Here is a 110,509-nt window from a genome sequence, read left to right as displayed (position 1 = left end):
TATATATAAATCACAAAATACAAGTGTGAATCCTTCTCTATGCATTCATTAATATTGAGACTGAATTCATTCCATATATTGGCGCTGACGAGAAATGCGGCCGCCATCTTGAACCGGTCACACGTTCCACTCAGTGCAGTCTGTTTGGCAGGTGCAATGAACTGTCAGCGCATGTAATTAATCATATCTCATTAAATACCAAACTGATTTTCACGCGGTTTTCTTTGCTGCAAAGATCATACATGTAGCTAAGATACAGGGCACAAGTTTCGACGTGTTTTAATATTCATAGTGGGCTTAACAGTCATAGAAGATTCTGATATGATATAATAACCAGACGTCCGAGATCAAAACGAGGAACATCCCCCGAAAAGGGAAGCAGAAACAGATAGGGGCAGTAAAGTCAGCTATTTTAATAAGTTAACAATATATGATTAGGCTATATATAAATATATTTATTCATTTACAGTGACGAGCATACACAATAAAGACAATCACAGGGATAACATAAAGAACAGAAATAAAATAGGATAAAATATATTAATTTAAATAAAGTAGGCCTATACCAAATACAAAACAAGAGCAAAAATAAAATACTAAATGAACAATGAATTCAGCTAAAACAGTTACAGTCAGATGTGTAAAATTCAGAAATCCTAGATTCAAATAAACCAAGAGTAGGAAGAGCAGTCATTTTTAAGCTGCTCTGCAGAGCATTCCATGAATTAGGGGCACTACATGAAAAGGCAGTTATTCCTAAACTGGAGTTAGCTCGGGGCAATTTAGGAGGAGTAGTCGAGCATGGTACATATGAAGGGTGGATGTTTCCCATGAAGGCTATAAATAAAAACCAGTGTATATCTCATTAAAAGAGAAGGACAACATGAGTGTTCATGTAAAAATATGTTTTATTTCTCTCATTTAAAACACAAGCTTGTTAGGCAATTGCCTCTTAAAAGAGGACGGGATTATTTAAAAGCAAAGTCTTCTTGGTTGTCCAATGTTCTATACTAGGGGGGGAATACCAAGTTCAGTCTAGTCTCGAGTTGGTTCCTCAGACACAGACAGGAAATCAATGCGTGCCTTGCAGCGCGGTACATTTAAAAATACATTCAATACAAAACCACAGCAATCAAAAGTATTAAATTGAGGGAAAATCAAACAACAACAGCAAACAATAATACTCAAATGCATAAAATAAAGTTAACCATCCTTGCAATCGCATTTTACTCCGAAGAGAAATTCAAGCGAGGCGAGTTTGGCAATGTGGTGCAGCCTTAATTTGTGAAAGACAGACACAACCAATGACAACAAGTCGGAATGGTGGTTGTCGATGCCAAACTGTGTCTCCTCAATATGTTCCCCAAGCACAACACATCCTCCGTTTCAATCTCCTCCCGGACGAAGTGTGTGACTCGGACGTCTGGTTACTTATATCATATCAGAATCTTCTATGACTGTTAAGCCCACTATGAATATTAAAACACGTCGAAACTTGTGCCCTGTATCTTAGCTACATGTATGATCATTGCAGCAAAGAAAACCGCGTGAAAATCAGTTTGGTATTTAAAGGCCTACTTCACCGGTTTGAATATGAAGGTGTATTGAATTCTGAGATCCTATGTAGTATAAATGTGCGAAAAAAATTGAAATCGGTTCATCCTAGCCTGAGAAAAGGCAGAAAGAGTGTTTTTTTTAACCCTATATTTCTCTTTCTCGTGACATCACAGAAAGAGAAATATAGGGTTAAAAAAAAACGTACTTTGTAAATATTACTGTGATGTCAGTAATATTTACAAAGTACGTTTTTTTTTAACCCTATATTTCTCTTTCTGTGATGTCACGAGAAAGAGAAATATAGGGTTAAAAAAACACTCTTTCTGCCTTTTCTCAGGCTAGGATGAACCGATTTCAATTTTTTTCGCACATTTATACTACATAGGATCTCAGAATTCAATACACTTTCATATTCAAACCGGTGAAGTAGGCCTTTAATGAGATATGATTAATTACATGCGCTGACAGTTCATTCCACCTGCCAAACAGACTACACTGAGTGGAACGTGTGACCGGTCCAAGATGGCGCCCGCATTTCTCGCGCTCAACGCCATAGACATTACCAAGGACCATCTGAGGCCTTCCTTTGTATGCCATTTGAATGATCTACATATCAGCCTTGAGAGTTTCTTCACTCAAGCAGCTTAGAACATTCCTTACTTTGCACTCTGCATTTGAGACTAACTCTAATGTCTTGTCTTCCTGATTCATCAGTAGGCCTATACCTTAAAGCTCCCATATTATACACTTTTCGGTTCTATTATACACCATATTATATGGTCTTAGTGGTCCCTAATACGTTTTTCTTTAATTGTTTGCTGAAAAAAACTTTCAGATAATTTATTATACTATGCTGATGTTCAGCTAATCTCACAATGGCCTATTTTTTAAAAAAGAGTTGCAGGTCCCCTCGTAAATATACAATCTTTGAGCTCCCCCCGCCCCCTGTCCGGAAGCGAAGCCAGATACGCCTCGCCCTCTGTCTGTCAGGGCCGTGGACCAATAAGAAATAGGGGTGTGGGCTGCACAGTGGAAGCTTCTGGCTTTACGGTTTGTGAGGTCAGAAAAGGGGATAATTCTGACTGGAGTGTTTTTGGGGGGAGGGGTGGGGGTTTCAGAAAAGGGGAGAGTGAGAAAAGGAGAGATTGTTATTTTTTTTGATATTTTGGCAGTCTCTAGGCACACCGTGGACGCATGGATATGTTGGAACACATTTAAAAAGTGCATTTAGCATAATATGGGACCTTTAATATAAAATGTATAGTAACATAATACACTACAGTAATCTTAGAATGTGTCATAACAAAATACACTACACCTACAAAAAGGTGTTAATAGCCTCGTTTGAGCAGGAGCCGTCTTGCTCAGACCTTCACAATTATGACGCACGTCTTGCTGAGCGCACAGCATTTTTGCAGCATTTTTGCTGTGCGCTCAGCAAGACGCGCGTCATAATTGCGCAGGTCTGAGCAAGACGGCTCCTGCTCAAACGAGGCTAATATGTTCAAGGCCTAACTTGGGTGTGTGTTTGCTTGAATTCTCAAACCACTGGCCTTTAAAGCATAAAAATAACCTCTACACAGGACCTTCTCTCTTAAATCAAATGTCATCACTGCAATGGTTAAACAAAGTTACATAACGCAGGGCTAGTGCGGTCATGCAGGTTGAGATATAGGCTACTGTGGCAGGTCTCTGCCTTATCATCGACAACAAACACTGTTGATATGGACACCTCTCCAAGGTCAATGAGATAGGAACTCATCGACTGTATTAAATAAACTAAAAGTGAAAACAAAATAGTGAAGGCAAAATAGTGCCTTATTCACAGCAGACATTTTAAATGGCACAGCAGGCAATTCCTGTTGGACTACTTATAACATAATGGCTCAGTAGAGCAGTTGTATAGGCTAGCAGCAGTAGTTCCTAAGCAGTTTTGGTGGTAGGGGCTTCGTGTGTGTGTGAGAGAGAGAGAGAGAGAGAGAGAGAGAGAGAGAGAGAGAGAGAGAGAGAGAGAGAGAGAGAGAGAGAGAGAGAGAGAGAGAGAGAGAGAGAGAGAGAGAGAGAGAGAGAGAGTGTGCACGCGCGGTTATATGAGGATTCCTTTACCAACATCAACACAGCCTTTCACGTTATAACTGTCATTACCACTCCTGAAGAACACGTAGCCTATTGAATCACTGTTATTTCAAATACATGGCTTATTGATACTTTCCTTTGAGTTTTTTGAACGGCTAAGCAATTCGTTTTGATGTTCTCACGACTCCTCTAGTTTTAAACGTTACGTCCGAGGGCGTGCGCTCTGCGTTTTTCGGTCGCTCTCACTCACTGTGCGTGACGTCAAACATCATGGCCGTCAAGGTGACTTCGGCATCGCTCTCTTGGCGATTTTTAAACCTTTTCTTTAGCATTTTTGCATGTCTTCTGTTCGCTGTCTTGCGTAGGAATGTCCAAAGCTAGACCTCTCGGTCCTGTCCGGGTGGTGTGTCTGGGATAGGGTGTGCTCTGAGGCCGTAGCATCCCTGGGCTAGCCGCAACCCTGGCTGGCCTTGATGAGACATCCACAACCTCCTAGTTAGCGAGATAATGCTAAACGGCTATCAGGCTGCTGATACTGCAGAGATAAAACGCACTAACGCTAACGGAAGCAGCATCTTTTCCATAGCACTCGACTCATTGTCAATATGCTCTCGTCCTCTCGCTTTTTGCCGATGTAAAGCTTAACGTGACATTGCAACGGTTTGTGTCCTCTTCATATGAGTAGTTAGTTTGTGTTTGCTAGCCGGCTACCTAGTTGCAACGTTAGTTTGAGCTTGTTGGCTAGTCGGTTGTTTATCCCGCTAACTACCTTACCTGCTCAGCTTTCTGGTTTCTAGGGTGTAGTCGCTTAACTTTAATTGTGTGCCACGTCTGTCTGTGTGTTTCTCCTTCATAGTAGTGGGCGTTTGAAGGAGACAGAGACCCATGGAAGCTAGCTTGTTTTGCTCCAAGCTAGGTCCTGTACACCGCTTGCAGAACTTGCGTTTAACGTTTAGCATTTACTGATATGTAAAAGCCCTTATTGGCATTGTCGAACATTGTCATAATGTTTTATATTTATTTCCTGTTTTAGGTGCAATCTACCAAACGTGGGGACCCGAGTGAGCTGAAAACTATCTTCCAGAAGGTAAGGTTTGGATGGTCCTTACTGGATCAGTCTTTTTATGTGTTGGTGTCTTTTTTGTTGTTGTCATGTTGGCGAAAACGTAACTGCAGAGACAGAGTTTTGTGTGTATTTTTTAAACATCTCTGGATGTGTGTGGGGGGGAAAAGAAGCGACTCCCCCAAGACTGTCACCACTTTGTGAATGAGTTTGTAATTTTGTCATTGGGTTTAAATTACAGCGTTAGTCCCAAATTAAAGTTCCAACACAGCCTTTCATTGTTACATAACAAAACAAATAGCTTTAACTGATTAGCTTGTCTGTGATGATACTATTTATTAGTTAGCCAAATATATAATTGTGTTTTGGTTGCTAAGGCAGCAACAGCTGTTGTGATTGAGGGTGTTTCAATTCAGTGTACTGCAAGAGATGTGGCTTTCGCAATCTGCCTTTCTCAATCTGTGTCTGCTTTGACCACCCATGACGTAGTGTAGGGGAAAGGATTGTGTAGGGACGGGTGTGCAGGCAGAGGGTATTTTAAGGAGTTGTTAGAGCATCAGACCTTTTTAATGGGTCCAGTCAGGGTTTAAGTCCCTGTTAAATTGGGATTGTCATTATTTTAGTTTCAATGTCTTCAGTACAGCACAAGACAGGACTTTCATGTCCCTGAATGTACTTAGCGGACCATAGAGCAGCAGTGTCACACAGGTCGGGTGCTGATGTTGTGTATTGGGTAAAATAAATTGGTCTGCGTGTGACCATAAGAGTGGCTTTAGTTGACCTTCATGTTTTGCCACCATTGTTTGTTTGTGTGTGTTTGTGTGTGTGTGTGTTTGTGTGTGTGTGTGTGTGTGTGAGCCCGCTCAAGCTGCTGGTGTCGTTCATTTCAAGGTCACTGACCTTTTCTGGGCAGATGCCACATGAATCACCACCAGTGCACTTCACTAGTTAGAGACATATGACACAAGCTGATGTATTTGTGAACCGCCAATCTCAAACATCTGAGCACACCTCGTTTTGCACTGTATCAAAGTTAGACAAGCTCTGGTGGAGAGCTCTGACACTATAGTTTTGAATTGAAACAAAAAGCCTGCAGTGTGTGTAGTAATGCTGACTTGTGCTTCACTGAAGGCTATGTACTCGTCATGCTGAACATTCATGACTCTGAATACTGACCAAACATGTCCTTACATAGGGCACTGTGCGGGTTAACAAAGCTGTTGATGACAGCTTATGTATAGCCATGCTGTAAAGGTGGACTAACTATTGGTTATGTAAATGGTGCACACAGTTTTGGGAGATTACTGCTGATTTGCAGGCAAGAAATAGTTGGAATGTTTTATTAGATGATCCCTGTTTGTGGGTTCATTTTGGGTCAAAGGAAAAATGAGTTGGTGCCTTTTTGAAAGGAGCGTATGTATTGCTGGGGTTATGGTCTTGTTTCTGCCAACAGTATGCCAGTGTAGTGGACAATGATGGAGAAAAGTTCATGACCCCGGGAGACTTTGTCCAGAGGTATCTAGGACTCAACACACAGATCCACTACAACCCCAAAACTGTACAGCTCATCGCGGCTGTCGCAGACACCACAAAGGACGGGTACGTACTGACACGGAAATGGTTTAAGCGAACACACCAATGATTGCACGCAGCTTATAATTTCTAATTTACAGTTTATTGAGCCTTGTCTGATCAGTACTCTCCATTATAGCCACTTACAGATAAGATAACAATTTCAATGACTCTCTTATCCCAGACTGTTTGTGTATGCCATAACGTAAAATCCACACATACTTAACTGGTCATGTGACAAAAACTCTGTGAAAAATGTGCTGTTTTACCAGTCAGCGGTAGCTTATTTAGTTTGCTGTCTGGCCTTTCAGTTCACATGAAAGCATCTTACTGTGTATGTATGCATAATATATCTTTGTACCGCTGGTAAAAAACCTTTTTGAATTGGTCCTTAATTTGCTTTTTTTTCTGTATGATCTGATCTTGGCTTCATTACAAAATCTTTGCTGAGTTTTTGTCTAACAATATTTTCCTTTCATTTTTATTTTATCTTCTTTGACACCACAGGCTGATTTCATTCCAGGAGTTTCTTGCATTTGAATCAGTGTTGTGTGCACCCGATGCTCTCTTTCAAGTGGCCTTCCAGCTGTTTGACAAGAATGGAACTGGAGCCATTTCCTTCGGTGAGGGTCAATGTCTGCAGTGTCTACACATGAGCTCAGTTTACACAATTTGCAGTAAATACTGAAAAAGACATTATATAAAAGCAGTTGACACACTTTTCCTACGGTGCACTATGGAGGAAGAATTTCCTAACATGCAATGTTAATCAGATTACTCTTCGGTTTAAATCATTACACATGCATGCATTTACATAATTGTTCTCGTGCAATCTTTGCTTCCCACCTCTGCTTTCTTTCAAATGTCACACACACACACTTGGCATTTGAATAATTTATGAAATTGTGTATTGCATATTGATTATTGTTACCCTTTTTAAAAAAAAATTGTATTTGAATGTGTATTTGTGCTGCAGATAATGTGCGGGACATCTTCAGCCAGACCACAGTGCATCACCACATTCCCTTCAACTGGACCTGTGAGTTCATCCGTCTCCACTTTGGCCACGACAACAAGAAGCAACTCAGCTACCTCGAGTTCACCCAGTTCCTTCAGGTATGCAAATCACACACTCACTCACTCACTCACTCACTCACTCACTCACTCACTCACTCACTCACTCACTCACTCACTCACTCACTCACTCACTCACTCACTCACTCACTCACTCACTCACTCACTCACTCACTCACTCACTCACTCACTCACTCACTCACTCACTCACTCACTCACTCACTCAGAGTTTTGTTTCAGCTTGTCTTTTTATATTTACACTCATTCTTGTGGTGTGTCATGTTTCGTTTTAGGAGCTGCAGTTGGAGCATGCACGCCAGGCGTTTGCCCAGAAGGACAAAGACAAGAGTGGTGTCATCTGCGCCATGGACTTCAGTGACATCATGGCCACCATCAGACACCACATGCTCACACCCTTTGTGGAGGAGAACCTTGTCTCAGTGAGTGTCAGGGGCTTTTACTGACAGTTAGGTGTTCAGTTTTGACTGACAGGAAGATGAGTGTTATTTTCAGATGAACTGCAGCTCTTGACTGCTCCAAATTAACTTTCATAGCTGGAAGCGCACTCTCTTTTTTTTTTTTCACTAGGCCAAAGTGTCTGCCACTTTTTGGAAGAGGAAACTGTTGCTATTCCGGGGGTATTTGAGATGACATTTTTTTTAATTTGCTCCAAATATAAAAAAAAAAAATCTGCAAACCCTCATGCTCTTCTCATCTGGTGTTATTCGCCTTAACATACTATACTGGTTATTTTCATCTTGGGCCTGGTGCATTTCTAAGTTTGATAATCTTTTAAGCTTTTCTCAGGCTCTACTGTGTTCCCTTGTGATGTGTGTTTCCACACACAATAATCTCTAAACAGGGCTAAATGTGGTGTTTAACGCCGATATGTAATTGGTATTTACCTGAGATTCTTGTCACATAAAGCTAGGTATCTTGTGGAGATTCGCTGATATTATTTTGAAAAAGTTACTCCTTTGCTCTTGTGAAAAGGAAAGAAAGCAGGGTGCAGTTTCAATTTACACAAGTGGGTATTATGTAAGGAGTAATACATTATTTGCAAATCAGTACATGACATGCCCTGCCTTTCTTCCACCAGGCTGCAGGTGGCAGCACTTCTCACCTGGTCAGCTTCTCGTACTTCAATGCCTTCAACGCCCTCCTGAACAACATGGAGCTGATACGCAAGATCTACAGCACACTGGCTGGCACGCGGAAAGACACATTGGTGACCAAAGGTGCACACATTGTTACCATGCATTTGTATCTTTGACTTTAAAGCTAAAGTGTTGCACCAGTTTGTCAGGAATGTCCCATGTGTTTATTGACTATTATTCTCTCTTATCTCTCGCTTTCTGCAGAAGAGTTTGTTCATGGTGCCAACAAGTTTGGTCAGATCACTCCAATGGAAATAGACATCCTGTACCAGTTATCAGCCCTGCACTCCCCCTCTGGGTAAACACACACTCTGCTACACAGTTGAAGCCGGGCTTGATTCATCTCAAACTTCTGACATTTACTAGAAAATATTGTGTATGATGACAGTTATGTAAATAACATGGAACTACAGTATACATCTGTGTTTCTAGGCGCCTGAATCTTACTGACATTGAGAGGATAGCTCCCTTAGAGGAAGGTTGTATGCCCCACCACCTTGTTGAGACTCAAAAACAGGTAGGATGCGTGCGACATTCTTTGTGGTCTTTGTAACGCATTGATAACTACTCAATATTTGCAGTACGAAAGCAGGATTTTGTTTTGAATAAGAAAGTATATTAAATACAAATTCACCACAATCAAACATGTGCTTTTTCAATCAGGCTCAAGGGGACAGTTCTCGGCCTGTGTATCTCCAAATTGCAGAGTCGGCCTACAGGTTCACCCTGGGCTCCATTGCTGGAGGTCAGTTATCTTGTAACCAAAGACAGATGTACACAGCAGCATTCAATTCATCAAATTTGTGTTATTATTTTGTCTGACATTATGTGTGTGTTTACATAGCTACGGGAGCGACGGCTGTGTATCCCATCGACTTGGTGAAGACCCGTATGCAGAACCAGAGGTCCACAGGGTCCTTTGTAGGAGAGCTGATGTACAAGAACAGCTTCGACTGTGCTAAGAAGGTGCTGCGCTACGAGGGCGCCTTCGGCTTCTACAGAGGTAGGCCACAAAGCTCTCAGATGGCCCCTGTGCTGACACAAGTGATTTGGTGTTTAGTGGTCTGTCTTTTACGCTGTTCGTTCCTCTTAGAAGTGTAGTCTTTTTCGGCGCTCCGGTAGCGTAGTGGATAGAGCGCGTACCGTATTGGCTCAGGCCTTGTTGCAGTGGTCACGGGTTCAAATCCGACCCGTGGACCTTTAATGCATGTTATCCCCCCTCTCTCTCTGTCTCCCCATTTCAACTCTTTACTATCAAATAAGGCTTGAAAATGCCCCAAAAAAAAATATATAAAAAGAAGTGTAGTCTTTTATGTCATCATTCCTCTTAGTGTGTCTTTGTTGGACTCCATGTTCATATGTGTGACGTCATGTCTTATGCCGCTGTCACTAAATCTCCCATGATGCCCCACAGGTCTCGTTCCTCAGCTCATTGGTGTGGCCCCCGAGAAGGCTATCAAACTGACAGTGAGTACCTTCCCCTTGCATACACATCTCACAACTCCTTAGTGTCTTTATCCTTAGTACCTTGTATCTAGTTTTAAAGAAGCTTCCTCACCAAAGTTTCCTGCACGTTGACAATAACATAAATTAAAATAAAAAGGCATTCAAAAAAATTTAAAATACAGTTAGAAGAATCTAAAAATGTATGTAAAGATTTGGCATTGTCTTTGGTCTGATGGCTGCTTGTGTTTGTGTCCCATAGGTGAACGACCTTGTCAGAGACAAGTTCACGGGTAAAGACGGAATTCCTTTTTTCGCCGAGGTCCTGTCTGGTGCCTGTGTAAGTACAAGTTCCCAGACACTTTTGCATCCCGCTCCATCTGTTTTGTAAATGCCTCAATGAATGCTAGACAAGGAAAAAACATATGCAGTAACCCGGGGTGTGTGTCTCCTTAGCTTTCCATGCCATTTATAAGTAAATCGTTAATGCGGCCTGTTAATGTTTTTTGTATTAACTTGCTTGCAGAGTTACTAACAGTGGACTGCAATTCCAAATCCAAATCGCATCCAGAGTTGAAATTGATATTGTCCAATGCAACATGTTTTTCTGTTTTTGTTTTCGATAGCGTTGTTGGTCGTTACACACATTGGCCCGGCACACCTTACCGTCCGAGGAAATGGCAAAGTAAACCACTATTTAGGATATCATTTGTTTTACTTTTGATACGTTTCACACGCAAGGCTCCCATCCCTCAGCTGCGTACATGTGAGATGTAGGAGCAGTGAGTAAAAATAAATAAAAAATTATAATAAAAATGTAACAAGCTCTTCTTCTCTCCATTCATCCAGGCTGGAGGCTCTCAGGTGGTCTTCACCAACCCTTTGGAGATTGTAAAGATTCGCCTGCAGGTGGCAGGAGAGATCACCACTGGACCTCGAGTCAGCGCAATCAGCGTGATCCGGGACCTGGGCTTCTTTGGCCTCTACAAGGTAATGTGTCTTTGAATGATACCCGCTATACAAGCACCTTTTTAAAATTCACAGTGACACAGCACAGTAGTTAGAGATCTATAAAAAGACTTGCCCTTTAAAAGTAGATTTCTCTTAGAAGCCACTTCAACCGGTGTGAAGACGGCCGCTGTTTAATTAACTGGCACTCACTTTCTCTTGGCCTCACTCATTCATATTCTGTTCCCAAGCACAGTTTCTAAAGCCGTCTCTCTATTCCGTGTCTGTCTAGGGTGCTAAGGCTTGCTTCCTGAGGGACATCCCCTTCTCTGCCATCTATTTCCCCGCCTACGCTCACCTCAAGACACAGTTTGCTGACGAACAGGGCAGGCTGGGAGCTCTGCAACTTCTCACTGCTGGAGCCATTGCAGGTAACTATGACCTAGAACAGCAGAGTTAGTAACACAGTGCACACTTAGCGATTTACTCAGCACTTCAATTGACAACACAGCAGCAAGCAGAGTCAAGAAATGCTAAATCATTTTTTTTTAGATGGTTAAAGTAACATGCATCATCCGTAACTTCTTTCCTGACTCTGTTTCCCAGGTATCCCCGCTGCCTCCCTCGTGACACCTGCCGATGTCATCAAGACGCGTCTGCAAGTTGCAGCGAGGGCAGGACAGACCTCCTACAATGGAGTCATCGATTGCTTCAGGAAGATTATGGCAGAGGAAGGCTTCAGAGCTTTGTGGAAGGGAGCCGGAGGTGTGTTTGTGTGTTCTCCTGCATGCATAGACCTCATGTGACTAACATTGCCTTTGCATTCAAACCCTGAACTGCCTCTCTCTCTCTCTTTTCCCCAGCTCGTATGTGCCGGTCTTCTCCTCAGTTTGGCGTGACCCTGGTGACTTACGAGCTCCTACAGCGGTGGTTATACGTTGACTTTGGAGGACAGTAAGTTGATCATTTTCTTAAAAGGAGAGCAGTTTTGTTGCCTTTTTATTTGTGTTTTTTTCCTCCTACTAACTTACATAGGAACTTTTTAGCTGTCTAATGCCATATTTAATGAATGATTTAAAAATCATTTTGGGTAGCTGCCTGTCTCCCTCTGCTGGACAACTCTTAAGTTCAAACAAGTAATATTAAGTTAGCATTTTATCTGTTTGGTAATGAAATGCATCACATTGAAGATGTCTTTTGCATAAGAAATATGCCAATATATAACTAACTACAAATTACAAACTAACACAGCAGCAGTGTCTTGATGTGCAGCTTCACAGGTGTCACTACTGTCCAATTTTCCATCACAACTCTTCAAAAAAAAGTAGCATTTTATCACAGTCACCTCCAATAAAATGTTAAAACATACATTTACACAATGTAACTTTAACACCTAACCCCTTTCATTTAAAGGTGCACTATGTAACTTTTGACGTGTCAGAGAAGTGAACATTTTCTAAAGGATATTCTCATAACTGAATAAACAACAAATAATAGAATGTTGTTAGTCTTACATTTTGTTTCAGGTGCCTCAAAATAATTTGGTCGTGATTTATGTTGATAGAATTATTTAATACTATGAATTACATATACAGTAAGTATGTTAGGTAAACTTACTGCAGGCTGTGCAAATGTAAACAAACCCCCCTTCTCATGAACTGCATAGTGTACCTTTTTTAAATAAATCAAAAATGCCATCACGTTTGAGTAACACTCTCTCCCATTCACCCCCTCCTCCTCCTCTGCAGTCGTCCAGCAGGATCTGAGCCCACGCCCAAGTCTCGCATCTCGGAGCTTCCTCCCATCCACGCCGACCACGTGGGCGGCTACCGGCTGGCGGCGGCTACCTTTGCCGGCGTTGAGAACAAGTTTGGGCTTCACCTTCCAAAGTTTAAGTCCTCTGGCGTGGTCTCCATACATCACCCTGAGCCCGTCACTGCCACGCCTGCCCCAGCCCCATAGAGGCTCTGAAATCTCCATATCACTTTGATTCATCCCCTCTCTCTCCTCCTCTACCAGGAGCCAGACACTTAGATAGATATATATACACACACAGTTAAAACACACTCCATTAAAAGGGGCTATAATCTTTAGGAACAAGCAAACACCCAGCCCGTAGCTCTCACTCCACTGGTCCCCAGTCAGTGTTTGGAGGTTGGAGAGCTGGCTGCAGCTGTGGGATGCAAGTGGCCAGACCAGAGCGTGCCGCCCGTGTTTGTGTCTTCAGTGACTGTACGCTCCTGGCATCTCCATCTTCTTTGTGTTTTCTTCTCTCCAGCATTTGTGTAAAAAAAAAAGAAAAAAAAAACGGAGCCTCAAGCACTCCTCTCTCTTTCTCTCATGAGTAGCTGATATGTTTTTATTTTGATTTTCCGTCTGATACTCGGTGTGAGTAGGACTTCTCTTATTGGACAGCATAGAAAAAAAATTATGATTGCAGGTCAGCACGTTTGGTGGGGATTTCCCCTTGCTTGGTGCTCACACAGGAGGCTGCGTACTGTACATATTGTATAACTGTACTGAGACAACACTTTAACAGGAGGCAGCGAAAAAGAAAATGTTACAGGACAAAAGCTCTGTGAGAATGAGTCGGCATCATTGCACAGTAACTGTAATGTTACGGTTGCGTGGGGGGGGGGGGGGGCGTTGGTCCTGGTTTCTGAGAATCACTCTTACTGATGTACAGAACTTTTCAATTAAGTGATTTCTTGATATGACAAGAATCGTGAGCAGATAATTAGGTAATAATAAATTAAATGTATCTGAATTCAATCATTGTATTTTATTGAAATAAATCATCCATATGGTTTTAATTTTAACAATATGTCTTGCGTTTTTATTCCAATGGTAAAAGTGCAACCATTAACTGTGTCTGGAACAGTAACAGGAAAGAGTACAGTACAAGATGTCTTAAGCAGAATACTGATATTTGTAATGTCATATCAAACATGGTTGCTACAGGACATTTTTAGTTCAGTTTAAACATGAAAGACAAAAGCGTTTTCAAGGTAAGGTTGGACTGCTGCATCCTGGAGGGAATAAAAGGAAACTAACGGAAAAGCAATTCATTCTCTGTGAAAACACAATTTGCTTTTACAACTCCCATTTAGTTTATTTGGATCCTCTTAAAGAGGACGAGTCACAGGAAACTGTTTTCCACTACTCATTACACAGGTACAGAGTATGAAACAATAACCTTTGGTACAGAAAAAAAAACAAAAAAAAAAGGTTTTAACTATTAGCGTCAAAGGATTCAAGGCAAGTCGAGTAACAGATTTTGCCCTGATAAAAAGCTTGTAGTGCTAATTTTTAGGAATGTGTTACTCAAGCTCTTAGTACAAAGCAGCATATTTTTTTTTGTTTTTTTGAAACAATACACAAAATATTTAAATAATTGCAACCACCAGAATAAATATTAAATATTGCAGTGGTTAAAATGTAAGAGTGACACACTTCTGCGCAGGCCAGAGTGTGTACTGTATATGTGTTAGCAGCACATCAGCTGTTTTTAGTGTTGCTGAGGAGTTTGATAGTGATATATCAGCTTTTTTTCACTTTGCCAGCCATGTGCACGAGCGTGTCTGGAAAAATATTAAAACATGTAAAAACACTCAAATGGTAATAAAAAGGTGCAAGTACAAAGGTTTTGCATATTTTAAAAAAAGGGCTGAGTTGGTTGAGTTGAGGCCTCAGGAGAAGAGCAGTGTCTGGAGCCCTGAGGATGGTATCAAAGCTAGAAGTTTTAGAGTGGACAGCAAACATCAGTGCTGAAAATCACTTCCCTGTATTCCCCCCGTCAGTTAAACTTTCAACCACTTCAATGTGGTTTCCGTACTAAGCACTGCTACACGCAACATTCATTGTATGTATCCTACGAATACTCTAAAACTCTTAGACACACATTCAAAAACACATCTAAAAACCCGTCTAAATCTGTCTTGTCTATCCCTTCTAGCTCTGCACATCTCCTCAGGCCAAGTCAAGTTGTAGGTGGAAAAAGCTGGAAGCCAGGATTATGTAGTGTTGCTGAAGAGATATTGATGAGCACGTTTCGTTGTGATGTGTTTGTGTCTGTGTGAAATCAGACGTTGGCCAGTTCCTCAGCTTCGTCTCGATTCTCATTGATCTCAGCCAGCGTCCTGACGAAGCGCGTCCACTCATCGGCCTTGGGGACGCAGATTTGCTGCAGAGAGAAATAGGACAGAAAAGCACTTCAGGAATCTAGAATCCGGTACCGTTTGAATTTGTTTTCGTATGTATAACTGAAGGAAGGTAAATAAATCCCGTGCGGAAATAACAAAAGCATCTAAGTAATATGGGTTGAGACTCACCTCCCCTACATCGTAGACCTGCACCTGTCCATCCGAGTCCCCTGTAGCGATCTCTTTGCCAGAGGGAGCCCACCTCACACGGTTCAGGGCCGGAGACCCATCCACACACACACTGGCGGTGGGAACCTAAAAAAAATACAAACTACATCTTAAAAAACAGGCAAATTCACGGATGGCCTGAAGTTTTGCCATTCTTAGACAACTACATGTGCATTTCATGGAATAATAACTATTTCTTCAAAGGCTGGACCAAAGCTAGAAGTGCTATGTGTGTGTAGGCATACTTCTGTATCATTGTTGAGGTTCCACAGGTCCAGGCGTCCGGCTAGGTCCACACAAGCAAACAGAGCAGGGTGTGTCGGAGACCACATGGCATCGTAGACATAGTCACAGCTGTCCTCGAATGAGTACAACGGACGGGTGCTCTGAAAGGATGAACAACGGATGGAATACATGGAATAATGTTTAGAAAACATGCTGATAGGGCACCCTAATAGTATAATGAGCTTGTGTGTGATTGCAAATGTCTGACCTTAGTGCTCCAGAGTTTGACGGTCCAGTCGAAAGAGGAAGAGATGAAGAGATGAGAGAAGTCCACGGGTCCTCCAGCACTGTGACAGCTCAGGCCAGTCACTGGACCATGGTGGCCCTCAAACACCTCAGTGATCCCCGCCTTACTGTGAAATACAGACAAAGAAAATAACGGTGAGGACTTCTACTGGGTCCCCTCTCTCCTCTCAATGGCTTTCCACTGTGTTGCTTTCACATCCTAGTTGTAAATCATGTAAAAAATCTTTCCTTAGGAAGGCATTTGGTGTTAAAGGGATAGTTCAGTGTTTTTGAAGAGTGTATAAGGTACTTGCATTGTTAGTCTGTTACCAATAGAGAGGAGTTTGAGGGAGACGTCACTGTAGCAGAAGTACTGTTACAGAGGGGGCCAGTCAAATTTTTCCCCCGTATACTGTATATAAAAGCTTACCAAAAAATGTTAACATCTGTTCAATTGTATGCTACATTTATTCTATGATGCACTGCAACGGCGTAGTTCGGTCACGTATTATTAAGCCAACTAATACAGCAGTGAAAACATCTTACATACAGTGTACAGTTGAATGGATATTTATTTCTTAGGTAAGCATTTATATATACTGTTCGGCTGACCCCTTCTGCAACATTACAAGGCTGACTTCTGCTACAGCGACATCTCCGCCAAACTCCTTCAAATCACTGCACTGATCTCCATAAGGTAACAGACTAACTAACTATGTATACTGTAAGTACCTCATACAACCCCACTTCAAAAATACTGAACTATCCCATTAATGAGGACAGAGGTGGAAGAGCAGTTACCTCCCGTGGCGACAGGCTGAGTAGACGGAGCCATCCTCGCTCCCCACCACAAAGTTGTTGACGTCTCCCAGAGGGAAGGCCATGGAGGTGACGGCCACTGCTTTGCTCTGTTTGAATACCAGCTCCAGACTGTCCTGCAATACAAGGGGGACAGGAGGAAAGCACACACAGCCTCAGACACAAAACTCTGACAAAGCAACTGATGTTTAATGACAGCGCACCTGTACATCATCAGTGCAGGTTCAACTTACCTGTGGCTGGGAGAGCATGTCGAGGCTCCAGGAACACATCTTGCCGTCGGTAGAAATGCTGATCAGGTTGTTAGCGTTTTGGGTTCCCACCACGTTCACACAGTAGACCGGGTGCTGAACACAGCCGAGCACAGTGACAAGAGTTACACAACATACAGTATGCTTACTAAGACAAATCAGCCTGATGTTATGGTGCAGAGGGATTCATTTAAGCAGTGTGTGTTTAGACATAAAGGTGTATGAGCTCCAGTGCATTACTGTGTGTGCAGCTGCCGACAGGGGAGTCCTCTGAACTGGGGTGCGCTTGTTGCTCCTGTTGTCCCACAGGACAATCTGTCCAGAGTAGGTCCCGCCCACCACCAGGTTGGGGTGAAACTTTGCAAACCCGGCCGACATCACCTCCGACTGGATGAAGAAAAAAAACAATATACAATTTAAATATATATCTGCTTCTTCCTAAACATTAAGTTGTTTTCCGCTTCAAACAATCTATTTGTAGGTCATCTGCACGTGAACACTTTCCTAACCTGGCAGTGGAAGATGTACTCCGGAGTGTCTTTCTTGTACTTCAAGTTCCAGACCAGTGCCACACCATCGGGCTCGTGCGGAGCATCCTCATTGTTGTTATAGGAGGCCACCAGCAGCTCTGGATACTAAGAGGAAAAATCCAGTTAATACACAGCCTAGGCTATGTAAACAGGCATGTAGGGCACCTTTGTTAACATTGCCTTTGTTTACATAGAAGTTTAGAGAGCCTAGGCTGTGTACTAACACTGGATTTCTTTGCAGTGCACACAATACGGACAGGTAATGGATTGTGAGAAGGCTTTCAGTGATTTTGACAAAAAGTATTTTTTGACAAAAACCATAATCCCTGACTCCACCATTAAGTCAGTTCAACTGTTCACAAGTAAGAGAGGACAGGGTTCTGGTGGATGAAAGTGAGTCCCTAAGGGAGGTGCTGATTTGGATGGGTAATGTGTATCAATCTCTCTGTGGGAATCAATAACAAACCTGAGGAGACCAGTCGAGGCAGGTGACCACTCTGTTTTTAGTCCAGCGCTCGTCTGCAAACTGTCTGTTCAGGACCAGCTTTGCACCGGCCTGCAAGTCACTGTGGGAGGGGCCGGGGAGGAAGAAAAAAAAAACATAAATAAAATATTACCAGCCCTGTATCTGCAAAAGAACATTTGCACAAAGTTGTTTTTTTCCCCATGCGCCTTACCCCTCCTTATCCTCCAGGTCTCTGCCACTGTAGTCGAAGCAGACGTCCACCTGCTCGGCCAGAGCTCTCTCCACAATGCGACTGCCTCGCTCGAAGAACGACAAGAACTCCCCAGAGTGCAAGAGCTGCAGCTTCTCTTCTTCTGTCAGCTCTTTGGGAGTGTCTGTGCACAAATGGGTCAATGTATGACATCAAGAGAAAAAACAACACTGGAAAACATAACTTGAACATATTACTGATAAGATATCCTGCCCCCAGTTATTGGTTACAGCAAAGTGACAGCTAGGCACCTAACAGCCGGCTCACACTTTGAATGTTTCAGGTGTTAAAAACATTCTGTCCTCACCCTCCTCCTGTTGATCGCCCTGTTCATCTTTATCCTGCTGGTTGTCGTCTGCGGGCGGGGCGGCGGTTATGTCTTCATCATCTTCTTCATCTGGAAGACACACACACACACACACACACACACATTTGATGTAGTTTTACTGAATTCTGATTAAGCCAGGGTTAACTTAAAGGTAAGGAAAAAAAGTGTTTGCTTACCTGCTTTTTGATTGGTGTTTGTCAGTGCTTCGGTGGGTGTCTGTGTTTCTTTGGAGTAGGACACACTCTCCTTTGGGAGAAAGTCCACCTGGGTCACTTTGGACATGCCCAGTCTCACAGCTCCACGTCTATACACACACGCACACACGCACGCACGCATGCACACACACACACACACACACACACATACACACACACACACACTTGTTGAAATCAGCTCAAATACACACAGGTTTTCAACGTAAAAGCAGAACTGAATGCAAATTTCACACGTAGCGACATAAATAGTAATGTACAGACATAATATTAACACGTTTAGACAAATCTAAGATGAAACTGAATCAAGCTGGAAGACAAGCTACAAGGAGAGAGGAGGAGCAGTACCCCATGAGCTCAGAGTCGGAGTGGAGTTGCAGAGTAGAGGGGTCAGGATCCCAATGCAATGTCCTTATACAGCCAAACCACCAGACGGTGTTAGTGAGAGAGAAAGACAGGACGCACAGACAAACAGAGATAGGAAAAACAAAAGGGTGAAACACCGGCAAGAGGTGAGCCGTTAAAGAGATGCCAAAGACAACAAACGGAGAGGAAGAAAGACAGAGAGAAGAAGAGGAAGAAGAACGGAGTGCATGTTAATTGAGAATCGTCAGTGTGCCGGTGAAAAGGCAAAGAGGATACAGCTCAGAATTCATTAAGTATATTCAACATATTACACACATACACGCAGGTAAAACTCAGCATCACATAAATATAGGGCTGCATAATATCAGGAAAACTTGCGATAAGCGAAAACTTTGTTGAATATTGCGATGACTATATCACTTGCATAATTGAACAAATACTTAAATAATATACAGCGTACATGTCTTTCTGCTCTGAGTTCACTGCCAATGTAGAACCCAGACAGTAAGTAGCCTATGCAGACACTGAAAAAAAATTAAGTGCTTCCATTCATACAACTTGGCTTTATTATTTATTATTGAGTAACCAGTTAAGCAAAACATAAAAAAATGCTCCCCATTACAACACTTTCTGGTAGGCTACATCTGATTGGCCAAACATTATTATAATTTATTAAACGAATACCGCGGTATCAACATTTGCGGTAACCATAGATTTTGGATATATTGTACAGCCCTACATAAATATTCCCTAAAACCAACCAACCCATCCCCATCTCTCTCTCTCTCTCTCACACACACACACACACACACACACACACAGACCTTGGTCCGGCGTTTCCATCCCCGGAGTCTTGGCTTCCTGCATCGCTGCCAACTGATTTGTTGGAGGGAGACATGGGGGCGGGGACTAGGTAGTGAAACAGACACGTATCTTCTGTTACTACCCTCAGGGGCTGAGCTGTGAGTGAGTGTGCATGTGTGTGTGTTTGTGATTGCGTGAGTGAGTGAGTGAGTGAGTGAGTGAGTGAGTGAGTGAGTGAGTGAGTGAGTGAGTGAGTGAGTGAGTGAGTGAGTGAGTGAGTGAGTGAGTGAGTGAGTGAGTGAGTGAGTGAGTGAGTGAGTGAGTGAGTGAGTGAGTGAGTGAGTGAGTGAGTGAGTGAATGAGTGAGTGAGTGAGGGAGTGAGTGAGGGAGTGAGGTATGGGAGAAAGTGTGTCAATGAGTGAAGAAATTAATGAGTTTGCATGCCGTATGGAGGACAAAAAATAAAAATAAAGAGGACAGACAGGGGGGGAGGGGAGAAGAGAGAATTAAAAAATAAATGGCAGGCAGGTTAAGGTGTCATGCACAAAACAAACAGTTATGTCCAGCAATGTTCAGATATTGTGTGAGGTAGGTGGGGGAGTAGGGAAGGGGGGGGAGGGCAGTGACGGAAAACCAAGCCAGACACAGACCACAAAGTTAGAGGTGACATTTATAAACACACTGTGAGCAGACAACCAGAACAGTGATGGGAGATAAGTGAGGGTGAGAACAACAGTTATAAAGCAGACCAGGCATGCTGGCTGGTGTTGTGTGTTTTACCGTGGGCCATGTCAGGGGTGATGCCGACACTCTGCAGCAGGGCATCAGCCTCCCTCCTCTTCCTCTCCAGGTCAGAGTCCTCATGACCGCCAGAGGACGGCTTGGAGTCCACCTGACAGAGAACGCAATCAGCTGAGTGTGAATGTGTGATACGCCGCCGAGGTGTCGAAATGTTATCGTTGGTTTCCCCCCCACTTACGTCCTTCTTTTTCTTCTCCTCCTCTTTTCTCTTCTTCTCCTCTCGAATCTGGGCGATCCGTTGTTTCTTCCTCTCCAGCTCGGCCTTCAGCTCACTCTTGTCAGACATGCTGCAGCAGGGGGAGGAAGAGTGAAAACAACATGTAACAGTTTTTAATTCATTTGATTCGTTATTTCGTTTCAGTTAATTTATTTGCCCACTTTTAATAACCCTCAATTAAATATCAGAATGTTAATTAGCAGGCTTACAGCGTGTTTGCTGGTGGGGCTCTACGAATTTTAATCTGCTGATTATTTTCTCATGGATAAATAGTTTGGTCTCACAATTTCCTAGAGCCCAAAAACACTTACTTAAGATTCTTGTTATGTCCAACAAAATCAAACAATTTGCTATTAAGGGCCAGAAAAAGCAGTGATTACTTAGCTAGAAGAACTATCATCTATTTGGCTTTTCTGTTAAAATAAAAAGTAATAAAAATAGAATTTGACCAATCAATTATTCCCTAATGTTTAGGGAAGCAGGGAGGAACACCATATCAAGATTATGGTATTTGGAGTTTGCGGTATTATATTTCACGGTAGCCCTAGGGCTGTCATACTGGTAACATGTGAACACGAGCCAGTTGATGATAACAATTTTCTCTTTATTCTCCATGACTGAGGGGAGTAGTTATTCTTAAAGCATGGCCTATAAACTTAACCCTAAAAATACATATTCTTTTTTTTCCTCATCCCGAGTCTCCTCTCTTCTCAGTCACCAGTTACAAAGCGGTCATACACAGTTCCTAATCCTATTACATTTTATCTGTGTCCATAACAGCCGAGATGCCCCGACCCCACTCCATCGGCTGTCAGAACTGCAGATAAAAATAATAAACAAAAACTAGCTATTGTTTCCATTTCAACTCGTGTTTCTTCATCACATGCCGTTGATACAGTGAACGCCGTAGAGGCTTTTCTATCGAGTCAGTGGGGTTTGTCAAACGTGGTTAAATAATCTAATTAACGGTCACTGTCAACACGGACAGCTAGCTGAGCCGCGTTAGCATGCTAATCTCCATGGCAGCCACCGGCGGGCCTGCTGCTGTTATAACGGGGGACTAGCGTCAGCGTCGCAAACCAACGCCCGGCCGCATCCTGTCTGCTTCAGCGTCCCATTCGCCGATACTCTTGAAAGCAACGCAGGCTATGAGGAGGACGTAACACAATACCTGATATCAGACGATAGATTTGAATACACAGTTGACAATATAATCCAGTTTGGTGCGGGTTAAGTCCAGAGACAAGTGATGGTGGTGGAGGCTGATGATGCTGGAAGAGACAGAAGACTTCACTCCGCCGCGGTCTTCTTCATCGCCGGTTGGCCACACAGCTGTCAAAGTAAAGTGTTATCGCCCCCTAATGGCAGAAATTACAATTACCTGGAGAGTTAGATAATATTTGATGTTTTGTGTTCAGCTGTAGGCCTAATATCCACTTTGGCTGGGGTGGTTGAAGATGCTTATAAAGAGAGAAATCAACAGAGTAATTATCTCAATAGGCTATGTTTAACCTATCCTGTTGTGGTTCATTTAGTGTAGGCTATTCACCCCTTTGTATTCATCATCATCATCATCTTTATTGTCAGACTCAAGGTATTATTTCTATAGGCTGTGTTATGTTTGTAAGTGCACTAGTTGATTGATATCTGGCTAGCCTATGCCACAACGTATCAGTTTAATCTTCAGACATAATTATAATAGGCCTATAACTGAGATACAGATATTGTGTAGGTCGGACAATGGAGTAAAAAAGGGTTTATTCCTACCCCATGTTCTGAAGAAGAATGGATGTATACTTGTGGACTGGATCGAAGTGTAGGCCTATATTGTCAACTTTTTTACTCAACAAAAGATTAAAAAAAGATACAAGAATAGAAAGAAATAATTGTTGGCTACTTTAAAAGGATAGGCAGAGTAGGCCTATTCATAATGACATTTTTTATTTGTTTTTATTCCATTCAAAGGTTTATTGTGCATTTCGTCGGCAAATACATGGTTTGGTTGGATGTGGAGAAAAAACTATGAACATAAAAGCATTGTTTAACATGTCTGTCCTTTGATGATTTGCATGATTTCAATGTACTCTTGTTTAATTTATTTGCAAACAGTCCTGCTTGGTTTGGTCTCCTCTTGAGGTCTTACCAATAGCTTCAAAGCTCTTAGTTATTTATTTTTATTTTTTACTCTTCTGGAGCTGGATTGGCATAACGATAGGGGTCATAAAGGTCACGTGTGAAATCGTAAGGGTCGAAGAGGGGGCTGGGGGCTTTCTCGGCGGCTGGCGATTCTGGGACGCTTTCCTCATCTTTAGCTACCGGTACTTCCTCTTTCACCATTGTCTCCACCTCGGCAGCAGGTGCTTCCTCCTCCGGCGCAGGTGTCTCCAGGACTGGGCGGGGAGGGTGATCGATGAGGCAGTCAGGGTCCCAGTACGGGTCACAGTCATACTCCATCGCTTTAACGGTGATTGCAGGCGGGGGAGGAGGGGCAGACTTTTTAGGAGCAGGAGGTGGTGGTGGTGGAGCAGCAGCAGCTGCAGCTGCAGCAGCGGCGGCATCAGCTTTTATCTCCGCCTCTGTTTTGGGCCTGCAGGCGGGGTTGTGCCGTGGGTCGCACAGCACCGGAACAGCCCCCGTCGGCATGTAGACGATCTGAGGTTTGCACAGCGGGTCCTTCGGGTGACACAGGTAGTACGTCTGAGCGTTCTCCAGAGGGTCCGGTGTAGGAGCAGGGGTGGTGGGAGGCGGAGGAGGAGGCTGCGTGGCGGTGGACGGTGGCGCGGTGGTGGTCAGCACGCCCATGACGCTTTGGTAACTAGAGGCGTCGGGGCCGTACGTCAATTCCAAGTGACGCATCTGGTGATACAGCATCCTGATCCTGTCGATCTCATACAGCTGATTTGAGAGAAACACAGGAATGAAAAAAAGTCTTTAGTTGAAAAGGTCTTCCGAGAAGAACAAACATGTGAATGAAAATCTTCAATAAACCGTCCCCAACTCACTCCTTCGATGTGTCCAATGCTGTTGTAGAAGCGGTAGTAGGACTGGAAATCAGGATTGCCTTTGTACCACTTTGGGTCATATACGGCGTTCCTCTTAGGTCGAGAATTGGTCAGAAAATCATGTGCCTGATCGGAGTCGATGCTGAGACGATTCCCTGCTGTGGAGGAACACAATCAGGAATTTTAATGGGACATATTGTTTCGTAAAAACCCTGTAGAAGTTTAACTACAAGTTTGATATCACACCATATGACAACAAAATATATTATTGGTTTACAATAGGCCTACTTTATTTTTTAACAATTTGCAGGACAACTATCTATCAAATTAGTGCCAGTAATAATAGTGATAAAAGCTGGAATAGCTGTACAACACACTTTTAACAAATAATAATACTATAATAGCCTACCTAACATAGGCCTACTACTTATACTAGGCTATAAGTTACTATTCTGGAATGATAACTTACATATTAAATGTAGGCTATTAATAACACCACTCAAAACAAAATCCCTTTTAATGTAACTTCTTTATTAGTCTATTTCTGTTAAAAAAAGACTTGTGTTGTAAAGTTTACACTCAGCAAAAAGTGAGCAAATAAAGTACCTTCAGGATTCTTAATTTTCGCCAGAGACGTTGCTTCTAATAAACCTGGAAGGAGGCAGATGATATATATTAGACAGACACCTCAAACATACCAGCACCTCACTATGAAAAGCATTTTACACAGCAACTCTAAAGGACTCATTCAACTCGTGTCTATGTGAACAGTGTTCTGGACAGCTTTGTAATTGGTATGGTTTTCACTCCTACGTAAACGTGTAATGAAGGAAGGAATAATTTCATGCATTTTTCGTTCAGACAAACCTGTCATGAACAGCAGGTAGCATGGCGCACTCAACAGGTACACCTGGGAAATCATCCTCCACATCTGCAATCGCATTATCCCGTAGGAAAAAAAGAGGGAGATTATCTTCTATTTCAGCTTACATCACTGCTGTTCACAAATGCCTTTTATACAATATTATCTGTATTAATGATTGAAAGTACAAAAACAAACTGAAGATGGACTCTCAAAAAAGTACAACACACCAATTCAAGCACTAAATGAGGATATCCTGCTGCAACACAAAAAATATATATGTATAGTGATCATATTTTTAAGTTGTAGTGGAGTTTCTTCTGGACATTACAGTTTGTTTCAATTAAATTAGCCATCTGATTTTATTTTTAATTTTTTTTACCATTCTTGGTCATCTCTCAGTGAAATTTAATGATCATCTTTTAAAAGGCAGTGGTAACATTTGGCATTTTAGTATACTGGCAACAATTCAATTTAAAATATGCAAAGCCACATTTGCCTTATCTGAACAACTCTAAACTTTTAAACCTGACAACTATAGAGTGAAAATTAGAAACCTGCTCACCTGCTGTTGCATCTCCCCAGTCCTGGTCTAATGTGCAGCACAACATCACTGTTCATAAATACTGCTGTTAATACCTGGGCCTCTCCATTGGCCACTGAAGTGCGTGGCCCCGCCCCCTTCGCACTTTTTCAGTTGAGACGTGGAAGAGCTCATTAGCACAGTGAGCATGAAACAGCAGTAAAAAAGCCCAACTTCAAACAAAATGTCACTCCTTGTAAAACCCGCAGGAAACGGCCTTTTAACAGCAGGGCACCTATACTGGGTGCACAGGCAATCCAATTTCTCAGTTCCTTCTGAAGGGCATTATGGTCATTGATGAAGCCCCCAGTGGAGGTAGAAGTTATGCATTCAAAAACACTACAATTTCCCCTAATCTATAGCTGCAAAACACATGTTCCTTGTTTCTTTTATGGACCAATGCGAAAATATGCGGGGGACGTGCACAGAGCTACTGTAGCCTATTTCTTGACCAAACATTCCTGGCAGGTAAAAATTAACCCTCTCTCCCCAAAACAGCTGGCTATGTCCTTTTAACTGAAGTCTCGGCCAGTCAACAAGTAGAGGGGTAGCCATGTCAACTGCTGTTTAGGTCCACCAAGAAATATGCAGGAATTATGGGCTAGCTTGTCCAAAGACCAAGTCAAAAAAGGTACAGGGTCTGGCAAGTGCAGAGTTAAAACTTCAAAACCTTCCTTTTACTAGTTTCCACATTGATACAAATATTCGTTAATGCCTACGTAGTACAAACACACACACACACACACACACACACACACACACACACACACACACACACACACACACACACACACACACACACACACACACACACACACACACACACACAGAAGATATACAGTTACTATTTAACCTTCTCTTATATACTTTGTCATTCCTGTCTCAGTTGGACACATAATGTTTGTAGAGTAATAAACAATACAATCTATATTATTTCCAGGTTTGAGAAATAAAAAGTGAATTATCATGTTTTCAAGCTTTTTCCTCCACTTGCAATGACATCAGGACACTACTGTGTGGTACAAGTGGCAAGTTATTACAAAACAATAAAAAAGCCCCTTTGACTTCGTTTTGACTAAAATGCTTGCATCTCTGCTCTGTGTTTGTCATTTCAACAGTGAAGCAAATTCTATCCTTCAAAGCAGCAGGTAAGGCTGCGATCAAAGAGTGCTACAAGGAGCCAGGGAGTCTATAGGGGCTCTACCAGGTGGCTAATGGTGAACATCATACTGTAATTGCTCCGTGCACCATGACAAAAATGGAAGGGTAAGGGTGCCTTTAACTTTTCAATGATATACATTTATTTTGCCTGTTCGCTGAGACCGTCACCTCACAAAATAAATCAACTGGTTTTACTGACTGTAAGTAGGGGAACACAGATATAATATCCTCAGGGATCTGACATTATTTTTGCAGGGCTTGTCAGAGAAACACACAATGTAACTTCCATATATTGCATATAAATGCATCAAGCAATTAACGTATTAGTTTAGTGCATGTTACACGTGGATAAGGGAATCTGGACAAGCCTGGACAAGTCTTTAACATTTTCAAAACAGTAATTCTTACTATGTTGAATGAGATCTGAATTTATCTTCAATGTTTTTTGATGGAAAAATCCAAATATGTTGCAAGGATCTTGCATCCTGGGTGCTTGTTACACTCTGACTATAGCCTTTAAAAGAGATTGTTAATAGCAGAAAAACACCTTATTGTTGTTTTGTCTTTATTTCAGAGGAGAGCATGCATGGAATAGCTGCATTACTAAAATGTACAGCAGTGTTTGTTGCACAACTTCAGCTGTTCAGGGTATCAATTACTAGCCATGGCCCCTCTGATCTTCAGGTGAAATTACACCTTGTCCTGGAGGTGATCAGCTCTACACCATAGATAGTAGTTACGGTACCTCTGTGCTGTCTGTCTTTCAACAGCAGCTTTAAAAGACAGCTTAGATCGGACTCAACATGCTAGAAGTAGGCTATCGGCCGGATCAGCCCTATGCGTCTTAAAACAATGGCGGTCAGTTTTGTTAAATCATGTAACACCACAGATATTTGCAGTTCTAAATTCAAATGGGCAGAAAATAACCCTCTTAACAAATGTGGCCTGACACAGAAATGAGTGATGAATATGAGTCTCTTTTCCCTCATCCCACCCAAGAATGACAGACTCTCAGAACGTGTTGTGTCTTTGCGGCAGGGGTCTAAATAGGCTATGTGAATGATCATTTGATTATATTTTGCATGCTGGCTAACTGTCATGACTTACTGGGAAACGTGAACAGAGCAGATTAGACAAGCCTGAATTTCTTCTTCATTTCATTTTATACATATACATTTTAAAGAGAAGGCTAGCCTACTGCTCTTTTTCAGAGAATACTGTAGGCCTAGTTCTTTTTTACTCTGCTATTATTACACAGCTATAGGCCTATTCCCTGGTCACTTTGCAGATTTATATTTATATGAGAAAGATAGGATACGTTTGTAATACTTTTTTTTGCGAATGTTGGTGCTGACATTTTCGTTCAGCCTTTTGTAGGCTAATATGTTTACTGCATGGTATTTTTACAGCCTAATCAGACAGGCTAATAGGCTTCTAGGGCTACTTTTACTTTTAAAAGCCTACTTCTTCCTCCAACACTCTTACTGATTACTTTACTACATATACCTTTGCAGCACCTATGGAAAGCAAATGGTACTATTATCAAATGAAGGGCATCTCATTGAAATGTCCTCTGCTGCATTTCCACTAGGCGGCGACACAAAACCGGAAATGTTGACTCGTTTAGTCAGTTCCTTTAAGGACGTCGAAGTTTTGTAGTTCCTGGGTAGTTGAGCTGTCAGCGTTGTAGTACAAGCAGTCACTGCTGATAATTTATCTGTCCTACTGGAAGTGTCCGTTTTCCTCCAGCAGCTCCGCGGGCAGTGGGGCGTCGGACGTGCGGGGTTGTTCGTACTCACCGTTGTCGTTGTTGCTGATGTCAGCTAATCAGCGAGCTAACTGCTAAAGTTAGCTAACAAGCTGACCAGCTGGAAAGCTAGCTCTATAGCTAGCATTCGACGGTAGCCAACAGCGTTAGCTGACTTCTCGCAGTTAGCTAGCTAGCACACTGGTTGACGAGGCTAGGAAGCCGCCCACTCCTGCAGAGCAGCATTCCGGACAAACGAGTTAAAGGTAAGTAAGCAGAAACTTAAACAGCTGTCTAACGTTTCCATCTAGGCTAGTTAGCTTATTGATTTGATATATTTTTGCCAGAGGTGAAAGCGTCATTCGGAGTTTGACAGTGAAGCTGCTCAACCAGTGCTTCCAGTATAACTCCTGTGACAGCTGCTTGGTTACTGGTTTCTGTTCTTTTGTCTACTTTCTGCATCTATGTGAGGGTCTTTGTGACGTTATCTAAGTGACATAATAAAGTATGCAAGAATGCAAACAGTGGGAACATTGTGTGAAATGCAGCTGAAGCCTGGGGTTCTTAAAGTGTGGTTCGGGAACCATCAGTAGGACGGGAAATAATTCTCGTGGCCTAACAAAATGGACAGTGGATTTCTTTGTTGAACTTTGTTGTAACAACCATAACACTTAAAACTCACTTTTTTAAAGGGTCTCCATTTCTACACTGTTGTACCTTTTAAAGTGAGTTTACAGAAAGCACTCGTAGAGTTTGTCGTAGGACTAGTCAATAGAACATTGTCAAGTACTCTCAGATAATCATTTGTGGCATTAACAAAATGCAAAACCTTCTCTTATTCCAGCCTCTCAAATGTTTGTATTTGCTCTTCTATTTGTTTGTTTACAGAGATTAATCTGTAAGGGAACAATAGTGCTAGTTGCAGCCCTAGATAGTCGTAGATACATTAAAGCTAAGTCATATTCACTTAAACTTCTCTCTCGGGTGGGGCTTGTTGACAGAAAAAGGTTGCGAACGGTATCAAAAATCTCTGATTGAAAAAAAACTTGGCTGTGTCCTTTTGTTGCTTTCTTATTATAGCAGCCTGGTTCAGTTATGATGACATGTGCTGTCTGTGTAAATCTCCTGTCAAGTGTGTGAGAGAGCCAGCAGGGCTTCTCACTCTCACAACTCAGCTGTTGCCAAGAGAGAAAGAGGCAGGGGGTTGCTGTTGCTGCAAGCGCCCAGTGTCGGATCGGATAGCTTTCACCACCACCAGGATTGTGTACTGCCACTATGTCCCTCATTGTACTCAGTCACACTTTCATAACTGACCCAGCAACCAAGGGTTGTTAAGACTGAATTGGTAAAGAAGGTATGGTAGTTTAAAGGCTACACATTTCAAAATAATAAAGCCTCCCTTTAATCTGATCTGATGTGTGGCAATGGAATGTGTGGAATGAGGCAGAGCCTTAACCCATAACACAGGAAGCCTTGTAGTAATAGGATATTCGCAGTAGTTTTTGGACAGGTAAGGTAGGGGAAGCTCACAAATTAATTGTGCATGGGATCTTTGAAGGTGTTACAAACACTTAGAAATGTGATGTTAATAAAAAAATACTGTTGAAGGTTCCATTCAGGTTCTACAGCGACAAACAGGAAAGCTTTAAACTATACCAGGATACTGATCATTGAACTTAAGACTCCCAGGTTTATGAGGTTCTGCACTGTTGATTAATTGACAGAAAACATATCTGAAAGAGTGTGAAAATTGTCTGCTTTCTCTCTTTTATATATTTGTAAATGTAATGAAAAGTCACCTTTGGCCACAAGTCTAAAGATGTGCCAAATTATTTATTTTCAGTTTTACTTCAAATATATCTAGAGCAACTAACTATCCAGGATGTTAGGTTTGTTGAAATCCAACACATGTAATTGTACAATTTTCCCACAGCTCCTCAACACTGCAAATCATACTGTATTTTGTATTGATTCAAAGTAGCAAGGCCAATGTTTGTCACAAGAAAGTCTCCCAGCTGGCTGTCATGCACAAGAGACAGTGTGGTGGAGCAGGGCTGGATGTCCTCATGCTTAATGTGACGTTAATTTGATTAGTCAAGCTTGATCTTTGGAAATAACAGCAGAACAGGAACCCGCAGTGAAGGGGTGTTCATTTTTTTGATGATTAGGGACACAATGTTTTATGTTGAAACAGGTGGTGTTTGCTTGGAGTTCCTTTGACCTTTTATATGCGTGTTCCAGTTAAAGCTCCAATATTATTTTTTTATCCATGAAGTCCTGGTGCTTTATTGAGCCAAGGCAAACACTGCTCTGTTTATTGGTTAAAGGTGAGTGGATACTATGTCTCTCTGTCACAACTTGCTGATTAGATTTAGAGTCTGCCAGTACTGTAAATGTACACTATGTAATGCCTGCTATTAGAATGATGTAACATAAAGGTCATGTCTGGGACATTATAGAACTGAATGTCTGCTGCCACTGTGTGTCCCTTTTTTTAGGGTAAGGGTGTCTGGTGGTGTATTTGAAGTATGCTGCTGTGTTTTAATTGCGTCTCTCTCTATCTCTCCTGACCTTAGACACAGATGGAGGCCGAAAGCTCCAGCGGGCTGCTGCTGTCCAGAAAGAGGAGAAGAGATGGCTCCAATGGGGAGACCGAAGAGGGAGAGAGGCTTGGGAAAATCCCCAGATGTACTGTGGTGAGTCAGCTGTTGTGTGCTTGGGCGGTCATTGAGCAGCGAGTTGGTCCAGCCAGCTATGTGCATGTAGAAGCCCCTCTGTTTCTTATACATGCATATATAAGCATACATATGATATGTGATACATTGATAATGATCTACATTACACACATTTACTAAGTGGTTATAACTTAAAGCCCCCGTAAACCCAAATCACAAAATCCTTCTAACTATTTAATTTGGGGAATGTGTTGCACAGCCACACCCACACAGCCCAGTCAAACATTCTAGACAGTAAAAAAAACACAAATTTTATAATAATATATGAAAGTGTATTTTCAATCTTTGTAAAAGCTTATTTTTCACACCCAGCTACTGATTTTATTATCATATATTGATTTGAACTATTAAGAGCAGGTTTCCAGAGGCTTTCAGTAAAGATCCATCAGCTGTTCAACCACAACAACAAACTTAATTGATTTCCACAACAGATTGTTCCGTGAGACGATCTGAATAAATGAGAGTGTCCCAATTGAACTTTATCAAAGATAAGCTTTCTTAAATACAGAAATCTTCCCCTTCTGCTGTTCATGTGTCTTTTAGGGACTTAGGCACCCTGCACCTTTCGCAGATGAGCTGAAGCCCAGTAAAAAACCTTATGAGAGAGTCAACATGGAGACGGCCAAGAAGGGAACACCACGTGAGTCCCAATTCATTTAACCCTTCAGTTCATGTCTTTGTGTGACACTATCTGAGTCAAATTATTGGTTGTTATGGTGACCTTTTTATGTTTACCTTTTCTCCTCGTGTTTCTTATACACATTTTCCTGCGTATTCCCCGCTAAACATGTCTGAATCTCCCTTTACAGTCATACATACGGACAAAGTAGCACTTTGAGATTCCACTCTATACAGAATACATATTTGATCAGCGCATGTCTGGTCTGGTCTCATCTCTCTCCCGTCCAGCTGACAGACCGGTGCGGGTGTATGCAGATGGGATCTTTGACGTTTTCCACTCGGGTCACGCCAGAGCGCTCATGCAGGCTAAATGCCTCTTCCCAAATACACACCTGATTGTCGGAGGTAAGCTAGAGTCCTTGTCCCAAACGTATTGTTCTTTATTGTTCTGTTTTGTTACGAACTGAAATCCTGGTTTCCGTCAACATATTTTTTCCTATCCATAGTGTGCAGTGATGACCTGACCCACAAATACAAGGGCTTCACAGTGATGAACGAGGACGAGCGCTACGATGCCATCAGACACTGCCGCTATGTGGACGAAGTGGTCCGAAACGCTCCCTGGACGTTGTCGCCAGAGTTCCTCGCAAAACACCGCGTGAGTGGATGAGACGAGAGAGAACGCCCGAGTTAAAAGCACCAAAGAAACCATAATAAGACACACTTGGTTTATTTTTTTTTATTTTAAATGTTTAAAGTTAAGAGACCGATTCATTCTTATGTAAAAATCAACTAAAATAAATAGTTGGTATGCTACTGCGCTGATCCTCTGTAACCTTGTCCCTGTATTTATATGTGTATTTTTGTTACAAAATGTGGATCTGAAAGTGCTGTGTTGACGTTTGTTGTAATGACCTTCCCAGATTGATTTTGTGGCCCATGACGATATCCCATACTCCTCAGCAGGCAGTGATGACGTCTACAAACACATCAAGGACGCTGGTGAGTGTCAAAGTAACCAAGAGTGGTAGTGTTTAGGGTCCGACCGATATATCGGCCGGCCGATTTAATCGGCCGATTATAGCACATCTCCGAAAATCGGCAAAATGGCCGCCGATTTTTTGCCGATTTTATTATTATTTTTTTTTTCAGCAATCATGTTGAGTAAGATGCATTGCTGCCCCGGAGGTAGCCTTATAGCATATTAACAGCAGCAGCAGGTGTGTTGTAATACATTATATTAATTCACACTTGACAGTTCCCCCTGACACCAATAGCAGAGTCATTGGTCATCTCTTGACTGTTAATAGTAGTTGATATTACTATAGTTATTATATAGAATTTATATAGTGCTTTATTGGAGGTCATTCAAATACACTTTACATCAAACATATAGACAATCATACTTATAGAAAAATAAAACTAAATACAGACAAATTAAAGATAAGGTTTGGAGTGGAGTCCGGTGTAATTATGCTTTCTTAAAAAGGTGAGTTTTGAGTTGACTTTTGAATGAGTTTATTTAGTCTGAGATGCTGATGTTTGGAGAGAGGGAGTTCCAGAGGGTTGGGTGCAGTTACATAAAATGCTTAATGTTCTGAGTTTAAAAATGCGTCATGTCACTTTAGACATATTTGTAACACTTTATTGTTTTTTAGATAATGCATATTTCAATAAATAAAAAGTTCCTGTTCACCTATTGACAGTAACAAGTATTTATATATATTTAAGGGTTCAAAAAAGTAAATTTTTTCAATATATTTATGGGATTTAAAAAAAAAATTATCGGCCGATTTAATCGTTATCGTAATTTTTCTCAGAAAATAATCGGCATCGGCACCCAAAAATCCATATCGGTCGGGCCCTAGTAGTGTTGTATGCAAGTAATTACAGGATGCAGTTAACTATTTACTACTGCTTTCAATGCACATATGGTCCTGTATAGTACTGTCATTTAACTGCTAACAGCCAGTGATATCTATTTTAAAGGGCAATAAATAGTAACTATAATCCACAGGCTGTATAGAGGGTGGGCTACTTGTCCTTTTTACATTTGTTAAAAATGCAACTGCTCTTTTTCAGCACATTCATTTAGAATTCATTCAAGTATTTCTCATTGAGCTACAAGAAAGCACAGAAATTAGACAAACTATGACACTATATACAGTACATGACTTTTTAAATGACAGGCTATAGCTTTCTTTTTGTGCACACCAAGAAGAGGTTACAATGAAATGGATCTAAAATAAGTTCCTTAATCCATAAGATAAGACAGAAAAGATTGTTGTTGCGATCGTCTCAGCGCATATCTATTCATACAGCTGTATCTGGTGACTGCTGACCTTTCTATCACCATGACTCCCTCTGTTCCTCCTTAGGAATGTTCGCTCCCACCCAGCGCACAGAGGGCATCTCCACCTCTGACATCATTACCCGCATAGTCCGCGACTATGACGTGTACGCCAGACGCAACCTGCAGAGAGGCTACACGGCCAAGGAGCTCAACGTCAGCTTCATTAATGTATGAAACTCATCCTTTGGTTAGATTGTTTGAAGTGAAATAGCTTTTATTATGAAGGCGAGACAAGGCAAGTTTATTTATATAGCACAATTCAGACACAAGGCCATTCAAAGTGCTTTACAGGGGCATTAAAAAAAAATGGGACTGAAGTCTCTTTCACCAGTGTAGATGAGAGTTGGCTATTCATTTTCCAGTTGAGCAGTATTCAAGTTTTCAGGTAGGTGTGTCCCAGAAACTTAACTCTTTGTGTGTCCCAGACACTCGAATAGTTTAATCTATTAGTTGCACTGGATTAATGTGTCCCAACAGCATTAATAAAGCATGTCAGCTGTTTCGTCAGTTAGCGGGCTGCAGGTTTTTTTGGTAAACTTTTTTTCCCCGTCTCTTATCAGGAGAAGAAGTACCACCTGCAGGAGCGCGTGGACAAGGTGAAGAGAAAGGTACGGGACGTGGAGGAGAAGAGCAAAGAGTTTGTCCAGAAGGTGGAGACCAAGAGCATCGACCTCATCCAGAGATGGGAGGAGAAATCCAGGGAGTTCATTGGCAACTTCCTGCAGATGTTTGGCCCCGAGGGAGCTCTGGTGAGGACCCCGTGCTTTGGTTTGTCCGGTATTGACTGTTTAATCGGTTCAGGAACCTATAACAGTGTTTCCCCTACCATTATACAGGCCTGGCGGCCCCGCCAGGCCAACGGGACCCCCCGCCAGGCCAAAAGCTGCCCCCCCCCCCGCGATACCCGTGTGCATTCGGAGCGCACATGTCAAACAGGGAAACTGACGAGAAAGAACCTTCCTTGCAGGGAGTTGAACAGGAAAAAGTGCTGAGCAAAACTTAGAAAGTTAAAGTCGCTACGTCGACGTAGCAACCAATCTGTATCAACAGCTGAGACAGCGCAGCAAGTTATCTTGAAAACAGCAGGCTATTGTAGCCATACAAGCTTTATTTTTTGGTATTTTCAATGCTACTTTATTTTTATGTTTTAAATTGAGAACTAGGCTACATGAAATATAATGGTCGGGATATGAAATTTGGCTAAGTTTGCACACATTTTGATTGATAGGCTAATCATGATGTGTAGCCTAGGTTAATTCATTTATTTTATATTAATATTTGATAAATTAAAGAAAATGTTTCATGATCCAGATTATTCCAGAAATGAATACTAGACAGGACATACCTGTCTATATTAGGTCTTAGTGTTTATTGTATTTTATTTTCATATCCATGTTTTTCTTCAATAGTTTATATGGCTTGTGTCTCCAAATTATTCCAGAAAATTGTTTTAGGCAGGACATATATGACAGCTGTTTACAGAGCAAAGTGCACCAGATTAATGCATTTAAGTTTAAAATGGTAAAGGTTTTCTTCCGCAGGGGCATGCCCCAAGACCCCACTAGATGGTACATTCTCCCCCAGCAGTCTCAAAAAATCCTGAGGGAAACACAAAATGTACAAACGTACCGAATGTGAAGGCATAACCCTATGCCCTAATTTGTAGCGGGCTGTCAAAAGAGGCTCATCCATAATACGGTTAGTTTTGGTCAATTTCTACTAGAAATTTGGTACGCACGCCGCGCGCATACTCTTTATCAGCTTTTACCACCGGGCCTAAAAAAAATTCTAGGGGAAACACTGTATAAGTCACATATAATTAGAATTTTGATATAAAGTGTATTTGTAATAACTACAAATTAGGGTTGGGCGGTATCCCCAAGGGTATTTAAAAATAGCAATGGAATTCCTTTTAATTACAAGTCATGAATGAATCTTCTGTGTAATCTGTGCTTTATAATTTATAAGTTTATAATAAATATCTTAAGAGTGTAAGTCTGTGTCCAGAAGCAGCAGTACTAACTCCTCTGTTGGAAGATGCTGTAAAAGGGATGACAGAACTCCTGCTAATGAAGTAGGCCTAATTTGCCAAATAAAGAAAAGGGATCGCTATCTCGTGACAGCCTCTTCTCAAAAGGGATAAATAGAAAAAAAGGTTGTCGAACGTAAACACGCTGGTCCCACAAAAAAAATGCAACTGCTGCTTCATTGTTTATAGCATCTTAAATTAAACAATGCAGCTTCAATATAATTTACAAGTAAATTACATGCAGTGATTATGTTAGTTTACTTCATTTGCAAAGGAGAATGGAGTTACATTATGATGTGTTCAAGTGCTAATCAGTACAAATGAGTTTTTGGTAACGTCACTGTGATAAGTTCAATGGCATCTTTTAAAATGTAGTGTTTGAAACTGAAAACAATAGGCTACATTTGAAGTAGAAATAGATATTACCGTTGTGTATACTTTGGGGAAGGTTGAAAAGGTATAGAACAAATTGATAATAGCTCAACCCTGCTTTATTGAATGAAGTCCCATGTCTGAATGAATCTGGTAGTAAATGGAACATAAAATATCTCTTCAATGTGTCCACCTCATCCCCACAGAAACACATGCTGAAGGAGGGGAAGGGTCGCATGCTGCAGGCCATCAGCCCGCGGCAGAGCCCCAACAGCAGCCCCACTCGCGAGGAGCTCTCCCCCTCCCCCACCTTCCGTCTGCCCTTCTTCACCAAGACCTCCCCCCCTCCCTCGCCCCGCGCACACCACAGCGGCGCCCGCGGTTACCTGGTCAGCGAGGATGACGAGGAAGACGAAGATGAAGACGAGAACTAGAGAGGGCTCGAGTCTTCGAGTTGCTTCTCTTTAGTCGAGGGGCCCGCAGCAGTCAGCGCTACCAGTAACCGTGGCTTTTCAATCGAGCTCCTGCTTCCACTTTATCTGTTTTATGATTTTATCTCTGGCTGTTATTAGTTAACGTGGAACTGAAGTGCTAAAATGTCAGTTTCTCCACAGTTCTTGTTTGTTTTTTAACAGCCAATGTTTTTTCTTCTCTTTTGTTTTTGTGAAAACGGTCAGTACAAAGTGACCACTTAGTCATCGGAGTTCTTTTGAAAATTAGTCATGTATCTCAGTCACTTTTCATGTTGAGTTAATAGTCACTCACTGTCACTTGAGAACATTTGCAGGTGTTTTAAAATTCTTGGATGGTATTCTTAAGGATGGCATTGTAGTAAGGAAGGAAGTTGGTGCTTTTGTTTTTCTTTCCCTCATGGCTTCAGTGGGAGGGCTCACAGGTTTTCGGTCACTTGTTGATACAGCACATGTATTTTTGCTGTTGGTAGAGGTGAGCTGAGACTCTGAGACACTGCTGAATATCTCTCCTGTTGGGAAGTTTTCCAGAGGCTGGCCAGAAAAACTGGACACTTCAGTGATCTGCTCATGTGGGGGGCAGTTTATATTCTGCTTGTAACTAACAAGAAACCCAAGCTAGCTTTTAAACAAATAAAAATAACAGGCAAAACTCCAGATTAAATCCAATCTGAGAGCCGAGTATTAAATGTTCCACTAAACAGCAGCTTCTCCCCCCACGTTTGTCTATCTTCTTTTGGGCTGTGCGTGTCTGTGCATGTGATGTTTGTGCATAGGCATGTTTGAAATGTCTTCCCCCCCCAGTCAACATAGTCCATCTTGTTGGCAGATCTGGGTTCAGCTTTGACCTCACAACATATAATAATACATTTGATTTTAAATGTTTTTTGTCGGCGGACATGATTCAGTCTTTGGAAGACAAGCTTAGAACTGGATTCCTTCCTTGTGGCGTAGAACAAAAGTCATGCGAGGATTTAAATGTTAATGTAGAAACACTTATTTTTGTAGATATCCTCTTTCTTTATCCTCTGTACAGATATATATATTAATCGTCCTTGTTTTTCGGTTCGCTTTGACAGTCTGAGCAGTGAATCAACATGAGCTAGGAGTTCTATATTTTTCTGTAATGCAGACCCTGCATCACCTGGAGGAAGTAATTGTTTTTATCTGAAACAAACGTGATGACGATAGAAATTACAACACTCTCATATACAGTATCTTGAAAAAAGAGCTAAGAACTGTCTAAATGCCCCACTTAAGAAATCAAATCTTTTTTTGTTTTACGGCTTTGGGGTTTCCAAATCTTGCAGCAGTCAGTTGTATTTTTGCACACTGGACAGCATTATGCATCAATGAAACTCCGGATCAACATTTACGTAGCTACCTCCTCCTCCTCCCCTGAACGGATTCTGTTTTCCTAGGATGAGCACAAAGTACGAGCATTATATTTTTTCCTGTCTGAACAGAGCCATTGTTGCAGCACTGAAACAATGTGACCGGCTAAAATATTTTGCAGTTTTTTTCCAGCCTCGGTGTGTGCTTGCGTTTGTGTGTCCTGCATCTCAAGTGGTAAAAGCATGTCACGTGTCTCATATTTAACAGAAGAATGAAACATCACAGGCGATCTGAAGATGTAATGCAATACTGTTTGATGACTAATATAAATGTAGACAGATGTCGGATATAATCTGTTCCAGGCTTGGTTTCCCAAAAGCACTTATGGTTTTAAATCAATAGTTGCTGCAGCGACAAGGACTGCCTCTTGTGGGTTTAAATCAGATTCCCACAGATATAAAGCCCTTACTAGGCATTAACAAATACAAAAGGTGTGTGGTTTGATGAAAAAAATCCAGCCTAGAGACTTTTGGGAAGTCTAGCCTCGATTCTTGTGGAATCTTCTCTTCCTTTTAAATCGGTTTAAAAACTTCTCAGTAAGAGCATGTCCACGTCACCAGCTCAAGGTGGCTCTGGTGGCAAGCCAATTAAAGCCACTACTGCTAGATACAAATGTAAATGTTTTTTAACAGCAAGTGTTTTAATCATGGATTATTTTACTGTTTGGGGTTATTTTTGTTCAATGTCCTGTATGTAGAGAAGGAGTGAAACAGGAAAAATGTACTAAAACATGTTGGCCAAAGCATTTCATGACCTTGAGTAATTATTTGGTCTCCTGTGGTTTATTCACATCATGATGGTTAGGGACAAGGATTCTTATTCCATCACAGCCTTATTTGGACTTGCATAGTACACATACAAATGACTAATTTCAGTAATTTTTTACTTTTTCTTTTAAAATGTGGTTTGGAGTCAATATTAGTCCAAAGAATGAGCAGGGTTTAACTGAAGCCATTCTGCAAAGAATATCACCCAGAATATATTGTTCCCACAGCACCACCGCCCTCATTTCAAACAATATCAAGAGGAAACAACGATACAATAGAATTTAGACAAATCTCAAATAATAGCCAAATGACAACAGTGACACACAGGTGGGAGGGGTTGGTTACATAGTCAGATTTTATTCGACAGAACGGTCACCAGGGCTACAAACAGGTAAAGGCGGACAGTGACGAGGCAGACACCAGGGGGAAGACCTCGCCTCACTGTAAGCACACTCCCAGTGCCGGATTTCCCCCAGAGCATCTCTGAATCAAAATAGTGTGACAAAGTTGATCTTTAGTGCTTACAAAACAGGAAATTTGAGTCACGTACTAGCTTATCAGGATGAATGTTTCGACCTCAAAACTGTATGGAATGTTCCTGTGTTCTAACTTTACTCTGACCCTACTCACTGAATGCTGGTGAAACTAACAGTGGGGAAAGAAAAAAAATACATTCTCCAGACAGTACAAAAACAGCTCTGCCACCATCAATGCCCACTCTCTGTCTCTCCTAACTAACCCATAAGAGACGTTGACTTTTGATTCAAATGACTGTTCCAACAACACAGATCAAACATCAATCAGTCCACAATAAAGAATCAGACAAAGCATCTCAATTTGAAGGGTCGACTACCGAGACACAAGTTCATACACAGGAACTAGATCAGGATTCAATTTTAAACCACAACAGCTAAAAAACATCATCTTACCGGGGGATTAAGCTCAAGGATGATTGGGGACTTCTAAAGTAACTGGGGATAGTTGAGCAATAACACTGAATTTAACATGACAGGTGCACCCGTTAAAGACACCAAAAGGGTGCCTCCAGTCCTCTCCCCCTGGTCCCCACCTACATCACTAAACCTTTTGCTGTCGGACACCAGTTGGTTTACAGGTTTTTACTCATTACAAGATATATACGATACAATGGTTCACATTTTGCATATATCTGTGCATTATATCATAATTTCTTTTTTATTGTAAATTCAATCTCCAACACCTAGTCAGGAAGGGGTGATGGTGAAGGGACTGGGGGGTGTATGAGAGAAGCTATAAGAATTAAGGGGAGGATAGAGACAAAGTAGAGGGGGTTTGGGGGTCAGAAGAAAAAGAAAGAAAAGATAACAAGATAGATGGGAGGAGAAGTGGTCAGTTAGCTGCCTGGCAGAGGGTTGAACTTCAGCAGCGTGTCTCGTAGATGCCCGAGCGTCCGATGTACCGCACCCATTTGATGACATCGTGGTCACTGTAGTTGAGCTTGGACTCAAACACCTTCAAGTAGCGCACCTTCAGACCGGAGGGAGCGAAAGGAACCTGCGGAGAGAAGAGGGGAAGGTTTGAGGCGTGTTGGGGCATGCTGGGAGCTGTAGGCCGCACACAGGGCCTTAGTTCATATTTTGGGTTGAGCAGGAAGTGTGTGTGTTTATGTGTACGTGCGTGCATGTATATATATATATATATTTATATATATATAAATAAATAACAGGTTGGGATTTGCATGACTGATACTGGGATCACATTTATTTGGCTGCCGACTTGGTACAAAGTTCAGTTCACCTACGCATGCTCATATAGGAAGAATTACCGCAGCCAACTTATTTTCAGGAACAACAAACGCCTTGGAAAATAACCTTGGACTAGATTCTTTAAGATAGTTACAATTGATCTCACTCAGCCTCTATCTGAAAAAGCCAAGTTGTGAGAGAAGGGCGATACCATCCGTGTTTGTAACCTTAGGGGGACATATTTTGAAAGTGAGGACAATTAAAGGCTGTTACATACTCCGCAAGAAGAAAGAACAAAGTTCTCGGTGAGAGAGCTGAGAGAAGTTCTTTCTGGTCTGACATTACATACTTCACGAGAACTCAACTGCCGAACTCCTCACCACGGCGCATTGTTACCATGGTAATTGACTCAGTAGCGCCAACTGATTTCACTTCGCTTTCCTCATTGACTTCAGACTGACCAATCACACAATAGTTCTCGGACAAGCTGCGAGAAGAAAGTTCGGCCCGGGTGATGTGTCGAGAACAAGCTGCGAGAACAGCTAAACAAGAGCTGGGAGAAGAAAATGACGTCATTTTCTTCTCGCAGCTCTGTCACCGAGAACTTTGTTCTTTCTTCTCGCGGAGTATGTAACAGCCTTTAGCCAATCCTCACTTTGAGAGAGACCTTCAAAAGGGACTGCAGGTTAAATGGATAGAAATACGAGTGAGTGTGTGTGTGTGTGTGTGTGTGTGCAGAAACTCTGAACCATCAATGCGTCCTGACCTCAAAGTTCATAGAGATGGGAGGCCTGGCCCATTTCTTCTTATCGTTGGTCGGCAGCAGCTCGATCTCAGCGCTGATCTGAGACTCCTTCATTCCAGCCATGCGCTTGATTCTACACACACAGAGAAGGGTTTGTAAGTTTCCAATACATTTCACAAACAAGGAACCTGATTTAAAAACACTAACAAGCATAAATAAAGCCCAAGTCAAAAAGAGAAAGAGGACTTTGTGTGTGTGAGGTTAAACAAATAGACCAAGGAGAAGCTGTAATTCATTAACTTGACACAGAGCATAAAAACGGCTGTTACAGGCAGAATAACTCACTTCCAGACAATGGCGTTCTCACTGGCCTTGTACTTGGCTTTTCCCTTCATACAAATCACCTGCACACCGCTGGTGTTGAGGGGTGTTGGGATACGCACCTGAGGACAAGATAATAAAGATGAGTAAAAACCCTTAAAAAGGTTCACCATGTAACGTTGGGTGTGTCGGAGAAATAAAAAGGTATATTCTCATAACTGAATAAACAAACTCTCCTCAGGAAAATTGGATCCCTGGAACACTGTTTGCAGTTAGAAAGCTTCCTGAAAAGTTACTATTTGACTGTTGTTAACAGCAGCAGGGCCCACAGTTTAAAAAAACATATTATAGTAATACTTTTCTTTTGAAATATGGGGATATAATTATTCAACACTTATAATTAAATGTAGAGTAAATATGTTTTGTAAACTGGCTGCTGGCTCTGTTAATGTCAACAAATCCCCCTCCCCTAAAACTACATAGTGCACCTTTAATGTTGAAGCAACAAACATTATAAAAATAATTGCATACGAGGTCCCAAATTGTCTATTAACATTTTCTGTAGGTTGAGCTTTAATGTTAGGAGGCATGACCTGGAACAACTTACAGCAAAACATGTATCATCTTAAATCTGCCAAACTCTACCTGTAACTGTTTTAATAGGCTATATTGTACTTTCACCCATTTCATTTTAATTGCTGCCACTCTTCACCACTGTGTAAATGTTTCAATAGTTTTTTTCTCTTCACCTGTTGTTGTGTATTTGATGTATTTGCATTGAATATTTTGTATGTATTGTTGTTTTTCCTTTGCATTTGTTTTGAACTCGACGTCATTGTAAATGAGGGTCACCCCTCAATTGGTCTCTCGAGGATAAATAAAAGTTAAATTAAATGAAAATGACAATTTGTAAATATGAAAATATTATACTGAAAATGTGTGCAAGCTGCTACTTGTCTCTTGCATTTATCATCTTGATTGTGACAGGAGCTCACCTCGATCTTTTGGGCCAGCAGCGAAGGTTTGAAGTTGGACTTGATGACTACCTTAACCTCTAGTTTAGTGCGGCCAACCTCCCTGACCAGAGGAATAACTCTGAATGGCAGGATGATGTCTTTAGTGGTGCGGTACCTGCAAGACAAAGACAAACTTTTCATGGAACCAAATAATGTCACTTTATAAAGCATATACAAAGACATCCTTTGGTCCAACTCTTTCAGTGTTCATCCATTTCTCAAAACAATTGAATTAAAGACGAACTTGTAGGCACAAACTAGCGAACATCATATGCTTTCAATATGGCTTGCATATTAAAACCCATGCCACAAGATTTCACACGCTTTTCTATTGCATACGGCTTCTTTTGAAATAAATGAAAAGGGTGCACTATGCACTTTCAGGGGAGGGGGAGTTGTTTACAGAGCCTGCAGTTAGTTTGCAAAAAATATTGTCTTTAACATGTTATTCTTATCATTGAATTCATACCGGTAAATCAAAACTAAATTATTTTGGAGGCACCTGGAACCAAATGTAATACTAGAATATACTTTAACAAAACTGTGGGCCCTGCTGCTGTAAACATCAGTGAAACAGTAACTTTTAAAAGGTAGCATTTCTAACTTCAAACTGTGTTCCAGGGATCCAGATTTGAGGAAAGAGTTTATTCAGTTATGATAATATACCATAGAAAAGATTGACTTCTCTGACCCAAAGCGTATTAGCGCACCTTTAAAAAATAACTATAAAAAAAGCTTTCAGAAAGCCTCTACTGACCTCATGAGCTCATATTCTCCATCAGGTGGGATGAAGCTGATGCTACGCTCCGAGTCAAACTTACTGAGACGCACACATTGGTGGAAAGTGCAGTCATCGATGGCTATGGACTGCTTCCCACTGCTGAGAGACACACACACACAAAACAATATTAGTCCACTTGTTTATTAGTAATTATATATTTGAAATTATATCTAAAAATGAAGAGTCCCAAATCCCCCAAAAGAAAACTACTACTCCCCTTTAACTAATGTTCATGGTTTAAAAAAAACGTTAACATACAAATACACATGGGGGCACAACTGCTAGTATCAAGACATACAAACTAAAAAAAAAAATATATATATATATATTTATAAAAAAATTAAACTAGTGTGCAACAAAACAATTCCCAATCCCCGTTAGATGTGTGGGTGAGGCGTTAGGTGTCAGGCAGGGAGGTGAGGGGTGATGAAACAAACCAAACATTCCACAACATAGAGATACAACAACCACCAGGACACATAGGAGTAAACAAGGCGTGTTTACTTTGTGTTGAGTGTGTGGGGGAGATGTACAAGTTCTTAATGTGCTTAAGGGTTTAGACAAGACAGGTGTGTGTGTGTGTGTGTGTGTGTGTGTGTGTGTGAGGCAGAGGATAAAGACACTTGTCAGTACAGTACCTTCCTCCCCCTCCCCCTAAATCACTGAGGTTCGGCACATAGAAAAGAAAGAGAGGGAAAGAAAGGAGAGATGCATCCAAAAAGGAGGGAAAATGAAAAATAAAATTGTAAAAGCCGGTATTGTTAAACAGCAAGACAACATTCATAACAGAGACACGGGGCTAGCAGACAGTGGTGTCTTTTACAGTTTTTAACTCAAGAAAGTACCTTGTTAGGGGTTTTCAAGATGAAAATTATATTAAAAAAACTCACTAAAATGACTTTTAGTATGCTTGATTTCATATGAAGTCAATTTGTGTTTTCTCACCTCTTCCCTGTTTCCTCAGTCGCTCCTCCCTTGCCCTGCTTGTCGATGACAATCTTGTCATTCATGCCAAATTTGCATTCGGGCATTCCGCTCAGGTAGCTCTTCATCACGACTCGGCCCGACACGTGGGCACTCAGGACCTGGCCTGGACCGGAGGGAAAGAAAAAGTAAAAAAATAAAAACAACAATCTGTTTTTCATAAAGATTTTTAAGCACAAGGCCAAAAAGGCTTTGATATTGAATTATTATTAACTGAGAATACTGTTCATTTAGTTACTAACTAGATGCTGTCTTTAGATTGGCTTGTTATTTAGGTTAAGAATAAACGTGCAGGCCGACCCTTAAGCCAACATGGACAGGAGGTCCTCAAAACGCTAAGAAAAAGTATATTAAGATGTCCACTCCCTCTGCTGAAGGAGGTGTTTTGATACAATACAAAGCCCCAGCTATCTACTAAATGTCTCTTTGTTAAACTGTTGTCAATCTCTGACTACCTAAAGGCAAAATGTCGCTTTAAAAAAAAAAAAAAAAAACTACCGTCCCTTTTTTTCCTGAATAATGCTATTTCAATAAATAATTCATGTCTGCGGTCCCCACCCAGTTAAAGGGAGGCCACATAAACAGACCTTGTGGTGACATGAGCAGGTTGACGCTCTCCAGCACGTCCAAGAAGAGCTCATTGCGGCGATACTTGATGCCCTCGCGCCGCCAGCCGATCTGCCCCGTCACCTGGCTGGTGATCTGAGACTGCTCCTCTTTTGTCTGGTGGAGACACAGAGAGAGAGAGAGAGAGGAACCATATTACTACTAACAATAGGAGAGAGGGCTAACAGACTGACTAGAGAAAGAGGGCATAGAAAAGGGGGATTATTACCACTACAGGGAGGAAGAGAAATAATATGATACTGCTTCTTAGATTCTATGGTTATTACCTGGTGCTGCATTATGAATCGCCCCAGACCGCAAATGAAAGAAACAATGGGAGAAAAAACTGAATTTAGTAAATCACGCAATAAACATACATTTGCATCATAACAAAGAGTATCTTCCTTGTCCAGTATTTATATCTTTATAGTTCATAATACATAGTGCACACCTCAACTAAAAGGAGGCCTACATTCAAACCAGTAAAACCAGTTATAGATCAAGTTTGCCGGTAATATATTATAGCAAAATGCTACCCTAGTTGTCTTTTTAAATCGTTTCCAATAAAGTGATAGGCCTATTATCTCTTAAGTATTTTGCATAAAGATACTACTGTCAATCTAATTGACCGTCACCATTGATATGATTAAATCAGTTTGTCACATCACTTGAGTAGGTTTGTTTTACTTGCAGAGCTGTGCATTAAAAAACACTGTAGGCCCCTGTGTATTGAAATGTGTAGTGTATTCGAAAGCTGCTACTCAATGAGTTATATTGAGAGGTGTTAATAGTTTAGTTTACCCTCTGTGACATCAATGGGGTTTATATTAATCTCAGTACAGCTTCCACATATACCATAAAGCTGAATCGAGCCCCTCTCTGAAACGATTGGAACATGAACTGGTATGACTGACCTGTCCTTTAATGCCCTGCTGGGTGATGAAGGTCTTCAGAGCTCCGGTCTCTGAGTTCTGGGGATAGCCAAAGTCCAGGATCTCTGTATGAAAGCAAACATAACTGTCTGTAAGAGATAAGACGGCTAAGAGAGGGAAAATGAGGACATGTAGCCAAGAACCAATGTCAACTGAGTGAGACATTATATATTGTTACAACCGACACTGGAAGGACAAATTTTGTCTTTAATGCAGCCTAATGGCGCTACTTTCAATCTGCATTTGACCATTTCATACCATCCCGTTTGTAGCAGGTAGATCCTAGGCCACTCTCAATATTGACTAATGTACAATAACCTGGCTTTGATTCTACATGCTCCAGGGCTGCCTAGTTCTCACATTTCCAGGGTCAACCCAGGGATATCCAAGTTACATTAACCCCGTGTTCCAAATCACATACTCTTTCTTTTTACTACACTACATACTAAAGTACAGAAGAGTTTTAGGGCCACAGGGGAGAAAAGAAAATCAGATAAGGAAGATTTGTTTTTCATTATGTCGAGAAATGCCAAGAATAAAGACGAATACTCCAAAATGCTATTTGAGTTAGTGGGGCAACTATGTATTTTCAGCATACAACAATTGACATGCATGTATTGGGACATCCTAAATCTTTTTCTGGCATACTAAATAGTAGAGAAGTATGGGGAGTGGAACCCAGGGTAAGACTTGTTAATACCTTTTAAATGCCACTTAAAATGAAATCTAATGCGAGCGTTAAGGCCATACTGGCAAAAGTAAGAAGGATATAATGGAAATTCTGATGCATTAGATACTTTTTTATAAATAGGATGTATTATAAACTCACATTTATATACTGTCACAATAGCTGTGTGAAGTATCTGTATACTCCTAATAACAAAATCAGAAAGTGCTTATTTGTCACATAACAACCCCTCTCCAAGTGTTTATTTAATCCTGCAAAGGGCAATCATAAAATGTAATACCTTTGTAAAAAGGAAGCTCAATACTTTGTCAGGGAAACTCCATACTTTTAAGGCCTCATTTTCAGAATATTTAATTCAATGCTTTTTAATGCTTCTGGATAATGCAATTGATTCCACACACACACACAAACATGACAACTGATGGCCTCCTACCATCCAGCAGCTCGTAGATGAGCACAAAGTTGTTCTTGATGTTCTCCTCGCTGATCTTGCCAAAGTAGGCCGTCATGACGTCACACATCTTGTAGAGGAACTCAAACACCATGGCGGCGTTGACATTCTGCTTGGTGACGGCCGCCAGCCAGATGTTGGAGCGCTTTACGTGGAAGAAGCTGGTGCGGGCGATGTTGGTCACCGGGGAGCGCACCTGTTGCCGGGCGTGAATCACGTTGACGCGGAACGCATCCACCGCGTTGCGTCTGGAGAAATAATAAGGAAAAGAAAAAAAGAGAGAGACATTTGTGTTGGGAGTATGAGAGAGTTGTTTCAGGCTTACATAAAGGGGTGAGTTTTGCGGTACACTAACCCCACCCTGCGACATCCTGGCAAAGTGTTTGATATCCAGTTCTGCACTGGGATTTCAAAATAAATATCCTCTTCAGAGCTTAACAAACGTGTCCGCCCATTTCAATTCAAGGAACCAAAAAGGGAGGAGAAAAGAAATTCCCAACCAACTGAGAGACGACACCCTCCAAGTTGGTGCATGTAGAAGGAGAAACAAATTCTGCTTTGTGTGAGGAAGATTGAGGGAAGGCGCTGAAAGGCTTATATTGACACACAAACAGCAACATAACTAAATGGACTCTCATGGGAACTGGTAGTGTTCCCAAGTAGTGACGTGATGCTTTGGGGGAAAACGCAGCCCTGATTAATGTGGATTTACAAATAACAGGGTTTAGTCCAGAGGGTGTAGCACGTTCTGACAAGAAAACAAAATCCTCTGAGAAAATCTAAGAGGCGCAAATGGTCCATCTGCATACAGAATATATGGATATACAAGAGAGCCTTACAAGCTGACTCACTATCGTTTATAAAGACATCTACTCAAAATATGTTGCCAAAAAAATTTAATATCATAATATAATACTAAGTAAGATGATCCAAGCCTGCAAGCAGACCATTCCACCACTCGTACCGATTGCTCCCGTTTCCAAATGTACTACAGACAAACAGGTGGCAGGCAGCCCTCTTGATTGATGTAAACATACATTCAAAGATACTACGTCTACTATTTCTGCAAATCATCAACATGTGTATGTTGGGCAAATTTGGGAATTCAACATGAAAGCTGAATGCCCATGGCTACTGTATGTCAGTCTAGGATGCTGCCATGATGGTGGCCATATCCGTTAAAACTTCTTCGGTGTCAAAGCCAAATTATAATGAACAGCTTTTTTTCTTGAAAATGTATGAAACGGCATTAAAGAACAGAACTGAAATATTACCTTAAAAATTCAAATGTACTTAATACAAATTATATCCCAAATTTGTATCTTAAATTATTTAACCGTTCTTTAAATTTCTTAGTGAAAAATCAGGGCAGAATCAGAGGACTTAATTAAGCATATCCCATGCTCAGACTACATGCTTAGGCACTTAGAGCATTAATATACTCATTGAAGGGCTCTGGTAGTGGCTGCATTTGTTAACTTTTGATAGATTGGCGGCTGTATCTCAGTAGCTGTAAGGTCATGACAGGTGACTCATGCTTAAGTAAGTTGACTGTGGAACCAATGGACATGCAATTAGGGAGAAGGCTCGTTGATTTGTTGATTGCCATGAGAGGGGATGGGCTCATGCTTTGTTATGCTGGAGCATCTCTTACCTATTCCTACAGGGGCCGAGATGGACAGATGGGAGAAATGGTGATACAGAGGATAGAGAGGAAAAAAGGATGAAGTAAAAAAGGAGAGGAGAGAGAGACAAAAATGCACAAGAGACATTTTCGTGCATCATGTACACAGACAAGAGTGGGTAACATGGTGTTCATTATGCCGCCATCGCCAGACCAGAATATGGGCAGAAGTCGAAAGCATTGTATTGATCTTTAAACTATGTTTAGTTATTGTCACACCTGCTTGGAAACAGGTGTGACAGTTGACGGGACAAAAGTGGAGATTTGCGGAATAACCTGCTTCTCTTTTTCTACTGAACAAAATACAAAAACTCAGCTGTTGTCTCCAGTAAAGAACGTCCCAAAAAGGACAGTGTCTCTTTTTTTTTGCAGAATGAACTGTGCTTATAAAAAGGGGGTGAATATAATGTCTGTTTTCAGCGTTTGGTATGCATCCAGTGCTTTTCTGTAGTACAAAGTGTGCCGTGTCTGACGCGGCAGAGACGAGCAGCTGAACTGTGTGTACTAAACATGGAAGGAGCAACGATTACAAATAAAAGCAACCACAATAACATAACTGATTCCTTTGAAAGGTTCACAAGTCTGTTTGTCATTCAAAATAACCTGAATACCTTGCACTCATTCAATGGTGTCTCAGTAGCTCAGTCTGCTGATGCGACATGTTATACTGAACAGCTCTGAAATGCAGCATTAATTGGTTTCGGCCATTTTTCCATTGTCCTCTCTGTGCCCCTTATACAAACTACCAAGAAACTGTTCAAGCAAGCACCCTAATAACCAACTCCAGGATATATCTACCCCTGTGCTCTAAATCTACAACGGCATTGGACTGGTGTCTGTTCTGGGGAGATGATTATCAAACTAAATCAGTGAATATGACTTGGTTTACACAAATCAAAGTGATAATTGCTTGTAATTATAGAGCGCTGTTGTCTTCAGTACAGGTAAATGACAGCAATGCTGTGTCACAACAAACAAACAAATAAAAGAGGAAAGGGAGAAAGAGAGACAGTATACTAATCAGATCTTCACAGTATATCCTTCTGGCCAGACAGATGAGTGCCTATTATTATTTGCCAATTGTGTAGCTATGAAAGTGTAGCCTTCACACTTACACATGGGAAGTACCAAACCTTGACCCATGTTTTAAACCATGTGGTTAGACAACATATGGGTTCCAGTCTTTTACTAACAATCTACACTGGTTATGACTCAACCATGTTTTCCCTTCTACCAACGTTCAATCTTCAGCAGCATCTTTTAAAAGGTCAGAAAGTTTGGTTGCAGACGAACATTTCACTGCAACACACACAAACAATGCTTGCCATTATTACTTAATTTCCATATGATAATATTAGATAGTATCATCACTTCAGCCCTCTGGAAGAATTTTTCACACAGCTACACCAAACCCTACTACAGAGGGTGTGGTTTGATGAGTGCCAGTGAACGGAATTATTTCCTCATATAATATTGAAATGAGTGAATAAAACATAATTTCTAATTTCTTCCTGCTTGTTCATAACTGTATTTGTGTGTTTTCTTTTAGTTGTTTTTATCCTTTATTTATTGGGAGAATATTTGCATATCCTTGTATTAATAAATAATACAGATTATATTTATCGTAACCTAGTTATACCAAATGGTAATCTTTCTCAAACACATTTCAGAGAAGATAAGAAATGTAAACTACTTAGCAGGGGAGAGGCACATAATCCTCCCTCAACCATTTAGAATGCTTCCCAACTTGTCCACCCCCCCATGGATCAGGACCTACTTGTTGACATAAAGTCCCCCCCAACCCAACCCAATAAATGTAGGAATGTTAAAGACGCTTTGCTCCTGTGAAACATACCCGATGTCATCTCGGTAGACCCGGGAGATGAGGACCTCCCCCTTGTGGTTGTAGATGAACAATCCTCCTATCATTGTGGCTGCTTCTCAGTCCCAACTGGCCATGGTGAAACCAAAACACCGCCTGAAAACAGATAGAAATGGAGCCAAGGGATTGCAGGAAGGGAAAAGGGGAAGAAAGAGAGACGTGAAAGCAGTGAGTGAATAGTGAGGGAGCGAGTCAGCAACAGCACAGGGAGGCACTTGTCCTTCACATCCGCTTTCTCTGTCCCTCTGTCTCTCTCTCTCTCACACACACATACACACTATTGCCAATTGAATATACCCCACAGATGGTGGTGGTGACATTTTCTGATGTTCATTTGCATACACACATGAAACACACAAAGTGCATTCCAATACAGGCTTTAAAAGACTCCACTACCACCACCCCTCACAGGCAATTCCTTTTTTCCTTAGAAAGAAAAAGATTAACAGCAGATTAGCAGCCACCAGTTTGAAGGAGGATGCCACCAGGTAGCCAGCTACAGAGCCGTTGATTGTACTGGGTTGCATTTGACTTAGATGAAACCTGGATGTGTTTAGACTTATCGTGAAATCTAGAGTAAGAGTAGTAGGGCCTACCAACGTTCAGACAGACACATTCATATAGGGGCAGTGCAATGCTGAGACGATGCAATAAGCATTGAGTGCTTAAGGTTGAGACCAACACATCTTAGGAGTTTGCCCTCATTCAAGAATGAAGCTTCTGGAAACCAAGGGATGAAGGACATGCCTGAAATTCCTCGAAGACATAGGCCAGACGAATTCAACTCATGGGGCTCCTAAACAATTACAATAGAATCATATGCCCAAGATTAGGAAAATAGTTTCCCCATATGCACATTGCCGAGTCGTGAGTTACAAAACCTCGCACGGTACCCAGCGGGTTTAGGTTTATTGGTCCTTTTTAAAAGCCAAAGTCAAGATGTCTGCTCACTAGCGCCGTTTCCTAGCGTCCATACATTTTACATTTTTCATATCTTTTATTGCTCTACCGGTGAGGGACAGGCACGTTTGGGACGCTATGTTTAACCCATTCTTAAGTGGCTACATCATTGTAGGCTTGACCTTCAACAAAGATTAAAGTGATGGGGAATAGACCCAAGTAAAAGGAAGCTAGCTAATTTAGCTTACGATAGCAGGATAGCTGGCGGTGATGTGCAGCGAAACAGCGTCTCGAGTAGTGCGAAATGTTAACTGGACTTCCGGTGAAGAGAACATTAGACCGCTTGACAACCATTTAACATGCAACACCACTACCTATTATGAGCTTTAAATTAACAATTTGATATATTGTCAGTAACTCACCCCAAGAGCGGCAGGTCGCCAAAACATTGCATTATGTACGTCTTTATTTTGAAAGAAAAAAGCAGGTCTTTTCCGTTACCATACCATTTGCCACTGCTAGCTTGACGTTAGCTAACGGAGCGGCAGCTAGCATAGCTAATGTTAGCATTTCCCCCGAATGAAAGTTTCACCGGCTGTCCGAAACGGTTTTAGGGCGATAGTTGACCCATTTGACGGGAAAGGTGAAGCCGGCTCGACTATGGTGAACTTACCCAAGTTCAGTCCCAAACGCCACCAGCCTTTCGCTCCTCGTTTGCCTTGGATAGCCTGCGCCAGGGATCCGGTAGGTTTCCCAGTTCACACACCCGCTAATTCCGCTCCTTCCTCCTGCTCCTCCGATAGCTGTCAGCTGACCCGCCGTCCTTACGCACGGCTGTTCCGCTCTCACAGGAAAAGGCGCGGCTGGAGCGATGTGTAAACCGCACCCAGGCCTTGTTATGATAAGCTCCAACTCGGGCTACTGGCCAATTATTAGTCGTTTCATGGCAGTTCATTATGGGTATGTCTGGCATATGCTGGTCTAGTCCCTTTTAAAAAAATAGACTTGGGATAATGTTATGCAGCCTATACAACTTGCTTCATTAAACATGCTTGAGTGACATAGGTTTTCGTTTCCAGCTGAACTGCTCTTAAACTTCCCCAACATACAGTGAAATGAAGCGAGAAAGCTAGTTTCCCTATTGGGAAACAGGAAATGTTTGCCCTCAAACCTATATGGTTGTGTCGGTGGTCCTATTTTATTCTGTCCTGCTGAGTCCAACTGATTCAACTCCAAGTGTCCAAGTTGAACCAAATTTACCCCGTCTACCTTTCTCCGCTTCCAACCACAGGGAATATTTTGCATAGGGTCATTCATTTCTGAGGCAAATCTAAATGCACACACACACACACACACACACACACACACACACACACACACACACACACACACACACACACACACACACACACACACACACACACACACACACACACACACACACACACACACACACACACACACACACACACACACACACCTGTGCACCAGATTGCCTAACCTTCACATTCCTGATTTTGGACAGTCTGGAATCCACTGCCTTCGAATGCAAATATGACCTCAGGTACCATGAACCAAAGAAAAAAACATGTCAGGCTAGACTGCTTGATAAACATGTGAACACACATACGTTTCAATAAAAACACAACACACTGAGGCAAAGTTAAGTCATAAAACTATATTTATAAATAAAAAGACTTTTTTTTCTTGGTAAAAGAGTAGTGTGAAAGACATGTTAAGAAATAATTTCCCCCCACTATACATTATCACAACACAGAGTCTGAAAATGCTCTGGTTAACACATGAAAATGCAGCAGTGTAGTGTAAAAATGACTCTCGAAGCTGGATGCTCATGATTAGCGTTGAAAAATTTAACTAGTTGTGACCAACTACGTATATAATAAAACAAATGCATTCTTACAGTTAGAAGGACTGCGATTCTCTTTCACTACATACAAACTTTTCCATTTATTTCTCTCTTAAGTCAAGCAAAACATTTAAAAAGTCTGAATAAGGTAAACAGTTAGTGTTCATTTGAGGGTTTCTTTTCTTTTCTTTTCTTGTTAGAGGTCAGTGAATTGGAAGAACGGAAGGAGGGGAAGAGGCTTCTTTCTTTTCGGGTTTGAAGCGAACGGGGGTGGGGCAGGACAGAGAATGGGAGATGAGAAAGGCAGAGAGGAGGGAAGAGTGAAGAGAAGAACAAATGAAAAACATCCATGTAGGAAAGCGCTGAGTCATCATCCCCAGCTGTCCGTTTCCACTGCCTGCCTCCCTCCCTCCCCAGCCATTTGTCCTCACGCAAACTCTTCCCCACTGAGGGGCAGAAGCGAGGCGCTTTGGTTCCATCTTAAGCGAGGGGGGTGGGATTTCTTCACTGAAGAAAAAGTATGGCCACTACTACTATGAAGAAAAGCACAAGAGAAAAGGAACTTTTTTTTCTCTCAGGACACACAACACGGTTGTTTCCATGTCTGCTTTTAGGAGAGTGGAATCAAGGGCCTTGGGTTACAGCTTTTTTTTTGCAATCTTCCCTCCCTCCCTCCTGTCAAATCATGCTGTCTGCCCAATCTGCTACTTATAAAAAAAAAATCAGCCTACAACCTGCGTTACATCACGTCGACAAAGAATTCGCCGGCGTTGCCCACCGCCATGCGCAGAGACTGGCGTGAGCCTGTGAGCTCAGGGGGCACGGTGACGAGCTCTCTGCCCGGTGGGGCGCCCGGTGCAGCTGTAGACAGATGTGGGGTCTGGGGGGGTAGGCCGGGGGGGCCGTAGACCAGGCCAGGACTGTAGGCTATGGAGTGGGAGTTGGCACTGCGGTGGCTGACGGAGCTACGGATACTCCGCTCACTAGGGGGAGCCACAGAGCGCTCGCTTGGAGCTCGGTGGCTCCTGATCTCAGTCTCACTGCCGCTGCCCCCAGACTTCCGGCCCTCGTTCTTGCTGCAGTTGGAGCCACTGCTTCCTGTGGACGGCAGAGGAGACAAAAGAGTATTACCACCAATGTGTAATAATATACAAACATGTTACATTTTTTTAAATGAACATGACCGAGTGACATGACCCACTCGCTCCCATCTGGGTGCCAGTTACCGTAAGTGACGCATACAGTGCTGACCCAGTTTGTGGGAGATGCATGACTAATGCAGACACGGTCATTGAGCATTCACTGCCTCTCACAGGCCAAACTGCTTAACCATTACTGAAGGCAATTACCTGGTTTTCATTTTATAACCACAAACAGCCTGCTTGCTTTAAAACCATAACAGTTTCTACTCTCAAAAGGAAAATTACGATATTTTGACATGCACGATTGTTGGTAATAAACCTGCAGACACATAAAGATACATTTTATCCCTCTGAACCTCCCAGATCAGTCGGTCTGCGACTACCTTCGCATCAACTCTGGGGGCTAGGGATGAATTCAACAAAATAACTCAAATACACAGAACTACTCCAAAAACGTATGAGGTGTCTCGTAACCTGATAACACTATTCAACAATACACTCAATTGTAGCGTGCAACCACAAAATGAGGACAGGACATCTGAGATGTTTTGCACAGTCAGTGGGCACAGCTGTTGTTGATCTGTAAATAACTCCACTGCGTAAGCAAACAGCTCATAAAACCACAATGTCTGGTTGTTCTATTACTGCATGCTAAATAAACAAGACTTTTAAATAAGGCAGCTTCGGAGCCGTTGGTAGGAATATTTTTCACACTTCACAGAGCTACGCCGTTTCCCCCAAGCCTCTGAGGAAAGGTTATTTAAACATGCACTGGACAGAAATATTTGAGTCTACAAAGTTTATGTTGATATTTTCATCTGGCTTTGGGTTAGAGGGCAAACAAGATGTGGAACACAGCAAAACAGTATTATTTCTTAAATCCCTCTGTGAGAAGGTCATGAGAAATGCAGCTGCAGATAAGTGTGAATTCATGTCAGTTACAATGATTGCAAAAACCTTTTACTGATTCTGTGTTGCCTAAATGAAGGTTAGCATACTGTTAGCATACTGTTTGCAGCATACAGAGGGATAAAGGCGAAGAGGAATCTGTTTCAATGGACATTTTGATACTTTTTCACCGTGAGAACTTATCATCACCAAATCTGTTGTTACTGACATGAATTCTAGCTCACTACAGCTGATGTTCTTTGTGAAGGAGCACCTATACATTTTACACATACGAGTTGAGAGTATAATATTCAAACGATTTTTATATGGAATATTACAATATAAATGTGGCATTTGTTTTCCCACCTACTCGCCATCCTGATCAAAAGAGTATTTACTGTATGTATACATCATACACCCAGCTGTTTATTCTGCACATAATGTCTTACTATTAGCATTACTTGTTCTTGTACTCACACTCGCATTATACATTTTACTCTTATACCTGCACTGCCCTGTGTAAACTCTTGCAATTCCAGTTAAGATGCAAATGACATAAAAATATATTCTAGTCTGATGTGGTTGTGACTGCACTCACCGCTGTGCGGGCTGCCCGCACTGCCCTGGCCTGGCCCCCCATGGTGTGGCTGTGGCAGGTCGTATGGGTGTGGGATGGGGAACTGGTAGGGCAGGGTCATGGGCCAGGGAGCCGCACCGGGGTGAGGCAGAGGGGGGACGGTGTCCTGATCTGAGGCCCCCCCACTGGAACCATCATGGTCATGGAGAGACAGGTGGGTCATGTCTGAGGTAGATAGAAAAAACATTAAAAATTATTTAGACTTCCACAATGCCAACACTTGAAGGAAACTTTGGATGTGTTAAAAGCTGCACTACGTAACTTTTGGTGTGTCAGAGAAGTTAAACATTTTTCAAGGTATATTCTCATAAGTGAATAAACAAACTTTCCACACAGGAACATTGGATCCCTGGAACATTGTTTGAAGTTAGCAAGCCACCTTAAAAGTTACTGTTTCACTGTTTTTGTTTAAAGCAGCATGCCCCCCAGTTCAGTCTACAAACATATTATAGTCTTACATTTGGTTCCAGGTGTCTCAAAATAATTTTGTTTTGATTTACGATTATATAATTATTCAATACCAAGAATTCCATGTAGATCAAATATGTTTTGTACACCAGCTGAAGGCTCTGGAATTGTAAAACAAATCCCCCTCCCCTGAAACCGTCTAGTGCTTCAAGTTTGTCCTTCTTTACTCTCCAGCAGCTGACTATAGATACTACAGGAAGCACAGAAATAACTAAAACCATAACACATTGGGGACAACTCGGTTTTTTCAAAGCAGAGCTGGGCAAACCAAAGTGTGCACTTACTGCCACAGAGGTCTCCAAAGATATAGTAACACTGCTCAGAGAAGGTGATCTTGTTGACGGTGTGTCGGATGTAGCCGGCCTTCAGCAGGTTGCTGGAGTATTTACGAGCTTCTCTGCGATCTGAGAATCCTTCCACGTGATGGAAGAGCCAGTCCACCACATCGGAACCTGAGGACACACAGACCAACATACAGTTTAGGTCCTGGACATGTTTGTGACTAATTCAGTATATACAATAATAGGCATGTGCCAGTATCTGCCTGAACACAATCTTTATATATTTTATTAAAGCGACTCTTACCTTTGGTGCATTTTTACACTTTTTTTGGATTAGGTTAAAATGGTATTAATAAGGTAATTACACTCTAAAATATAAGACAGACCCACCAGGAGTAAAAACAAACAATGATTTCAATCTCATAATATTATGAAAAATATATATAAAATTCAACCGAACGATTTGATTGGCCGACAGACCTGTCTGTTTGCGGTCTGCTTCTGTATTGCGCATTCTCAACTAGAGGGTTTGTTTTGATTCCACGGCAGACAGTAGCGAGTAGCGACCATTGTAGAAAAGGCCCCAACATTCATAAGTTACAGTGTTGTTTAAAGTACATGTGTTTTGTAAGTTAAAGTACATGTGTTTTGTTCAGTGTGGATAGCAGTCAGTTAGGGCCGTGACGTCAGTCGGACAGAGAGCCTGTTTAGTGTCCGTTCTCTTCTCCCTCGGTCAGATGTGTGAGCGTTGCCGCAGTAAGCGATCATTCCACATGGAAACGTGTTTATCTGAGTTTAAATGTGAATCACCCGTGTGTGAGTATGTACATGCAGTCCCAATCGCTGTTATAATATAGTTTGCATGCGATTCGCGGGTCGCAACAGCTGTTGTAACGTCTCCTCACGAGCGGAGTTTAAACCTTTGTTCTTTTCCCGCGATCTATATGCGACTGTGCCTGTGAAAGAAGGAAAATAAAGAGCGGATAAAACCCTACTCCTCCTCTCCTAGTCTCATGCTTATAGTCTGACGCCTTTGGCCATAAGTGGTATTCTGGCCGACACCTCTGAAGTGAAACCAGTGATACAAGCACGGAACGAGGGTGTGGGGGCATTGGAGGGAGGCGGGATGGTATGATAGTGCTGTAATTCTCAATTGCACGATGGGTGTGAGTCCCTTTAAGAAACTTGTATGATAACAATAATTTAAAATTTCTTAACAATTGAAATAAAAAGCAGTCCTTTAAGCAGCTCAACAAGGTTTTGAGAGACATGCTCACTCTATACACATTTCTCTTCTAGTAAAAGTGGTTGTGATGCAGTTATATTCCTAACATTATTAAACGTAGGTTAACATCCTGTGTGTTCTAGTGCTTTAGAACGGTATGACAGATTTAAAAGCGGTATTTAAGCCTTGAATCTTTTCCTATTGTGGTAAACCTTTTAAAAAACGAATATCGTCCCATGCCTGTACAATAAAATCCTATATTATTTGGAATATTTGAATCAGCTTTATTTATGTGACATTTACTTCTCCACAAACAATTCATTATTCTGAGTTGATACAAGAGGGTTCAAGTCATCGCTGCAGCAACCAGCACTGAAACACTGACAGTCATGTACAAGCTGAAGTGAGGAAGTAAAGACCAGCAGAGATGTGTTTTGCATATTGAGCGAAGGCAGTAATAAATGCTGGCCCGTGCCGCCTTGCTTTGACTGACTCACCGATAAAGGCGTTAGCGATGGTTATCTTGAGCCACATCCTGTCCCGAACCTCCAGACCGGACTCTGAGCAGGCCATGGCCTTAGCGACGGTTGCCATGTCGCTGTGGATGGAGAGGTGGAAGTCATCGAATCCTGGGAAAGATCAGAAGATACACACAACAGAATGAACCTACGGAAGCTGAACCAGCAATCGCTGCTGATCCGTGTCAAATCGGTCTGAGAATTGAATTCTTTAACTCCACTGAACACATTTTGTGACACACATTTCTGTTTTGTTTCCTACAAAAGCACAGCTAAGTGTGGTTGCCATAACTCCAAAAGTGTTGGTCTGTTTTGGTACTTGCCCGAAATAATATTTGGTTTCCTGTGGTCTGGCCTGTAATTTGACCCCTGTTCTTGATCCTGAATCAGATTAGACTACAACTGAGCCGGCCTTGACAACAGCCTTACTAAATTACTGATCGTGACAAATACATTTCCTATAACACTTATCATTGCATACCATCTCATCAAGGATCATTGCATTCCATAAACAGATGTTTTCATAAAGTCTCTCAACCTGTTAACCCCACGTTAAGTGTTTGCCTTCATTTACCAGAATGCCCTGTGAAATTCCCAATGAAATAGATGTAAATATTTTCCTTTGAGAGTAATGTAACATGTTTGTGACAGTTGGTGATTGTTATACACTGGTGTGAAATAGTGTAGAAAGGTGCCATTGCTCCGATTACGAGGTCTAGATTAAACTCTTTAGAGGGACATTTTAGATTGCAGACACTTTTCCTCCATTGAATTTCACTGAAGCAGCATTTTGAAATAACCCCTGGCAACAATACTCAAAATGTACCAATAAAACCAGAAATTGTCACCAGAAATGCAACATGTAGCGGTATTAGACACCCCCTTTAAATGATTCTTTCCAGGTTATTTAATGTATCTCATGTAAAATGTATGCTCTGTTTGAAAGGGGAAATCCCCCCCAAAAATTTAAATCATATCAATTTGTTCATGAAAGCGTGTCAAGGTTGTTTCTCCAGAAAGAAAAGAAAAACATTACCGGCCTTCCACAGATTACAGGGAGGATGAAAGTTGTGAGTTATGACTTAGTTTTGACAAGGGTTACTGAGCAGATAAGGCCGAAGACGGTAAAAAGCTGGAACGGAGAGCAGTCGCAGGAATGCAGGGAGAGGGGCAGGGCCGCACTTACAGAGAAACATACTGATATGACTGCATTTTTGGAGGTTAGAGGGGAAGGGGCTCCAAAAAGAGACTGATGTTCAAAAAAAAGTGAAGTCCTGAAAAATCAACTATTAAGAATGAGCTTTATGCCTCTTATCATATTGGTGTGACATACCGAATGTATACCGTAATTTTCGGACTATAAGCCGCGACTTTTTCCCCATTTTTCGACCCTGTAATTACACAGCACATGTTCAGTAGCTACTAGGGATGGGCATTAGTAATCGAGTACTCAAGTACTCCTCGTTTCAAATGAACTCGATTGGTGGATGAGGAATTTTTTTTTAAGTGTCTGTAGCCTTTAGGCTGGCGGGCCGCCCCTATTTTAAAATGTTATATATACGTGTACAAAACGGATAAAATAAAGTTTAACAAAATTAAATATTTTGATGCAAGTGCAATAAACTGAGCGTTGTGTCAAACATCAACTGCAAATAACTGCCACCTCCGTGCCACCGCAGCGCAGCCAGTGTTCTCCACAGCACCGGAGCTGAACACGGTCTCTCCTTTCTTCTCCAGAACATTTTCAGGAATATAAATGTCCAATTATTTCAAAGCAGATGATAAAGTTACGTTTATAAAAAGGGGAGATGACACCTGTTACTCTCAGTTAGTAATGAGTAGACTCCAGGTGAGCATGCAAGGTGCTCTCCGCTTGGAAAGAAAAGAAGAAGCAAGGCTTACTTCAGGCACATTCACTCCGAGCTAACAACAGTTAAGAAGCCTTCAATAGGGAATATGGGGATAAGATTAAAAAACCGACCGGTGTAACGTTCCGTTAATGAGGAATTAGTCACGGTAATTAATCACAGACACGGAGTGAGCATTACGCGGTTGGATATAGGCCTACAACTATCTGCTTTGGTGAGTTATTTATATGTATTTAAATTGTAGGACAATCATTTTATATTATCTGCTGCCCTTCTTATTTTAAATGGTGACTTAGGCTATTTTTTTTTTGTTACAACTACAGCCCATGCTTTTTTTCTCCCCATCGCAGACCTACTCGATCGGTTTAAATTGTGGCCCGTCTATTTAATTGCTTTCAGTGAGGAAAATGTGTTTTAAACTTGTGGAAAAAAATCCTTAATATCATATGGCAACTGTGACTGTTTGACATAAGCATTGAGCGCTTTATTGCGGTCAACCGTTGTTCTGTAGACAGATGCGTTGTGTTCTAAAAATAGAAAAAAGTTTAACGAGGAATCGATTGATCCTTGAGGAATGCAAGCGATCACACGAGTAGCGAAAACACTCGTGCCCATCCCTAGTAGCTACTATTGCACTAGATGGTAACACTTGAATACGTTATGCAAATATGATAAATGGGAGCTTCCTCAAGCAGCCATCTCTTTCCCGACAATCCCCTCTGTGCACGAACTCTTACATATGGTAATTAAAGTCCAGTGCGACTTATAGTGTGGAAACTACGGTAATTTAATTGCTTTTTCTGAATAGGTTATCAAAAAACCAGCAGAAAAACATAGTGTATACTGTAAAAAGTACACAGCAGGAGGAAGCATGTAATCAGAGTCAAAAGGAACGTGAATGGAAAACTGTGGCCAAGAGTTAAAGGTGGAGTCAGCGATTTTGGACAACGTGTGATGTCAAAATTATTGTCAAAATCAGTGAATATCTCCTCAAAATCTGCTACCTGTCCATAATGTGTGTGTGCGCTGAAACAAAATAAAAATAAGTTGTGTAATACACAGCCTAGGCTCTGTAAACTGGTATGTAAACTAAGGCGGCTTTTGTATTTTGTGGGGTTGACTTACGCTCGGTCTCTGGGATTGAGCTGCTGATGGAGGAGCTGGTGGAGGTGATGGTGCTCATGGAGGGGCTCATGCCGTACGCTGGGTAAACCCCGGTCATAGCCGCCGTGTGGGACACCCAGGCAGCAGGGTCGATGGGTCGGATCGGCTCGCCTGTTGAATTTAATGGAGGGTACACCGGTTAAAGCCTGTTATATAAGCCCCTTCTTCCTGGCTCCATAACCCAAAATGGATGGCTGTGTGTGTATTTGAAGGCGTTTGTTATATTGAAATGAAGAAAAAACTAAGACAGGCCAAACACTCACTCCTGGGCAGAGCAAAGCAGCTCCGAGGGTTGGGGTCCCAGCACTTGGCCACAGTCAGAGTAATGGGGCTGGGTAATGGACATGGAGACAAAACAACAGTCAAATTTACAAGAATTTAGCTATTTTCTTATCGTTTTGCAGCTGTAGAGGATTATTTCTATTTAGCGCTGTTAAAGCTATATGCTTATGTGTGTGACTGTGTGTCGTCTCGCTACTCACCCTGGCTTGTGCACTATGTCCCTCAGTACTCGAACTGCGTCGTCATTGCTCATGTTCTCAAAGTTGATGTCGTTAACCTACAGGAGATCAAAATGAAAAACAATATATATTTGCACAGAAACCACAATACATTATTTTGAAAAGGAAGGATTGTTATATATTCTACTTGAACAAGGTATGAAACCTTCACAGAGACAGAGTCAGAACTTTTCCAATTATTCCCACAACACTAAGGAATAGACCACTTTAATTTCTTGAATTGTCCGACACACAGACACACACCTGCAGCAGCATGTCCCCAGGCTCAATGCGTCCATCGGCAGCCACAGCTCCTCCCTTCATGATGGAGCCGATGTAGATTCCTCCGTCTCCCCTCTCGTTACTCTGACCCACTATACTGATGCCCAAGAAGTTGTACTTCTCTGTGTAGAGCAGAGGAACAGACAGAGTGTATTTAACAGTGATGTGAAGAAACAATAAAGTGACTAAAGACAGAAACCATGATCACTGGCCTGCATCCATATGGTACTAATTGGTTACATCTGCATTGTATTCCCGTCTTATGAAAGAGATTCTTTGGAACGCGGTTCTGAGTGTGACTGTATGTGGAGCCTTTATTCAGACAAAAAGCAGACTCCACAAACAGATCTGAATGCCTCCTGTGAGCAACTAGAGTAAGTGAAGCTTAACTTACCCATGTTGAGAGTGACCGTGATGATGTTCAGAGACATGGTGGAGTCTGTGATGCTGCTGAACGATGAAGACTGGGGGGGAAGAAATTAGGAAAAATTGGGAGGTCAAAGTATGAGAAATAATAAATCTTAAAACCTAATTCTAAGAAAAAAGTTTGGGGCTGACGTGCAGTCCTGTGCAACCGAGCGTGTGCAGTCTCACCCTGTCAATATTGGAGGCCTTAGGTTTCCGTCGGCGACGGCGGTGTCGTCTCATTAGACGAGAGGAGCTTTGCTCAGTGGAGCTGCTAAATCTGAAATGGACAAAAGACGACATTTTGTTTTAGAAACTATACACATTTGGAAAGGCTGTAATGTAAGAGCCAATGACCAAATATGTATCATGAAGTTCATATTTACTTGACTGAAGAAATTATTCTATGAATTAAGCTTAAAATCCATGACAGATCATAATGTGCATATATAATAACCAAACAGATACCGACTCTACATTCCCAATGTAACTTGTGGAAACCTCAAAATAAAGCCTAACTACATAATAAGAGGCGCTTAAAACACTCTTCCATAATTAAAGTGATGCTTGCCAGGAGTCAGCTTTAACTGTTTCTAAAACTGGATCCAACCCACTTCATTTAGGTTCTGACCAGAATCAGCTGACACCAATATCCACAAGTTTTTTTTTTTATCTTTTTGTGGTGGAGAGAAACTCATATACTGATACTTTCATCTAGATCTATCAGAGCAGCATCAACAGAAACTCCTGGCAGATGCCTCAATACAGCGCAGTCTCTAAAGTGTTTTGCAGACATTTCTACAATTCTTGGAGAACTCGGTGTGTGTGTGGGGGGGGGGGGAGGGGGAGGGGATTTAACCGCAAAAACCACTAGACAATTAGATTTATCTTATCTCTGCCAAAAGCCATGGAGTTTAGTTCATGCTGCATTCCTCCAAACCAAATGCCTTTCTCTCTCTCTCATGAGCAACAGTCTGACCAGCCACACAGCAGCACATCTGACCTGCTGGTAGCGTCGTCATCCTCTGAATCAAAGCAGGAGGTGGACTCCAGCTCGCTGCTCATGAAGGAGGAACAGCTGTCGTACTCTGGGCCGCCACGTCCCATGGCCCGCGACGAGAAACCGTTCTGCCTTCCACCTGCAGCGGGACAGCGGTACGGTCAAGATATCACACATGAATACACCAAGAGGCAGATGCAAGTGTTGGGAGTTGAAAAAAAATAAAAGCTAAGATTAATTTGTTAATAAAATGCACAAATTAGAGATTACAGAGTTTCCAGCGCGGACATTAATGTGAACTTTTATTTTACTGTACAACAACATATTAGATAAAGAAAAAATAGGACTTTTAATTCATTTATTTTATTTTTATGCTTTATTGGACAGTTTTGGAGAGACAGGGGTGACATGCAGAGAACGACCACAGGCCGGATTTGAACTTGTGGTCTGCTGCTTCCGAGTACTGTACCTCTATGGACGGAAGCTGTCAACCACGAGTGCCCCCTGATTTATAATTAGTATTAAGGTTTAGTAAATACTCGTCTAACCTTGTAACAAAAAAAAACTTCCTTCAAAGCATGCTTGATCCTTTTTGATCAGTATGTAATGAACACATTATGATGAATACATTGATTGACCCTTTACACAAGCCTTAAGGGCTTAGATTCATAGGATTTGTTATGGCAGCAGGATGGAGATGTGCCTCTATGAAGTCACATTAATAGGGTCAGCTTTTAATTTGGGGCATTTAGGGCAACAACTATTTGTTTGAGACAACACTCCACCCAACAAATAAATGCCAATATTGAGCTAAATATGACACATACAGCACCATGAGTGACATGATAACACTACAGTATGTAGCAGGCATCTTGCTGACCTTGGTCATTAGTGTGTTTCCGTCGCGGCGGCCTCTCCCTCTCTCTCCTTTGCGACACTATGGAGCCGGTCTCTGTGTTGTTGTCCAAACTGTCCCGGCCGCTCGCTGCTTTCCCACTTCAGACACAAGACGGAAAGACAGGCGCCAGAGTTAGTGTTGACAACAGAATTAGACTGCATCGCTATCAAGGCAGTTGAGTTTGTTTAAGAGCCGCTTAAACATGTGTTTCCTTTCAATGCTTCATGTAATCACATTACAACGGTGTCGAGTATTTAGTCTTCTCTGGCTCAGTGTAGGTAAGGTACTCAAATTGCCATCTTTGTGTTGGTTGACTTATTTTTTTCCAATCCTGTCATCTGCCTTCTCAAAACTTTTAAACTATATTGAATAACTAAAAGACTGGCAACACTGGAAGTAGGAAAAACATCACAACAAATCAGTGTTCTACACAAGTAAATCAGTCTAATTTCCAAAAAAATATAAATGGGTAAAAGAAAGAAAATATGTGTTTACTCTTCTTTGGCTTGTCCCACAGTGTCATACCTGTTTTCATTCAATTTACCGTTTTACCGCGGTCATTATGGAAAAACAGAAGGACTCATTCAAGACACACGGACAAAGTATGCATTTCATCTTGCTCTTTCACTCGCATAACGTCGCACATTATACACAAAATGTTTCTCTATTGCAAATCCATAACGAAATAGACTTTTCTGAATGTACTGACTGATAGGAAGGTGGCCTCGAGTCTCCGATGCCCCCGGTCCTCTCCAAAGGCGGTGCGGCCTCCAAACTATCGGCCACTGAGCCTGTGTCTGTGTGGGCCCCGTCTCCTGACACCAACTGTCAACAGACAAGAGAATCAGGTCAGTCAGAGGCATGAGACAAGCACTCAAGAGGGAAGAAGAACACACTGAAGAGACACAGAACAAAGTGGGCAGCAGACCCACTTCAGAGCACTACTGTGTTTACAATAGACCACATTCAACAGCTGGATGGAATATCCTGTTTTAACATCACTGTTTAAATCAAAAGGTTTGCCAGTGTTTAGGGAATGTTAAGGATTACGTTGTCTCCTTAAAAGGTGGAGTCAGCAGTTATGGAGAAAAGCTTGTTTTCAAAATCACTTTTTTGCTAAATCAATGAATATCTCCTCAGGATCCACTACCTGCCCATACTGTGTGTTCGCTGAAAAAGAAAAACTGGTGTTAAATACACAGCATAGGCTCTGTAAACTGGTCTGTAAACAGTGGTGGCCCACCGTAACTAGCAAAATGCCAATTTACAGAGCACACACTGTACAGACAGCGGTGGGTAGATGGTCGCAGATTTTGACTCAAAGTATTTTGGATTACAATGACGGAGTATGCCTTTACATGCAAAGGCATTTTTCCCTCTCAAAGATGGGCAAAGCTTTACAAAGGCGGCTGTGGATTCAATGAGTTGGAAAATAAAGAGCGTGTGCCAAGTCTTGTGATTTGTGTACCTGACAGTGTTACCTGTACCTAAGTTACCCCAAGTGTGGGAAAATCTTTTTCGAGCATGACAGTAAATATTAACATTTAACTGTTTAATATTTGCACATTTTTGAGTGTTTTTTTCCCTTGTACCAGCAGCACATTCCAGTGAACATTAGTCTTGCTCACTCATGATCTTTTTTTGTTGTCCCCATTCGAGTTCGGCAGCATCTCTTGGATGTGGTCCACATTTGAGATGAAGCATGTACTTGCATGATTATTCATGCATAAACAAGTTTAAAATGTAACATTAGCCAAGCGTAATTCTGTCTCCACTATTCGAAGACTATACGGTTAGATAAGAGGCTAAAATGTGCATGCTGCTTCCGTCAAATCTTGGTTAATATTTATGAATCTATTTCAAAACCTTTCAACAAGTATACTCTAGCTATTGTGTAAGACTGCAAAAAAATATGGTTCCATAGAAATATCAATGGACAACTACGATAAGTTGTACTTGTTTGGGGTGACAGTGGCAACCTAACTTGATCTGTGAAATCTGTGAGTCAGAAATAGTCAGGGAGACAGAGACAAATAAAGGGAGTGGGTGCCGTGAGAGTTTTGCAAGGAGTAAAAAGTGCCTTATTCACTTACAAAATTGTTTTGATTGAATCAGACCACATAGTGCATCAAGTTAATTAAAGATGCATGTCTTTTTAACCAGTTTTTACCTCTATATGGTAAAAGGTGCAATAAGATAAAGCTGTCAAAATATGCTGAAGAAAAAATCTGTTTGTCGGCTGACCACTAAACACAACAACAGGACAGATGGATGGTGCTGGCCTGTTGTGACGATTGGGATGTGATGACCGTGAGCCAGCCAGGCCCTCGTACCCCCAGAGGAAAATCAATCAGGTCATTGAAACAACAGATGAAGTGTGGGGACAAACAAATGGACGTACTGCACCAGAGATAGCTTTTCATTGTGCATGGAACATTTCAACAACCCCCAAGAGATAACTAATGTACACAGGCACACACACACACACACACACACACACACACAAATGCAATAAAAATGACCACAACAGAGGGTCACATCAGGACAAACCAACTGATTTACACAAACACACCCCTAGTGCTGCTAACACTGTGTTGATGACTCTCAAATTAAAAACCTATAATTATAACCACACTGTGATAAATTAACCGAATGCATCGGCCTTTCACGTGAAGAAACAGAACGCTCATTCTCTCTGGACTTTATTCTTCCCCGCCCTGTGAGATTCAATCTTCTCGTTAGATGACATGCAGTGTGACTTTTTATTATGGGGTTATTTCCCTCCTATCCTGTGATTTCACTTGCTCTTAATCTGATTTCAACGTGGAGAACAGAGGAAGGGAGGCTGTGTGCACCGGCACCAGATGTCTCGCTGTGTAGTGGAGTCAGGAGAATTATTGCTCACAGCCTCTAAATGAGATACTGTATGCATGCAAGTACATGTATGTGTATGTGTTTCGTGTGGTGACTAGCATGTGCGAGGAAGACTCATTTGAAATAACTCAAAAACAATTGCAGCTCCTTTTTCCCCTCCCAAAAAAGTGGCTGCTTAAAAACACAAGAGCATAGAAAAAGAGTGTGTGTTTGCATGCGTCTGTCGCTCCTACGATCATTATGTGATAATGATATTATCACACAGATGCAGAGGGGCCTCTCCCTAGAGACGGAGAGTACCGTTTGTGGGCAAAGGTCAACAGATGGGAATCATTGTTACACATGCATGCAGTTTTCACAACAGCCACACAAATGAACTGAACACACTAGACAACACGCACACAACCAAAACATTTACATTTTTATTTTATTTTTTAAATGCAGTTTGGACCTACCCATGACACCACACGTCCATTACAGCAGGGTAGCCTGGCGTTGTCGTCCGTTATTTCCTCCTTTACCACCCTGTAAAAAGAGAACAAAGCTCTGTTTCAGTAAACCTTTAGCAACACAAAAGCACTCTCAGGGCAATAAAACACGAGGCTGCATTTAGAGAAAAGAGATCAGCCAGGACGAACACTGACAACTGGGACAAGCAACACCGCTTTTTAATAGTGCCAGGCAGCCACAGATATGCAATATTGCCTGAAGGGAATGTGTCAGTGCTGGTTATTGAGCACAATGACAGCAGGTCAACTATCCCAAATGTATTCCCTTAGCCCTTTTTCGGCAAAGATAAAACCGCTCCTTAATGCTTTGTAGGCTGTGGCTGATATCAGAATTCACTAAATGGTAAATATGGCGCCTGTAGGTGAAGGACCGACATATTAAGAGAACCCAATAAAGGATGAGTGCAGCATTTCAACATGTTTCCGCATATTACAACCTATCTGCAGTAGATTAGGAATCAGTGAATTTTGGCTTAACATGCTTTTACAGTTAATGATTGTTCAACACAATCCCAGAATATTAGGAGGGGGTGGAGGGTTCAGTTTCTTAGCACAGACATGGAAAACCAGTGAGAAGAGGGCATCATGTCTGAAATACATTTGTTCAAGTATCAAAGTCTGCTAACTGAAATCACAAATAGACATCTAAGGACTACCTGGTCAAACAAGATTCAACCTGGATGTGTTTTTAAACCAATTCAAACTGTGTGAGCTTTCAGGAAACTTTTTCAAATGTCAAACTATCTTCCAAACTGCTTTCTTTACAACCGTCAAATGGTACCTCCTGAACAACACCTTGTCACACAGTCCAATCCAGAATACTAAACTGGCATGCATTTATTAGCAAGTGCCTCAAAGACGACAAGATTTAGGTGTGCCTTTCAGAGGAGGATTGAGCAGCCATCGTCAGAGACTTTCTTTTGACAGTCTTGGTAAATATGGTGGCCACCCTCTATTCCAGTCTGACAGGTTGCTTGCCTTTACCACAGCTTGGAGTACAGGTCTTAATAGTTTATTTACTGAATATCCCTCCACTCTTCACAACATGAATAGCTCGCTGTGGTGGGTCCTTTCAAAAACATGTCTTTCCCACTTGCAAACATTTTAAGACTTGGTTGCCCCACCCTAGTTTTTCAGTTTATCCAAGAACAACTCTGGGAAACCTGGATCAAATGTTGTAAAAGAAAAATAGAACATTCTTTCCCATTTTAACTCTGTGGAGGGCACTGTCTGGAGGAACTTAAAGTCGACTTCTCCAGCTATGTTTGAACACAAAAGAACATGCTCGTAAAGCTGCCAGAGTGATGAACAGGGCATTCCTCTGTCCAGCATTCCTGGGGCTAATGGACAACAACAGCAGCCGGGCCTTGCTGGACTCCCTGAGACTGTATGGCCCTTTACATTGGGACATTAGCCTGTTAGCAGAAACGCTCCCTACATTAGCCAGCGATTGACAGCAGTAAACCCTAAGCAAATGCTCAGTATAAGCGTTGTCAACTACCCATGTTAACACTCTGCCGAAAAAAATAAGTTAATGTGTCATTCAGGAGTCCAGCCGGTGTTCGTTAAACTGACAAATACCAAACTTGGTCAGAGAAAGTCGACGCACCAGACGTATGCTAGCGACACAAGCAATGTAAACAAACGGGGGTCGGGACGCTGAACAGACCTGCTAACGCTGCGAGCTCGTCGCTAGCAGCTAACAAAGGAGCTGCAATGCACGGAGCTAATGATATACAGCCAGGTAACGATAGAGCCGATGACAAGACAGCTGGGCGAGGTAACAACTAAGTTAACGTCGAAGCAGATGCACTAACGTAGAGAGGGGGAAACGCGTTGTGTTACCCTGCTCCCATGTTAAACACAATAAAGCCCTTTACCCGAAGTCATCGTCCATAGATTTGAAGAAGAATTTGTAATTTGGTTTCTTGAGGACATTTTTGAAGTCTGCCAGAGTGACTTTGTCCGCTGGAACCGACAGCTTCACCAGATACGGCGTCTCCTGGTCGTCGAGGTGGTAGATAATTTTGGTCTCCCCCATCTCGGACTGCGACTGAGGCGAGGCAGGCAGGGTGCATCAAGCCGAGGGCCTGGCAGGCTCCCTCTCGGGCCCCGACTCCCCGTGGCGATGGCGGCGGCTATGCCGAGGTCCTCCCGGCGTTCACTGGCTGACCGACACGCTGCGTAGTCCTGGTTCTCCCTTTCCGAACGCCAGCTCGCTAATGTTGCGCCTGCCTTTCTATTGGAAAAAAGCACCTTGCTCATTCACAAAGCGCCCTAAAAACCGTCCGAAGATTGAACCGCATAAGTTCCCGTTTGTATACAACTTCCCCGGTGCGGCTGGGAGCTTGGGAAAACTGTTTGAAAGGGCAATAAAGATAAACAATCTCAGAAGGGTGCGCTTTCTCTTCTCGATAGCTGCCAAGCTGCTCGGTACTACTTTGTTGCACACGAAACTGCACAAAATTGCCCGAGCCTGTCTCGATGGGGCGCCCCCCACAGGAGAGGAGGAGTGACAACTTCCCGAGGACAATTACTCCTGCTGCAGTGTCAACAGAGGCGGTCATACAAACGAGGGCCCCTACAGCAGAGGGGTCACCCATATTAGGAACAGAAATGTATGATATTGGATTATTGTCAAATTTTTGCTTGTTTGACAATATAAACTTTGCACTGGTAAATGTTTCAGAATAAGTCAAAAAGACACCAAAATCATCCTTTCTTTTGCACCCACTACAGTCCAAAGGCGCAACCAGTATTCAGATATTTTACTCAAGTAAAAGCATTAATACCACATAGTAAATATATTCTGTTGTAGATTTTACTACAGTTAAACTATAAAAGTACAATCAGTAAAATGAACTTAAAGCAATAGTGCGTAACTTTTTCAAATACATGCATGACTAACATTCAAGCCATGCCAAATGAGATGACGCAAATCTGATAAAGCCTATCAGCTCCACAACACACTTTGATTTTTTCAGTGTGCCAATGTTTACAAACTGTTATCATATGGCAACATTGGCGTGCAGGAGCTGGACATACAGCAGAAAGAATCAAATCCAATTCACGGAAGGCTAAATTCATGTAGACAGGTAAATTACTCAAAATTCCTTATGGGGGCGACAGCATTTACACACTCTAGCTCTAAAGAAGTCTCATGTCATCTTCAACTGCTTCTCCAGAGGTGGGTCATGGGGGCAGCAGCTCGAACAGGGGACCCCAAACTTCTCTTTCCTTTAAAGAAGTCAATGCAGAAATCTAAATCTAAAACAATTTCGTAGGCCTATATATGAATGCAACTAATGATTATTTTCATGAGCAGTTATTCTATTCTATTAATCGATTGTTGGTTTGTAACCATTTTAAATACAGTACAAAAAAAATCTGTCACAACTACCCAGAGCCACATTTTCACAATGCTCGCAATTGATAGTTTAAAAATGTTTCAAATTATTCAGGTGAAAAGAAAATCAGCAAAACTTTACACTTGTGGAAAAGATTTGTTTTCTTTTAAATATCCATGTATGTTTGGACATGGCCTTAGACCGATAGCAAAACTGATGAAATATACCTTGTTAACTTTAATTTCACATCCATCGTATGTTGAAACTATGAATCTGCATTTTAACACTGTAGTCAGATGTGAATATGTACAGCAAGCAAAGTTTATTGGACTTAATGGAATTTGGATTTGCCATTACAGACAACACAAAGCCAAGGTTAAGTATAACATATCACTCAGCGGACAGTTAGTGAACGTTTTTCAAACAATCAATAAATGATGTACAAAATGGAGTCGGAAATAGACATGATGCGTCTACTTTTCTTCTTAGAATAAAACATGACCGATATCATCATCATTATTTTCATCATAAACTACTTAAATCCTGTCACTTCAGTAGGCGGACATGACAATATAATATTTTTACGTACAAATACAAAAAAAGTGTGGGGGAGGGGAGGGGTTTGGTCTCGGTCTCTTTCTTTAAATAAGCTCTGAAGAGTGCTGAGGAGCAAAGTGGTGAGAGATCTCAGTCGTCTAGAAAGTCATCGTCCAGGTTAACGTCTGTGGTGTCAATGTCTTCCAGCTCCATGTTGTCTAGGTCCACGTCCAGCTCGTCCAGAGTCTACATACAAAACACAAACAGAGAACTTACAGGAGGAATAATCATCTTCTTAAGATTTTACAATAATTTTTTATTTATAATTTATCTTTGAATTATGTTTCTACTTAGATATTAATTGAGTACAACTGCTAACTGAGAAAATGTCCTTCTAAAAGTCATAAAAATGGATGGTGATTCAAACAATTCAAATAGAGAGTGAGCAAGAGCAAGCATTGTATGACCAATACGAATCTCGTATATATTTTTTAATGGAGAGAATAAATAATTAAAATAAAATCTCCAACCTTTTCTTTTTCTGACTGTGAGGATGTAGGGATTTCTTCTTCTTCTCCTTCCTCCTCCTCCTCCTCATCATCTTCTTCTTCTTCCTCCTCCTCTTCCTCCTCCTCTTTGTCCACTGCTGTAGGAGCAGCAGGTTCAGGAGGTGGAGATGTCACAGCTACGTCTGCTGCAGCAAAGGAAGCTGCAGCAAAGGAAGCTGCAGCGAAAGGAGCTGCTGCCAACGGCTCCTCACTATCTGGTGCCTGCGGGAAATAAAGTTTGAATACTGAGCGTTTTCCCCTTGTAGTTTTTATTTTCACTTTTTGTAAAATCCTTTGTTTACAGATGAGAGAAGGTGCACTGGATTAACAAAGCATGTTGCGATCAGGTGTCACTATCTGTAATGGCTATTCAATTAAGTCAACGATTAAAGTTGAAGCATTGGATACGTGCTGACAAACCTTGGGGATGGTAGGAATGAATGTTCCTTTTGGCTCGTATCCCTGAGCCTCCTCGAGAATATTCCTGTCTTCATTGAGCTGGAAAAAGGAATGGGAGTTTGTGAAAATAAACACAACTGCAGTATTTGTCAATTTAGAAAGCTCAGGCAACTCACGGTGACAAGAGGAAAGTCTTTTGCAGGTCTAGTGGTGCCCAAGCACATCTCTCGGAGGTAATGCTCAGCTGCAAAGGCTTCTTTCAGGCCTGGAAACAGATTCTCATACTCTGTGGGGTCTGCTAGGGACTCAGCCGCCTGCAATCAAGATTTAAAGCAATTAGTCGAGAAGAAACATCCAGATATTCAATCTATTTTATCATCAAAATGTACAATTAATAAACTGCGAAATAGAGTTAGGGGAAACAGTACTATCCTGTATTTTTTCTTAATCTTAGCTATTAGATATATTCCTTGGTGTAGCAGTATTGTAATTCTGATAACAAAACTGACCTTCTGGTTGACCTTAGCCAGGTTCTCCCTCCACAGTTTGACCACACGGGACACCTGGCTGGGCAGGTAGGTGCGGGCCAAGAAGGCAGCTTCTGGTAGTCTGTTTGTCCTGATCAGAAGCTCCAAACACTGGTCCAGTCTGGGGAGAAGAAGACGATGAAATGGGACAGTTACACATTTCGCCATATATTCCTAGTAATCTGGCTAAGAGCAAAACAAGCCTGTACCCATTTTTAGCTTCCTTCCGTTGCTTACAGGTTATACTGTTTTGTAATGTGATGATTTAGTACTGTATGTGTGTTGCTGTATGTGTATACTATTGTATTCTGTATTGTACTATGGTTTTAATATGTTGATCAATGAAGTAACCTTTTAATAGGTTGTCCAAATGGGTTTTAAATTAGCGAAAGCTATACACTCTCTGTGCAGGACATCAGTTACATTCTTTCTACTGGAACTATGTGAAAGCGCATCTTTCTTATTTAGAAATAAAATGAAAATAAATAATCAGTACATATCTATTCCCCCCGATTTTTTCGCCAATGTCACCACCTCTCATACTCACTTCCCCTGCAGGAAGTAGGTCATGAAGGCCACGTTGTTCTTGCCGTCTCTCTCTGCCCCTTCAGCCAGCTTCCCCACCATGGTGGCGTTACCAGAGGCTGTGGCAAGGAGGAGCAGGCCGCCGTAATCCTGGGCGTGGTGCAGGCACTCCTGGGCCAGGCCGAATTGGCACTTACTGATGGCCAGCTCCGCTAACTGCTTCCACTTCTGCTCAGCCTGCAGGGGGTTTAGAATGAGAAATGTTAAGAATTGTACTCGACAAGAGAACCTGAGCAGTGATGGCATGAAATGACAACCATGGACAACCTGTAAAAGCCAGCTCTTACCTCTGCTTCCACAGCAAGCTGGTAGGCGATCTTCAACTCCCCCAGCTGTAACGCCAGCTCAAACCTGTGTTCGGAGTCTGTGGACACAGCCAGCGCCTGCTGCTTGAAACCCTGAAGAGACAGAGACACACAATCTATCAGCACACTACAAGCTCATGGTGTATCAGTTATCATAGTTATATCAATTGGAATATTTGGAATCTGTTTTCCAGAGTGCAATTCCATAATTAGGTGAACTTGTCCTGCTGTTTTGATTTTGATTTTTTACCTGTTTCTCGAGGAAATGTGCCACCCTGGTCCGCTGCTCTTTAGGAATGGTGGGCAGCACCTTGTCGGCCATGACAAAGTCTCTCCTCATTACGGCCGTCTGGTACTCCAGCACAGAGACCAGCAGGGAGTAGCTGACGATGTTGAGCTCCTTGTCTCCCAAGTACAGATGGTCGTCTTTGGGTATGTAACCCAGCAGGTACATGGTTCTGCAGGGGAGAGAAAAGATTTGGTATCCCGAACATTAAACAAATAAATGTCTACAGCTCAGTGGATATCTTTCTAGACTTTGTATGCAACTGTGAAGGGGTTTTATTATTATATTGAGCATACATTTCTGAGGTTCTGTTCACAGATATACACAGTGTGAAGAGACAGGTAATACATTTAACTCAGCAAACCATAAACCAACTTAAATTCAAGCCAACCCATCTGTATTTGTACCTGTCCAGATGAGCAATAGTGACGATCTCTCCTCCTACAAAGTAGTTGAGGCGGTTAACAGAGCTGGTGTAGATGAAGCAGTCTCCTACCCAAAGTCCCGTCTTCACAATCTCCTGGATCTCTCCCTGGACCTGGACATAGAAACAAGGACACAAAAAGGTGATAAATGTAAGGTATACTTTTAAAGTGAAGAAAAAAAACAGCATTTGTTGAAGCTATTGCTATGTTGAATACCAGAATTTGGAATAGCACTCTGTGAATTAGTACTTATTATATATCAAATATTTGATATAAATATATATTTCTTGAAGACATGCACTCCGTATAAGGGATGTACAGTATATATGCATCTACATCTAAACACCCACCTCGAAGGCATCTTCAATACCATCCTCAGTCACTCCTTCATTGTTCTCTTGAGAGGCAGCAACTTTCTCTGACATGTAACGCAGGATGAAGAAGGACTCCTCTGTAGCAATGCAAACTAGTTCACCAGAGTCTGACCAGAAGATCTGGAAAAAATATAAAAACAATTTTATGAAGAAAAAAAAAAGGAAAAAAGATGAATAAAATACATTAAAAAAAAAACGGGTTAATAAATATAGTGGACAACAGCCTCTGGATAGGTATTATGTACATAAACTGTACAACTGCTTCATAGCTACTTTTTACACTAAATAACATATGTTTACAATCAAAGAAATTGCAACCAGAACTTAAAATGAAAAAATAAAAAGATAAGGCAGGGCTTACGTGTTTGGGCTGGATCTCGATGCGGCGGATGAGCTCTGTGTTCTCCCAGTCATAAAATGCCAGGCCATTCACTGATCTCACCCCAAGCAAGAAACCTCCATAGATCCCTGCAGGGAAGTATGGGAAGAAATCCAGTGAGGAACACAGTGGGAACTATTCACTTATTTAACCACAAGTCTACTATAAAACAATGTTCACCTTACCTTCAGCTCCAAAGTCGGGCTTAAAAGACTTTTTTTCTTTGAAATTTTTGAAGATTTTGACAACACTGTTGCTTTCTCTGATGGCATATCTGTTAGTAAAAAAGGGTAGCGGTTAACTCAACTAGAGCAGGGAATAATCTCATCTATATTTTAACCCTCTCTTTCCAAACAGCGTACTTACTCAGATGAGTCATGTGCCCAGACAAACTCCTGTGCTGAGCCGAAGCTCTTGTTCCTCAAAGCCACTGCAGTGTAGATGATGTACTCTCCATCTCCGCACACCACAACAAACCTGGTGCACACAAACATGACAAATGGGTTAAGAGATCTGTCACTGATTTTTTCGATCAGTCAAAAAGAGGCTAGGGTGAGTGTGTGTGACATGCATTACCTTCCATTCGGGTTATGTTGGATGGTTTGGGGGTAAATCTCACAGCTGCCCATATCCTTGACAGCCAACGGCAGCCTCTCACCGTCCTTGATTTCAGCGTCGCCCATGGCCTTGAGGTTGGCTTGCTGAACTTCACTGTGTTTAGCCCAGATGATTTTCCCGTTTGCGTCCATAGACATGGCCGGCTCTTCCCGACCCACCTACACAGCAACAGGACAGAGCAGATTATGACTTGAACGGAGAACATTTATTTGTAGAAAATAAAAATGTCTTCACAACTTTTCTTTCTTCCTCTCACCTTGATAATGATACTGCCTTCGTCGTAGCCCAGCGCCACATTGTTGGAGCCCCTGAGGCCGCACACGCACCACACTCTCTCCATGCCATAGTTCAGAGTGCTCTCCAGGCGGTAAGTGCTTGAGTGCCAGATACGAACCGTACCTGCGGGGGAAGGTGGACAAGTTACGCGAGGACGTAACAATCAATATGGCCGTGAGATGAAATGCATTCTGGGAGTGTTTGTGTACAAGTAGTACGAAGATGAGTGGGGTTTCCTGCTCACCATCCTCTGATCCAGTGATGATGATGGGCAGCTCCGGGTGGAAGCTGACACAGGAGACGTTCTGGGCGTGGCCCTCCAGAGTCTGGACACAGGTCTTGTTCTACAACAAACAGAGGAGGACAGTTGGAATATTTATATAGAGGCACAAAGCACACACAGAAAAATACAAACACACAAAAGGTGAAGTAAGCAACATATTTATGTTAATATATGTGCTAAATCGCTATATTTTTATACAGTGATCACTTATATAGTGTGCGCGTTTCATAACTCCGGTCTCTTAATCACCCGCACTGCATGTAATCAGCAAATAAACTTTTCTGGGATCCCACAACTGATATCCAATCAGAAGAGAGAACGCTACAAACCGGCACACGTCTCACTGCCGGTGCACTCGCAGAGCGAAAGATGGGTGAATGTTTATGCACAGACAATGGCAGAGCAGGTAAAAATCCTTCCCAATGTCTGTTTTGATGGTTTTTAAATCATGTTTTATCACACTTACAGATCTGAGACCGCAGTGCTATAATGTGGTGTCAGTTTACTGTGGCTTACTCTCACCTTTATTTGAAGTAAATGAATGAAAACGTTTTCTAACCTGGTAGTCCCAGATCTTGACTTGACGGTCATCAGCCCCTGAGATGAGGTAGGGCTTGTCTCCTCCACTATAGTAGTCAATACAATTGACTCCTTTCTCGTGTCCTTCCAGGGTGAAATTGGGAGACGAAGAGCCAAGCTGCCAAACCTGAAACAACCCAGACGACATGACAGATAATCACTGAATGCACTTTAGAGATCTTTAATTATATATTTCCATAAGGTAAGAAGGAGCTTAAGCTATAGTTATTAAGAACAGCTGCAGAAGTGCCGTAGGGTCTAGATAAAAGGGCAGCAGTAAAGGTGACAGCAGAAACAGCAAGCGTCTCTACCTTAATGGTCCTGTCCAGGGAGGCACTGGCAAACTGGTTGTTGTCCTTGGGGTTGATGACAATCTGCATTACGTAGTGAGTGTGACCCTCAAACACCTGGCTGCACGACCACTTCTTATCCCAGTCCCACAGCTTGATCAACATGTCGTCTATGTAGAAACAGACATTCAAAAATGTGTCATTAACAGATTAGAAGGGGTCTAGTATTCTACCAATGAAAACATCATAAGTTTACTGGCGTACCACTGCTGGTGAGAATGTAAGGCTGGGTGGGATGGACAGCGATGCAACGGATGTAGTCGGAGTGCGCCTCAAACATGTGGACCCTCTCCAAGGTGTTGTAGTTGAACACACGGATTTGCATGTCATCCTGTGCAGGAAGAATACATGTTTGAATATTAGCAGAATACTAATCTCACTGTGTTCACAAACACAAAAATACACAAAAGAGTAAAACAGATAATCAGAGTTAAATCCAAAATGCATTCACTGGGATATGACACCACTGCATGTACTTAAATGACACTAGAGCCACACATAGAATACATTGAGTTCATGCTCTCTTTATACTACTGGTTTAAACAATAGCTAGTTTTATGGACGACAACTGTTACTATACAAACACATAGATGTCACTCACCGCTCCAGTGATGACCCAGTTCTTTCTTGCCACAAACTTAGAAGCTCTGACAGGGAGGTCACATACTTCAAATGTCTTGACAAGAGTCTGGAAAAATGAAGATTCAATTACTTGGTTATAACGTCTTTGCTGCATCATCAGACTCAGTGCTTCAACATGCTTTAATGTCTGATTTGTGATGGTACCTGTGTTTCGTGGTTCCACACACAGACACTGCCGTTGTACAGACTGGCAAGCATCCACGGCTCAGTTGGGTGAAGGTCCACACTCTTCACCCGGTCTGACCTGGCTGTCAGCCTCCGCTTGATGTCCAGCCTGAGAGGCTGAAAGGAAAGACGATATCATGTATTTTCCTATGCAGTTGAATCGTTACACATTGGGCTTGTAATGATCTGATAAAACTATGAAGTGTCAACTCAGAAACCCCTGAATAGACAGAACTGACAAGTAGTCAAGCAAGTAACGGTTAGCATGCTAACATTCAGCCTAAACATTTGACTTATTTCAATAAACCTCAATGTATACATACTATAATTACTTATTCGATAACTGACTTAAAGCAACTGTAAAACACACATATACAATTTACAAATAGTCAAGGTTAGATATGTTTAGAGCAGTTAGCTACGAGATTTCTCAGGCTAACTCAGGCTAGTAAGCGGCTAAGCTATATACAACAAAGTATTATTATCATACACTGTTTGACTGCCCTTTAAAAAAAATGGTAACATGTACGAATACAAAACGTACCGAAAACTATTTTAAATATCTCTTACCATGTTTTATCCCCGTGTTGTTGCAATTAAATCGGATAAATTGGATGAACAGTTAGAATCCGGGTCCCAATGTTGCGACTTCAGTGAACAGAGCACTGACGGAGATTGACGTGGAACTTCCTGAAACCCAGTGTCGCGAGAGTTGAACATTGGTAGTGGTGACGTGACAGTCGGTGAGGTCAGCCTGGGTGAGCTGCTGCTGCTCATACTGTTAGTATTTTAGTTATTGGATGGATGTTATTAAGCTAAACCCTCTTACTTTGATGTCACTGAATGTCAGGGGTATACGTGATGCTGTTAAAAGAAAAGCTATGTTTTTATTTTGTAAAAGAAGTGAAGCTGATTTAATTCTACTTCAAGAGACACATTCCTGTGAGTCAGACATTACGTTTTGGAAAGGGCAATGGGGAAACGGAATTTACTGTAGTCATGGCACCAATCACTCAGCGGGGGTCTCTGTTTTTCTACAGAAATTTAGGGGTGATATTTTAGAGGTTGTCTCTTCAGATGATGGTAGATGGTTGACTATTATTCTCAAACAGGATAATGCCAATTTCATTGTGTGCCATGTTTATGGTCACAATTCTCGCTCTCTAAACAAAGGGCTTTTCTCCCAAATAATTTTGAAACTAAAAGAACTATTACAGAAATATTCAAATTCCCTATTAATTTTAAGTGATGTGCTGATGATGCAAAGGACAGGTATCCGCCAAAAAATTGCCAAACTTCGCAAAGTAACAATCTGATTTTAAAACTATGTTGTGATTTGTCTCTGACTGATGCATGGCGCTTCTTATATCCCGATATGCAAGACTTTACTTGGTCAAATGCTCTATATCTTGTTAAAGATGTGTCTCACTCTTCTGCTCCTTTATCGGACCATAAACAAATTAGTCTTAAGTTATGTGGTTCACAGGATACTACAAATTTAAGAGGTTACTGGAAATTCAATAATTCTCTTCTTCAGGATAACCAGTTTAATGATAGAATTAAATAAATAATTGAAGAAATATATACTAAAAACAATAAGGGTGATTATAAAAAAAGATGGGAATGTTTTAAATATATGTCTAGGTGTGCTGCTATAAGGAGAAGTAAGGAACTAAAGGTCATTAAAAATCAAAGCGAATCTGAATTATTACATAGAATAAACACCCTTTTATCTCAAACTAACTTAACTTCTGAGGAAGAAATAGAACTAAAGGAGATACAACTCAAAATAGATCAAATTTACAAAGATTTAGCTAAGGGTGCATGTAGCGACTGCTCTCCAATAAAGGCCGCTAAGAGGCTTAATGGGCTCCAGGCAGTTACGCGTCCAAACAAATCTCCAACTCCGGTGATGGGTATAGTTTAAAGAGTTTAATAAATGAAAGGCAGAATTACAACGGATGAATGAGAACATGTAGATGGTGTTGAAAATAAACAAATAAAATATATACTGCTGTAATTGAAGGTTATTTGACGTTGTTGACGATAAGTTGACGGTAAACAGAAAATAAAACAGGTGCGCCACTAACCCCCTTTGTATCCTAACCCTCGCCCGCCACAAGTGCCCCGGTATATAAACCACACCCACACCCACATGTGTCAATCAAAACGGAAGTGTATAACTTTTCAAAATAAACAATTTTGGCCCCTACAATTCCGGCCCCTAATTATTATGTTTCAAATTCAAATAATAATTACACATTTGACATGACAATCAACACAGTAAATATATTTTCTTGATCTTCTTTCTTCATTATTTGTAATCCAAAGAAAGAGTGATTAGTCAAAGTCATGTCTCCAGGAACAAAGTCAAGAGGTCAAAAGTTTGTTTGGGTCAGTCAATGATCCTCTGCCTCCAGTAGTAGGCAGACTTTGTTGATGGGCCTGGTCAGAAATCCGGTCTTGGACTTGATCCGAAGCTGACGTACAAGTCCCTTTTTGTCCATCATGGTCTCCACAATCCTTCCAGTCAACCAGGAGTTGCGAGGTGCTGAATCATCCACAATGACGACGATGTCTCCTGGGGTGAAGTTGCGTCTTATGTTGGACCATTTCTGTCGTTCTTGTAGTTGGGGAAGATATTCCTTAATCCACCTTTTCCAAAATAAATCAGCCATATATTGAACTTGCCTCCACCTGCGGCGAGCATATAGGTCTTCCTTCTGAAACTGTCCTGGGGACAGTGATGGCACAGTTTTGAGAAGCAGAAGGTGATTTGGTGTGAGTGCTTCAAGGTCGTTGGGATCTGTAGAAGCCTTCGTGATTGGACGACTGTTGAGGATAGCTTCGGCTTCACATAAGACTGTATGAAGTCCCTCCTCATCCAGACTTTGCACATTTAGTGTTGAGTTGAGAACCTTCCGCACTGATCTGATTAGTCTTTCCCACACACCTCCATGGTGTGAGCCAGCAGGGGGATTGAATATCCAGTTTATTCCCTTTTGAAGCAGTGTGTTATGGATCTGACCTTGATTCCATCCTTCAATAGCTTCCTTCAACTCGCGCTGTGCTCCCACAAAATTGGTTCCATTATCTGATCGTAGTTCTTTTACTTGGCCTCGTCTGGCTATGAAGCGCCGAAGGGCATGGATGAAAGAGTCTGTGTCCAGCGATGAGGCCATTTCAAGGTGAATTGCTCTTGTAGCCAAACAGGTGAAAATAACACCGTATCGCTTCACAACACTTCTGCCACGCTTCACTCCAAAGGGTCCAAAGTAATCGACTCCAACGTTTGTGAATGGTGGGTCATCTGGAGAGACTCTATCCAGGGGTAGATCAGCCATCTGCTGTTGTCCAGGAGTAGCATTTATACGCCGACAGACAACACATTTAGACAGGATTTTTCTGATTAATACTGTGGCACCAGGAATCCAATATTTCTGACGCAGTCTGGATAGGATATGGTTGCGACCACCATGTCCCACCTCTCCATGAATATGTCGTAGAATGAGGTCAGCAATGTGAAAGTCTTTGGCCAGAATTACAGGATGTTTAATTTCTTCTGGCATTGCTGCTCTGCTTAGGCGACCACCAACTCTTAACACATCTTTGTCCAGAATGGGGTTGAGTTTATGAATGTGGCTTGTCTTTTTAACATTCATTCCTTTCTTGAGATTCAAGATTTCATCTCCAAATCTCTTCTTTTGGCAGAAGCGGATTACCTCAATCTCTGCATTCTCCAGTTCACTGATTGTGAGACGGATTACCTGAGTGTCAAGATTTCCTTGCAAAGAGAGAACCCCACTTGCCGTCTTCCTCTTCCTGATTCGGTGCAGAAGCAGTCCTTTAATTCTGAGCATCCATGCTACTGCCCTTTTCAACTGATTCCAGGATGAGAAGTAATGGATGAAGTTGGTTGTTGGATCCACTACTTCAAGTGTTATTTGAGCGGCATTTACGGTTATGCTCTTGACTTCAGAGTCCTTTGGTGAAATTGCATCCAATCCATCAGGGTTCTGAGGCCACTCTTCCTGAGGACCAAGAAGAAACGGAGGTCCGTACACCCACATTTCCTTCTTTAGGAAAGCTTTAACTTTCACACCTCTGGAAGCCATGTCTGCGGGATTGTCATTTGTGTTGACATACCTCCACTGATGTTCATCTGAGGCTTTGGCAATTTCAGTCACTCTGTTAGCCACGAATGTTCGAAATCGTGTGGTCCTGTTCTTTATGTACTTGAGCACAGAGGTGCTATCAGTCCAAAATGTAGAGTCTGCTAGTTCCATCTGCAGCTCTTTCCTCAATATTGTGTCCATTCTGCCTGCCATGGTAGCAGCAGTCAACTCCATGCGAGGGATAGTGACTGGCTTCAAAGGAGCCACTCTGGCCTTTCCCATCACAAATGCACAATGTGTTTGGCCATGGTTGTCATGCAGTAACAAATAACTCACAGTTCCATAACCATCCTGACATGCATCAGCAAAATGGTGTAGCTGAGCAGATGTTACCGTTCCGAAGTTTGTAGGTTTGAAGCATCTATTGACTTTAAAGTCTTCCAAGTTATGGAGTTCCTGAATCCAGCTCATCCATTCCTGCACAAAAGAGTCTGGTATCACATCATCCCAACCAGTCTTTTCCCGACACAATTCCTGTAGGATCCTTTTTGCAGTCAGGACTACTGGTGCCAACATTCCAAGGGGATCATATACAGAGCTGACAGCCGACAAAATCCCTCGTCTTGTCAGTGGTCTGTTTTTGAGGATGATTCTGAACTTGAAGACGTCAGACTGAACACACCATTGTACACCTAACATCCTCTCCACAGGTAATTTGTCATGGTCCAAATCCAGATCCTTCATTTCTTTTGCTCTTTCCGTTTCAGGTATGGCAGCCAATACATGACGACTATTGCTTATCCACTTGGTGAGTACAAAGCCTCCCTTGGAGCAAATGGCTCGTAACTCGTGATAAAGAGCTATTGCGTCCTCTTCTGAAGCTGCTGAAGCGAGGCAGTCATCCACATAAAAGTTGTTCAAGATGGTGTTGATAGTTTGTGGGCTGAACTGGCCAGTGTTGTCTTCAGCACATTTCCTCAGGGCAAAATTTGCACAACTTGGAGATGATGTTGCTCCAAATAAATGCACCGTTATTCTGTATTCCACCATGTTCTGACTGTAATCTCCATCAGGCCACCAGACGAACCGTAGCAGGTCCCGATCTTCCTTTGGTACTTGCACTTGGAGGAACATCGCTTCGATATCCGCAGCAATGACAACAGGTTCTTTACGGAATCTAGCTATGACTCCAATCAAGGTGCTGGTGAGGTCTGGCCCCTGTAAGAGCTGAGAGTTCAGTGAAACTCCCCGATATGTAGCTCCACAGTCGAAGACTACTCGAAGTTTTTTCTTTTGTGGATGCAAAACTCCATGGTGTGGTAGATACCATTTTCTGCCATCACTACGTTCCAAGATCCCTTCTGGTACTTTCTCTGCATAACCCTTGGATATCATGTCAGACATGAAGTTGGTGTACTCCAAGTGATAGCATGGATCTCTCTGGAAACGCCTTTTTAAGTTTAGTGTCCTCTGTTCAGCGCAGTTCTTATTGTCAGGCAAGCAGATTTTCCTGTCCTTCAATGGTAAGCCAAAGCAGTAATGTCCATTTACCAGCTTTGCAGATGCTGAAACCAACTCCAAGAACTGCTGATCTTCTTTTGAAGGTTCTTGGTCATCTTTGACACACTCAGGAAAGTCAATCTTGTACTGCTGCTCCCACTGCTCATCAAGTGTAACAACTGATATCCTGTTAACACTGATGTCTGACTGCTCCTGAGCATAATCATCTTTTCCTCCCAGAGGTCCATTAACTGTCCAGCCGAGCAATGTTTTAACGGCATACGGTCCATCTCCCACACTTCTAATGACTTGAAGTGGTTCAAGAGCCTTTGGTACATCAGAACCAATCAGCAACTCAATCTCACAGTCCAGTTCAGGTAAGTGAATATTCTTCAAATGAGACCACTGTTTGATGTCATTTTGATGTGGGATGTTTCCTTTGTGCACAGGCATTGTCTTCTGTGTGTACACACATGGGAGATCACAGAACTCAGTGCCATTCAGTCCTGTTACCTCTAGGCCTGAAACAATGCTGGTTTCCACGACCTTCCTTTGACCCATTGTTCTCAGAAGAATATTTGATTTTCTTCCCTGGAGATTGAGTTTAGTCATTAGCCCCAATGTGCAAAATGACGCAGTGCTTCCCGGGTCAAGAAATGCATATGTATGCACTGTTGTGTTCCCCTTCTTTGCCTTTACTTTCACAGGCACTATTGAGAGTTTGCAGTTGTCTTCACCGGCCCCAGTAAGACCACTTGTCTGTACCGAGGCTATGGCTCCGATGTCGGCTTCTTCTTTTGTTGGAGATTGATGTTTGTCCATTTCGTTCCTTCTTTGGTGGATATGCAGCATCCGAGGATGCTTCAAATTGCATATGTTGCAGCTGAGTCGCTTCCTGCAGTCCTTACTCATGTGTCCCTTCTGCAGACAACCAAAGCAGGCTCCATTTTCTTTTAAGAAAGTGATTTTCTCATGATGTGCTTTCTTTTCCAATAGGAAACACACCTCCAAAGCATGTCCACCTCCACAGAACATACACCTTTTTACAGCCGGACAACTCTCCATTTTCCTAGGTCCATTTCCATGTTTCTCATGTGCAACTGTCACAGTGGTAGCAAATGTACTTCCTTTGATTCTTGGATGCTGTGGTTTTGACATAAAACTCCTTCCATCCTTGCTTGGTGTTGGAGTGTCTCTGATGTCTCCAAACACTGGATCAGTTGCAATCCTCACTTGTTTTTCCAGGTAATTAACCAGATCCCTGAAGGTAGCTCTTTGTTTGTACCTTTCCTGAAAATCACATGCCACAGATCTCCATTTATCCCTCAGTCGATATGGCAGCTTCTTTATGATAATTAGCAGATTAGCAGACATGTTGAGCTCCTGCATGTTGTTGACATCTTCCATGGCATTGCAACATCCTCTTAGAAACAGAGTGTATGCTTGTAATGTTTTTGTGTCATCTGGTTTTATTGACGACCATGAAAGAGCCTTCTCCATGTAGGCTGTAGCGATTTTATGCTCGTTGCCAAAGTGCTCCTGCAGTAAGGACTTTGCCTTCCTGAATCCTCTTTCTGCTGTCATATGAAGGCAGCTCCTCACCATTTCTCTAGGTTGTGCTTCTGTATACTGTTCGAGATAATAAAGACAATCTGTGGGGTTTGGGTTCTTGCTTTCAATATTGTGTTCAAAGGATTTTATGAATGTTTGAAATTGAAGTGGGTCACCATCAAAACGACAAATCTCTTTCTTGGGCATTAAAGAGAGACACTGTTGCTGGACCATTAATGCAGTGATGTCATTTTGCTTTTCCATGATATGAATCATATTACTCTGTTCACCATTGCTTGGAGCAGGCAATGTTGTAGGTACTGTAACATGTGCATCCATAGTCAATGTATTTGACTGTACTGTCACTGGCACTGTGGGGAGAGATTGGGTTTGCGTAATGTCTCCGTCAGCAGTGGCAATCATTTGTGTTCTATTTTCATGTTGTTTCTTCACCATATATGAGTTCATACCATCTGACGCTCTTGATCTGTGGCTACGCACACCAGATCTACTTGAGGCTCTGAGAATTTTCATTTTTGCCATTGTAGCAGCAAGGTTTCCATCCAGTTCCAGTTGCTCTTTTTTCCTCCTTAGCTGCTCTTCCTGCTTCCTAAGCTGCTCTTCCTGTGCTTCTATGGCATGTTTATCTTTAAGCATTTGTTGTTGCACAATAAGAGCAGCCATTTCAGCCTCAGCCTTGATGCATGCAGATGAGGTGGTGGACAATCTTGAGCATGAAGAATGTGATTTGTGACTCCGGTTTGTAATATTTGACACACTGTCACTTGGATTTATTTCATCCTGCATGTCAGATATCGCTTTATTCTGTTGGGAAGGAATGGCAGGTTGAACATCCAAGTGTGGTATATTTCCCTTTAATTCAACAGGTGCCTCCTCTTCAGTTGGAATGGGAAAGATGACTGATTGTGCAGTTAACACATCTGTAGTCACCTTTCTTGCTTGCTGACAGGGTCTTTCAATCTCAGAGAGCCATGTTTGAACATCATCTGTGAAGTCTGTGTTGTGTTTTATTATGCGTCCAAACCATTCATTTTGTGTTACCTTTTCCTCTTTGGGAAGTAAAACCATCACTGACTCATGTGTTGCATTTGCATTTTCATGCAGTTGTTTGAGTTCCTCCAGTTTGAATTGCACTTTCTTTGCATTTTCATCACATTTCATGAGCCCTTTCATTTCAAGTGAGAGCTCTTTCATTTTTGTCACATTAGATTGACGTTGCTTTTGAAGAGTTTCCATTTTGCAAGCCAGCGCTTTGGCTGTAAGCTTGACCGTTCTCTTCTCCGTATTTTCCATTTCATTTGCGTCACTCATTATGCGAACTTTCAATTTTCACAATTCATCAAAGCACAGAGCAACAGACAAGATGCAATCCGCAATGACATTGATTCAGCCACAATGCGATTTCAACACAACAGCACAGCACAGCGGCGGCCTCAGCTCACCACGCGGTCAAATCAGCCCAAACAATTGCCGATCGCGACAACCAAGCACGCGCAACACAAGCCAAAACAAACAGTCCCCAATGGACAAAACGGCAGCCTTCCAAACTGTGTTCAACTTCAAACAAATACACAGAAGGATCAACAAACATACCGTTTCTGATGGCTGTGATGCACTGCTGTCACTCGCGCGTTACACCGCTGCTGCAACTGTCAATTGTGTCTCTGATCCAAGGCGTCCGTGGAAAAGAGTCCAATGTTGCTTAGTTCGTTCACTCCAAAACATCGAGATCCAAGCGGTAAGAGCAACGTTGAATCCCGTCCATGCCGTGGTGTTTTTGGGATTGAGTTTCTGTTTACTAATTGTAGCGACTGCTCTCCAATAAAGGCCGCTAAGAGGCTTAATGGGCTCCTAGTCTGGTGTAACCTTCTGATGACCCCTAGAGGTGGGGTATCTATTCTAAATGTCTATGTCTAAGTTTATATCAGGTTACTAAAGATTCTAAGTTCACATTTGATTGGTAAGGGGATTGATTGTAGCTTAATACACTAAGATTAATGAGACCTCCAACCCACACAACAACACGTGACCACGACTTGAGAGAATAAAAGTTTTGTATTTATAAAGATATCTTCGAAACTAAGTTGCACTTGTTCTCTCAGCAATGTAGAAAAATAGAAATATCGACCCAGAATAATGAAACAAAGTGAAATAAAACTGTACCTTAGCAGCACTAAGTACTTAAAATAAATAAAATATATCCCGCATGGGACTAGAAAAAACACAAAATGATCACAGCTTAGGAATCTTAGTTCCTTCAAATATACCTTATCAACTGTATAGTCAATTTGTCAGTTTAGTCTTGGGCCCAAGAACCAAAAGAAAAACAAAACCTGAGTACTCAGAATAAAGAAAAAAAGTGTCAAAACAAAATAATCCTCAGTTCGGTTTGTTCATTTTGTTCCTACTAGGGGTGTGCACGTGTACACGTGTACACGTGTAACCGTTTAGTAAATCATAACCGTTTAGGAAAAATCAATAAACGAAAACCGTTTAGAAAAAAAAATCTTCAAATTTCAAATTGTCTTTTTTTCAAAGTTTTTAAATATGTTCTGGAGACACGTATTTATTGATTTTACATCACTAGTAGGCCTAAACTAATTGGGGATGATAAAAGCTAGTCTGCCGAATCGGTCTGTCCCTCGGCGAGTGTGTGAGTGTGTGTATCGGCGCGCGCACACACACACACACACACACACACACACGGGGAGTCGCCGTGCCGGTGCTCGACTCACAGCCACGGAAGAGTGATGAAAGATAACCTAAAGATTAAAGTTACTCGGTTGACGTGAACTAAGCTCGTAAGTAGCCCGAACTTTATAACACCTGTTCAACCTGCATGAACGTGGACATGTAGAAAGCGATAGGCTATATTAATCAGGAAATGAATGAAGCGCGATAATGACGGCGCACATGTCAGGCGAACGTGTGTGTGTGTTTGTGTTTGTGCCATGGACCTATTATAAGGTGTGTAAACGAGCGTAGTTCATTTCAACTGTGTGTTTACAGGCGAACGAACGCGTATGTGTGTGTGTGTGTGTGCGCGCGCCTACAGGACGGCAGGCGCGCGAAGACAATGACGTCACGGTTAACCGTGTACACGAAAAAAATTCCGTCGTGTACACGGTTAGACATTTTTGTAAACGTTCACACCCCTAGTTCCTACCACCGCGTGGATTTGAGTACAATGTCCATGCAACTACAGATGTCCGATGAGAGATGATGGATCCAATAACAGCGATGATGGTGGAAGCAGTAGAATCAGTCCAGTTGAAACAGTTCGTCCCTCGGAAAAAACCAGCCTGCACAAAAGTGTGCAGCGCAGTTATTAAACAGTCTGAATGCTTTTCTTTTCACTGTCCATTGCATTACACTTATCTAATAATCTTTTTAAAAGTACACAGAATAAACTTTGCAATAGCTGCAACAGCATATGAATTAAATTTATCCTTTAACTTCTATTTTTAAACATGAACCTCATTGAATGCAAATATCAACCCTTTAACTTATTTCTCCACACATGTAAATTAGCTTAACCATGTTCTAACACACTGCACATATTGCATGTAGCTAACACACTGCCACGGCCATTAACAAGGCACAAAACGGAGCAGCACGTGGAAAATAGCCTACCTTAAAAGCAGCAATACACATATTCATTTTCGATGCTAAATGTCTGAACAGTTAACACCATCGGCCGTATCCAAGTCACGTCACATACACATTATATCCTGACTGGTTTTTAAGTTTCACACACATATCTCAGGCAATTAAACACACAATTACTCATTTTAAGCAAAAACAAGGTAATGCTAAGCGGCTAACTCAATGCTTATTAGCTAACCTAGAACTGTTAACTCACCAGGATAATCGTCAATATACACTTTGAAAAGCACCCGTCCGGAGCTTCCACTCGATTTCTCCCGAACCGACCACTAGTAGTTTTCCTTATCTCTATTGTCTAAATTGCAGTTTCTCACATTAGGTAGTTTATCAATATCGTTATCTTCGTCTAATTACTTGTAGTTGCATGTGTCTCGCAGTTTCTCTGTCTGCGTCATCGGCTGTCTGCCGTTCATGCGCCTGTGATGCGTTTAGGGGGCATTGTAAACTACAGTATCTAGTGATTATTTTCTGAAAATGATGCTTTTAGGGAATTCCTGTGACTTTGGGACTACAGAAAATAACCTGGGTTACACACTCCCCCTCTAAAATACATGCGTCTCTGCATGAACATTAAAATCATCAAGTTTGCGCAAAGATGCTGTTTGGGAAAATACAGTTCCCAAGCTCTGAAAAAATGAACTTATAGCCAAAATCAAAGGTTCTCCCAACTCATCATAAGTGAGCTTACGAGGTTGGCGCCTCTCTCTACCAGAGCGTCTTAACTCAGGGGACTCTTGGTTATCAGATGCCTTATCTCCTATGTATACAACTACAGGTTCGGCTGCGACATTATCTGTGTTGTCATAAACAGGTGACATACGTGCTATGTCTGGTTCTGGGATATCAATAACAACATAGTCTGGGGCTCTAGCGTGTGAGGTAGAATGTGTAACTACACTGCCACTCTCTGAGCTATTCAGAGGACATTCTGATTGAAACTCATGTCTTGGGTTATCAGAGTGTGAGTAGTTTTGTGGCTCAAAGGGATGACTGTTTGGGTTTAACACTACTGAGGCTGGTTGAGGCTCATTGGGATCACCTCCTGTTTGCAAGAAAGGGCGTCTTGTGATAACCTCTGGCACTTGTGTGCTAAGATAGAGTTCATCCTCATCACTGTACAACTCATCCTCTTGACAATCATCTCCCTCTGTGTCTTTTGTTGCTTGTTTCCTCAGTTTCATTTTTCTTGGTTGCTCATTGTGTGAATGATTATCCTCTTTTTCTTTTACAGGAAGGAACCCACATGGCAAAAGGAGATCTCGGTGCAATGTGCGCTGTGGTCCTTCTCCTGTTTCAGGTTTAACCACATATACAGGGCTCTCTCCAATCTTTTTGACAACGACATGGATTTTCTGTTCCCACCTGTCTGCGAGTTTGTGTTTCCCTCGTATGTTCACATTCTTCACCAAGACTCTATCTCCTTCAAAGAGCTCTGCTGCTCTTACCTTCTTGTCAAACCGAGCTTTGTTCTTCTCACCCATTTTCTGGGAGTTTTTTGTAGCTAGCGAGTAGCTTTCTTGCAGGCGTTGGCGAAGGCCTTTAACATACTCTGAGTGGGTCTTGTGGTTTCCCATATCAGGGTGGATTCCAAGGACTAGATCAATTGGCAGTCTGGGCTGCCTCCCAAACATTAACTCATAAGGCGAGAAGCCTGTTGTGTCGTTTCGCGTGCAGTTATACGCGTGGACTAAGGGCTTAACAAAGTCCCTCCAATGGTACTTATCTTTCTCTTCAAGGGTCCCTAGCATACTTAAGAGTGTCCTGTTAAATCGCTCCACTGGGTTCCCACGAGGGTGATATGGGGTAGTGCGAACTTTGTCAGTTCCAATAAGTGTGCAGAGTTCTTTGATGGTTTTTGATTCGAAATCTCTGCCCTGGTCACTGAGCAAGCGACTGGGAAATCCATAATGGACAATGAAATGTTCCCACAGGGCTTTCGCAATGGTTCTTGCTTTTTGATCTTTCGTTGGCACTGCAACAGCAAACTTTGTGAAATGATCTGTCATAACTAATATGTTTCTCGTATCTCTGTTGTCTGGCTCAAGAGATAGATAGTCTATAGAGATGAGTTCAAGGGGGTAAGTAACTGAGATGTTTTGCAAAGGTGCAGCTTTTTGGGGCATAGCTTTTCTCCTGAAACATCGTTCACACTTTTTGCATTTTTCCTCAATGGCTCTGGCCATTCCTGGCCAGTAGAATCTGGCACGGGCAAGGTGTAGTGCACGCTCTGAACCAAGGTGACCAACATCATTGTGTACACCATGAAGTGCTCTTTCTCTTAACTGTTCAGGTAAGACCAATTGATAGACAAGGTTTTCTCTGTCCATCCACTTCCTGTGTAGTACACCATCTCTGAGTTCAAGCCTTTTCCATTCCCTAAGGAGGAGTTTGACATCTGAATGCTCAAGGTTTGTCTCTCTGAAGCTGGGCTTTATCGCTCTCTCCATAAAGTTGATGACACGTGAGATACATGGATCTGCTTTTTGAAGGTTGCGCCAGTCAGTGTCTGTCATAGAAGGCAAGGTGTCTTCACCGAAGATGTCGGATATCAATGAGGGGTTGACGGCTAGAGACTCGGCAACAACATATTGCTCTGGCTGGTGTTCACCTTTAAATGTCACCAGGTGACGTTGACATAAGGCAGAGAACACTTCCTGGCCCATGTTTCCTCTTGGGTCCATGAGACGTCTTTTCATATCCTCAATCCTTTCTCTTTCCTTGACAAAATCCTCATCCTCACGAGGTGGGCTTTGAGGCCGACGGGATAACCCATCTGCATCGCCGTTGGCATGACCTGCTCTATACTTGATGGAGAACTGGTAAGTAGAGAGAGCGGCTAACCAGCGGTGTCCGGCTGCATCTAGCTTGGCTGAGGTTAACACGTACGTGAGGGGATTATTGTCGGTAAGTACAGTAAAATTTGTCCCATAAAGGTAGTCATTAAACTTCTCACAAACAGCCCACTTAAGAGCTAAGAACTCAAGTTTGTGAGTGGGGTAGTTTTGTTCGCTCTTGGAAAGACCTCGACTAGCATAAGCCACAGCTCTGAGCTTCCCCTCCTGCTCTTGATAGAGGGCTGCCCCTAGACCTTCTCGACAAGCATCGGTATGTAAGACATACGGTAGTTGTGGGTCTGCAAAGGCAAGGATGGGTGCAGAGGTCAATTTGTCGATAAGAGTTCGAAAAGCATTTTCACACTCGGGAGTCCACTCCTCTCCGAGTGGTGCGTTTGGGCTCACATGAGGTTTGGAGTAGTCTCTCTTGTACACTTTGCCTCTTTTCTTTGGTGCACAGTAGCCTGCTGTCAGGCTGTTGAGGGGTTTGGCTATTTTGGAGTAACCCTCGACAAAACGTCGATAGTATCCAGCGAAGCCTAGAAAACATTTCAACTCCTTCCTTGTTGAAGGGCGGGGCCAATCTCTTAAGGTGGATACCTTTGCAGGGTCAGTATGGACTCCCTGAGCATCGACTACATGACCCAGGTATTTCACAGAAGTCTTAAAGAAGTGACACTTTTCTGGAGACAGCTTTAAGCCGTAGTCTTTGAGGCGATTCAGTACCTTCATGAGCCGTGCTTCATGTTCTTCCAATGTGTCTGAGAACACTATCAAATCGTCTAGGAACACAAGCACCTCATTAAGGTGGAGGTCACCGACACACTTCTCCATAAGGCGCTGGAAGGTGCTTGGAGCATTTGTGACACCCTGTGGCATGCGATTGAATTCAAAGAAGCCCAGGGGACAAACAAAAGCAGTTTTAGGCTTATCTTCCTCAGCCATGCCAACCTGATAATAACCGGATTTGAGATCCATGACGGAAAACCATTTGGCTCCACTGAGGGCTGCAAATGTTTCTTCAATGTTCGGAAGGGCATATGCATCCCTGATGGTTCGTGCATTTAACTTTCTGTAGTCTATGCATAGCCTGATCGAACCATTCTTTTTACGCACTAAGACTATTGGTGATGCAAAGGGGCTCTCTGACTCTTGAATGATTCCTGCATCAAGCAGTTCTTTGAGGTGTTGCTTGACTGCCTCTCTGTCACTGGGATGAATAGGTCTCGGCCTCTCCTTAAAAGGAGTCTCATCAGACAGCCTGATGCGATGCTTTACAGCAGTGGTGTGACCGTATGACAAGTCATCTACTGCAAAGACTTCTGAAATGGAGTTAAGCTTAGTGGTGATGCGCTCTTTCCATTGTTCAGATAGCGGTGAGTCATCAAGGTTGAGGTTGAGGTTTTCAGTGAAGGGCCTGTCCTGACAAGGTGCATTTTGTTTAGGTCCAAGTTGGGTGATGTGCTGGGCTGCACATAACTGAGCAACAATGGATTTCGGCTGCAGTGTGACATTGTGTTCACTTAGGTTACGCAGCACAACAGTGACCTTGTTTCTGGAATTAAAGGGAATGTCAATCAAAGACGCTTCAACGAAAACGCCACCTGGTAGCGCATGTTGTTCATGTGGTTCAAGCACAAATGCTGTATTCTGACAGTGTTTTCTCAGTCTGACATCACCCATGATGCAGCACTTTTGTTTTGCAAGAATGGTGATGGGATCGTTTCCATGCAGCTTGACGGGATATGCATGGTTGTCTGTCTCATGTGTGCGAGCAATGTGCTGGAAGATCACTGCAAGGTCTTTGGAGCAAAGTTTCTGGATGAACCCTGAGCCATCTTGTTCAAGTGAATTATCATAAAGTCTGAATAACACATTAGTCCCAATCAAAAGTGGGGTTCCACTGTTAAATGGACAGTCTGGGACTATAAGCGCTAAGACCTCAAGCTCCTCTTCCCTGCCAGTGATGGGTTTGGGAAAATTGATGCGAGCTTCTATGTAGCCAAGATAGGGGACATTCTGTCCACCAGCTCCTTCGATTTCAAGAAGAGCAGTAATAGGACGAATGGGTAGGTGAGACAGGTTGTTTCTATAGAAACATTCGGAAACTGTGGTTACTTGTGAACCAGAGTCCATGATTGACTCACAAGTTACTCCCTCAAGAGAGACTGAAGCTTCACAACGGGGACCAACAAGTCCTGAAGGTAAGAGTTGCTCTGTACTGTCAGCCTCCATTGTCTGTGTCATTACTTTTCTTTGTGCTTTAGCACTGTGAATCAAGCTCTTGGGACGGGGGTTATGTGCTGTCGCAGCTCGTGGTTGTCCCATGGCAGGAGCTGCTTTTAGTTTAAATCAAAGGGCGAAGCAGTCTGACGAGCGAAAAACTTGTCACGTGCCTCTCTTAGTTCTGCATTTTTGCTGCGGACTAATGTCTGGTTTGGTTCATTTGAACAATGAGCAGCAATGTGGTTGTCTTGTCCACACTTAAAACAGAACCACGCTCTTGGCATTCCAGGAACTTTAACTGGTCTCCTGTTATTTTCGCTAATTGCGAGACACTCCTTTCTCTTGGTGCTCTCACTCTCTTTTTGACTCTGGGATAGCTTCTCAACTTGTTTTGTTAGCTCAGCTATTTTACATTCAAGCTTAAAAGTTTCATCTTGTTTTGGTTTTGGCGCTGGGAGGGGCCTGTTATCATGAATGAGGTTGTGTGAGCCTTTGCTCAACTTCTCTACCTGTTCAGTTAGCTCATTCATTTTCTTTTCAAGCTTTGATGCTTCGGTTTCTTTTGGGGTGGGGGCAGGACCACTATCATAGGACGGAATGTCGAAGATGTGATGGGCATGTGCGATAGCTTTAGAAGCACCTAGATGTTTTTTCATTCTGTCTAGCTTTGCTGAACGGCGATCTTCCTCGGCTCTCAACATGAGGAGAAATTCACGGAATGATGGGGGGTTGCTCTTTTTGGGCTCTAGCTGTAGACCTATGATGATGCTCTGATCCCAACAGCCCCGGCAGAACTGTCTGAGTAAGTGTTCGTTTGAATTTTCAACTGAGGCTCCCCCTCTAGAAATAGTTTTTGTGAGGAGGGTGTGGAGCCGGTTAAGAAATGCGGAGGGTTTCTCCCCATTGTTCTGGTTTGAGCTGAGAAAGGCTGCAAAGAGCTCCTCTCCATCCTCCACAACACCGAAGGCAGATTCAAGCTGAGTGACATAAGCACTGGGAGGTGAGGAGATTCCAAGGGGTTTCACTACATCAGTAGCTGGATTCAGCAGGCTTTCAAGAATTTTCCTTACCTTGTGTGTATCACTAAAGGAAGGATCTTCAAGAAGAAGGTCAACCTGGGTGCGCCAGGTGTCATAGTCAACCTCACCATTAGGCTTTGGCATGCGACCAGAGAAGATGCGCAGACGGACAGGCATGTATGATGAAGTTCTTGAGTCATTTCGGATGACATGCTCCACAATCACTTTTTGGATCTGAGGGGGGTTAATGATACTCTCATCAATGTGAACTGGGCTCACTGGCACACTAGCAGATACCTTAGGAACATATATGGGTTCTGCAGGTTGTCTTTGGTTATCATTGTCAGATGTGTTATCATTTTGAGTTCTATCTTGGTTCTCTTGTAACTCGCTTGTGAGTACACTTAAGAAGCCTGTTTTGCTACTACCTGCGACTAGCTTTAGTTCACTCAGGTATCGGAGGGCTATCTCCCTGCCCATCTCTTCTTGACAGACATCTCTAATGGTTCTCACAGACCATTTTAGGGAAGGATCTTTGGGGCTTGGTAAGGTGCCTAAGGTAATGGGGTCTATTCTAGAGATGGACCGGTCAGACAAATACTCTATCAGGGCTCTACCCTTTGGATGTTCTAGCTCATCAGGGATCCGGACAATTTTTGAGACTTTCCCATTTACTTCAAAAACATGAGCTATCTCTTCATCTGAGTAATCTCCCTCAATGCCTGTTACTAAGAGGGAGCTCTGACCCTGAACGTCAAACTGGTTACAAATATCCATAACTAACTCGGTGCAACAAATTATTAGTGTGTAGCGTGGGATGGAAGGTCAGGTTGCTACTTAAAACCAATCTCCTGGCTAGCTCGCCACTTTGTGTAACCTTCTGATGACCCCTAGAGGTGGGGTATCTATTCTAAATGTCTATGTCTAAGTTTATATCAGGTTACTAAAGATTCTAAGTTCACATTTGATTGGTAAGGGGATTGATTGTAGCTTAATACACTAAGATTAATGAGACCTCCAACCCACACAACAACACGTGACCACGACTTGAGAGAATAAAAGTTTTGTATTTATAAAGATATCTTCGAAACTAAGTTGCACTTGTTCTCTCAGCAATGTAGAAAAATAGAAATATCGACCCAGAATAATGAAACAAAGTGAAATAAAACTGTACCTTAGCAGCACTAAGTACTTAAAATAAATAAAATATATCCCGCATGGGACTAGAAAAAACACAAAATGATCACAGCTTAGGAATCTTAGTTCCTTCAAATATACCTTATCAACTGTATAGTCAATTTGTCAGTTTAGTCTTGGGCCCAAGAACCAAAAGAAAAACAAAACCTGAGTACTCAGAATAAAGAAAAAAAGTGTCAAAACAAAATAATCCTCAGTTCGGTTTGTTCATTTTGTTCCTACCACCGCGTGGATTTGAGTACAATGTCCATGCAACTACAGATGTCCGATGAGAGATGATGGATCCAATAACAGCGATGATGGTGGAAGCAGTAGAATCAGTCCAGTTGAAACAGTTCGTCCCTCGGAAAAAACCAGCCTGCACAAAAGTGTGCAGCGCAGTTATTAAACAGTCTGAATGCTTTTCTTTTCACTGTCCATTGCATTACACTTATCTAATAATCTTTTTAAAAGTACACAGAATAAACTTTGCAATAGCTGCAACAGCATATGAATTAAATTTATCCTTTAACTTCTATTTTTAAACATGAACCTCATTGAATGCAAATATCAACCCTTTAACTTATTTCTCCACACATGTAAATTAGCTTAACCATGTTCTAACACACTGCACATATTGCATGTAGCTAACACACTGCCACGGCCATTAACAAGGCACAAAACGGAGCAGCACGTGGAAAATAGCCTACCTTAAAAGCAGCAATACACATATTCATTTTCGATGCTAAATGTCTGAACAGTTAACACCATCGGCCGTATCCAAGTCACGTCACATACACATTATATCCTGACTGGTTTTTAAGTTTCACACACATATCTCAGGCAATTAAACACACAATTACTCATTTTAAGCAAAAACAAGGTAATGCTAAGCGGCTAACTCAATGCTTATTAGCTAACCTAGAACTGTTAACTCACCAGGATAATCGTCAATATACACTTTGAAAAGCACCCGTCCGGAGCTTCCACTCGATTTCTCCCGAACCGACCACTAGTAGTTTTCCTTATCTCTATTGTCTAAATTGCAGTTTCTCACATTAGGTAGTTTATCAATATCGTTATCTTCGTCTAATTACTTGTAGTTGCATGTGTCTCGCAGTTTCTCTGTCTGCGTCATCGGCTGTCTGCCGTTCATGCGCCTGTGATGCGTTTAGGGGGCATTGTAAACTACAGTATCTAGTGATTATTTTCTGAAAATGATGCTTTTAGGGAATTCCTGTGACTTTGGGACTACAGAAAATAACCTGGGTTACACTGGCATGACCACTTCCGCCAGCGTCTATTCGCTTGCGTCGAAAAGCAACGCAGCCCCCGGTTGCTGGCTTTCCCCTATTGTGATCCCCCTCAAATTCGGAAACAATTCGCTCAGTCAACCCGTGTGCTTATGTGCAGCGCTCTCTCTCTCACACACACACACACACACACACACACACACACACACACACACACAGGGTGTGAGAAGTCACATTACTGTAGACAGATATAAAGTGTGGCGATACTTCGGGATAATAATATTGGCGGCGGCGGTCCGGGATGCATCCTAGCTTAGCCTAGCTGTCCAACTTCATTGTACAACTACCCCCGGGCAGAAATACCCTCATAAACTCTGGAAAATGAAGCGTGGGGGTTTGAATTGAGCACCGGACCTTATAACCAGCTAGATTAAGATCCGCCGTTCCCTTTCTTTGGTGAATTAGGGACTATGCAGCGGTGTTTTAGCGACGGGGAAAGATTCCAACGGCTTCCACTATCACCTAGCAACTCTTACAGCTACTTGCTGCAGTTGGTGTAGCGCTCACAACGTCAAAACCCTGTTCTGCCTGTAAACAGACGGACTACGGCTCTGACTACAGCGATAGGAGGTGGTGACATAAGTTCTCGAATGCTAAAAATTCTACTCGACCGCCGTAGCCGTCCTCTCAACCGCCGATGATAATGTTACCAGAGATAACACTACGTGGGTGGCTAGTTAACTCCGGTTAAGTTATCCCGTGAGCTCCTCGGGGGCTAAAGTGTATGGTGTCTTGACATGCTGGTTAGAAAGCAACACACTATGTATATTCCTTTTGTCTTTAATAGTTTTTGTGTGGCGTTTGCGGGTTTAGCCATTTCTCTGACAGTCTCTGGACGTAAAGACGTTCCATCAAAATAAGTCCCCCCCCCGGACGACGCTGAAGTTGGCAGCAGATTCGCAGCAGCCGATTCGGCAGTTAAGGAAAAGTTAAGGGATTCTTAAGGAGCGGCGAAGTGACTGATTCTCCGTTGTTTAACCCCCTAAATCGCCGCAGTAAAGCCACATTAATTAGTCTAGATTATCTAAGAGAGTCTAACCATTCTTTAAAAACTGTTTAAAATTGATTTAACCTTTATTAAGTTTGTTTAAAAGAAAGAGAGGGGAGATTTCACTGCTTTTTTTGCATCTGGACCACATTAGAACTGGTCCTGATTGAAAACCACTGCACCCAGACTCTTCAAATCTGGACTAGAATATCGCAGTGAGGCTATAGATTATAGAAAACATAGTTTCTGATTTGTGAAACCTTTTTTCTATTTGTGAAAATGCAATAAAGATACATTTCAAGGTTTTTTTGGGGTCCAGACCGCATTAGAACTGGTCCTGATTGAAAACCACTGCACCTAGACTCTTAAAATCTGGACTAGAATATCACAGAGAGGCTATACTTTGTAGGAAACATAGTTTCTGATTTGTGAAACTTTTATTCTATTTGTGAAAATGCAATAAAGATACATTTCAAGGTTTTTTTGGGGTCCAGACTGCATTAGAACTGGTCCTGATTAAAAACCACTGCACCTAGACTTTTCAAATCTGGACTAGATTATCACAGAGAGGCTACACATTATAGAAAACATAGTTTTTGATTTATGAAACATTTATTTTATTTGTGAAAATGCAAAGAATGCACATTTTAATGTTTTTTTTTGGGTACAGACCGCATTAGAACTGGTCCTGATTGAAAACCACTGCACCTAGCCTCTACAAATCTGGACTAGATTATCACAGTGAGGCTATAGATTATAGAAAACATAGTTTCTGATTTGTGAAACTTTTTTTCTATTTGTGAAAATGCAAAGAATGCACATTTTAATGGTTTTTAGGGGTCCAGACCGCATTAGAACTGGTCCTGATTGAAAACCACTGCACCTAGACTCTTCAAATCTGGACTAGAATATCGCAGTGAGGCTATAGATTATAGAAAAAATAGTTTCTGATTTGTGAAACCTTTTTTCTATTTGTGAAAATGAAATAAAGGCACATGTCAACGCTTTTTTGAGGTCCAGACCGCATTAGATCTGGTCCTGATTGAAAACCACTGCACCTAGACTCTTCAAAGCTGGACTAGAATATCACAGAGAGGCTATACTTTGTAGAAAACATAGTTTCTGATTTGTGAAACCTTTTTTCTATTTGTGAAAATGCAATAAAGATACATTTCAAGGTTTTTTTGGGGTCCAGACCGCATTAGAACTGGTCCTGATTGAAAACCACTCTCTGTGATATTCTAGTCCAGATTTGAAGAGTCTAGGTGCAGTGGTTTTCAATCAGAACCAGTTCTAATGCGGTCTGGACCCCAAAAAAACCTTGAAATGTATCTTTATTGCATTTTCACAAATAGAAAAAAGGTTTCACAAATCAGAAACTATGTTTTCTATAATCTATAGCCTCACTGCGATATTCTAGTCCAGATTTGAAGAGTCTAGGTGCAGTGGTTTTCAATCAGGACCAGTTCTAATGTGGTCTAGACCCCAAAAAAGCGTTGACATGTGCATTTATTGCATTTTCACAAATAGAATAAAAGTTTCACAAATCAGAAACTATGTTTTCTATAATCTATAGCCTCACTGCGATATTCTAGTCCAGATTTGAAGAGTCTAGGTGCAGTGGTTTTCAATCAGGACCAGTTCTAATGTGGTATAGACCCCAAAAAAGCGTTGACATGTGCATTTATTGCATTTTCACAAATAGAATAAAAGTTTCACAAATCAGAAACTATGTTTCCTACAAAGTATAGCCTCTCTGTGATATTCTAGTCCAGATTTGAAGAGTCTAGGTGCAGTGGTTTTCAATCAGGACCAGTTCTAATGTGGTCTAGACCCCAAAAAAGCGTTGACATGTGCATTTATTGCATTTTCACAAATGGAATAAAAGTTTCACAAATCAGAAACTATGTTTCCTACAAAGTATAGCCTCTCTGTGATATTCTAGTCCAGATTTGAAGAGTCTAGGTGCAGTGGTTTTCAATCAGGACCAGTTCTAATGCGGCCGGGACACCTAAAAACCATTAAAATGTGCATTCTTTGCATTTTCACAAATAGAATAAAAGTTTCACAAATCAGAAACTATGTTTTCTATAATCTATAGCCTCACTGTGATATTCTAGTCCAGATTTGAAGAGTGTAGGTGCAGTGGTTTTCAATCAGGACCAGTTCTAATGCGGTCTGGACCCCAAAAAAAACTTGAAATGTATCTTTATTGCATTTTCACAAATAGAAAAAAGGTTTCACAAATCAGAAACTATGTTTTCTATAATCTATAGCCTCACTGCGATATTCTAGTCCAGATTTGAAGAGTGTAGGTGCAGTGGTTTTCAATCAGGACCAGTTCTAATGCGGTCTGGACCCCAAAAAAAACTTGAAATGTATCTTTATTGCATTTTCACAAATAGAAAAAAGGTTTCACAAATCAGAAACTATGTTTTCTATAATCTATAGCCTCACTGCGATATTCTAGTCCAGATTTGAAGAGTCTAGGTGCAGTGGTTTTCAATCAGGACCAGTTCTAATGTGGTCTAGACCCCAAAAAAGCATTGACATGTGCATTTATTGCATTTTCACAAATAGAATAAAAGTTTCACAAATCAGAAACTATGTTTCCTACAAAGTATAGCCTCTCTGTGATATTCTAGTCCAGATTTGAAGAGTCTAGGTGCAGTGGTTTTCAATCAGGACCAGTTCTAATGTGGTCTAGACCCCAAAAAAGCGTTGACATGTGCATTTATTGCATTTTCACAAATAGAATAAAAGTTTCACAAATCAGAAACTATGTTTCCTACAAAGTATAGCCTCTCTGTGATATTCTAGTCCAGATTTGAAGAGTCTAGGTGCAGTGGTTTTCAATCAGGACCAGTTCTAATGCGGTCTGGGCCCCTAAAAGGCATTAACATGTGCATTATTTGCATTTTCACAAATAGAATAAATGTTTCACAAATCAGAAACTATGTTTCCTACAAAGTATAGCCTCTCTGTGATATTCTAGTCCAGATTTGAAGAGTCTAGGTGCAGTGGTTTTCAATCAGGACCAGTTCTAATGCGGTCTGGACCCCAAAAAAACCTTGATATGTATCTTTATTGCATTTTCACAAATAGAAAAAAGGTTTCACAAATCAGAAACTATGTTTTCTATAATGTATAGCCTCTCTGTGATATTCTAGTCCAGATTTGAAGAGTCTAGGTGCAGTGGTTTTCAATCAGGACCAGTTCTAATGCGGCCTGGATGCCTAAAAACCATTAAAATGTGCATTCTTTGCATTTTCACAAATAGAATAAAAGTTTCACAAATCAGAAACTATGTTTTCTATAATCTATAGCCTCACTGTGATATTGTAGTCCAGATTTGAAGAGTCTAGGTGCAGTGGTTTTCAATCAGGACCAGTTCTAATGCGGTCTGGACCCCAAAAAAACCATGAAATGTATCTTTATTGCATTTTCACAAATAGAAAAAAGGTTTCACAAATCAGAAACTATGTTTTCTATAATCTATAGCCTCACTGCGATATTCTAGTCCAGATTTGAAGAGTCTAGGTGCAGTGGTTTTCAATCAGGACCAGTTCTAATGCGGCCTAGACCCCTAAAAACCATCAAAATGTGCATTCTTTGCATTTTCACAAATAGAAAAAAAGATTCACAAATCAGAAACTATGTTTTATATAATGTATAGCCTCTCTGTGATATTCTAGTCCAGATTTGAAGAGTCTAGGTGCAGTGGTTTTTAATCAGGACCAGTTCTAATGCGGTCTGGACCCCAAAAAAACCTTGAAATGTATCTTTATTGCATTTTCACAAATAGAATAAAAGTTTCACAAATCAGAAACTATGTTTCCTACAAAGTATAGCCTCTCTGTGATATTCTAGTCCAGATTTGAAGAGTCTAGGTGCAGTGGTTTTTAATCAGGACCAGTTCTAATGCGGTCTGGACCCCAAAAAAACCTTGAAATGTATCTTTATTGCATTTTCACAAATAAAATAAATGTTTCATAAATCAAAAACTATGTTTTCTATAATGTGTAGCCTCTCTGTGATAATCTAGTCCAGATTTGAAAAGTCTAGGTGCAGTGGTTTTTAATCAGGACCAGTTCTAATGCAGTCTGGACCCCAAAAAAACCTTGAAATGTATCTTTATTGCATTTTCACAAATAGAATAAAAGTTTCACAAATCAGAAACTATGTTTCCTACAAAGTATAGCCTCTCTGTGATATTCTAGTCCAGATTTTAAGAGTCTAGGTGCAGTGGTTTTCAATCAGGACCAGTTCTAATGCGGTCTGGACCCCAAAAAAACCTTGAAATGTATCTTTATTGCATTTTCACAAATAGAAAAAAGGTTTCACAAATCAGAAACTATGTTTTCTATAATCTATAGCCTCACTGCGATATTCTAGTCCAGATTTGAAGAGTCTGGGTGCAGTGGTTTTCAATCAGGACCAGTTCTAATGTGGTCCAGATGCAAAAAAAGCAGTGAAATCTCCCCTCTCTTTCTTTTAAACAAACTTAATAAAGGTTAAATCAATTTTAAACAGTTTTTAAAGAATGGTTAGACTCTCTTAGATAATCTAGACTAATTAATGTGGCTTTACTGCGGCGATTTAGGGGGTTAAACAACGGAGAATCAGTCACTTCGCCGCTCCTTAAGAATCCCTTAACTTTTCCTTAACTGCCGAATCGGCTGCTGCGAATCAGCTGCCAACTTCAGCGTCGTCCCCCCCGGCACTATTTTGCAGGACACCGCTGCTGCTTCCCGGGGTTAGCCCCGCCCTAGATGATTGTGATTGGTTTAAACAAATACAAACAGGCTAGCCCAGTTTCCCCGGTTTCCCCACCCGAATAGACGGCTCTAAACAGAGTGCTTCCAGACCCTACTACTTGCTGTAGTTTGGTCTGGCTTTGCGAGACTAATGGGCTCCAGGCAGTTACGCGTCCAAACAAATCTCCAACTCCGGTGATGGGTATAGTTTAAAGAGTTTAATAAATGAAAGGCAGAATTACAACGGATGAATGAGAACATGTAGATGGTGTTGAAAATAAACAAATAAAATATATACTGCTGTAATTGAAGGTTATTTGACGTTGTTGACGATAAGTTGACGGTAAACAGAAAATAAAACAGGTGCGCCACTAACCCCCTTTGTATCCTAACCCTCGCCCGCCACAAGTGCCCCGGTATATAAACCACACCCACACCCACATGTGTCAATCAAAACGGAAGTGTATAACTTTTCAAAATAAACAATTTTGGCCCCTACAGTGCATTTATAAGATCTAGAGCCAAGTGGTTGGAGGATGGGGAAACCAACTCCAGTTATTTTTTTGCTCTTGAAAAAAGAAATGGCAAGAGAAAATCCCTGCAGACTCTTGATATTAACGGAAATCACTGTACAGATTCAAAAGAGATCTCCAACTTTGTCTCCTCATTCTACAGTAAGCTTTACACATCCGAATTCAATAACCTCTTATGTGAGACTTACATTTCTAAATTAAAGGAGGTTGTTCCCGCTGTCGAGGAGGACCTTAAAATACTTTGTGACTCAAAGGTTACAATACATGAAATTAAAACAGCTCTTTTTTCAATGAAAAAAGAAAAATCACCAGGTATTGATGGTCTTTCTGTTGAATTTTATTTCCATTTTTGGGACATTATTCAAAAGCCTTTATTTTGCATGTATGAGGAGTGTATCAGTCAGAGAGAAATGAGTACAACTATGAAACAAGGTATTATCTCATACCAAAGCCAGATAAAGACATTTTATTAATAGACTATTGGCGACCCATTACTTTGTTAACAATCGATTATAAGATATTGTCTTTAGCCTTTGCAAACAGATTAAAGACAGGACTTGATAATATTGTGGCTGAAACTCAGTCAGGCTTTATGAAGGGTAGACATATTAGTAACAATATTAGACTTGTATTAGACCTACTTGACTATGCAGACGAAGTACATTCAAAAGCTTTCATTCTATTTTTAGATTTTTATAAAGCCTTTGACACCATTGAACATGGCTTTCTTATAGAATGTCTCAAGCTCTTTGGTTTTGGGACAACATTTGTAGAAATAATTGATATGTTTTAAGGAATTAATAGTTCTGTTATATTAAACTTCAGCACATCTCAAAGATTTGATATAAAGCGAGGTGTTAGACAAGGTTGCCCTATTTCGCCCTTTTTATTTATTTTAGTTGTTGAGCTGTTATCTATAAATATTGCCCAAAATCCAGACCTTAAAGGCATATCTATATTTGAGAGAAATAAGAATTTCGCAACTGGCGGATGATACAACCCTTTTCCTCAGAGATAGAGATCAATTACCAAAGGCTATTGAACTAGTTGAACAGTTTTCTTCAGCCTCAGGCTTAAAGCTTAATATATCTAAATGTGAATTATTGCCTTTGCATGATTGTGATGAAACATCAATAGACAACATTCCTATAAAGAATGTGGTGAAATATTTAGGTATTCATATGACAAGAAATCTTTTAGTTAGACAACATTTGAACTTTAACGAGAATTAAGAAGAAATTAAGAAAACTAGAAATATGTTCAATCTCTGGCTTCAAAGGGACTTAACATTGTAACAGAGTACTGTTATCTAAAGCTGAGGGGCTGTCTCGTTTTGTTTATCCGTCACTTTCTCTTTTTGTTAATGACTCCACAGCCAATGTCATCCATAAGTTATTCCTTGATTTTATTTGGAAAAATAAACCCCACAAACTTAAAAAAGCAGTGTTATCTAACAGTAGAGCCGACGGAGGTCTTGAAGTTTTAAATTTCATCGATACTGTTAATACTTTTAAAGTTAACTGGCTTAAAAGATGCTTAGCTAACCCAAATTCTTTATGGTTTTTCATCCCTAACCACATTTTTGATAAAATTGGTGGTCTCTCTTTTGTTTTGATATGTAATAATTACGCACCAAACAGACTTCCTGTTGCATTGTCTAAGTTTCATCAGCAGTCTCTTCTTGCCTGGAAGTTATGCTACATCCACAACTTTTCTCCTCACAGAACTTTCCTATGGAATAATGATAACATAACTATTAAAAATACTTCCCTCTTTTACCCAAAGTGGTTCGAAAGAAATATTGTAAATATTTTGTCTTTATTTGATGAACATGGCTCAATAATATCATATGAGAACTTTATAACAAAGCACAATTTTCCTATTCCCTTCAAGGAATTCAATGCCGTAACTAAGGCTATTCCTTCAGGTTTGTCTCATCTGATTAAGAGTCATGTTTGTTTTAATGAAGTACATACTTCCTATGATCTTCCTACATTGTCTTTGAATGGCATGGAATTAAAATATAAAAAATGTAATAATAGATTCATTCGTCAAATATTGCAAAGTAAAAACTAAATTATTCCAAGAGGAAAATTCTACTGGAATTCGCATTTGGAAAACATAAATTGGAAAAAGACGTGGCTTTTACCTCATCAATTTTGTATTTCCAACAAGCTAAAATAAATTAATTTTTAAAATTTTACATAAAATCTATCCAGTCAATTCTATAATATCTAAATATATGGATGTTGATAGCTCCTGCTCCTTTAGTGGACTCGCTGATGAAACATTTGCCCACCTTTTTTTTTAATGTGAATTTACGAAGAAATTTTGGTCTGATTTAAGTTGTTTCATTTTCCGTCCACTCATGGTTATTCATGATTTTATTCTTAAAGATGTGATATGTTACTTTGACGATGGTAAAGATAAGTCCCTTATTCATATGGTTAATTTTTTTATTTTACTTGGGATTTTTTTTGTTCACAAACAAAGATTCTAAGAATCTCATCCCTCTTTCCAGGCTTTTTTCGTAGAGTTTAAATCACTTTTGAAGTCCCTTTCCCTGTTAAAAAAATAAAAAAGCTCTAGATTTATTGATTGTTATCAAAATATATTTCATGAATCTCCTTGACAGCAGGTCAAATCTTCTAATGAATTCATACCTCTTTAGCTAGAATTATTCTTTATACTTCGACAAATGTTTATTAATGTATTTTTTCATCCATCTTTTATTTATTTTGTATATTTATTTATATAATTAATATGACAATTAATGTATTTAGTATGTATGTGTATGTTTATTGTATGTAAAATATTGTGTTGCTCTCTGAGATTGTATTGCATAATTGTTTTGTTTAATGTAATTGCATAATTGTTCAAGAAAAAAAAGAAAAAAAAAAAGAGCTGCTGCTGCTCACCGCCGGACTGCTACGGTGACAGGAAAATAAAATCTGCTTAGCATGTCATTGTCTGTGTTTAAAGCTATAGTGCTTAACCTTTTCATATACGAATGTCGGTTACATTCTGCCATCACCAAAGGAATTCACACAAAGTTGATCAACCCTATCAGGTCCACAGTTGATTCTGCTTGGTAAAAACTGGATGTGCAGCAGAAGGTAGCCTACAAAATTCATCTGCAGCAGAAGGTACAAAATCCATATGATCACTGAAACTGAATGCTCGCTGACAGTGTTGTTTTAGCCTAATTATTCAGAATTCCTCATGGGGGCGACATAAGTTAGGCACTACAGCTTTAAATCACAAATTGAGATGTCAAATTGTTTTCAGGTTACTAATTTAGTCTATTTCAAACTTTTTTGATTAAGATTTACTTACCAATTAATTGAACAATGTGGGAGTCCCATTAGCCTAACACTTCATGAGATGAGTGTATCCACATCATTTTATCATTTGACTTTATTGAATATAATTAGTTTATTACCACTGAGTTGGTTGAATAATCCTAGAAGAAGTATTACAATTGTTTATTTAACTGTTAATAACCAACATACATTGTTAGAAGAAAATGTTGCTAAACAAATAATGATTAAGTATCACAATATCTTTATTTATATTAGCACCTTTCCATACAAAGTTACAAAGGGTAAACAAATAAAATAAAATAAAACATATCATATACAACTGTAGACTGTATATTGAACAAGATAAAATAAATTAAATATATATAACAAATACCATGCATTTATTATAAGATCATGCCCCAACTCAATGCAGAGTTGACTTAATGGCAGAAATGTGTCATTCATCACTTTCCAAAATATCTATTTATGCCTTTTAGGCGTGCAGTCAAATAATGTATCTAAACATCTACAAAATATTCTCTACACAAAACATCTAGGCTGCAGTATGCTACATAGTGATAAAAATAGATTAAAAACAAACAGGCCCTTAGCACATCGTGTTATGCACATGATAGGCCTATGGATTTTTCTTTAGAATAAACTAGAAAGTTACACACTACTTCTACTACTGGCCTACTTTGGTATAATCTATTGTGGCTTATTCTCATACAACATGAACAGATCGTTCAAAGCTGTAATTTCTGAGGCTCAGAAATATGAAATTTATTGTTAAAATAATTATTTGTATTTATTGTTGTTATTTACAATATATCTATGGCAGTTTGAGCAACGTACGCATTGCTTTATAAAATACCCCATTTAAGTGACTGTGAGATGTGTTTAATGCAATGTGTAATTGATAGAACAATGAGGAAATCTTCAAAGTGCAGTATGTGAGTACATTTGTTGGCGACAACAAAACTTAAAGTTGACTCATAATGGTAACAGGTTTGTCTGTATTTATGCGCAACACTATATTTTGTCTGAAAAACACCTTTATTCATTTTGTAAAACATATTATTGAGGAGCAAACAAAGACCTTTTTAACTGAGGAAAATGAAAAATCAAAAATAAATTGTAGTTTGCCCTATTATTCTTTTTTCTTGAACACCTGAATGCAAACTATATCCTCACACGTCAGCTCCTGAGGGAAGAAAATTCAGTCTGTTAATATTAATTTCTAGAAGGATCATGGCAAAAACTGTATTCCCAATACAGAACATTGTGGTCCGAAGAAAACTCACTGTTATACAACACACTTCCTGTGATCTGATCAGACAGATTCTTTTAACCCACCAGGTAAAGTTGGTCTCCTTCTGTCCAGTGTTTCCAGCCACGGTTTGCTTTCTCTCCTTTCTGAGTGCACACCAGCTTATCCCCCTCCCAGGTCACCAGACACTACAAGACAACAAATATTCATTCATAAACAATTAACTTAAAGGTGCTGTGAGCGAAATGCTTCTTTTAGCTAACTTCCTGTCAGTGACTGCAGTTAGCAGTCCCCTCGCTCGTCCCTACGTCACCACATTAACGCACTGTGGTCTTCAAGCAGCGAGTTATCTAGCATCATCTCAGATCCGTAAGTGTGATAAAACATGAAAAAATATATCAAAACAGACATTGGGAAGGATTTTTAACTGCTCTGCTATTGTAGAAGCATAAACATTCACCCATCTGTTGCTCTGCGCGTGCACCGGCAGTGTGACGCTCTTCTGATTGGATATTACTTGTGGGATCCCAGAAAAGTTTATTTACCGATTACATGCAGAGCGGGTGACTGAGAAATCGGAGATATGAAAAGTGCACACTATTTAAGTGATCACTGTATGAATATAGAGCAATTTAACACATATATAAACATAAATAAATTGCTCACTTCACCTTTAAAGGTGAAGTCAGCCTTTTTGGAGATTGCTTATTGTCAAAATCACTGTTTGTGAAAATCAGTGAACATCTCCTCATGATCTGCTACTAAAAAAAGATCCAGTGTAAATAAACAGCCTAGGCTCTGTAAATGGTCATGCACAAAAAAGGGTGTGTTAACAAAGGGGCCCAGCGTAGCAACATAGCAGTTTACAGAGCCATACGCTGCGTATTCACAGGGATTTTACACACACAGTATAGACAGGTTGTGGATCGTGAGAAGATATTCACTGATTTTGACAAAAGTGCTTTAGACAAAAAAATATTTCCAGAATGACTGACACCACCTTTAATTCATACATCTGTTATTAACTTTGACTTTGTGTAAAGGAATATCCTCTAAGTACCCTACAATTCCTCATTCCTCCATCTCTTACATTCCTATGTCAACCTCTCACTTTTCTTTATTGACGGTTACTGCCGCCATTAAGATTCATCAATTTAGGATGGCCCTTTTTTGTTAATGTGTAATCAGCACCGAAAAAAACTGCTTTTAGAGTAGGCTGATTATAATTTCTTTTGGCATAAAGAAGTCTTAAAGGACAAATGAGGTGAAAAGTGCCATTAAGTTATCTGATTGCTCTCGAAATGATACAGTCATTTAAGATACATGATTATAATGATGATTATGAAAAGCGAATGGCTAAAATGCCTGTGGCTATCTGATGTAGGCTACCAATGGCAAATCATTTTGTGCAGACAGCAGAGCCATTTGAGTGATATGAAGAGAAACGGAAATGTCTGCTAA

The 110,509-nt window shown here is 41.4% G+C and overlaps 8 protein-coding genes across 9 annotated transcripts in view; 2 read left to right on the top strand and 6 right to left on the bottom strand.

The window, feature by feature from the left end:
- The first annotated feature begins 3,827 nt into the window (after positions 1-3,827).
- LOC307255644 (electrogenic aspartate/glutamate antiporter SLC25A12, mitochondrial-like) lies at positions 3,828-13,519 on the top strand. Its single transcript, XM_080034369.1, has 18 exons — positions 3,828-3,915; positions 4,667-4,720; positions 6,150-6,295; positions 6,776-6,891; positions 7,245-7,384; positions 7,636-7,782; positions 8,442-8,580; positions 8,704-8,797; positions 8,932-9,016; positions 9,163-9,244; positions 9,344-9,502; positions 9,914-9,966; positions 10,205-10,282; positions 10,792-10,932; positions 11,183-11,321; positions 11,497-11,655; positions 11,754-11,844; positions 12,639-13,519. Exons 1-18 carry the CDS (start codon positions 3,904-3,906, stop codon positions 12,850-12,852), a joined length of 2,049 nt encoding a protein of 682 aa, XP_079890495.1. The 5' UTR covers positions 3,828-3,903; the 3' UTR covers positions 12,853-13,519.
- A 208-nt stretch (positions 13,520-13,727) lies between these two features.
- LOC307255645 (dynein, cytoplasmic 1, intermediate chain 2a-like) lies at positions 13,728-22,127 on the bottom strand. The gene is made up of 16 exons (XM_080034370.1): positions 21,987-22,127; positions 20,777-20,885; positions 20,578-20,689; positions 19,817-19,901; positions 18,591-18,718; positions 18,394-18,483; positions 18,048-18,210; positions 17,837-17,936; positions 17,350-17,475; positions 17,081-17,227; positions 16,823-16,936; positions 16,572-16,705; positions 15,754-15,898; positions 15,506-15,646; positions 15,222-15,347; positions 13,728-15,073 (listed from the first exon to the last, which is right to left on the bottom strand). The coding sequence occupies exons 2-16, from the start codon at positions 20,882-20,884 to the stop codon at positions 14,972-14,974; spliced, it is 1,821 nt and encodes a 606-aa protein (XP_079890496.1). The 5' UTR covers position 20,885; positions 21,987-22,127; the 3' UTR covers positions 13,728-14,971.
- An 869-nt stretch (positions 22,128-22,996) lies between these two features.
- Positions 22,997-24,760, bottom strand: LOC307255375 (uncharacterized protein; the record flags this gene model as incomplete). Its single annotated transcript, XM_080034057.1, has 3 exons — positions 22,997-23,710; positions 23,818-23,975; positions 24,685-24,760. The coding sequence occupies 3 exons, from the start codon at positions 24,758-24,760 to the stop codon at positions 22,997-22,999; spliced, it is 948 nt and encodes a 315-aa protein (XP_079890183.1).
- A 3,323-nt stretch (positions 24,761-28,083) lies between these two features.
- Positions 28,084-38,890, top strand: pcyt1aa (phosphate cytidylyltransferase 1A, choline a). Its single transcript, XM_080034381.1, has 9 exons — positions 28,084-28,436; positions 30,747-30,866; positions 31,449-31,545; positions 31,815-31,931; positions 32,033-32,184; positions 32,450-32,528; positions 33,905-34,047; positions 34,440-34,628; positions 36,487-38,890. Exons 2-9 carry the CDS (start codon positions 30,753-30,755, stop codon positions 36,712-36,714), a joined length of 1,119 nt encoding a protein of 372 aa, XP_079890507.1. The 5' UTR covers positions 28,084-28,436; positions 30,747-30,752; the 3' UTR covers positions 36,715-38,890.
- A 352-nt stretch (positions 38,891-39,242) lies between these two features.
- On the bottom strand, positions 39,243-52,437 carry LOC307255652 (AP-2 complex subunit mu-A). 2 transcript variants are annotated; one of them, XM_080034379.1, is made up of 12 exons: positions 52,300-52,437; positions 50,700-50,822; positions 47,143-47,408; positions 46,004-46,086; positions 45,071-45,212; positions 44,445-44,589; positions 44,138-44,161; positions 43,476-43,598; positions 42,698-42,833; positions 41,727-41,824; positions 41,403-41,514; positions 39,243-40,445 (listed from the first exon to the last, which is right to left on the bottom strand). In XM_080034379.1, exons 2-12 carry the CDS (start codon positions 50,771-50,773, stop codon positions 40,311-40,313), a joined length of 1,338 nt encoding a protein of 445 aa, XP_079890505.1. In that variant the 5' UTR covers positions 50,774-50,822; positions 52,300-52,437; the 3' UTR covers positions 39,243-40,310. The 2 variants fall into 2 exon arrangements, with proteins under 2 accessions (XP_079890505.1, XP_079890506.1); XM_080034380.1 differs by lacking the exon at positions 44,138-44,161.
- An 847-nt stretch (positions 52,438-53,284) lies between these two features.
- On the bottom strand, positions 53,285-70,579 carry LOC307255107 (segment polarity protein dishevelled homolog DVL-3-like). The gene is made up of 15 exons (XM_080033726.1): positions 70,033-70,579; positions 68,099-68,168; positions 65,479-65,594; positions 64,752-64,867; positions 63,875-64,010; positions 63,061-63,151; positions 62,861-62,930; positions 62,449-62,588; positions 62,167-62,243; positions 61,948-62,015; positions 61,646-61,795; positions 58,632-58,763; positions 56,913-57,080; positions 56,122-56,325; positions 53,285-54,591 (listed from the first exon to the last, which is right to left on the bottom strand). Exons 1-15 carry the CDS (start codon positions 70,191-70,193, stop codon positions 54,233-54,235), a joined length of 2,058 nt encoding a protein of 685 aa, XP_079889852.1. The 5' UTR covers positions 70,194-70,579; the 3' UTR covers positions 53,285-54,232.
- Positions 70,580-71,174: 595 nt separating this feature from the next.
- copb2 (COPI coat complex subunit beta 2) lies at positions 71,175-79,443 on the bottom strand. Its single transcript, XM_080033531.1, has 22 exons — positions 79,348-79,443; positions 78,757-78,894; positions 78,572-78,658; positions 78,175-78,301; positions 77,932-78,080; positions 77,601-77,747; positions 77,003-77,102; positions 76,739-76,881; positions 76,441-76,640; positions 76,231-76,341; positions 76,050-76,138; positions 75,847-75,953; positions 75,462-75,605; positions 75,094-75,224; positions 74,651-74,858; positions 74,383-74,493; positions 74,058-74,272; positions 73,493-73,631; positions 73,160-73,297; positions 73,005-73,082; positions 72,567-72,806; positions 71,175-72,282 (listed from the first exon to the last, which is right to left on the bottom strand). The coding sequence occupies exons 1-22, from the start codon at positions 79,348-79,350 to the stop codon at positions 72,187-72,189; spliced, it is 2,901 nt and encodes a 966-aa protein (XP_079889657.1). The 5' UTR covers positions 79,351-79,443; the 3' UTR covers positions 71,175-72,186.
- A 29,485-nt stretch (positions 79,444-108,928) lies between these two features.
- The window catches only part of rbp2b (retinol binding protein 2b, cellular), a gene marked incomplete at both ends in the record, with an annotated part of 2,352 nt that continues 771 nt past the window's right edge, over positions 108,929-110,509 (bottom strand). Inside the window, 2 exons of the mRNA XM_080033470.1 lie at positions 108,929-108,982; positions 109,135-109,236. Coding sequence (XP_079889596.1) covers positions 108,929-108,982; positions 109,135-109,236 — 156 coding nt within the window. The remainder of the gene's footprint in view (positions 108,983-109,134; positions 109,237-110,509) is intronic.

This window comes from Ammodytes marinus, assembly GCF_949987685.1.
Source record: "Ammodytes marinus genome assembly, chromosome: 9".
Classification (NCBI taxonomy): domain Eukaryota; kingdom Metazoa; phylum Chordata; class Actinopteri; order Uranoscopiformes; family Ammodytidae; genus Ammodytes; species Ammodytes marinus.
The sequence above is the reverse complement of the archived record's forward strand: the minus strand, read 5'-3'. Positions and strand labels throughout refer to the sequence as shown.

What these genes read in the sequence shown, in the direction of transcription:
- LOC307255644 (XM_080034369.1), top strand. An exon ending in TGAAAACTATCTTCCAGAAG is followed by an intron (nt 4,721 to 6,149) that starts GTAAGGTTTGGA and finishes TTCTGCCAACAG; the next exon opens with TATGCCAGTGTAGTGGACAA. An exon ending in TTGTTGAGACTCAAAAACAG is followed by an intron (nt 9,017 to 9,162) that starts GTAGGATGCGTG and finishes TTTTTCAATCAG; the next exon opens with GCTCAAGGGGACAGTTCTCG.
- LOC307255645 (XM_080034370.1), bottom strand. Translation starts at nt 20,884, where the DNA reads ATGTCTGACAAGAGTGAGCTGAAGGCCGAGCTGGAGAGGAAGAAACAA. An exon ending in CACCCCTGACATGGCCCACG is followed by an intron (nt 19,902 to 20,577) that starts GTAAAACACACA and finishes TTCACTACCTAG; the next exon opens with TCCCCGCCCCCATGTCTCCC. An exon ending in AAACACCAATCAAAAAGCAG is followed by an intron (nt 18,484 to 18,590) that starts GTAAGCAAACAC and finishes TGTGTCTTCCAG; the next exon opens with ATGAAGAAGATGATGAAGAC.
- pcyt1aa (XM_080034381.1), top strand. Translation starts at nt 30,753, where the DNA reads ATGGAGGCCGAAAGCTCCAGCGGGCTGCTGCTGTCCAGAAAGAGGAGA. An exon ending in GGCCAAGAAGGGAACACCAC is followed by an intron (nt 31,546 to 31,814) that starts GTGAGTCCCAAT and finishes TCTCCCGTCCAG; the next exon opens with CTGACAGACCGGTGCGGGTG. An exon ending in TTGGCCCCGAGGGAGCTCTG is followed by an intron (nt 34,629 to 36,486) that starts GTGAGGACCCCG and finishes TCATCCCCACAG; the next exon opens with AAACACATGCTGAAGGAGGG.
- LOC307255652 (XM_080034379.1), bottom strand. Translation starts at nt 50,773, where the DNA reads ATGATAGGAGGATTGTTCATCTACAACCACAAGGGGGAGGTCCTCATC. An exon ending in GTCTACCGAGATGACATCGG is followed by an intron (nt 47,409 to 50,699) that starts GTATGTTTCACA and finishes TTATTTCTCCAG; the next exon opens with ACGCAACGCGGTGGATGCGT. An exon ending in CATCTACGAGCTGCTGGATG is followed by an intron (nt 46,087 to 47,142) that starts GTAGGAGGCCAT and finishes GCTTTCATACAG; the next exon opens with AGATCCTGGACTTTGGCTAT.
- LOC307255107 (XM_080033726.1), bottom strand. Translation starts at nt 70,193, where the DNA reads ATGGGGGAGACCAAAATTATCTACCACCTCGACGACCAGGAGACGCCG. An exon ending in ATGGACGTGTGGTGTCATGG is followed by an intron (nt 65,595 to 68,098) that starts GTAGGTCCAAAC and finishes GTCTGTTGACAG; the next exon opens with TTGGTGTCAGGAGACGGGGC. An exon ending in AGGCCTCCAATATTGACAGG is followed by an intron (nt 62,931 to 63,060) that starts GTGAGACTGCAC and finishes CTTCCCCCCCAG; the next exon opens with TCTTCATCGTTCAGCAGCAT.
- copb2 (XM_080033531.1), bottom strand. An exon ending in TTACATTCTCACCAGCAGTG is followed by an intron (nt 78,081 to 78,174) that starts GTACGCCAGTAA and finishes GTTTCTACATAG; the next exon opens with ACGACATGTTGATCAAGCTG. An exon ending in TCAAGATCTGGGACTACCAG is followed by an intron (nt 77,103 to 77,600) that starts GTTAGAAAACGT and finishes TGTTTGTTGTAG; the next exon opens with AACAAGACCTGTGTCCAGAC.